At 47.6% G+C, this 141998-nt stretch overlaps 2 protein-coding genes across 2 annotated transcripts; one reads left to right on the top strand and one right to left on the bottom strand.

The window, feature by feature from the left end:
- Positions 1 to 35032: 35032 nt before the first annotated feature.
- Positions 35033 to 94467, bottom strand: LOC149345318 (carbohydrate sulfotransferase 9-like). The gene is made up of 3 exons (XM_089547403.1): positions 94249 to 94467; positions 87070 to 87722; positions 35033 to 35282 (listed from the first exon to the last, which is right to left on the bottom strand). The coding sequence occupies exons 1-3, from the start codon at positions 94465 to 94467 to the stop codon at positions 35033 to 35035; spliced, it is 1122 nt and encodes a 373-aa protein (XP_089403529.1).
- On the top strand, positions 49304 to 50530 carry LOC149345319 (uncharacterized). The gene has a single exon (XM_089542823.1). The coding sequence runs from the start codon at positions 49304 to 49306 to the stop codon at positions 50528 to 50530; it is 1227 nt and encodes a 408-aa protein (XP_089398949.1).
- Positions 94468 to 141998: the final 47531 nt, after the last annotated feature.

Raw genomic sequence — 141998 nt, forward strand, 5'->3', positions numbered from 1 at the left:
ATTGGGTTTAATGGCCCATAGGCAGCTAAGGCTATCAGGCGCCCAGCATATGGTGTAGAAAAGTTTTCTGAAAAATTTTGATAAAAATGTGAAAACTGATTGGTAATGTAATTGGCCTCAGACGTCTGTTTTACTACTTCGTGAAGGCAAGGAAAAGGCATTTTAAAAATAGCCAATAGAAAAAGCTGCAAAGAAAGTCGGGTAACCTCTGCAAGCATCCTTGCCCGCGCAAGAAATTCGAGACTCCCAACCAATCGGATAAAAACCTTAGCCTTCTTCTCAGGAATGAGAAATTGGCTGAGCCGTGATTAAAAAAGTGTTTTGTTGTCATTAATTACTATGTATTATCACATTTACAATTTGTTTAAAACACCTGGGGTCTACAAAAACTTAAAAACTTGTGAAAAGTGAACAAGTGCAGCAACTAAGACCAATGCTGGATGGAATGGTATATGTTCTCTGTAAAAAACTGCACAACGTTTTTTCCTCAGTGTTTTGCATTTTCTGCATGAAAATAAAAGATGGTTCATTGTTAGCTCATCTTCGCATGATTCACATTGGGGCTCCTCTTGTTTTGTCAGTAGGAAATTATGTGTGAGGTGCGTGTGCCCTATAAAAATACGGCAGATAATCACTTCCTCGCAACGTTACTAGTGGGTGCAGGACTTCCATTCACCTGAAACTGCTTTTAAAAAGTGCAGTTTATTATTTCCTTCATTGTTCCATGCGCTCATTGTTCCAAGTTTTCCTTACTTTTCTTAGTTTTTCCTTATACTGTGGCTTTTGTTATGTTGTTTACGATGTCAGCAAGCATCGGACTGATTGCATTTCTAGAGTCGAGAGCTGTAAGTACACTGAGGGAGTCTGTGTAAATGATACGTTTTGTGAGGTTCTCGTTCACTATTTTTTTAATGGCTACACAGACGGCGTAACATTCTGCAGTGAAGATGAATGCACAATGTGGAAGCCTTACTATTTCACTCCAGTTCCTTCGCACCAATGCGCTTCCAACGTAAGCACCTGTTTTTGAGCCATCAGTATGAAAAGGTGTGAAAGTACTGTGCTTTTCCTCAAATGCAAGAAACTCTTGTGTTATATGCTGCTGTGGAGTATTTTTTTTACGGAATTGTGTAACAGCGAAGACGCAGATTGCAGAAATTGCAGGAATGTTGAAACTTGCACACTTAGAACTACTTGCAGATAGAAGAAAGAAAGCCTGTTTCAACTTCCTTCACTCATTATACTTTTCTCGATTTGGTATTCGACCTGAAAATTACATCGCTAATGATTCTAGACGAGCCTCGCCCCATAAGCATGCCCTTAGCCTGAAACCTATTTTTGCACGCACAAATACATACACATTTCCTTTTTTTTTCCGAGGACAGTTTCTGAATGGCATGCTCTACTCAGCGGAGAACTCTCCGTTGCTTTATAATCATTCTTGGTATCTTCACTGTTGGCTTAGTAGTTATACTGCAACCGCGTTTTCAACTGAACTTTTGCGTTGCTTATTTTCTGGTATCTATATTATTCGGCACTAACGTACTTGCTTTGCTTTTTTGCCTGTAAGTATTTCCCTCTCCTGCTTGGACATACAGCATGTCCGTAGTGTTTAATAAATAGTACCCTGGAGGCAGATGATCTTATCTTTCAGCAATGCCAGGCAATGTGTCCAGTACGCCGAGGTTTTCGCACATCTCTTCAAAACGCAAGATCAGTGGCCTGGAAGTTTGTGATTTGTTGTTACACAGTTTTCATAGAAGGGCAATTTGTGACTGCTAAAAGATGTTTTTAGGTAATGAACGGATTTATAGAATGCATGAACTCGTCATCATCGTTATTCTGTCTGTCAGTGATGGTTCGTTAGTTTCTACATAGAGTTAACACGTTTTGGCGGGCTAGTTGGTCAAGCATCTTGAATAAATAGCGCGAACGACGACAAGGTCAAAAGACAAGGAAACGAACGACACAGCGCTGTGTCGTCCGTTTCCTATTCTTTTGTGCTTGTCGTGATTCGTGCTGTTTATTCAAGATTCTACATAAATACTGTTTATGGGTGACGTCCTGTATGCACCAGTGGAAAGACGAAAACCTGAAGTATGTACTGGGTCCAGTCGTTTCAGGTACGATGGTGTCACTGACCCGTATAGTATACATCCATAATCCAGGGAAAAGCGCAATGCAGAGCGGTAAATTTGTAAGAGACTTGCCCTACTGGCCCCCAGAGTTTCCCCTACAGCACTTTTAATATATTCAGGAATCTAGAGGCTTTCTTTTTCAATGCGTTTATGTGAAGCAGGAAAGTGAGTTTTCTGTCAAATGTTATGCCTAGAAATTTGCGTTCGTTTTTTGCGGATAACTCTATTTCGTTCAGGTGTAGGGTGGGCTCTGCCTGTAAACCTCGTTTGAGTGAGAAAAAAATGGCTACTGTTTTCTGTGGAGAAAACCGGAAACCATTTCTGTCTGCCAAATGTTGCCAGTTTATTTATTGCTAACTGTATTTGTCTTTCACATGTTGATATATTGGAGTATGTGCAAGCTGTCTGGAGGTCGTCTACATACACTGAATACATAACGGATCTTCGGATTATTTTATTTATAGAGGTCATTTTTACAACAAAAAGTGTTGTGCATAAAATACACGCCTGAGGCACGCCATTCTCCTGGATGAAATTCTTCAAAGGGGTTGAACCTCGGCGTACATGAAATGAACGGTTAGATGAGGAGTCTTTTAATCATTTCAACATTCTGCCTCGGATGGTCAGCTCTGCAAGGTCTTCAAGAAACCCGATCCTCCAGGTTGTGTCATATGCCATCTCTAAATCGAAAAATACAGCAAGACAGTGCAGTTTATTAACAAAAGCTTGTGGGACAGTATTTGCAAGGCGAACTAGGTGATCTGCATCCCTTTTCAAACCACACTGATGGCTGTCAAGAAGTTCACAGGATTAAGGACAAAAGTTCATCCTATATCCAGGACACCTCCAAAGGATTGGGTGAGGCAACTGGTTAGGGCTATTTGTCTATAACTGCCAGGAGAGGTTGGTGGCTTCCCAGGTGTAAGAAACGCTACAATAATGGCTTTTTTTTTTTCCAGGCTTCGAGTATTTTCCCTGATGCCCAAACTTTGTGAAAAACCTTAAAAGGGCCTCTACGGCCGGTTCGGAGTGGTGGGCTAGCATTTGATAACGTATTTCATCTAGGCCGGGTTCAGTATGTTTACCAGTAGAATGTACTGTATGGATTTGTTGAAGTATAATTAAATAATTATAATTATAATAAGTATAATTAAATTAAATAAATAAAGTATAATTAAAAAAGGTTCATTTTTGGTGCCACATGTTTTTTTATTTTTTTATTTATAAATACTGCTGTCTCTGAGGAGAGACATAGCAGGAGTGGGTGAATACATGAGTAAAAACAAATAACATGGGTAGTATAGAAATAGATAACACAGAAATATTAAAAACAGATCAACGGGTCAAATTGTCAGGCAACTGAACAACAAACTCTTCAATTGGCAATGAACGAAGTGAGCCGTCCAATCCATTCCAAATTTCAACGGTTAGAGGGAAAAAAGAAAATTTAAAACAATCTATATGTGGTTTGAAGGGAACAATGTTTAATGGGTGGTTTTCGTCGGGTTGCACGTGCGCTTGATGACACAAATGTGAAGGGTGCCTGAATGCCAGATGATGTGTGAACGATCTTGTGCAGCATAATGATGCGTTCACGTGTGCGCCTATGTTCTAATGTTTGTAAAGATAAACTGTGCATGTGGGAAGAAGGTGAAAACTTGCGATTATACCGGCTGAATATGAATCTTATTGCTTTTTTTTGAACTGATTCTAAACGGTCAATGTCGCGCGCGTAATGAGGGGACCAGACAATTGAGGCGTACTCCAGGATGGGTCGAACTAGTGATTTGTAAGCAGTTAATTTACATTCCTTCGTGGCATTTTTTAAGGTTCGTTTGAGATAACCAAGTTTGCGAAGTGCTTTCCCAGATATGTTATTTATGTGAGCATTCCATTTTAAGTTATGCGAAAATATAACGCCCAGGTATCTGAACTCGCTGACGTGGGTCAAGCAGTTTCCGTTGTTACTGTAAGAGAAATGCGGCGGATTCTTTTTGTTACCAAAGGTCATTGCAACTGTTTTAGTGAAATTAATTTTCATTTGCCATGCATTACTCCATTCACAGAACAATGAAAACACTTTGTTTAGTTCCTGTTGTGTATAGAAATAGATAACACAGAAATATTAAAAACAGATCAACGGGTCAAATTGTCAGGCAACTGAACAACAAACTCTTCAATTGGCAATGAACGAAGTGAGCCGTCCAATTGCTTACAAATCACTAGTTCGACCCATCCTGGAGTACGCCTCAATTGTCTGGTCCCCTCATTACGCGCGCGACATTGACCGTTACCAAAGGTCATTGCAACTGTTTTAGTGAAATTAATTTTCATTTGCCATGCATTACTCCATTCACAGAACAATGAAAACACTTTGTTTAGTTCCTGTTGATCATCGGCGTTAGCAACGTTGCGGTAAAGCACACAGTCATCGGCATATAGGCGTAACTTCACTGCGGTGTCGTTAGTAACATTAGCTACATCATTAATAAAAATTATAAAGAGTAGAGGCCCAAGCACCGACCCTTGGGGCACACCTGAAGTTACAGTGACTGACGATGACTGTGCATGGTTAAAAGTTACGAACTGGGATCTTAAGTGTAAGTAGTCGGTTATCCAGTCCAGTAACTTATTGCCGTTAAACATGTCGGCGATCTGCTTCTCTGCTGTGATTTTGTGTTCTAGAAATGAGTCTTTGTACAGGCTGGATTGCTTAGCTAGTTGGGCATGATCAATTAAAACCAGCAGCAGAGAAGAAACAGGCACGAGGAAGAAACGCACAGACTCGTCCACATCTGTGTGTCTCTTCCTTCTGTCTGTTTCTTCTCTGCTGCGGGTTTTAAGAGTCTGTGAAGTGTGATGAACTGCTGAAAAATGTTCACCAAATTCTTTGCCTCTGCTTCTATATTTCTCTGTATACCGGCACCTGTCAGAAGGGGAACTGTGAATTTAGAGTAGCTGCCGTTTAATTTTCTAGCCTTTTCCCACATTTGTTTCTGTGTGATTGAGCTGTTTATCGGCGACACGTAAATTTTACACCAAGATTTTTCGCAACCACGAGGGATATACAGAGCTTTCGTTCCTACTTTGTAAAATTGATGAAATTCTCTTGAGTTGGACATCTACTAAAAATGCCCCTGTCATTGTTTTGTTTCTTATCTGCATGTTTACATTCTTTTGTATACCAATATTTTTTATTTTGTTTTACTACTCCAGAGGACTGAGGAATACTGTCAGGGTGAAACCAGCAGAACACAGACGAAGGACAAGAAAAAAGGAGCCGCCGCGGTGGCTCAGTGGTTACGGTGCTCGGCTGCTGACCCAAAAGACGCGGGTTCGATCCCGGCCGCGGCGGCTAGAATTTCTTTGGATGAGAAATTCTAGAGGCCCGTGTACTGTGCGATGTCAGTGCACGTTAAAGAACCCCAGGTGGTCGAAATTTCCGGAGCCCTTCACTACGGCGTCTCTCATAGCCTTAGTCGCTTTGGGACGTTAAACCGCATAAACCAAACCAAACCAAGAAAAAGGAGGTACACACACCACACCGCTCGACTTGCAACTGATTTATTTCCAAGAAAACCACCACATTTAAATGTTTCCCTGCGCAAGCGCACACTCTAGACGAAGGGAACGCCTATATTAAGAAAGTTCTATTCTTTATCCGTGATAAAAACCGAGGGATCGCTGACACACATCTCCATGTTTTTCCTCATTAAAAACGCTTCAAGAATTTCACGCTCACGTCTTGTTCTCCCCCGACCGATAATGCTCGTCCAGTGAAGCAAAGCAGAACATCCCTCGCATACCTTAACATGCAAGGCTAAATTGCTTCCAGTGCCTGAATTAATTGTGGTTCGGTGCTGCCTCAGACGTTCATTGATGCACCCTCCGGTTTGCCCGATGTAGGTTTTCCCACAGGACAATGGGATGCAGTACACCACCCCTAATTCACACGAAATGAACCTCGTCTGGTGTTTGGTTTTACAGGTGTGGTGTGTGTACCTCCTTTTTCTTGTCCAATAGCGTGGCTTTTTGGGCTTGTTGGTATATAGTTCCAATACACTGTAGCGCAGCAAAAGACGAGGACACAAGAGACGAGAGACGAACACCACGAGCGCTAACTTCCAACAAATTTTATTCTCCTGAAGCATCACATTTATACGCCAGAAAACGGTAATCACATGTGAGAACACTATCAATTCCTCAGAAAAACAAGCTCTTTATTTGAGAGGAGAATGGAAGGTGTGCTTACACACGAGCATCCTGACCTATTTATCTTTTCAGCTTCAATGATTTCGCGCGTTACTCTTTCTCTGCTTTTTCCTATTACGACACTTTTATCAAAGAAAGGCTTACAGGTTTTTGACTTGCATGCGAGAATGTGGTCAACCAGCGATCCGCCTTGCCCGTTTCTGACGTTGCGAGCGTGTTCCATTAGGAGCTCGTTCAGACATCTCCCCGTCTGGCCGATACAGTGTTTCCCGCATGACAAGGAAATTTTATACACAACACCTTCATCGCACGTGACGTAGGGCTTCTGGTGCCTAGTTGTGCATCCGCGCGCTTTGTTGGTGTTTGTTTTTCCCAGTTTGCACAACGTTGCAAGTTTTTTCGGCGCCGAGAACACGACGGTTGCATTCGCTCGTTGACCAATTCTTTTCAAATTGTGGGAAATCTTGTGAAGATAAGGTAATACAACAAGGTTTTTTCGTTCACGAGGAACTGGGTTTGGGTGACATTGATTTTCTGGTATCATTTTTTTAACAAGTTTTTCGGCAACAGAAACTTGAACATCGGAGGGGTACCCGGCATTAGTCAGCCTCTTCGACTGCCCTTGAAAACTATCGGTCATCATGTGCGGACAAGATTTCTGGAGAGCATTTTGAAAAGATAAATTGACAATACCTCTTTATACCAGTTTTGAATGAGCGGAATGATATGGCAGCATCGGCCTGTTGCTACGCGGCTGGTAGGCCCAGCATATGTGATGTGCGTGAAAGGTGAAGTTAATATCTAAAAATCTAATGGAGTTATTGATGGGCAATTCTGATGTTAAAACAAGCGGTTTAAAATGTTCTTTCATGATAGTTAAAATGCTATGATCCTTTCGCTCAAGTGAGCCGTGGTCACACTTAACAAGAATAAAAAAGTCATCAACAAATCTAAAGACCTTGATTACGTCCAAGCTGTCTAAGTGGCTGGAAACATTGATGTAGTCGAGGGTTTGACGGCATACCGTCTGGTCAGGAATCTTGAGTCGCTTATCATACAGACATCGTCTAACACACTAAACAGGAATGACGGGAGTCTACATCCTGAGAAGGGTTGTTTTGTTGGCCAGTTGGTCATACATATTTCAAGAAATGCTTCGGCGCGGCAGACAAGGACAAAACGTAGAATAACACCACAGAGCGCCAACTAACAACTGATTTTATTGGAACCCGCGTCAACGAATATATGCTTTGCGCTCATCAATGACAACAGAAAAAAGATAACATGCAGTGAAGACAGCATTAGGCAAAAAATGATCAGCACCCATGGCACGTGTGGCACACGCGTACGTCGTCATGCCCCAAATCTAATCATTCTGATAGGAATTCTAATTCTCTCTTGAGAAGCGTCACAGATGGATTGCTCACGCATGTGTTTGTCCCCGAACGAAGGATGACTGCTGCTTCAAAAATTTCTCTTTGAAGCTTGTCTTTTCTGCGGCCTAAAATAACTGTACCGCTGAAGAGCGGGAAACAGCCACATTCTTTGCAGTGCGCCGGCAGGTGCTCCCCAGTGCGGTTCTTAAGAGAGTTTGAATGTTCTCTTAGTCTGTCATTTATGCGCCTGCCGGTTTGTCCAACATAAAACTGACCACAGGTGAACTTGATTTTAAAGATCACGCCTACTGCACATGGGATGAAAGGATTTTGGTGTTTTATGCCGCAGACTATTCTTTTTGATTGCACCCTGCCAACCATCGGGCATAGTGTTGACAGTTTACAAGGTGCAGTAAAAACCATGCTGACACCATGCTTCGCAGACACCTTTTTAAGGTTGTGTGAAACTTTGTGTATGTATGGAACAACCTCAAATTTCTTTTCTCTTGAAGGTTCCTGTGATGTGGCCGCTCTGCCTGGGTTCTTCAACTTTTTGAATAATGATTCCGCGGCTCCCACCAACAGGGATGACTTGTAGCCGGCCATGCGAAGACGCTCTGTTTGAGTTCTAAAACTGTCGCTAACTTTGTGCTCGCAAGACTTTAGAAGGGCGGATTTAAATAGGGAAACCACAAGACCGCGTTTTACAAGTTTTGAATGGCAGGAATTGAAGGGCAATGGAGCCTTCTTACACCGCGGGAGATACTGCCAACAAATGTGCTCTTTGTTATCAAAAGATAACCTTAAATCCAAAAATTGAATGCACTGCGAAGATGGCAACTCAGAGGTGAAACGGAGGGAATTAGACACGCTAGAAAAAACAGACAGAATGTCTCCGGCTATATCCTATCTATGCTAAATCATTAAAACGCTACTGAGTGCTACAAAAGGACGGATCCGTGCGCCGATTGCTTCATAGTGAACAAGGGAGCCGTAGCGCTCCCGAAACGTCTTTCTTTATTGACTTTGGCCAGTGACCAGCAATCCTCATGGCTGGAAACACCCTTGTCAAGTTTTGATAAAAACAGATTACTCAGAATCGGCGCTATGCACGACCCGATGCATATCCCTTCTTTCTGAAGGTAGGGTTTTCCTTCCCAGTTAATGAACGCTTACTGCAAGTAAATAGCTAAAATTTCGAAAAAACTGCTCGCCGACACACCCGCCGCGTTCTGGAAAGCAACACACCCGAACTCATTTATGCACTCCTCTACACAGCACAGCACCTTGTCGTTTGGCAGCGAGTAATATAGATCCTTAACATCCACAGAAAATGCAACAATGCTGTCATCAGAGCGCGACCGAACAAAGTCTAAAATTTCGTCAGATTTCTTAACCATAAAAGGGTCGTCAAGCGGTAAAAGGTTAAGTTTGCTTTGTAAGTGCATCGAAACCGTTTTTTGCGATGTGCCACTTTCAGAAACTATCAACCTGAATGGTTTTTCCGGTTTATGGGTTTTTGCACTGAAAAACACGTCTAAAAAATCTTTTCGTGCATCGGCTATTTCTTTAGCCAGCTTGGTAAGGTTTAACTGGTTGCATAGCTTCTTTGCTTTAGCTTTTACTTTTGACATCATTACTTCGTTGCGGCAGTTAAATACAGGAGACACGGCTTCGTCAGCCTTGGACTTGTAAAGTTCACAGGATATAATCGCAAAACCACCTTCTTTGTCAGCAGGCAGCACGACCAGGTCCTGTTCCTTGATGAAGGACTCGACACGCTTGAGGGGTAGCTTGGAAGATCCTGGCTTTCAGCATTGCAAAACGTCGACTCCTTCTGAAATGCAGCGGTCGTGTTCCAGTTGCGTAGCACGCTGCGATACTTGGCGTACCATCGCAAGTAGTTGTGCAGCTGACGGCTTGGGCTCCACAGCAAACTTTGGTCCTAACGATAGAACCCTTGACACGTCATCCGGTAGATCCAGGGCCTCCAGGGTGTGGACGGTGCTCCGGGCTGTCTTCGTCCTGCTCGCAAGGTCGGCCCATATTTGTGGCAGATGTTGAGCTCACAAGCATTCGGTAGCTTGAGCAGTGATACGCTGGTATTCACGAAGAGTTCGCCAGGCTACCTGACTTTCGCCATTCGAGAGAAGCTGGGCCTCGAGGCACTGCCTGTGAAGCCGGGCTTGCCTGTACCACTCGGACTTGGCAAGCGTGCACGCCCTCATGCCGTGACCAGCCGATGGGACGAATCCTCCAAACAACCGCCTCACGTCTTCAGGCAGCAACTTGTTGCGAATGCAGACCGACATTGTGCGTGCCAGGATCTTCCAAGCTACCCCTCAGGCGTGTCGAGTCCTTCATCAAGGAACAGGACCTGGTCGTGCTGCCTGCTGACAAAGAAGGTGGTTCTGCGATTCTATCCTGTGAACGTTACAAGTCCAAGGCTGACTAAGCCGTGTCTTCTGTATTTAACTGCCGCAACGAAGTAATGATGTCAAAAGTAAAAGATAAAGAAAAGAAGCTATGCAACAAGTTAAACCTTACCAAGCTGGCTAAAGAAATAGGCGATGCACGAAAAGATTTTTTAGACGTGTTTTCAAGTGCAAAAACCCATAAACCGGAAAAACCATTCAGGGTGATAATTTCTGAAACTGCACATGGCAAAAAACGGCTTCGATGTACTTACAAAGCAAACTTAACCTTTTACCGCTTGACGACCCTTTCATGGTTAGGAAATGTGACGAAGTTTTAGACTTTCTTCGGTCGCGCTCTGATGACAGCATTGTTGCATTTTCTGTGGATGTTAAGGATCTATATTACTCGCTGCCAAACGACAAGGTGCTGTGCTGTGTAGAGGAGTGCATAGATGAGTTCAGGTGTGTTGCTTTCCTGAACGCGGCGGGTGTGTCGGCGAGCAGTTTTTTAGAAATTTTAGCTATTTACTTGCAGTCAACGTTCATTAACTGGGAAGGAAAACCCTACCTTCAGAAAGAAGGGATATGCATCGGGTCGTGCATAGCGCCGATTCTGAGTAATCTGTTTTTATCAAAACTTGACACGGCTGTTTCCAGCCACTTAGACAGCTTGGATGTAATCAAGGTCTTTAGATTTGTTGATGACTTTTTTATTCTTGTTAAGTGTGACCACGGCTCACTGGAGCCAAAGGCTCATAGCATTTTAACTATCATGAAAGAACATTTTAAACCGCTTGTTTTAATATCAGAATTGCCCATCAATAACTCCATTAGATTTTTAGATATTAACTTCACCTTTCACGCTCATCACATATGCTGGGCCTACCAGCCGCGTAGCAACAAGTCGATGCTGCCATATCATTCCGCTCATTCAAAACTGGTAAAAAGAGGTATTGTCAATTTATGTTTTCAAAATGCTCTCCAGAAATCTTGTCCGCACATGATGACCGATAGTTTTCAAGAGCAGTCCAAGAGGCTGACTAATGCGGGGTACCCCTTCCATGTTCAAGTTTCTGTTGCCGAAAAACTTGTTAAGAAAATGATACCAGAAAATCAATGTCACCCAAACCGAGTTCCTCGTGAACGAAAAAACCTTGTTGTATTACCTTATCTTCACAAGATTTCCCACAATTTGAAAAGAATTGGTCAACGAGCGAATGCAACCGTCGTGTTCTCGGCGCCGAAAAAACTTGCAACGTTATGCAAACTGGGAAAAACAAACACCAACAAAGCGCGCGGATGCATAACTAGGCACCAGAAGCCCTACGTCACGTGCGATGAAGGTGTTGTGTATAAAATTCTCTTGTCATGCGGGAAACACTGTATCGGCCAGACGGGGAGATGTCTGAACGAGCTCCTAATGGAACGCGCTCGCAACGTCAGAAACGGGCAAGGCGGATCGCTGGTTGACCACATTCTCGCATGCAAGTCAAAAACCTGTAAACCTTTCTTTGATAAATGTCTGGTAATAGGAAAAAGCAGAGAAAGAGTAACGCGCGAAATCATTGAAGCTGAAAAGATAAATATGTCAGGATGCTCGTGTGTAAGCACACCTTCCATTCTCATCTCAGATAAAGAGCTTGTTTTTCTGAGGAATTGATACTGTTCGCACATGTGATTACCGTTTTCTGGCGTATAAATGTGATGCTTCAGGAGAATAAAATTTGTTGGAAGTTAGCGCTCGTGGTGTTCGTCTCTCGTCTGTTGTGTCCTCGCCTTTTGCTGCGCTACAGTGTATTTTTCTTGTCCTTCGTCTGTGTTCCGCTGGTTCCACCCTGACAACAATATGAACCAACTAGCCCAGCAATTTACGCTCCTGGACTGACGAATAGCTTGGCGCGCGGCGGAAATAACACAGTTTGCTAACATTTCGCGTTTCTCTACACTAAGGTTGTCTGAAACTATTTCATCTAGGCCATGGCCTTTTCTCGGAACAGTGCTAAGTCGGCTAAGTGCAACTTAGATGATCGCTTACATAGGTTTTATCTAAGAGATGCTATTTAAAATCCGTATAAATAGAGGATGGACTAAAAGATAAATCTAAGGAGCCCATTTTCCCTGAGCTAGGAGAACAATAGGTTGGTTTTCTAGTGTTTAGTAGGAAAAGCGTATTACGTAGTATAAAGTCCTCAATTCGATCAATTCTAGTGTCGGTTTTAACACTACCTGAAAAGATGGAGTGGGTGTTAAAATCTCCGACCGTCAAGAACGGTTCTCGGAGTGGTCTAAAGGGTATTCTTAGTCATGGATTGTTATTCTAAGATGTGGATCTGTATATACAAACCAAACTGTAATTGATCAGTGTGTGTTGCTGGGCAAGTTGGCTTGACATTCTGAGCATTGTAGCGCTGGCAGACTAGGGACGAAGGAATGACGGGACACACAAAGCGCTGACTGTCTCATCCTTTTTTCGTCCCTGGTCTGCCAGCGCTGCAATGTTCAGAACACTAATGGTTTTAAACGTATGCAAGCCACAGCTTCCAAAACTAGATTTAAGCTTGTGTTCTCGAGCTGCAACTCAATCCTTTACTGTGATGGCAACGCCACCCGAGAGCCGGCTCGCCTGCTCTCAGTCGCGGCGGGAGACCTGATACTGTTTGAGAATATTTGCGAGTTCTGCAGCCTAAGTTTGTCTCTTGCAAACACAAGGCCACAGATGAGTGTGTGGCTAGTATGTCTTTTATGTCATTTAGGTTATGTAGGAGTTCCCTGCAATTATACTGTATGAAAGCCATCTTGTATTATGCGGGTAGTGAAAAAAATAGGTTTTGTTTTCGAGCCTTCTCTTTTTTTTGTTGGTCTAAGGAGCCGCACCATCCTTCCGACGTCGACGGCACAGGATTGATGTCACTTGCGTGCACCGCATTCTCGGATACACTGGACGTCCGTGCAGAAAGCACGGTTGTTTTCGTTTTGGGCCTCTTCGCTTAGAGAGGGGCCTTGTGGCCCGCTGGTCTGGAGGTCCGCGCTGCCTGTTTTGTGGGTGGTGGCACAACGCTAGCTGTAGTCACCACGGGCACGGGTCACTCTGCGCCAAGCTCACTGTGTCCGACCTGGGCAGGTGCCGAAGGCCGCTGTAATGCTGTGCCCTGCTGCACCACAGTGGATATTGTACCAAGGAGAGTCGTTTACGCGCTTCCCTGAATGATATGTGTCTTTAACTTTTAGTGTTGCTATTTCTTTTTTTCCAGGCTGAGCATGAACGTGAGCTAGCAGAATGGCTTCCCTCGCAGTTTACGCAAAGGTGAGCTTGATCTTCACAGTTTTCACCGCGATTGTTATGAGAAGCGCATTTGGCGCAAGGCTGTTGGCCTCGGCAGCTCTGCGAACTGTGGCTGTCGCTCAGGCATTTCAAGCATCGGCGTTGACCTGGGTATGTATTGTCTGAGTTTGAGCTTTGTGCAGCCTACCTCCACAGAATCGGGAAGCATACTAGAGGCAATGGTGAGAAAAATGTGCTTTGTTGGTGTTTCGATGCTGTCGCGACTTAATTTTATCTTACAGACATTAGCAACATTTTGGTGATTGAGTCCTTCCAGTAGTTCAGTTACAATTAAGTTAGTCTCACCAACATCTGCATGTAGCAGATGCCCCTGCGGGGTTTGTACGAAATGGAGTATAGGTAACTGCTGGCCAAGCACGCGTCCATGGCCGATAACGTCAGTCATGGCCTGCATGGGCGCTGGCTTGGTGAGGCATCTCAAATGAAAGCAGATGAGTGGCGGCTGTGAGACAGTTGCAGCGTTGAAAGCGAAGCTACTCTGCATTGTCATGGATCGACTGACTGCAGCATGAAGAACGAAAGCACACCGGTAGTTCTGCTTTAAAGAAATAGACGCATAGTACACAGCTTTTGAGGAATCAGGTTGTTATTAATGACTGGACTAACATGCATGCGTTGACACCAAATTTTGGGTGCGAATCCCAGAGGCTGCACTATGCCGCCATTCACTTCAAAATGATGGCACACCGTCCTTCTCAGTAAGGACGTCACAAGTTTGAACTGACCGGTGGGAAGGTTTTTTAAATCCAAAAATTTTCTTGGCGATAAGGTGTCTTTCCCTGCTGAACAAATGTCAACATGGTGTCAAAGAACCAGAGAATTAGTTTTTCCTAAAAACAAGCTAATACATACACCATAACTTCGAACATAGAAGTTACTGCACCAACCCACAAAGGTGGACCGCATATAAAAAGAGAGCAATTCAATGAAATGTTCAACCGACGTGCCACAACTTTACCAGCAATTCATTTCATCATTGTCCTCAACGATGCAGTGCTCGACGCATTTCAGCGGAGCATCGCGTCGGAGAGAGAATAAAATACATCGTCAATGTCTATGCTAAAGGTGAGACATCCACCACCAGAGTTTTGATCCTTTAAGGAACTGCCCAACGCGGTCCGAATTCCGCACAAGAAAGGGGTCAATCAATTGCAGCGAGAAAGCTGCCGCTGAAGGTAGCTGGACACGGAGTGCTGCCACGCTCCCCGCTCAGAGACGATGGCGCAAAAAGGCATTTTAGATTTAATTATCAGTCTTAATCGTGAAAAAAAATTGCAAATGAGCACCTTTCGACTTGCTAACGCACGCGACTACGGGAGCAAATTTAAATCTTTTAACAGGTCTACGGCATGTGCTTTTACCTTGTCAGGGTCAACAGACACAGCCTTGAACTTTTCCCTCACCGCTGTACAGGACTTATCAGAGAAAAAAACCAGCAGGTATTATAACAAAGAATCCTTCTTTGTCAGAAGTGATTACACGGAGATTGTTGGAAACAAGGTAATTAATAATGGACCCAATCGTATAGAATCTTGGGGCCTACCTTTAAGGCCGGCGCAAAACGCCGACACATTCCGAGACACAAATCTCTCCTTTTCTATCGGTCACCAAATTGGCGACATTTCTGGCCATGGCAAGCTTATCCAGGTCAAAAAGCGAAGGATCAGAGGAAAAGTTGTGCCTTTTTTGAGGACATCCAAATGCTTACTCGCGCTCCGCCCGATTAAGACTTATTTTATTTGAAATACTGCGGACCATGCATGGTCCTAGCAGGAGGGGCACATTCAAACATTTTTCAATACAAAAAATGACAAGCATATGCATAGAGAAAAAAAAATAATAAGTCAGACAATCAATCACAATTGAATCTGTAGACAGGCATCGCATCGCAACACAAAACAAAACTCATGAAATAAAGAGATGACGTTCCAACTCTGCTACAAAATTGCTGGACAGAAAAATATTAGAAGGTAATGCATTCCATTCGGATACAGTTCTAGGGAAGTAACTATTTTTAAATGTGTTTGTGCGGGCGAAAATTGGTGCCAGTGAGTGTTCCTGCGTATGTCTGGTTCTTCTCGTACAATGAGCTTTGACGCAATTAGGCAACTTCATTTTTATTTTTCCTTGCAGGCAGTGATGAAGCAAGATGAGGCGACTAACCTTCCTTCGGGATTCTAGGGTGTGAATGTTGTGTTGCTTCATAAGCGTAAATGGGGAATCGTGTCTTCTATATTTTCCAAATATAAATCGCACAGCTTTTCTTTGCACACGCTCGAGTTGTATGATATTGTCACAGAAGCAGGTAGGCAGGTTTGTATTTGCCACAACGTCCAAGCGCCAGCGGAAACGTCCCGGCCGGCTAACCGACTAGCGAGCGAGCTCACGGGCGAAGAAGAGCGCGCGCCAGCCTCCTGAGCGCGACTACTAGGCGGCGCCAGTAATGCGTTGCGGCATTGCCCGGGCAATGCCGCAACGCATTACTGGCGCCGCCTAGTAGTCGCGCTCAGGAGGCTGGCGCGCGCTCTATACTTGTCGCCTCCTTCTTAAAATCAGCCACAGTACATGGAGGGTCACGTACAAGGCCGACAAAGATCTGTTCTTTAACGCCACGCATAAGATGGCGCACCTTCTTTGCCTCCGACATGGACGGATCCGCGCGGTTGAAAAGCCGAGTCATTTCTTCTACAAACATGGCGACGCTCTCATTGGGCCGCTGCGCTCGGGACTGTAGAGCCAGTTCAGCCATCTCTTTTCTTGCGTCGTTGCCGAATGTGCTGAGCAGCTTTTGCCGGCAATCTTGCCAGGTGGTGATGGTAGCCTCGTGGTTTTCGAACCACAACTTGGCGGCGTCTTCAAGTGAAAAATAAATGTTCCGCAACTTTCGCTCCTCGTCCCACGCATTAAACGCAGCGACCCGGTCGTAGTTGGTCAACCAGTCCTCAACATCCTCAAATTTGTCGCCATGGAACGGCGTGGGCATACGCGGAGCATGGAAGAACAGCGGCTGGGCACTTACTGGAAGGTGAACGGGCTGGCTTGCCTCTGTAGTCGTCATGGTTCGCGGTAAGGAAAGAAGGGGACCACACTCGGGAGCTAAGCCTCTCAAGCGGCGGCTGGCCTTGTGCACAGGTGTGTCCACGGCGTGTAGCTGGGCTTCGGAGGCACCCAAAAGCTCTTCGGACATGGGATGTACCCAGCAAGCTCCACCAAAATGTCACAGAAGCAGGTAGGCAGGTTTGTATTTGCCACAACGTCCAAGCGCCAGCGGAAACGTCCCGGCCGGCTAACCGACTAGCGAGCGAGCTCACGGGCGAAGAAGAGCGCGCGCCAGCCTCCTGAGCGCGACTACTAGGCGGCGCCAGTAATGCGTTGCGGCAATATCTTTTTTATTATGGGGGTCCCATACAACCGACGCGTACTCAAGTTTAGCTATTACGCAGTTGTTATAGGCAAGACACTTTGTACTGGCAGGATCATTCCTAAGTTTTCGCTTAAGAAACCACAGTTTGCGAAGTGCAGCAGCAGAAGTTTCTGATATGTGTTTTGACCAAGTTAATTTATTTGTAAACGTAACCCCTAAGTATATATATGAGTCCACCTCTAATATATTATTGTTGTTAAGCTGATGTGTAAAGGAACACGGGTATATTTTCCTTGTTACTCTTAAAAGTACCGTTTTATCAGTGTTTAACTGCATACCCCAATTTGTACGCCAGTGGGAAATAGCTTCTATTTATTTATTTATTCAATAAACCCCTAAAGGCCCTAAATCGAGGGTATTACATAGGGGGGAGCAATGACACACAACGCAAAATAAGATTGAGCAAGCGCCAAGGTGTAATACATAACAGAAAGCACATTTAGAAAACAAAAGAAATAAACAAAAACCTGTAGTATACATTGTAATTTACACGAAAAAAAGAACAGATAGTGTTTTAGAGGCATAACAACCGCAGGAACAAAACAAAATAAAAAAGCTGAATGCAGCATGTGGTAAAATCAATTAGTAAAGCTAAACAGACATTTGGGTAATAAGGTCCTGAAACATTTGTCCGCGCTCAACTTGAATACGCATCTTCCATTTGGCCACCCAACCAACCCAAATTAATTCATTCCCTAGAGCATGTACACAACGTGCCGCTGGCTTCATTGCTTGAAACTATTTCCGACATTCCAGCATATTTAACAATAAGGTGTCGTTATCCCTTCCATCCTAAGAACCTTGCAGAACAATTGCACTTATCAGCCTCTTCCATAAAATTGCTTACAGCCGTCATTCCTTCTTCAGACTACCTCTTAGAAACCCGGCACACACATTTTATTTATTTATTTATTTATTAGTACCTCACAGGCCCCGAAGAGCATTGTGTGAGGGGGGCGAATCGAAAAAAAGGTATATACAAATGAAAAAAACCGTAATATCGGTACAAGAACGCGGTACAACTCAAATACAAGAAAGGAACACGAAATTTATACAAAACGGAGTTGAAATAACATCAGACACGAAAATAGAGGGGAAAAAAAAGCAACCAGGGGCAACACAAGTGGTAAATGGGAAAACAACGTTAAGAACAAATGAAACTGTTGTACATTTCGAACATCACTATGGCAATAAATGTATACATAGATGTTTTTTAAACTCACCAGGATCAATGAAAGAGATTATGTTGTCAGGAAGATCATTCCAGAGTTTTATTGCTCTAGGTAATGCAGAGGAATTAAACGACAGGGCCTCCCATATACGAGGGGGTACCCAAAAGAAACCGGACTTCTTTTTGTTTGAACTTATTTGTTCACATTTTCAGCACAGACCTTCAATATCCTTCAAAGTACTTTCCACTTACAATGATACGTTTGTCGAATCTTTCATTCAATTTTTCAAAATATTGTTTAAATTCATCTTTTGTGATGCTTGACTGTCCCTCCGTCGTTTTTTTATTCACCTCAGCAACATCAGCAAAACGCTTTCTATTCACCTGTCTTTTCATTCTACGAAACAAAGAAAGTAGCACGTGGCAAGGTCGGGTGAGTATGAGGGTTGAGGAACAGAGGTCGTGCCATTTTTGGTCAGAATTTGTCGTAGAGACAGGGCTGTGTGAGCAGGGGCATTGCCATGATGGAAAAACCAGTCACCCGTCTGCCACAAATCAGGCCGCTTCCACCGAACACTGCTGCCCAATCTTTTCAAAACATCCAAGCAGAAAGCCTGGTTAACTGTCTGACACTGCGGAACAAATTCTGAATGGACGACTTGTCTCACGTCGAAAAAACAAATCAGCATTGTTTTGAGGTTTGGTTTCGCCTGACGACCTTTCTTGAGGCGAGGTGAATTTGAAGTTTTCCATTGGCATGACTGTTGCTTTGATTCAAGATTTAATTCAGGAACACTTGAGTTGTCCCCATAGCATCGTCCTTGAACGTCTTTCTGAATATTTCAAGAGTTTCCGTTCCATTGTTTCCGAGAAAAAAATCAGAATTTCACCGGCGCACGCTGTTCACGAAAATCAGCCATTGCAAAAACGACACTGACACAAAACAGTCGTCACTCTAAAGCTCTGCCTAAACTAGTCTGACCTCCTTCAGCGACGGCACTCGGCTTACTGACTCTTGAGATGTTCGTTCTATGCACTCCTAGCGGCAAAACCCGGTACCACAGAAGCTGTGCCGATTCAAAAAATTAGTCCGGTTTCTTTTGGGTACCCCCTCGTATACGGTTGAAGCTGAGTTGATTGTGTAAGCGTTGTGAAGAGCGGAAAGGTAATTCCAGAGGTAACATCGAAGGACGGGTGTGAACATATTTATGGAACAAACACAGAAGTGAAATGGAGCGACGAATTTCAAGTATCTGTATGTCATTGAGGTTTTTAAGCTGGGATACACTTGCGAGGGGACTATAATTGCTAAGAATGTACCGGGCAGCTCTGCTTTGAATGGACTCGAGCATATCTATGAGATATTTTTGATGGGGACACCTTATAGGTGAGATAAATTCCAGCTGTGGGCGAACAAATGTAAAATATGCAAGTTTTCGAACGGAGCTAGGTGAGTTCCGAAGGTTCCGGCGTATGAAACCTAATGTCCTCGATGCTTTGTTGCAGACTGCAGAAATATGAGAAGACCATGAAAGATTTGGTGTGAACTGAATTCCAAGGTATTTGTACGACGTAACCCTTGATAGAGAGGTATTATTTATAGAGTATATGAAGTTAGAAATAACATGCTTGCGGCTAAAAGTCATTGATTTACATTTATTAGGGTTAAGAATCATTTGCCAGTTTTTACACCAATCAACAATAGTGTCAAGATCATTTTGAAGGATCAGGTGGTCAGTCTCAGAAGCGACCTTACGGTAAACAACACAGTCGTGTGCGAAAAGGCGTAAGCGGGATGAAATGTTAGTGGGAAGGTCGTTAATGTAGATTAGAAAAAGTAAGGGTCCAAGTACGCTTCCCTGTGGTACGCCTGAGGTTACGTCACATAGGGATGAGGAAGAGCCGTTGACAACTGTGAATTGCTGACGTAATGAGAGAAAGTTTCGAAGCCAAGATAATGTGAGAGAATCAAGGGAAAGGGTAGATAATTTTGTAAACAGCCGGCCATGTGCAACTCTGTGAAATGCTTTTGAGAAATCTAAAAAAATGCGATCTGTTTGCTGGTTATCATCCATGTTGAAATGCAGGTCAGTAGTAAATACAAATATCTGGGTATCACATGAGTAGCCTTTCCTAAAACCATGCTGATTTGAAAAGAAGAAGTCATTTCGTTCCAGATGGTTGTAAATGTGAGAAGCGATAATATCCTCAAGTAATTTACAGCATATGCATGTTAACGAAATAGGCCGATAGTTATCAGGAGAGTTTTTGTTACCCGTTTTGAAGACAGGGATGACTTTGGCTTTTTTCCAGTCAGTGGGCAGTTCTCCGGAGGATAGTGATTGCTGAAATATATGACACAAAATCTGGCTGGAAATTGAAATGGTGTTTTTAAGTATCTTCGAGTTAATGTTGTCCACTCCGGCAGATGATGATAACATTAGATTTTTAATTAATGATGCGATACGCTCAGCACTAATGGTGATGGGCTCCATGAATGGGTAGTCAGACTCGAGAACAATTGGCATACTGGAATAATCTTCCTTAGTAAACACTGATGCAAAAAATCTGTTGAACGCGGTTGGACATTCAGTGTCAGCTAGCGGCAAGCCATCAGTATTGTGTAGTTGTATGAGGTCATGTTTAATTTCGGGAGATATAGTCTGCCAAAACTTCTTAGGATTAGTCTGCAAAAGTGACGGCAGATCATGAGTGAAGTATTTGTTTTTGGCAGCGGTAACAGCAGAACGGTACGCTTTCAAACACAGTTTATATCTTTCCAACGAGGTCGAAGAAGGAGCAGATCTAGCTTTTCTGTATAGGCGCTTCTTTTTATTCCGTAATCGACGGAGGGTCTTGTTGAACCATGGATTTTTTATGTCATTAGCTATTGTAATGAGAGGAACATGTTTCTCTATCAGTGTAGATAGTTTGTGTTTGAAGAGCAACCAGTTTTCTTCGGTAGATCGTTCGTTCCTTAGCGGGAAAAACACCTCATTGAAAAATGTGGCAAGTTCCGTGTTAATTTCATCATATCGTGCTTTGCTATAATCTCTAATTTTTTTAGTTGTAATACCTGCAAACAAGCTCGGAACTAGAATATCAAACTGCAACATCTTATGATCGCTAAATCCGCCAAGATACATAACCGGCCCTATGGTATCGGGAGCAGTGGATAGAGCTAAATCAAGAATGTTAGAACCACGCGTATTCTGGCTAATCACTTGAAATAAGTTGAAATCTAGTGTTAGGTTGATGAATTCTGTTGCAGCATGACTAGTTAAAGACAAAGAAGGCCAATCTATTTCAGGAAAATTAAAATCACCCAACAAGTAGATGTTGCTAGGGGAGCTATGTTCTATGTTCGACAGCGGCAGCAATGCTAGACCGAAGATCATGAATGAAAGAAGTCGCACAATCGGGCGGATGGTAACACACCCCAAAAAGTAAATTCGAAGATATAGTTTTGCAGGCAGCCCATACTATTTCGAGGTCAGAGCTAGAATTGATAGCAGTGGATGGTAACGTTTTTTTAATAGCAAGAAGCACCCCACCCCCTCTTTTATCTGCACGGTCATGCCTGTAGATATTGTAAGCATGGGCGTCTGGAAACATTTCATTGTCTTTGATACCGGCGTGCAACCAAGTTTCAGTTAAAGCAACTATATCAGATTCACTGTCTTGCAGAAAAAAGCAGAGATGATCACGTTTAGGCATCAAGCTTCGGATATTAGAAAATGAAAGGGACAGCGTCGGAGCCTGGGGGCATGACGTGGACTGTGGACAATCACGCAATCTAGATGCATTGCCTAGCTATGGTGATACTAATATGACCGTATCAGTGGCTCGGTCATACGCATATGTTTGTTTGTCCATTCGAAGTTTATCAAATGCCAGTTTATAAGACTTGGATTGTGATTTCGCAAATTTGGTCAACTTGCTTCTGGCCTCACGAGTTGTAGCGGAAAAATCCTCACGGATTGCAAAACTGGTGTCCTTCAATTTGTGGCCGTTTGAAAGGATGTTCTGCTTGTCTTTAAAGAAGGTCGTCTTGGCAATGATTGGTCTGTGCCTATCAGTTTCGAATTTGCCTAATCTATGAACCCTTTCAAACTGTGAAGCAGTCATAGATAAATCTAGGTGCTCTGAACAAAATGCAATGACTTTCCCTTCAAAATTTGCCCAGCTTTCGTCTTCCACATCGTCGATGCCACAGAAAAGCAAGTTATTTCGGCGCAATCTATTTTCAGCATCATCACATCTTGAGTAAATGCTAGAAAGCTGGGAAGAAATGGCTTGTATGGCATTGTCAGTTACAAGAGAATCAGGCCTATCAAGTGAGGTTGCCGTTGTTTCGAGGGCTGCCACTCTGAACGTCAGCTGCTTGGCTTCTTTATCGGTAGCATCCTGCCTTTCTTTAACATCTTTGATTTCATTAAGTATTACAGCTTGGCCAGCTTCAATTCTTTGGACAGTCAGCAAGAGGGCTTCCAATGTTTCTCTTTCAGTTGCATTCATAGGCCCAGGATTGCTTTCGATGTCACCCGACAGTGAGAGCAGCATACCATAAAAAAATAGGTAAACGCGAGAAGGCAAAGACAATACACGCTTCAGTACATCAATACATTCTCATATCACCGATTGCATAATCATCTCGGTTTTAAACGCGTTTCGGGAAGGACCACCGCATTCAACTTATCAGCCCTAACCCGTGCAATCCTTTATTGGAATAGTCTTCCTCAAAATATTGTTCGCATCTGAGATTTTGCTATCTTCAAAGAAAAAATATGCAGCCTTTTCTTCTGAAGTGCGGTTTTTCTGAAGTGTGTTGTGTAGTGTGTTTGTCAATTCAGTTCTATTTTCTGGTTAGTTGATTGCTATTTTCCAACGACGTTAAAACAACCATCTTCTACTCGGTTCTGTTTCGCAGCCCAGTTTTGTAACCTCCCTCATAAAATACTCCAGTCTGAGCCCGTGGGGTATTTGAACGAATAATTAAATATTAGAAAATCGCGAAAGCAAATTTATGCTGTTATCGAATGTAAAGCGTGATCATTTAGAAAGCGAAACAAAAGGGAGACGCGTACTGCGATGTAAAAACTACATGGCACTACGCGTCTGCTTTTTGTTCCTATTTTGCTGCTCTGTCTGCATCCTCTTGTTCTATGTAGAATACATCTCAACTTGGTTCTCATTGGAAAGGGAGTCAACCCCTTCTGTTGGATTTAGAGAGGCTCCATTGATAGCGTGAACGATGTCATAGCATCCGATTCTTCTTGCACCTCACGTCCAGGATTCTTGGAGAGCAACTGTAATTCTGAGGCAACTGCAGAGTAATGTGACATAAAGTTATCGAAATATTGTAGGAAATGGGTCATTCGTCCGCTGCGTAGCGATATCTTTTCTTTAAAATTTTGTGCATTCGTTGCGTCGAGTAGCTAAAGCTGGCATTTAAAAACAATGCGGAACGTGAGAAGCTGGGCTAAATGGTGCGTATTCGTGGCTACAAAGCTAAAAAAACGGAGAGGCCGAGAAGAAGACGACCACACAACACAAGCGTTCTTGTTGGGCTCCTTCTTATCTGCCGTTTTCGTCTTTTTTTGCGCTGGACATGTTTTTGATGATAGCAGGAACGTTAATAGCGAACAGAGTGCATTTCCGCCGAGAGGCAAATCTGCGGATATATTGATTTTAGTAGTGAAAGCTTCGAATATATCAGAACATTGTAGTAAGGTGGAAAGTTGGGCGAGTTGAATCTTATTCATGATGAAGTTTAGCGCCAAAAACGAGGACTAAGTAGGAGAGAAGACACAACACGAGCGCTCGTGTTGTGTCTTCTCTCCTACTTAGTCCTCGTTTTTGGCGCTAAACTTCATCAGAACATTGTGTTCATAAACAATCTCCCTTTCAAAAATCCGCATATTCAGAACTTTTTGGAATGGCATATCTTCTTTCGGGTTCCCCTAATTGAGTGGAGACACTTTATGTTAAACATTTAATAGCAAAAAAAAGCCACTCTTTTTTTAGTAACACATTATTCAGCATCTATTCGATAAAAGCAAAAGACTCGAGCGGCATAAAAACAATGCATTTTTGCTTACTCGTGCTCATGCATGTTGCACTACTCCGGTCATCCAGTCTTTCAAAACCATTTGCAGCGCGTGAAGTCGCTGCTGAATTGTGGGATGACTCGAGATCCCCTCAATTCTCTGGCATAGCGGTTATGGCTTCCGTTAACTCTTAACTCCTTCCTCTTGCAGGGCATAAGAAAAAATATGTCTCTGTTGTATTTAAATGCAATGTTGCTGGTGTCCTAAGAAGTTGTCTCGAACACAGGAACTGGTCCATGGCGTCGAAGGGCAGCTTGTACTCCTTTGACTGTCATTATTCTTGATGTAACGTAACATTATAACGCTTATAAGTAAAATCATAGAGGAAAGTTTGTGCTTTCGCGAAAATACAGTGCCACTGGCACGCACGCGGACCACGTTAGGTAAAGTGAATATTTTCTGCAGGTAACCAAAACGTCTTCGATACAGCTATTCGATGCGCAGTATCCCTTTCCTTTACTACTGCGAATGTTGGCGCAAGTCTGCCATTGGCAGGAGCTTGAGCCGTGGTGCAGCCGCGAGCACTGAGTGGCAGTTAGCGGGTGTCGATAGCATCATAGCACTTGTTCTTGAAATAAATGAAGCAGCTGTCCTAAATTTAGAATCGCCAACAGGAATGCTCTCTTCAAGTACTGTGGTAATTTGCAAGCAATCTTAGTACTTATGTTAATATAGAAACATGGTAGAGGTAACAAAACATGCCTTCTATAGGAGCTTTTAATTTGCCTCAGAGTGCTTGCTCTATCCGTGGCATGTGAGGTCGGAACTTACTTTAGTACTGATCTCTCTTTAAAATAAACTCTGAAAACTGCACTTGTGGGTGTTGCTCTGGACTTATACTTTTATGCCACACTGTCGCGATGTCCGCTCCGCTGAGACTTCATGGCCTTAGCCTAAAGGCAAAACATCATGCCTCAATAAGTCTTCATTGAAGCCTGTGGTACTGAAGCATTTCCCGTAATACATTTCCGTTTAATCGATGTTTATCTGTAACTACCTAGTAAAGGCCTAATCAAACATCTCTAGAGCGCTATGCACTGCGGCACAAATAGTGAATTCTTTTGTGCAGCTGCTCTCTTAAAGGTATTGTGCTCGTGGCTTTCGTGTTTTAAGATGAAGGCTGGTTCGATCTAAAGGCTTTTTCATCATCATCATCAGTCGGACTACACCCACTGCAGGCAAAGGCCTCTCCCATGTCTCTCCAATTAACCCTGTCCTTTGTCAGTTGCCGCCACTGTATCCCCGCAAACTTCTTAATCTCATCCTCCCACCTAACGTTCTGCCGTCCCCTGCTACGTTTGCTTTCTCTTGGAATCCACTCCGTTACCCTTAAGGACCAGCGGTTATCCTGGCTTCGCCTTACATGCCCTGCCCAAGCCCATTTCCTCCTCCTGATTTCCACTAAGATGTCATTAACCCGCGTTTGTTCCCTCACCCACTCCGCCCTCTTCCGATCTCTTAACGTTACACCTACCATTTTCCTTTCCATAGCTCGCTACGTTGTTCTTAACTTAAGCTGAACCCTCTTTGTTAGCCTCTACGTTTCTGCCCCATACGTGAGTACCGGTAGGATACACCTGTTGTTTACTTTTCTCTTGAAGGATATTGGTAAACTGCCATTCATGATCTGAGAGAACCTGTCATATGCGCTCCACCCCATTCTTATTCTTCTAGTTATTTCCCTCTCATGATCCTGATCAGCGGTCACTACCTGCCCTAAGTAGACATATTCTCTTACTACTTCCAGCACCTCGCTACCAATTGCGACTGCTGTTCCCTTGCTAGGCTGTAGAACATTACTTTGGTTTTCTGCATATTAATTCTTAGCCGCACCGTTCTGCTCTGCCTGCCTAACTGATTGATCACGCTTTGCAGTTCTTGTCCTGAGTGGCTTAGCAAGGCAATGTCATCAGCCAATCGCAAATTACTCAGGTATTCTCCATTAACTCTTATCCCCAACTGTCCCCATTCCAGCACCCGGAATACCTCCTGTAAGCAGGCAGTGAAGAGCATTGGCGAGATCGTGTCTCCCTGCCTGACACCTTTCCGTATTGAAATTTTAATGCTGACTTTATGGAGAACTATAGTAGCTGCGCAATCGTTATAAATATCTTCCAATATTTTCACATAACACTCTTCCACACCCTGATTCCGCAATGCCTGCATGACAGCTGAGGTTTCCACTGAGTCAAATGCTTTCTCGTAATCAATGAAGGCTATATATAGGGGTTGGTTATATTCTGCGCATTTCTCTATCGCCTGATTGATAGTGTGAATGTGGTCTATTGCCTAGTATCCTTTACGAAAGCCTGCCTGATCGTTTGGTTGACTGAAGTCCAAGGTTGTCCTGACTCTATTAGCGATTACCTTAGTAAATACCTTGTAGGCAACGGACAATAAGCTGATCGGTCTGTAATTCTTCAAGTCCTTGACATCTCCTTTCTTATGAATTAAGGTAATGTTAGCGTTCTTCCAAGCTTCTGGTACTCTCGAGGTCACAAGGCATTGCGTACGCAGGGCGGCTAGTTTTTGTAGCACAATCTCGCCTCGTCCTTCAACAAATCTGCTGTTACCTGATCCTCACCAGCTGCTTTCCCTCTTTGCATTGCTCCTGAGGCTTTGTTTGCTTCCTCCTTCGTTACTGGCGGGGTGTCCCATTTCTGTGCTCGACTGCCTCCCTCAGTAACTTGGTGATTAGATTCGCTACTGTATAGATTTATGTAGAACTCTTCGGCTAATTCAACTATCTTGTCCATATTGCTGATGACATTGCCCTGTTTGTCTGTTAGCGCATACATCTGGTTTTTACCAATGCCCAGTTTTCTCCTCACTGATTTTAGGCTACCTCCGTTCCTTAGAGCATGCTCGATTTTCTCCATAATAAACTTTCTTATGTCGGCTACCTTGCGCTTATTTATTAACTTCGATAGCTCTGCTCGTTCTATCCTGTCTGTGGAGTTAGACGTCCTCATGCTTTGACGTTTCTTAATCAGATCTTTAGCCTCCTGAGATAGCTTGCTGGTATCCTGTCGAACAATCCTACCACCTACTTCTGCAGCGCACTCTGTAACGATAGCTGTAAGATTGTCATTCATTGTTTCAACACTATGGTCGTCTTCTTCAGTTAAAGCGGAAAATCTGTTCTGCAGCGACATTCTGAATTCCTCTACATTCCCTCTTAATGCTAACTCGTTAATAGCCTTTCGCTTCACAAGTTTCCTCCGTTCGATCTTCAAATCTAAGCTAATACGAGACCTTACTGCAGTGTAGGCGTGAACCGCCCTTGAAGACCGTGAACCTAGACAGCAAACGCATGGAACGAAAACACAGTTTATTCAGGGACACATATATATACACACAACTTTAGCCCCCTGGCGGTGTTCACATTGAAAAGGAAACAAGAACTAACTATACAACATATTCCCTCCCTTTATGTTAGGTTAGTGAATTAGTGGATTAGTACGTACTACAACATCTCAAAGGATTTACTAATATCAAATGTACATGTACATGTAAACCATTGCAGTTTGAAAAAAAATGATCACAACACAGTTCATTCATGCACTCTTCACCTAGAGTTCACGCTAGCCTTCATGTAGCATGCACTCTTCACCTAGAGTTCACACTAGCTTTCATGTAGCCATATCGGTCAGGCGGTCGTCTCTTGCGAGGTGGCAGCACACGGCGCGGAGGGTTCGGCGTTGGAAGCAACGCCTCTGTTGTGTGTTGAGGTGGGTCCGGAGTGTGAAGAACTGGTCCGAGCAATCGTGGGGCGTCAGAAGGCGACCCATGCTGAATGCGGACACACTCACCACTCTCACTGGGGTTCCACGATTGAAGCGCCGCTGGAATCCTCGACAGCTTGGCCGCATTCCATATCTTGCCATCGTCGAGACGGAAAGACGATCGCCTATGTTTCTTCGTTACCTTGCGGGGACCCGTGAAAGCGAAGTCTCCCTTGAACGAAGTAGCTGACTTCTTCACCCGCACATAGTCCCCAACTTTCACAGTAGTCTCTTTCGCAGGCCTGAGGCTGTCCGTATACTTCTAACTCTACTGCTGTTGCTTCTTCACCCGTTCGCGCAGGCGCTCCAGCTCAGTCTGGGGAGCTGAAAAAGGCAGGCGACGGGTATCCGACATTATCAAGTCTTGTTCTTGGTACGCGTCCATGGAGCAGTAATGCAGGGGTAAGCCCCGTAGTAGCGTGCGGAGTGCAGCGGTAAATTCTAAGGTACTCGATTACAGCTTCACGAAGCGGACGCTGCTCTAACGCTGCCACTTGAACATACGGCTTGAAAACTCTGTTGAAGCGTTCAACTTCCCCGTTCGCTTGATGATGATACAAGGATGAGTGCAGAAGGCGGATGCAACGATCTTTTAGAAATTGCTCAAACTCTCTAGACGTGAACTGTGGCCAATTATCACAAACGACTTCATCCGGGTAACCTTCACGGGAAAATACAGAAAGCAAAAACTTTGTGACTGTAGTGGTGGAAACGTCGGAGCTGAAGTGTACCCCGGGCCACTTCGAAAAATAGTCCACCAGAGTAATCGCAAACCGACAGTCATGCGGAGCTCGCTCCAGGGGTCCCACGATGTCGAGTGCTATCTTTTGCCATGGGCCGTCTGGGAATGGCACTGGCTGCAGTGGTGTAGCAGATACTTTGGCGCTCTTGTCTGCTCCCTGGCAGATGCTGCAGGTCTGAATCGCGAGCTCGACTTGCCGATCCATGCCCAGCCACCAAAACCGCGCTCGTCCTGACAATTCGTCTTGTCAATTCCGGGATGGGCCTCATGTGCTGCGGCGATCACTTGCGGAGTCAGTGGTTCTCAAACAATAAGACGCTCTCCGCGGAGCAACAAGTTATCAACAACGGACAATTCTTGCTGCACCTTGCAAAATTTGTGCGAAGGCCACGACGACTGGACAAAAGATATGACTTGTAACGTGTTGTCTTCAGCTAGACTCTGCTTGAATTGCTCTCTGGTGATGCACGATGGCGCTCGAATGAATGCTACCAGTTCGTCTGTAGACGTTTCGTCCTGCTGTAACGCAACTGGAAGACGGGACAAAGCGTCTGCAACTTGGTTTTCCGATCCCTTCCGGTATTACACCGCGTAATTATACCGAAGAAGTCGCTCTGCCCAGCGTGCTATGCGCAGCGGCCGTCTACCAGTACCTTTACTGGACAAGAGAGATAACAAAGCCTGGTGATCTGTGTACAGTGTGAAGTGGCGCCCCCAAAGATACGTGTGCCAATGCTCGATAGCCCAGACACACGCGAGCGCTTCGCGTTCTCCCACGGCGTACCTTCGTTCTGCCGGCAACAGAGTCCTTGACGCAAACGCCACTGTGAATAACTCGTGCCCATGCCTTTGTTGAAGAACTGCTCCGAGGCCGCAGTCGGATGCATCTGTGGCGACAACGACTGTAAGTGATGCGTTGAACATCCGGAGTACTGTCCCGGAATCGAGCATGAACTTAACCTTTTGAAAGCTGGCGTCAACATTCTCAGACCAAATAAAAGGCACATTCTTGCGAAGAAGGGCCTGCATAGGCTCGTCAATATCGGCTAAATTTGGAACGAACTTTGCGTAATATTCTACTAATCCAAGGAAGGATCGAAGACCAGCATCATCCGCGGGAGCAGAGATGTTTTTGATGGATTCTACCTTCTCCGGTTGCGGAATGATGCCGTCGGGCGTGACTTTGTGGCCCAAGAATGAAAGTTCATTTGTGCAAAATACACACTTGTCATTTAGCTTGAGCCCTGCTTCTTTTATATGCCTGAGAACGGTCGCAAGGTTTGCCCAGTGGTCTTTTTCACTCTTTCCAAAAACAATGATGTCGTCGATGTAAAACAAGACACAAGAACATCCTTGAAGAATTTGCGACATCATGCGTTGGAAGGCCGAGGGGGCGGAAGCTAATCCAAAGCATACACGCTTGAAGCGATAAAGTCCGTCGTGTGTTACAAAGGCTGTTAAATTACGGCTCTCTGGATGCAGCAAAACTTGATAATAAGCAGATGCCAGATCTAACTTGGAAAAGTGTGTTGCACCCACAAGGCTGTGCAACAGTTCTTCAGTGTGGGGAAGCGGAAAATTGTCCGGCACGATGGCCTTGTTGGCTTCTCGAAGGTCGACACACAGGCTAATCCCTCCATCTTTTTTTTTTTTACCACGACGATAGGGGAGACCCATTCTGATGCGTTAACGCGCTCAATCACATCCGTCTCTTTCAGCCGACGAAGTTCTTCTGAGACCAAAGGTCGTAATGACAGTGGTAGGCGGCGAAGCTTAGACGCAGTTGATTGGACGGATGGACGCGTTTTGACCCGGTGAACAAAAATCTTAGCCAGACCAATGCCCTCTCCAAACAGAAAATGGAACTCTTCTCTTAAGTAGCTGGGGAGCCCAGCATAACACGGATGCGTTTCTTTTACAGAACATCGTTCTTGGCTACCAGCTGCAGTGGCAGTTGTCTCAAGGCAACAAAGGGATGAGCCCTCAATTAGTAGATTAAGAGCTCTAATCGCATCGATACCGAGAAGCGAAGTGCCCCGATACACGACATAAAACAAAATGGATGCTGTACGAGCCATGTACGTAACCTCATAGACAAAACATCCGTGCTGTACTGGAGAAATGCTGGTTGAAGAAGCTGTACGACATAATGGAAACTGCTGATCCCGAATCAACTAAGAATGCTAAACTGGCGTTTCCTACTAAGACCTCAATATGAATACCAGGGTAAGTGCGACTTTTGTCATTTTCATGTTCAGAGTTTCTACCTTATCTGGTTCTCGCGCTTTCTTCAGTGACATAATCTGAGCTTAGATAAGTGTGAGCCATCTAAACTGTTAAAGTAGCCTGGAGCCGCCCGTTTGTGCGCATAAGACTAATGTGTTTCTTGCATTGTTCAATAAATCAGTTGTTAGTAGCGCTCCGTGTGTGTCGTTTCCTTTCTTTGTGTTCGTCTTTTGTGCTGAACCAAGTTTTAATTAAGTCCCACCAACTAGCCAAGCACGAAGTTTTGTTAATGGATAGATGAATGCAGCAGATGAATGCAGCCTCTGGCACCGTGAGTGATGGATGAGGGGGGAGGGTAGAGGCGTTTGTCAAGGAGGAGTTCGAGGTTGACCTATTTTATGGTGCGGCGAAGGGTGAGCCTCCCACTGTCCTCCGAAGGCTTGAGCCAGGCGATCAACGGTGCCCGGAAAAGTTTGTCGCAGGTGAGCTGATGGGCCAGATCTTTGCCGTCGATCCCCGAATGCCCAGGCACCTAGCGGAGGAAAACGATGGAAGGCTACAGTGCGGAGACCGCTCCTTCGACCTCCTGTTGGAGAGAAGGGTTAGGGTGCGTTTCTGTATGTGGTGTATAGCGGCTTGCGAGTCTCAATAGAGTGTGTACTCTTGGAGAGAGGGAAGGAGGGCAAATGACAGAAGGGCATGCGCAATGGCGAGGACCTCGAGGAACATTGCGTCCGGAGGGCGTAGATACGGCCCTCTGGTGTGGGTTTCAGGAGCGGGGTGGTGGGGATGGTACAGGGCGTAGCCGCAGAAACCTCGAGGAGCCACGGAGTCATCTTTGTGGGCAACACCTTGGGTACCGAAGAGAGGGGAATGGTGGTGCGCGGCCGCATGACGACCGCCGGCGTGCAGGACGGGAGACATGTTGGTCGGGAGGGGAAGGATATAAAGATTAAGAGACCGGGTAGGAATAGGAGAGGTAAACGGGGAGATTGGAATGGCCGAGATACCCGCTTGAGTCAATAAACACTGACCCTGACGGGTAAGGGTAAGCTGACCTCCATCATATATTTTACGCCGATGACATATCACTCTCCGGTGGTCGTCTGGCTCTTCCAGTCGCCTACTGGAGACCCTGCAACGTGACCTAGATCTCATCGACTCCTCTCTCACCACCGCTGGCCTCTCTCCTGCTCCAGAGAAATCCGAGCTTCTCCTTCTCAACCATTCCTCATACCAGCGCTCACAAAACCACTTCGTTTCTCTCCACCTTTCTGGCTCTCCCATTCCTGTCGTCACGCAGTGCAAAGTTCTTAGCTTCCTTTGCATGCGGCCAAGAATGCGCAAGCCCTCCACCACGCTGTCACTCGGTAACTCACCTCCTGCGCCGCGTGGTCACTGGACGCTAACCCTTTCCCTGCCACTCCCGAGATAACTCGGGCTACCACATATGCACACCCCCTGCCGCTCCCGATAATACTCGCGTAAAAAAAAAACGATGCAAACATGCAGCGCCATCTATAGAGAGACGCTAATAAACTTATAAATCTTGTAGGGTGAATTTTACCCAACAGATGGCGCGCATGTTTCCACATCCGAGTCGCTTCGTTTTCGTTTTCGCACAGCAGCCATGTCAGGCAATGTGCCGCACTCGTCCGCGCTTTGACGGACGAATAAATTCAAAACTGCTTGTGAATTGGGAGTCCAATGATAATAAGAACGAGGAAGGAGCCCACCTAAGGGCCTTGTCAAGTGATGACAGCGATGAAGCCAACCTGCCACCAAAAATCCGCGTAAGAAGAGGCAATCCGACAGGCACGATTGGTGCTGCAAGATTTGATTCAGTACAACTATAAGATTATTCATGATGAAGTTTAGCGCCAAAAACGAGGACAAAGTAGGAGTGAAGACACAACACGAGCGCTTTTTCGCAACTAAAACTTTAATGGAAGAACACATAACATATATTTTAAGAATTGGAAAAACAGCGCAATCAAAGACGAGACACAAGAGAAGGACAAAACACCAGCGCTGACTAACAACCAAATGGTTTATTGCTACAGGCAAGGCAGCATATATATGAAATGGCACGAGTAAAAAACACAATATAAGCATGAGAGAAAGATACCGCACAACCACACAACTTGACTAAAAAAAAGGCACGTCACTGATTAAGATACGCAAGTTCCTTTGAGAGTAGATTTATGGATGGGCTGCTGATACAGGTGTTACCGAGCTTTCTGATATGGCAAGCCTCCGAAATGAGCCTTGTGGTCTCATCTTTATAACGGGCGATGATCGTAGTCCGATTGAGGTGCGCTTCGCAATCTTCACACTCAGCACAGTGCACAGCAAGGTGCATCAACGATAGACTGCGTGAACATGCAAAAGATATAGAGAACAAGTCTCGCAGAAACCACCTTGCTGTGCACTGTGCTGAGTGTGAAGATTGCGAAGCGCACCTCAATCGGACTACTATCATCGCCCGTTATAAAGATGAGACCACAAGGCTCATTTCGGAGGCTTGCCATATCAGAAAGCTCGGTAACACCTGTATCAGCAGCCCATCCATAAATCTACTCTCAAAGGAACTTGCGTATCTTAATCAGTGACGTGCCTTTTTTTAGTCAAGTTGTGTGGTTGTGCGGTATCTTTCTCTCATGCTTATATTGTGTTTTTTACTCGTGCCATTTCATATATATGCTGCCTTGCCTGTAGCAATAAACCATTTGGTTGTTAGTCAGCGCTGGTGTTTTGTCCTTCTCTTGTGTCTCGTCTTTGATTGCGCTGTTTTTCCAATTCTTAAAACATGTACCAACCAGCCCGTATTTGCCCTCTTCTGAATAACATATATACCCATCTCGTGAAGTAAATCAAAAAGAAGAAACATACATGATATGGTCAAGATAAACCTTAGAGGGCGATACATCTGAAGAGTGCTGAGGGTGCAAAAGGTACATAAAGGGTGCAAAAACAGGAAACTTCATGGTCACAATCACAATCACGAAGGCGAAACCAAAATACCAAAAAAACCAAAAAAGGGGGGAAAGGAAAAGATATTAATTCCACGTGTGATCCAGGTATGCCAGTTCTTTTTGATTTACTTCACGAGATGGGTATATATGTTATGTGTTCTTCCATTAAAGTTTTAGTTGCGAAAAAGCGCTCGTGTTGTGTCTTCACTCCTACTTTGTCCTCGTTTTTGGCGCTAAACTTCATCATGAATAAGATTCAACTCGCCCAACTTTCCACCTTACTACTATAAGATTATCCTCAATAAACATGTCTACATGTCCTGCAGAGCATTTTAGTGCGTTACTAGCAAAAAATTTCCAGGAAACTAACATGCAAAAAAAAAACCCGGCAGGGTGTGTGCAGCTGTGAGCAAAAAAACCTGGCAGTGAAACGGCTAAGGTCTCCACAAGGCTCATGTGTGCCGAGTTGCCCACGCACTGGCTCTCAACAAGGTCTTGTACTTTGCTCCCTACGCTTCCTTCACTCAGACTCAACGCTCTCGAGACTGCCCTTGTGCGCTTCTACAAGGCAGCTCTCAACCTCCCTATCACTACCTCTACCGCTAAGCTCTTTGCCACAGGCCTCTTCCATCCTCTCTGTTCTCTTCTCACTATCCATCGTGACTTACAAAGGGTATACATTTTATAAAATTTCGCATCAGTTTATCCCCAGCCGTACCTCTCGAGCGCCATATTGAAAGCTGCCCCCGTCCGTTCACCTCGAAGGAACACGCAGGGTCAGCATTTAAATTGTACTTGCAAAGCACTACTTAATACACCGTAAAGACAGGGACGCAGACCGAAGAGACAAACGCAGCGCTGACTAGCACGTACGTTTATTCTTGCAATTTACATCTATACATACAAATGGCCTGTTTCACGAGAGGTGGCAAATTGATAAAATGCGCAAAAGGAAGACAAAATTCTATTTACGTGTAGCGCGTTGCCAAGTACGCCGGTTCTCCGGATAACGCACGGGAATGGGTTTTAAGATGCATGGACGATCAAGTAGCCTGCTCAACTGCCTTTGTAAGTTGGAATGTTCTGTTATAAACGCTACTATTTCTGCTGATTTCACCCGACGAGACTCGCGTATCTGTCCAAAGTGTATCCAAACAGCTCGAAGTCGTACATGTATATGGCGTACAACATAAGCACCTGTTGTCGCGAGAGCTCCGCGAAATAACGCACGGATGTCCCTCTCGAGTTGTGCGTTCTGCTTTTGGCGTTCATCCTCGGAAACGACCAGCCGGCCAGTCCAATTTTGGGCAGCAGGTGCTGCAGGTCAGCGTCTAATGTCTCCACTTTTCCGATGATATCGTACCTGCAACATGAGCATTTTCTTTTGAATACAGGCCATCCGTTTTGTTCCCAGATTGTTAAAATATCAGCAGATAAAAAGCATAAACATACGCAATTTTACTTATATGCTCCTTTTGTTTGCCAATTGAACCACTACATAATATGCCATCATGTATGATTCTCGTAATCTCGATGCTTTTTCCTTGAAAGTTAAATCTTACAGCGCTTCCCTGGCCATTACAAAGCTTACATGCTTGAATTCAATCCACAATGGAAATTGTACAATTGGCTGATAAAGTGCACTTCTGAAATGTGCGTATTATTAATGACTTCCTGCTACAGGGAGAAAAAATAGTTAAGCCAAAAGTAGAAAAGATCGCGATGCTTTTATTAACAACATTGTTCGTCGAACAGCACGTTCGGTGCACTAACACGATAAGTATACACGCATACACATTGGGGCGATGAATGGATGTCCGCGCGCTTCGCGACCTCTGTGCACGTAAAGAAATGGTCTCTTAACCTGCAGCCATCCACTTCGTGGTATTCCATAGCGCACTACAGCTTACGGGCGGTAAACAAACTTTCCATACCACACTGTACCATTCCTTGCGGGTTAGCTATAGACCTTATGCAAAAACTAGCGCCCCCTTGCGTTGACCGCGCGCGTTTCCGCCATGTTGGGGGCTTACGGATACCGCATTATATGGCAGTGCGGGAATATATCGACGCGCACGCTGGCATTTATCGTCGTCCAAGATGCCCAAATACTACTCTGTACCTTGCTGTACACAAAGAGGACTCACGGATAACCAAGGAAACAAGGTAAGAGTGCTAGCTTCGTGCACTTTTTTTATTTCTCGCCTGGAGCACGATGCGAGGCAGCAGGAAGCCTCTTGCGGGTGTCGAGTGCTTTTCGAGAGTTAATAATCAGATCGTAGACGAAGTCGCAACACAAATAACATTTACAGAACTAAAAAGGCTAATAAGTCGGATGTTTGCTCATCTTGTATTTGCCGAGGAGCGCTCCTGCCTGCTAGCAGTTACGGCGCACTGCGTCGGTCAGCTAGTAGTTTCTCACGCGGGATTAGTTTTGTGTCTGCCGCTCGGCTTCATGTGCCCGTTTTTTTATCCTGAACATTCGGTTTGCTTTTAAGCAAGACTTACGCAATCTTAAATTTGGGAAGTGTCACAGCGAACGGATCCGCAACGGACCTTCGCGTAGCCCGTGTCAGTGACTTGCGTACGTAGTAGGCAGCGTAAATCGATCATTTACCGTTCGTGGTCGGCTTTTCGATCGTCGCTTATTTTGTGAAGATCGTATTTTCCAAGGTAGGACCCAAAGTGCAGCGTCGCCAGTCATGGTCGGGCGATCAATTTGCCGAATACGAATCGTGGGGAGCAGAAATGCGAGCAACACAGATGTTCAGGTCGTCTTTATTATTATTATTTTTACGCGCCGAAGCTACACCTGGGCTATGAGGCGCGCAGTAGTGGAAGGCATCGGATTAATGTTGACTACCTGGGGATCTGTAACTTGTGCCGAAACTTCGATATACTGGCGTTTTCGTTTTTCGCCTCCATCAGAAAAACGACTGCCGCAGCAAGGATCGAACCCACGTCCTTCGGCTCAGCAGCACAACGCCGTAGCCACTAGGTGGCTATGCTGTCACCAGGCATTTTAGGCTTTATGTAAATTTGAAAACAGCTCATAACGTATCGTCCCTAATGCTCGACTAATTGTTGTTCTGACTTATTTCAGATAATTAACCTCACTGTAGCATGATACAAGAAGTTATCTTGCAATTGTCCATTAAGCAGCAGTTTTCAGAAGAACATAACTACAAAATCTCTTCTTAGTTCCCATGTAAACAAGATGTTTAGCAAAGCATGCATTGAGCCAAATGCAGAAAAAAATTATTTCCAGGTATGCAGCATATTTTACTGTGCGTTTTTCTTTTGCAGGTGTCTTTCCACTGCATCCCAGATGAGCTGAACATGCGCAAAGCATGGCTAATCGCCATAAAGAGAAATTGCCCGTTCAACATTGCGACTGCCCGCATCTGCTCAAAGCATTTCACAGAAAATGACTTCCTCAGGAACATAGCTAGTGAGCGCAGGAGGCTAACTGTCACGGCTGTACCATCGGTGTCTGCATTCTCCATGCCGAAGACAACCCGAAAGCCACCAAAAGCTCTTAAAATAAAAAAAACTTAAAATAAAATAAAAAATAAAAACTTAAAGTAAAGCGATCGCACACGGTCCGCACCAAGCAACTACGTTGACTCCATGACCACAAGCCCCCAACATGGCGTCGCTTGCTTGTTTCGGTTTTCTTCCGGTAGATGGCAGCACTTTTGCATAAGGTCTATACGTACCATAGTATACTGGGTAGTGAGAATCAGTAAGGTTACGCCGTACTTACAATACATCTCTACATGCTCTAAAATTGGCCGTGCTGCGGCAAAAAATAACCATAAATTTGCGTTATGTTCTAAATTGGATTAATCTGGAATCCATCTCAAGGTGTAAATATTTAGGAATGCACCTGAGTTCTAGCGAAGGATTTTTACTTCCCAATGATTAAGCGCTATATGGCTCAGTGAAGGAAAACCCGTCACAGGAAGTTGTCCTCAGGCGTTCTCCACAATATGTGTCCACAGGAAGTGGCACCTCTCAGGTGAGCACATTTGAAGAAGAAATTAGCCCGCACTGGGTTCAAACCGAGGCCCTCTGCGCTCCAGGTGGGCACGCAACGCATATGCCACGAAGGGGTTTTTCTTTCGTTTATTTCATAAAAATCAGCCCCGCTGAGCTATCGTATTCTTTTCGTACATACGCACTATTCCGCAATGCAGTGACACATTCTCATGTCTTCATACACTGCACTCCACCAAGGTATGAAAACTGCGGTAGACACACACAGGTGTGAAGAACTGGCAACCATTCAGGCGGCCAGTCCAATTCGCCATAAACACCCTCACCAAGGCGCCCCGAAGAGGGACTTAAATGAACGAGGTGGATCTGTGTTCGTTCGAGTGTGTAACAGTGGCACGAGGTGAACGCCTTGTGATGTGCATGACGGTAAAGCATACTGGCGATATGTAGTGATGTTAGACAATGATGACTTGCAGAAAAAGTGCCTTACGTTTCAATGCAACACACCGCAGTGCCCTGTAATTTTTTTCTTTCCTGTAGACGTCCCTCCCTTGTCGTCTAATGCAGGCTTGATAGGAGAGCACGGTGACATCAATGAGCAATTTTTTTGCCTTGGTCGGGGACGGGCGCCGGTTTTTGTGCTGATGGGACGTCTAATGTATTCGCACTGAAAGTTAAAATGTTCATTGGCAGCTGAGAGCGCTCCAATTTTGTATATAACCACTCGACTGGTGTCGTATTGTATTTGCATGCATTTGAAGGTAATACTGAAAAAGAAAACATTCTTCAGTGGTAAAGCGCCCGGCCCACGACTCATGGGACCGCGGTTCCAGCTCTGGCTCGACCTTTTTTCTTTTCAGAACAATTGCTTTTCTTTCGGAGGCAATAAGAATAGGTGATGGAGAGACGCCTCTACCATGTAGACCAATGAGAAATTCTGCTCTGAAGTCAAGACTGTTTTACTGTGTGACTGTTTTGGGTTGTTTTAATTACTTGCGCGAGGATGCTGTGACGTCACAGCCCTCTCGGGCAATAGTGATTTTCTGGACAGGCCAACAACAACTACGCCGGTTTCTGTACTGAAAGGGACCCTTAATTCTGCAGATTTAAATGCCACCTTCAAGAAATACAACGGGGCAAACTGCGCGTGTTCTCTGTATACAAATTCTTTCTTCATTTGTTTCGTTTAAAGAAGAGCGGAACCCCGTGGCTATTTCTGATGTTTTGAGAAAAGGCTGCTATTACCGTTAGTTACAAATGTCTAAACTACGGAGATTAGCTAGATGTGCTTTGCCTACTGAAAACTTCCAGCTCTTTCTTTCTCTGTTGCTGTTCTTATAGCATCTAACAAATAACGATCAACTGCAAACATCCGGTAAACATAGCGCTGGGAGAAAAATTGTTCCGCTTTCACAACTGCATGGAGCATGCACCTTTAAGCGCAGGGAGAAGAGAGAGGCAACCTGTAAATATTGCTATAACTAGCGAAGAGCATCGAAAACACTTTCAAATTTATTTGTACATAGTGAAATGCTGAGGGGCCGGTTCACATGCCGAACATTAATTAGCATTGAAAGAGATATTTCAAGGCTGCTTATGGACGTGGCCGTAGAAACATCACCACGCCTTCATTTTAACGCAGAAATTTTTACACCTGCTGCGCTGACACTGGAGCTTAAACAAATTGGAGATATCTGTGCAGCCGGATTCGTTCAAGCTCTTTCAAGTACGCTGCGATATACATCATACTAGGCGTTTCATCTAACGCTTTACACGATTTAAAAATAGGATTTTTTGAGTTACAAGAGCACTTTCTTGGCATACCTTTCAGTGGTATAATGCATCAGAATACAGTTAAGACGTGCTAACTCGCAAGCTGGCTAAGTAATATTCAACAGTTAACTTATGAAGACATGAGGATGAGTGTCTGCATTGCCACCAAGTTGGCTTAGTCGTTATGGCGCTCGGTTATGGGGCTGCACTAGATTCGCAACGTGTTTTATTAATCCGTTATTGCTAGGCTCCTTATTCTTGAGAGGCGTGAGCCCACCATAAGTAATATACATATCGGCTGCTGGAATTTCGAAAACACGGACACCCTCAGCGATGCGGCCCAGCAAATTCTGGCTACATCATGCAGCAATACAGTGCTTTCGAGAAGCTTCGAGGGAAAGCAACCTGTCCAGTGCACGTAACAAGCCGAAATAACCAAAATTTATTGGGCCAGAGCGCCGACAGTAAGCGCGCTTTGGAAACTCAGAAAACAGATATGAACATTAAGTACGCCGGGCTGCACGCCTATGAATAGGTTTGCTTTATGAGGTTTAATGTCTCAAAGCGACTCAGGTTATGAGAGACGCTGTAGTGAAGGGCTCTGGAAATTTTGACCGCCTGGGGTTCTTTAACGTGCACTGACATCGCACAGTACACGGGCCTCTAGAATTTCTCCTCCAAAGAAATTCAACCGCCGCGGCCGGGATCGAACCCGCGTCTTTCGGGTCAGCAGCCGAGCACCATAACCACTGAGCAACCGCGGCGGCCAGCGCGCCTCTGAATAATTAAGAAGCCTAGCCGCAATAGTTGTAAAGTTAATTATTCAATATTAGTCAATATTAGCCTTCTAATTAGCACGTCTTAGTTGTATTCAAACGTGCTACATCGCTGACAATGGTATTCATAAAAAGCGCCGTTATAGCTCTAAAAGCATATTTTTTAAATTGTGTAAAATTTCTATGCCACACAATGCATATTAGACTATTTATATTCAACTTAGCAAAATCATATTGCTAGACTTATAAACTTGGCAATTTCACATGAGTATCGATGATAGCATCCAGAATCTGTATCGCAAATCAGTTTTAGTTCGGTATCTCGTATCAGTATCGGCAATACAATTTGTAGGTTATCGGTATCGAAGGTACTTTTTTCAAGTATCGCGCACAGCCCTCGAAGCTACACCGGCTGTTAATAGTGTAAATGTCGTGACAGCACGGCAGTGTGCTCTGTTCGCGAGCATCACGTACCCGACACCATGAGATTGCTCCCGAATGAAAATTCCCTTCAATGCGTAAATTTTACTTTCTTTCTTTTAACGAGGCCTCCACTGTGGCTGACTGGTTATGCCGCTCTGCTGCTGACTCGAGAGACAAGGGTTCGAACCCGGCCGCAGCTGTAGAATTTTTATGGAGGCGAAATTTTAGAGGCCCGTGTATTGTGCGATGTCAGTGCGCCTTCAAGAATCAAGTGATCAACTAATAGCTGCAGCAAATGTAGCGCTTGCTAAGCTTGATGAATGGACCCAAAAAAATAGCTTGAAGATTAATGCTGATAAAACTAAAGCAGTTTTGTATCATACTAGGAACAAAAACATAGACACACAAAACACAATTACACTACGGTCAACTCCTGTAGAGATTGTGTCTAGTTTCAAAACTCTGGGGGTCATTTTTCAAAACACAATGTCATGGGATGCCCACATAGATTATATTACAAAAAACTATCACAAATAGTAGGCATTGTTTCGCGAAATCGCCATGCATTCCCTCGCTACATTCTGATGCTGATTTATAATGGTCTTTTCTCCCCTAGACTTAATTATTGTCACTTGGTATGGGCATCGACTACTAAATCTAATATAGACAGAGTGCTCATTCTCCAAAAAAAGTTTTTAAGAGCTGTCGAAAACGTACCAATGCACTACCACACACATGAATTATTTAAAAAATACAATGTAATTCCAGTAACAAAATCCTATGACTACCGGCTTTGCAAGTTGTTCAAACAAGAAACTAAATGTAACAATTGTACTAGTATTCAGAACATAGCTCAGCTAGAAAATAATGTAGATTCCTACCAGACGCGTCATTTTGAACCATGGAAGGTTAACACAAGTAGAACTACATGCGGTCTACAAATGCTGCAAAACAAGTTACCCCGATTACTAAACAGTTTGCAAGCTAAAAATATCCAACTCGACAATATAACTTTCAAAGCACTGCGCGATCTTTTCAAAACGAAGTAAAATGAGTAAAACCTGAGGGCAGAAATATGGCGTTCACGAAGACAAAGAACGATACCTTGCACATATTTCACAGAAACATACGTAGCATAACAAAAAACTTGAACTTGCTGCTCGCCTATCTTTCCCAGCCCCGAAAAGCTTATGACGTCATCGCAATATCGGAAACTTGGCTCAGAAAAGGCGAAAATGTTCTCATTCCTGATTACCTAACACGTTCACATCCACGTGATTCACTTTCGCGTGGTGGTGGCATAGCGCTTTTTGTTCACAACAGTCGCACGTATACTCAGCATTGCAAAACGTTTCCTGCAGCACACCTTATATCGAAGCATTATTTATCAGACTGGACAACTCTGTTATTGTGGGTGTCGTGTATAGGCCCCCCAATTCAACTTATTTCTTCAAAAACTTGAATCAGTACTATTCACCCTCGTGTGAGAACACAAATACCCGGTTATAATTAGCGGAGACATTAACATAGATACCTGTAACGTACACCATAATGACTATGCGCATCTGCTAAATTCCTTTAATTTTCGGAATTTGATTACCATCCCCACTAGAATTGCCGGCGCATCTGCAACGGTCGCTGATCACATCTTAACCAATATAACTTCGAATATAAGTGCAGGGGTATGCAACCAACCTATTTCTGATCATCTACCTACCTATATAACGGTACAAAACGTCATTAAACCGAGATCAATACCCACCAAAGTAATTACGAGAATCGATTACACTTTGCTCAGATCCAAAATTCAGTCTATTGACACTAGTACTATATACCACGAAGACATTGAAACTGAATTCTCCAATCTTATTCACACTCTTACGTGCGCTACAACAAGCAGCAGTACGAAGTTATCTGCAAAGAATATTACACACGCCTCATTGAACATAGCGCTGGGAACTCCAAAAAACTGTGGGGAATTGTGAACAGTGTTGGTAAACCGCGCCAACAGACGCTTCCGGCAGTTATTGATCAGAACGTTGTCGACCACTTTAATTCATATTTTACTACAGTAGGGATTTCAGCCACCTCTGCAAATAACACAGATGTAAACTCTTCGTTACCCAGTCCACTACCAAATACCTTTTTTCTAGAGGACATTGAACTTAGCGAAATACATTCTACATTGGCAACTATGGCTAACAATAAAGCCACTGGATTAGATGGAATAACTGTAGGTATGTTGAAAGACAGCATTGATATCCTCGGTCCTATAATGTCACGAATATTACACGGCACACCGTTAGGTACACAAGAACTGTTTCAGTCTGCCGAACGGTCACCAGCAAGCAGGCGAAGCACTTCTTCCTCGTCACAAGCGAGATGGCGGAGCACTTCTTCTTCGTCCACTTCTAAGCTGTATCATTGCTCCCTCCTCTGCAGCATCGCCTCGATGCGGGCCGCTTTCATAGAGGGGAAAATGGGTTGGACACGGAAAGTTAAACACAGCTATCACGACACAGAACCAGTGGCACTCAGCGTCACGTACAATCAGCAGGACGGTCGTAGTACGGCTTCATACGAACGACGTGCACAACATCCGGATGCGGTGGTCTGCGCGATGGGCGGCCTGGGGTTGTCGGTGAAACTTCGTACGTCACGTCGCTAATGCGGCGGAGAACTCGGTAAGGTCCGAAGTATCGGCGCAGTAATTTTTCGGACAACCCACGGCGACGAACTGGTGTCCAAACCCAGACATGGTCGCCTGGTTCGTACGTAACAAATCGCCGTCCGAGATTGTAGCGGTCAGCGTCGACGTGTTGTTGACGGTATATTCGCTGCCTGGCCAGTTGACGTGCTTCTTCAGCCCGCTGAACGAAAGTGGTGACGTCAAGATCTGGCTCTAGGTCACACTGAGGGTCGACGGGCAACATGACATCCAAAGAAGTAACAACTGGACGACCGAAGACAAGCTGGAAGGGCGTGAGCCGCGTTGTCTCCTGCAGGGCCGTATTGTAAGCGAACGTTACGTATGGGAGAATTTGGTCCCACGTTTTATGCTCCACATCCACATACATGGAGAACATGTCGGCCAGGGTTCTGTTAAGGCGCTCTACCAAACCATTTGTCTGTGGGTGGTACGCTGTTGTACGCCTATGGCTGGTGTGGGTCAGATCTAGGACTGCCTGAGTGAAGCGGGCCGTGAAAGCAGCTCCACGGTCAGTAATGATAACCGCCGGAGCCCCATGACGCAGCACGATGTTGTGTACAAAAAACGTAGCTACTTCGACAGCAGTTCCGTTTGCAAGCGCCGTTGTCTCAGCGTACCGCGTCAAATAATCCGTCGCGACAGCAGTCCAACGTTTTCCAGTGGATGACTTCGGGAAAGGGCCGAGTAGGTCCATTCCCACTTGTTGGAAAGGCGTCTTCGGAGGCGCTATGGGATGAAGAAATCCTGCGGGTTTGAAGGGAGGAGACTTACGGCGCTGGCAGTCGCGACAGGTTTTGACGTATGTCCGCACTGATGAACGTAATCTGGGCCAGTAGTACCTCTGCCGAATCCTCGCTAAGGTACGACTGACCCCCAGGTGGCCGGCAGATGGTTCGTCGTGGCAAGCGCTCAAGATATCAGGTCGCAACTGGGACGGGACTACGAGCAGAAATGTTGCGGTGTTGCTCTCAAAGTTGAGCTTGTAGAGGACGCCGTTCTGCAGAGTGAAAGATTTGAGCCCACGAAGAAAAACACGAGGAACGCGGGGACCATCGCAGCCTTCCAGGTACACGATGAGCGGCGCTAACTCTGGGTCCTCCCTTTGAAGCTGCGCCATATCGGTTGCGCTAACAGCACCAAGGAAAGAGAAGTCTTCAGTGATTTCCGGGGAAGCCAGGTCCACTGGCACGCGTGATAAACAATCCGCATCTTGGTGCTTCCGCCCCGACTTGTACACGACCGTTACGTCGTACTCCTGCAAACAGAGGCTCCACCTCGCCAACCGCCCAGATGGATCTTTTAGGCTGGCCAGCCAGCATAACGAGTGGTGATCGCTGACAACGCGAAAGGGTCTTCCGTATAGGTATGGGCGGAACTTACTGATGGCCCAGACTACCGCAAGACATTCTTTCTCAGTCGTTGAATAGTTGCATTCCGAGCGCGAAAGTGTACGGCTTGCGTAAGCGATGACTCGTTCGGCGCCATCCTGCCACTGTACCAGGACCGCCCCAAGGCCTACGTTGCTAGCATCAGTGTGTATGTCGGTCGCTGCGGCGTCATCGAAATGGGCGAGTATCGGTGGACGTTGCAGGCGGTGGCGGAGCTCCACGAAAGCATCCTCTTGGTCGCTTCCCCACAAGAAGGGTGTGTCGTCTCTGGTCAGCGCTGTTAAGGGTCCAGCTATTTTGGAAAAATCTTGGACGAATCGTCGATAGTAAGAGCACAGTCCCAAAAAACGTCGAAGAGTCTTTTTGTCAGTGGGACGCGGAAAACTGGAGACAGCAGCGGTCTTGTCAGGGTCTGGGAGAACACCGCGCGCTGTGACAACATGGCCGAGGAAACGAAGCTCTTCAAAACCGAAATAGCATTTCTCAGGCTTGATCGTAAGTTGCGCACATTGGAGCGCCCGGAGCACTGTGCGCAGCCGCTCCAAGTGTTGCTCGAAGGTGGGCGAGAAAATGACGACATCGTCCAGGTATACGAGGCACGTCTGCCACTTGAGCCCAGATAAGACAGTGTCCATCATGCGCTGGAAAGTAGCCGGCGCTGAGCACAGTCCAAACGGGAGCACCTTAAATTCGTATCGACTATCAGGCGTCACAAAAGCAGTTTTCTCGCGGTCTCGCTCGTCCACCTCTATCTGCCAGTAGCCGCTTTTGAGATCTAAGGAGGAAAAGAACCTGGTATCACGTAGTCTGTCGAGTGCATCATCAATCCTGGGGAGCGGGTAAACGTCCTTTTTGGTCACGTTGTTCAGTTTGCGGTAATCGACACAAAATCTCAAGGTGTTGTCTTTCTTTTTCACGAGGACCACCGGTGATGCCCATGGGCTTGTCGACGGTTGAATGACATCGTCGGTGAGCATTTCGTCCACTTGCCTTTTAATGGCTTCGCGTTCCGTCGAAGAAACGCGGTATGGGCGCTGGCATACGGGTGGTGTAGTGTCGTCGGTGATGATGCGATGCTTTGCGACAGGCGTACGACCGACCCTGGAGCTTGTGGCAAAACAATCCGCGAAGTCGGTTATAAGCGCCGAGAGGAGAGCCTTCTGCTCAGGCGCCAAATCCGGATTGATTCTGACGGACGGAAGGACAGGACATGGTGGAGCCTGGTCTTGAGGGCTTGTCTCCAGGGCGCACACTTGAGGCACTACGGCGAAGTCATGCAGGAAGGCGACAGCCGTGCCCTTGGCGAGGTGCTGCAACTCGTTGGCAAAATTTGTAAGGAGCACACTAGCACAACCGTCTTGTAGTTGGACGAGCCCGCGAGCGACGGCTACTCCCTTCTCGAGCAGCAGGGGTACGTGGCTATCAGCGACACCTTCGTAGTCGTGGAATAAATCGTTCCTAACGAGAACTAGCACACTGGACCGGGGTGGCACCATTACGTCGTCGTCAACAAGTCGCAGAGCAGTGAAGCGTGAGTCGTCTGTGTCAGTGCGCGCCACGGCCCGTTTAGTCGAGAACGTGACCCGTGCTTCGGGCAGGTCAATGACAGCACCGTTCGTGTGGAGAAAGTCGAGACCGAGGATCAAGTCCCTCGAACACTCACGGAGGACTACAAATTCGCCGACGTACACAAAACCACGGATATCGACACGAGCTGTGCACCTGCCGGCGGGGATAATCAGGTGACCCCCAGCAGTGCGAATGCTAGGCCCCGACCACCCTGTCAATACTTTCTTCAGTTGTAAGGCAAGGGCCAGGCACATGACAGAATAGTCGGCACCAGTATCCAGCAAAGCGGTCACGTCGATTCCGTCAATTTTGACGCACAAATCGGAGGTAGCGCGTCGGATGCTGTCGCTACTCGCTCCCGGAGAAACATCGTCGCGTGGCAGTGGGGCAGGAGGATCTTCACAAGTCCCGGCATCAGCGGCCTTGCCTCCAGAGGCCGCTGGAATCAGTTTTCCCGGCGTGGACTGGGAGAACGGCGTCCGGAGTAGCCTGCGGCTTGACGGGGGCTTGGAGAACGGTAGCGTCTCGGCGACGGTGATTGAGCCTCCTGGTGGCCTGACGTGATGTGGTTCTGGCGCGACGACAGATGGAATGCTATCTCCTGCGGTCGTTCCCCGTTCTGAGGGCACGGGTCGTCCGGCGCGAAACCACGCAGGCCCACGCGGCGGTATGGGCACGCCCTGTAGAGGTGACCCGCCTCGCCACAGTGATAGCAGAGGGGCCGACGATCCGGGGCACGCCACACTTCACTCTTTCGCGGTCGCTGTTAGGCTGGCGGAGCGTCACCACGAGGGGAGCTCGACGAGAGCACTGCTGGAGTCGCGGCAGTAACGTCGTACCCAGGGGCCTGGCGCAGGACGGACGCATACGTGGGCCGTGCATCAGGCTGGCGAGGATCCTCGGAAATCTGGTGCTGTTGTGCTGCCAGGCGCACCTCGTCCCGGATGACTTCGCTCAGTGGCGTGAAAGATGGCGTCTCGGACGGCGTACGGAAGGCCTGCAGTTCCTCTCTGACGACAGATCGGACCAGCTCGCGTAGAAAGGCCGCGTCGATACCGGGAGGCATGGAGATGGGATCAGGCCCAAAGGTGTTGACGTCGCGATTGTACTGGCGGGCTCGCTGTTCCAGCGACTTCTCCATAGTTGCCGCCTCGGTGAGGAACTCTGCCACAGTGCTTGGTGGGCTGCGCACGAGTCCTGCGAAGAGCTCATGCTTGACACCCCGCATGAGGTGGCGAAGCTTCTTGTCTTCTGTCATGTTGGGATCCGCGCGCTTAAAAAGGCGAGTCATGTCCTCGTAGTACATGCGTACACTCTCGTTGTGGCGCTGGTTGCGCGAGTGTAACGCAGCTTCTGCTCGCTCACGACGGTCTGCATTCGGAAAAGTGGCTTTAAGACTGCGGCAGAAAGCTTCCCAGGACGTAAACGAAGCTTCATGGTTTTCGAACCATGTCCGAGCCGACTCTTCAAGTGCAAAATAGACATTGTGGAGCTTACGGTTGTCACTCCAGCCGTTGTAACGGGCAACCCGTTCGAAGATCTCGAGCCAATCCTCGGCGTCCTCGAACACGTCGCCATGAAACGACGGGGGTGTTCGTGGCTGATGACAGAGGATGTGCGCCGGGAGCGTGGTCTCAGTTGCCATGGCAGCTGGTGCCTCCGAAGGCCGGGGTTGCGTCGCCCTGGTTGCAGCGGGAAGGAGTCCAAATTCAGGGGACGCTCCACGGAGGCGGCGGCCGCGGCGCTGGTGAACTGGGGTGAGATCCGTATTGGTCGGTAGCCTACGCGGGTCTGGAAGCGTACCCCGCACCTCCACCACATTCGTCACGAATATTACACGGCACACCGTTAGATACACAAGAACTGTTCCAGTCTGCCGAACGGTCACCAGCAAGCAGGCGAAGCACTTCTTCTTCCTCGTCACAAGCGAGATGGCGGAGCACTTCTTCTTCGTCCACTTCTAAGCTGTATCAATATTATGGAAGACAGTTGGGCTAGTTGGTGTGTATTCGTTAGTGACTGCGACATTGCAACTATCGTTGGGAAGGACAGGACCCAATGTACTAGAAAGGAGTATGATCATGGAAGACAGTTGGGCTAGTTGGTGTGTATTCGTTAGTGACTGCGACATTGCAACTAGCTGTTATGTGTGCATTAAAACGTCAGCTGAAGTCTAGCGTGCTGTCCCGTCGGTTCCTTTTGTCGCTGTCCTTGTGCTTTCCACGCTAGTTGCAATGTCGCAGTCACTAACGGTCCTATATTACGCCACGTTCTAAATCACTCACTGCAAACCGCCAAGTACCCAACGCCGCTAAAAACCGCCCGAGTAGTTCCAATATACAAGGATGGAGACAGCTCAAGCCCTTCTAGTTATCGACCTATATCAGTGCGCAGTGCTGTTAATATCCTTTTCGAAAAAATTCTTGCAAATCGAATTAATAGATTTATAGAAAAATACCGTAAAATTTGTCCACAGCCACACGGCTTTCGGCAGCATCATTCAACATCAACTGCAGTCCAGTTATTAGCCGAAAAAATAAACTGTGCTTTAGTTTGGTTTGGTTTTATGGGGTTTAACGTCCCAAAGCGACTAAGGCTATGAGAGACGCCGTAGTGGAGGGCTCCGGAAATTTTGACCACCTGGGATTCTTTAACATGCACTGACATCGCACAGTACACAGGCCTCTAAATTTCTCCTCCAAAGAAATTCAACCGTCGTGACTATGACATAGTCACCGTCGTGACTATGTCACCCAACGTACCGTTGTATGTGCAGGTGTTCTTCGCGAGCATCAACGTCGTTTTTGGAGGAACAACAGCTATCTGGGACGATGGTCGCTCTCGGCTTCGCAGCAGCGTCAACGCTTCTCCGGGCTTCCGCACGGACAGCGATTACACCGGACCGTTCATGGAAAACCGCACCACGCTGCCGCCGCCGCCGCCGCACGTGGATGCCGCCTACTGCGCACACATCTTGAGCACGATCACAACGGGAACCGCCCACAGCAAGGCTCGGCTGCTGCCTATAAATGAGAGCTCGACGACGACCAGCTTCAGTGGACACGGCGGCACCGTCGTGACTATGTCACCCAACGTACCGTTGTATGTGCAGGTCAGTCATTCGAAATATGGCTTCTATAGCGACGACCGCTGTCTTATAGTGTTGCCGTGTCCACACCTTGTGCTACGCTGCTTTTTGGAGTGTTTCTCGTTGGCGGGTTTGTTATTGAAATTATCCGGCGATGTAGAGGAAAATCCCGGTCCAGTGACAGAAGAAATGTTCACAGAACTAATCCAGAACCAAAAGGAGATTCTGTCAAAACTCACTGAGGTCCAGGTTAATCAGGCTTCCTCTGAAACAAGAATGCTTGAAATGCAAGTTCGCCTTCTTGCAATTGAAAGGAAACTAGAAACCTTGGATGATACTCAGAGCAGGCTCGCAAACATTGAAACGGTTGTTGACAAGTGGGATGATGATATGTCACGCCTTGCTAAACAGGTTGATGAACTAGATAATCGTTCTCGAAGAAATAATTTGATTATTAGAGGTGTAATTGAAGACGAAAATGAAAACGAAGTGTCATTGATGAAGAAAGTGACCGAAGAAATTTGTAGCGATATCCTTAGGGTGAGTGTATGTTCCATTGAAAGAATCCACAGGCTTGGCAGGTATTCACCCGAAGGAAATCGCCCGATTATCTTCAGAGTTGGGGACTATAGGGACAAAGTAAAAATTTTGAGTAATTGTACTAAACTTAAAGATTCAGGAATAAGCATTAGTGAAGATTACTCCAAACGAGTAGTGGAAATTAGGAAAAAGCTTTGGGATTCAAGTGCAGAAGAAAGAAAAGATGGCCGTAAGGGCAAACTTGTCTTAGATAAACTAAAACTGAACAACGTGCTGTATGGCTGGAACGACGTTAAGAATGAGAGATACAGAATTGCCAGCACCACCGGAAGTGGCAACAAGTGACACGATGAAAGCAAGCAGAATGAGTTTAAGATAGTGAATATAAATGCGCGGAGCATATTAAACAAATCCGACTCACTGGAAGTAATAGCTATGGAACATGAACCTGACGTTATTGTTATAACGGAGACATGGTTACATAAGAATATAAAGGACGCCGAGTTCGTGCCAGCTGGATATAAAGCATTCAGAAAGGACCGAGCAGGAAGAGGTGGTGGCGTAGCCATACTGGTCAAGCAAAATGTTTTGTGTACTGTCCTGCATCAATCGGGCGATAAGGAAGCGGTATGGATCAAAACTAAGCTTACCGATCGAACCGTTTATATGGAGCGGTATATAGACCACCAAATTCCTCACTTGACGTTATTACCAATATAAGAGAATTTATGGAAAGAAATATTAGAGGAGGAGAAGGAGTAATTCTCTTAGGCGATTTTAATTTACCGGGAATTAATTGGAGCTCCTATGCACCCGGGGAGATGGATGTGGCAAGCTCTGAACAACTTTTGGACTTGGTATTTTGTTATGATTTAGTACAAATAGTAACCGAATTCACAAGACTGTGTGATACAACATCATCTATTCTTGATTTAATTTTTGTGTCTCATGGCTTAATAAGGCACTTGAGAGATTGTCATGTTGAGGACGGATTATCAGATCATAAAATGGCAATAGCTTCATTCAATATGTCACCGTCTGTCTCATCATCTGAACCAATAAGAGAGGTTTTGAATTTTCAGATCGCGGATGATGTCAGTGTGCTAGATTATCTTGAATCTTCTTTCGATGAATTCATGTACCTCTACCACTCAGAACTGAGCACTGATGCTTTGTGGAGTTTCTTTTCCAATGCCGTGACCCATTGTATCGAGCACTTTATACCAAAGAATAAAAAGAAGAGCAGGCGCAGGAATCCATGGATTAACAGAGAAATTATCCATTCGAAAAGGAAAATTCAGCGGAAACGAAAAGCATGTTCCCAAAATTGCAATGTGGGTGACACAGCTTGTATTCGCCGCATGAGACATGACTTGAAACACCAAATTAGAGAGTCAAAAAACCGTTTTTTTAATGTTACACTGAGGAAGTTTCTTTGCGAGGCACCGGCGAAATTTTGGAGGTATGTTAATCCACCAACCAGGCAACACTGTTCAAATGCTGAGGTTAACACTCAAGAAAGCACTGAACAATTCAACCTTCAGTTTTCCTCTGTTTTTACGAAGGATGATGGCACGTTGCCAGGCCATTATGACTTCTCTACCCGTCCTCCCATTTCAGATATTGTGATAACCGAAGAAGGTGTTCTGAACCTGTTACTCAATATTAACACAAAAAAAGCCCCGGACCAGATGGTATACCTAATGAATTTTTAGTCAGATATGCTGAGTGGGTGTCTAAGTTCCTTACGAAAATATTTATTTCCTCTGTTAGCAATGGTTACTTCCCTTCCGCATGGAAACTAGCCAGAATAGTTCCAATCCATAAAACCGGCAACACTTCAGACTTTAGCAATTACAGACCAATTTCTCTCACAAGTACGTGCTCTAAGCTACTAGAACATATCATGACCAAACACTTATCGAACTATTTAGAAACGCATAACTTGTTATCACCACTGCAGTATGGTTTCCGTAAAGGTTTGTCTACGATTACACAGTTAGTTGAGCTAGTTCATGATATTTCACAAACGATTAATTCCCGCGGACAGATGGACTTAATTTACCTAGATTTCGCGAAAGCTTTTGATAAAGTTTCCCACCCTAAACTTCTACTTAAAATCAATATTATGTTTAAAAATCCCAAGGTAACGACATGGTTTACTTCGTATTTAGAGTGCCGCCACCAGTACGTTGAAATAGATGAACATACATCCAGCTTATTACCGGTCTTATCTGGTGTACCACAGGGCAGTGTCCTTGGACCGCTTTTATTTCTTATTTTTATTAATGACTTGCCAAGCCTTGTTTCTGTCCCTATAAGATTATTCGCCGACGACTGTGTCATTTACAATAGAATAAATTCTCCCAGTGATCAAATGAACATACAACATAGCCTAGACAATATTACTAAATGGTGCGATGACTGGCAAATGACCATTAATCCCTCGAAATCTGTTTGTATGTCTACCACTAGGAAAAAAACTACCTTAGAATTTCCTTACCATATTCGTGATAATGTGCTCGGAAGGGTAGATGAACACAAGTATTTGGGACTAATATTTACTAGCGACTTTAGATGGAATAGGCACGTAGAGGAAACATGAAATAAGGCTAATAAAGTGCTGTGGAGTCTGAGGCGCAACTTACATAGTACAACTCCTGAAATTAAAAACTTGGCTTATAGAACACTGGTCAGACCTATAATTGAATACGCTAAAATTGTCTGGGATCCTCACACGCAAAAAAACTGTAACAAACTAGAAAGGATTCAGAGGTTAGCCTCTCGATTCATATTTAATAAATATCGCCGAGTTCCCTCCCCCTCAGAGCTGTGTCACCTTGCAGACCTTCCCAAGTTAGAAATAAGGACCAAATTCGACAGGCTCAAGTTTCTATTCCTTATTATCAGTAACGCAATTAAAATCAATAGGACCGATTATTTCGACATTCGTTCTAATGAATCATCTAGACATCGCCATAGCATGTATATTCCGCCTCCAGTAACTCGTAACGATGCATTTAAATATAGTTTCTTCACCAGAGCAATAAAAGAATGGAACATGCTTCCCGATTCCGTAGGTCAATCATCTTCGCTCAGTGCATTTTTGGTTAATTTAGACTCTATTATTTATTCCGGGAGCGCGGTGTGCTAACATGACTGAGTTAAGTCCGTGTATTGTGTTTCGTGTCTTTATATAGTGTTTTACTGTGTAGATGCTCTTGAGTGTGCGTGATTATGTTTTTTGTTGCTCTCTTCTACAATGTAATAGGGCACTGTGTATACTTCTCTCGTCCTCTTTAATGACTTGTTACGTGTACAATGTGCTTGATGACAGATTTGTTGGTATTTTTGCAGTCTTTTTTTTTCCTACCACTCCTGTAATGACCCTTCAGAAGGTTAACAGTATCAATAAACAAACAAACAAACAAACAAACAAACAAACAAACAAACAAACAAACAAACAAACAAACAAACAAACCGCCGCGGCCGGGATCGAACCCGCGTCTTTCGGGTCAGCAGCCGAGCACCATAACCACTGAGCCACCGCGGCGGCTTAAACTGCGCTTTAAATGACAACAAACTTCATGGCTGTGTTCATGGCTGTGAACAATCGAGATTAGTCCGGTCGCTTCTCGCGTCACGAACAATGTGATAACAACCCTTTCCTGCAGACTTGAGTGTGAACGAACAAACACTACAATGATACGTGGCTATACATTATTCATTACGACTACCTGATGACGTTGATCGAAGTAACTAGAAAACAGCTAGAAAATCCGTTCTCTAAAGCCGTAGTGTTTTAGCTTGTACAAAAGGACGGAATTGTCAACGGTATCGAAAGCAGTTCTTAAGTGAAGAAAGACCACAGCCACAAGTTTGTTGTTAAACTTTGCTTTAAATGACAACAAACTTGTGGCTGTGGTCTTTCTTGACTTAAGAAAGGCTTTCGATACCGTTGACAATTCCATCCTTTTGTACAAGCTAAAACACTACGGCTTTAGAGAACGGATTTTCGAGCTGTTTTCTAGTTACTTCGATCAACGTCATCAGGTAGTCGTAATGAATAATGTATTGCCACGTATCATTGTAGTGTTTGAAGCCGCCGCGGTGGCTCAGTGGCTATGGTGCTCGGCTGCTGGCCCGAAAGACGCGGGTTCGATCCCGGCCGCGGCGGCTGAATTTCTTTGGAGGAGAAATTCGAGGCCCGTGTACTGTGCGATGTCAGTGCACGTTAAAGAACCCCAGGTGGTCGAAATTTCCGGAGCCCTCCACTACGGCGCCCCTCATAGCCTTAGTCGCTTTGGGACGTTAAACCCCATAAACCAAACCAAACCAAACCATTGTAGTGTTTGTTCGTTCACGCTCAAGGCTGCAGGAAAGGGTTGTTATCACTTTGTTCGTGACGCGAGAAGCGACCGGACTAATCTCGATTGTTCACAGCCATGAACTGCTGCATCTACTTGTTTCTAGATTACTCTAGAAACAAGCCACAGTCCGGGAAAGACAATCCGGCTTTACGATAAAGGAAACTATGAAGCAATAAATAGCGAGCTGCACGCCTTCTTTCCATCTTTTAACGCAACTTTTCAAAGCAGATCTATCCAGGAAAACTTTTCAGTTGCTTTTTCCTCTGTGTTCACAAGCGAGCCTGATGCGCCCTTACCTATTCTGCCTACAACCATTCCGCACACCATGCCTGTAACCAATGTTTCTGCTAATGGAATAATGTCTTTAATAGATAAAATTAAACTTTCAACTGCAGCAGGCATTGACGAAATAAATTCTAAACTTTTAAAGAACACAAAGTGCATTTCTGCCGAATATTTATTGTTACTGTTTGCTCAGTCACTTTCCACAGGCACCATACCTGATGATTGGAAGAAGGGAAAGGTCGTTCCAGTCTACAAATCCGGTAACAAAAATTCACCATTAAATTATCGTCCTATCTCGCTCACAAGTGTACCGTGTAAAATCATGGAGCATATCATCTACTCAGAAATCATGCAGTTCCTGGATGGTAACAAATTCCTTCATCCTGCACAACATGGATTTCGCAAAAACTATTCCTGTAACACACAATTAGCACTCTTTCTTCACGATCTGCATGCGAACCTCGACTTGAATATCCAGACTGACGCAATTTTTTTAGACTTTGCTAAAGCATTCTACAAAGTTTCCCACCGACGTTTGATGCTAAAACTTTCGCCGCTGAACTTGCATCCTATCATCTTAAAATGGATTGAAGCATTTCTAACGTGTCGCTTTTAGTCAGTTGCTGTTAACAACCAGTCATCACCTTCTGCCCCCGTAACCTCAGGCGTACCTCAGGGCTCGGTCCTAGGTCCTCTTTTCTTCTTAATATACATAAATGCCTTGCCAGAACATCTATCATGCAATATCCGTTTATTTGCCGATGACTGCGTTATCTACAACTCAATAACTAATATTAACGACCAAAAAGCCCTTCAGGATGACCTTAACCGCATTGAAAAGTGGTGCGATGATTGGCTAATGACACTTAACCCCAACAAATGCAAGCTTATTTCGTTTCACCGCAGACTTAATCCGTAGTCCTTTTCCTATAGAATTTCTAACAATCCAATAGAGCGCATTCATTCATATAAATACTTCGGTATCACTGTGTGTCATGATCTAACTTGGCGGGAACATGTTACTAATGTTATTTCATCTGCAAACAGAACCCTTGGATATCTGAAGCGCCATTTACGTCACGCAATAAAAGAGGTCAAATTAGTCGCTTACACATCATTGGTGAGACGAAAACTAGAATACGCATCCCCCATTTGGAGCCCCCATCAAGCATATCTAATCGATGCACTTGAAGCCGTGCAAAATCGCGCCGCCCGTTTCAATCACTGCCAATATTCATACGAAGTCAGTGTGTCATCCCTGAAATCACTGTCCAACTTAGGAAGTCTTTCTTGCCGTCGTCGCGTCGCAACGCTATCTCTTTTTCATAAATTTTATATTACAGCTCACTCGGCCATGAACCATACATCTGCGCACCTCCGCCGCGCATATCACATCGGACTGGTCACCCCCTTCAAGTTACTCCTCCACGTGCCCGTACCGTAACCTTTTCCACCTCCTTCTTTCCACGAGCCGCGTCAGACTGGAACGGCCTCTCCCACTCCGCTGCTGCTATCACCTGCCCGTCACTCTTCAACGCCAACATTGAACTTCATATATCATCGTGAAAAAATGTACCAATTTTTGATTAACCCACCCCTTATGTAATACCCCGAAAGGGGCCTTTGAGGTAAATAAATGAAATGAAATGATCTGGACATGTTATCTCGAAGTTTCCTTGCCGACTTTAAATTGAACGATGCCGCTAGCAGCGGGGATTCGTAGTTCGACGATTGACGAGCACGCTTGTTGCTGCCCTAGCTCGTCCAGACCCAGGGAAGTTTTTTTTCGGCGCTGGCTTCCTGAGAAGTTTCATCGACAAGTGCAGGCGGGCCCCGGATCCACTGCGACCCGGAGGTTCCGCAACCAGCCTCCCCCGCCCAGGCGCCGTGCCTTTGCCGGTGCTCGGGCAAACTGCGTGAAGTTCGTGCAAGCAGCAGCCCAGCCGGCCACCCGTGACGTCATGGGAGGCCCGGGACCTGCTGCCCCTCCCGTGTTCCGTGCGCCGCCCCCAAAGGCGCACTGTTTTTCATTTACAGTTACTTCCGACGCGAGAGCTGACGACATCGTCGACGGCATCGAGTTGGTTGTCGGCCCGAAAGGGCTAGAGAGCCTCCAGCACCATGGAGGCATGAAGTTCTGCGTCGCCATGGCCTCGGCTGCGGCGGCGGAGAAGATGCTCGTGGAAGGCGCCTTCAACGTGAACGGCACTTCCGTCCCAGTAGCCTGCGTGGGTCCTGCCGTGGTCCACGTGACGGCTTTTCGTGTGCCGCTGTTCGTGGGAGACGCGGCGCTGGCAGCGGCACTGAGCTCCTACGGCAAGGTGCTTGACATCACCCATCCCGTCCTCAAGGGCCGTCGTCACGTCAGCAACGGGACGCGCGTGGTCCGGATCGAGATGAAGCAGGCGGTGCCGAACTTCTTGACCGTCCAGGGCCACCGCGTCATGTTTGACTACCGAGGCGTCCGGAAGGTGTGTTCCCGCTGCGGGCAGGACGGCCACATCGGCGCGGCGTGTCGAACGCCGCGGTGCGCTCGCTGCGAGGTGTTCGGCCACGACACGGCCGGATGCGGAGCGGCTTGCAGGCGCTGCGGTGGAAGCCACGCCACAGCGGACTGCCTGCGACCACGGTCCTATGCGGCGGCCGCCGCCTCGAGAAAGGAACCGAGCAAGGACAACGTGGTCGCAGAAACGCGGAGCACACCAACTGTCCGGACGCCTGTTGCCGACGCGGACCCTACGACCAGCAGCCCGAGGGAGCCCGAGCCCACCCCCGCGACGGAGGTGCCCGTGAAGGAGCAGCTCGAGGGGACGCCTTCAAACGAGGTGGAGCCGTTCGGTGCTGTTTTCGCGGAACCCTTGCCGCCGCTACCCCGCACAGCTTCCTTCAACACCGAGAGCAGCAGCTGCGATGAGTCGAGCGTGGCGTCGGGCGACCTGGTGGACGTACCGGACAAAGTCGCGCCGCTTCGCCTGACAGGCGACTTGACGTGCGGCCAGGTGTCAGGACCGACGACTCCTGGAGGTGCGGACGACGCGCGCTTCCCGTCACCAGCCAGCCACACCCTCCCATCGGCGACCCTGGCGTCGGCATCGGCTTCAGCTGCGAGCGTCGCCAAGACCACGCAGCAACCGGCGAGCGAGGCCACAAGCGCCAACGGCCCCGAAAACATGGACTTTTCCCGACCAGACTTCAAACGTGCCCACCCCCAATCATCGGAATCCGAAGGGACTGTTAACGAACGTTCTAGCAAAAAAGTGCCGCGTGCGCCAAGCGCCGCCCATGGCAGCGCTCTTTAGATTGTATGCTATGCCGTCGGTGCTCTTGGCAGTCATGGCGGTTGTGCATCTCCTCTCCCTGAATGTTCGGGGATTTTAATCCGTAGACAGACAGAGAGAGGTGATGCACTTTGCCAGGGCTAGGGGCGTGGACATCCTGTTTTTACAGGAATGCAACTTCCGTACTTCACTTGATGTGCTGAATTTCACCACCCGGTTTTCTGTTTTTGCTTATTTTTCGTTGACTGATTTTCATATGTGCGGTGTTGGTGTCGTTTTTGTAAACCCCTGCCTGCGCGCGGGTGCTCATTGCACTTTCGGGCTGGACGGCCGCACTCTTGCGGTCGACTTCACACTAAACCAGCGGCGGGTACGTGCGTTGGTTGTATATGCGCCAGCACGGCGGACTAGTAGTTCTGGTTTTTTTGAGCGCCTCGACTCATTCCTCCTTGATCCCTACCCCACTTTCATCGTCGGTGACTTCAATTGCGTACTTAACATCGACCGTGACGTCCGCGGACAGGGTCACGGTCGCCGTTATTGCGGTGCCCCCGCGCTCCGCGATCTCGTGACTCAGTTCCGCTTGTCTGACGCGTGGGAGCAACTTCACGGGGATGCCTTTGGAGCGACGTTTGAGAGAGCACAGTCAGCGAGTCAGATAGACAAATTCTATTTTCCACCAGAGCTCGCTTCTTTTGTCGTTAGCTGCGAAGTTCTCGCGTTCCCTGCAGGCACGCCGGTGATTTCCGATCACCACCCCTTGTCAGTCAGGCTCGACTTTGGTGAGGACACCCCACGTACTGTTACGTGGCGCATGGACACGAGCCTACTGGCGGACCCGGAAAGCGTGGCGTCGCTGCGTACGGCGTTGGCAGCATCGTGCAAGAGCCTCGTTGCGACTGATTCATGGGACACACTCAAGGCTCGTTGGCAGGCAACTCTGGTGGCGGCCGGTCAAGACCGCAGACGCCGGGTAACTCATGCACTGAATGACACCCTGAAGCGCATCCGTATAGTGCAAAGGGGAGCACCCTTAACCTTTGCCATGAGCGATTACCAGAGTCTACTTAAAGCACGTTACCACGTGTTGCTCTGCCAGTCATCACGGGCAGCTAGTCGTGCACACCAGCTCGGGCGGCCGATATCAGACCCGGCTGTGTTACGACACGTACGCGCAGGCACGGCAGAGGAATTCGCTCCCGCTACTGTGCCTTTCGTGACACTCCCAGACGGCACCCAAAGCAAAACCACGGCCGATATCTGCACGATCTTCGCAAGCCACTTTTCGAACCTGTTCTCTACGGACAGTTGGCTACATCTTCAAGATGGTTATGACGGGCTTCTACAAAGTTTTTTTGGAAACTTGCCACGAGTAGCTGAAGAGTTGCATGAAAACCTTTGCGCACCAGCCACAAGCCAAGAGCTGCACGCCATCCTGCAGAGTATGAATGCAGCCTCTGCCCCCGGTCCAGACGGCATTCCAACAAGTTTTTATTCAAACTTTTTTTACGAGATCCAAGGTGCGCTCCTGAAGATGGTCAACGGCTTCCTCGCGGATGGGTTACGTCCAAACTCTTTCCGCGAATGTCGCATCATACTCATTCCGAAAGCGGGCGGTGACCCCTCCGACCCGCAAGCATGGCGGCCCATAAGCCTCTTAAACGCAGATTACAAAATAGTCACATCTTTACTGAACACAAGAATGCGGACGATCCTGCCTCACCTACTCCACCGGGCTCAAACCAGCAGCGTCCCTGACCGCTCTGTGTTTGATGCATTGGCACTCACTAGAGACCTGTTCACATTTTCCAGCAGGACGGGCTTCAGCGGGTGCTTTGTTTCACTAGACCAGGCGAAAGCATTCGATCGGGTGGAACACTCGTATCTGTTCGGAGTCCTTGAAGCCTTCGGATTCCCTCCGCAAATTGTCAGCAGGCTGCGCTTACTTTACGCAGACCTGAATGCTCGTCTCTCCGTAAACGGCCACCAGAGCGCTCCCTTCTCAGTCACCAGGGGCATAAGGCAAGGATGCCCTCTCTCCCCAACATTCTTCGTGTTGTGCCTGGATCCACTCATCCGGCACATTAACGACAGCCCATCCATACGCGGCTTCCCTCTGCCTGGCCAGGGCCAAATCAAGGTATCAGCCTACGCCGATGACGTGTCGCTTTTCCTCAAGGACGAGGATAGCTACGCCGCTTTTTCGCGGCTGTTTCTTGAGTACAGCGAGATATCTGGGGCCCTATTGAACAGGAGAAAAAGCAAGGCACTAAGGTTTGGCACCTTCACACCGAACCTTGCGGGCGAGGTGGAGTGGGTGCAGGGAGTGAAAGTCCTGGGAGTAGTATTCCTCGCCAGCGGAGAAGTAGCCCGCGAAACCTGGACTAACCTCCGCACGAACGCTGAGAAACGCCTCTCGGTGGCGTCAACTTTCCGCCTTTCAATGGCAGAGCGCTGCTATATAGTTAAGTCCACAATCCTAGCCGCATGTTTTTTTGTCGCCCGCGTCGCAAACCCACCGCGCACGTTTGCGCGCAGGCTAACCTCGGCCTGTGGCTCTTTCGTTTGGGCGGGCAAAACCGAACTTGTGTCACGAATGTTCATGCGCCTTCCATCGTACATGGGTGGGTTTGGTATACCTTGTATCCGCACCATGTGCAATGTGCTCGCCTTGCGAGGAGTACGAGATCTTGTACGCAACCCAGACTATCCCGGGAGAACACTCCTCACATATTTTCTGGGTACAGCGCGTAACGTGTTTTTTTCACAACACGTGGTTGGCCCTACAGCCGAGCAGCCGCCGGCATTTTTCGTTAATGTGCGTCGCACACTGACGTCGTTGACTGCCAGCGTGCCCGATCTGGATGTTGATGAAACCCCGCCCTCCAGAATGTGTGAAGCACTAACGGTCGCTGCGCTGACCCGCGAACAACTCCAGAAAACGAGACGGGCACGCTGGCGCCAACTGACCTCAGCTACGCTTCCTGCAGATGTCAGGGACTTCGGCTGGCTGCGAGGCTGGCGGGTCCTGCCCACAAGAGACCGGCTTGCGGCGTGGGGCGTGGCGCCCTCCGCCCGATGCCCGCAGTGTGGTCTGCTTGAAACTTTGCAGCGCGCAATGTTTGAGTGTGTAGTTGCGCGCACCTTTTGGACATTAGTGTCACGCATGTTTTTAACCCGCCTGGAAGCGCGCACTAGTTCTCCCGAAGTGTTTCAAAATATGCTCTTGTGTGTCGGCATGTTCGTTTTGTGGCGGCAGCGTGGAGTGGCATCCTTAAATGGGCGTCCGCAAAGAACAATGTTCCCAATGTTGCAGCGCCTGCGCACGCGCCTGTTTGAACAAGCATGCATGGACGCTCTGTCAATGAGCGAGGCTGAGTTCTTGCGCAAATGGTCGACATACTTTATCGTCCTGCGCGGCGGTCGAGTATCGGCATTTTTACTGCATTACTGACGTGCTCAGGGCTGCGTCACTGCGCATGTGCTTGACTGATCAGAGAATTAAGTTCATCTGTTTTGTTTTGTATTTTCTATGTTAAAACAGAAAAAATAAACTTCTCTTTCTACGCCGCCACCGAGTGATTCAGTTCTTTTGCGGGCGCAAGTCAGCCCAAATAAAGAGCTTCGTTTGCAAGTATTTCTGGTGTCCTCCTGACCGCTGGACTGCCGTCACTTCAACATGACATCTGGTGGAGGTGCTGGGTAGCCTTCCATGTTCCGGACACCCCCGACAAGTCGTGACGCCAGCCCTCTGAGTCATCTACCGCAAGACCTGAGTCCAGTCCACCGCGCAAGCCGACGCCTGCAAGGGGACGCACCTGAGTTCGGGATTCTGCCGGACCCTACCCGGAAGCGAAAGCCAGCAGAAACATCCACCATGAGCTCGCCCCAGACGACCACTCCAATCATTCTTCAGCAGCCCCGAGTGCCACCAACCTTCGACGCTTCGCCTGGCGCCGACCACGAAGAATGGCTGGAACAGTTCGACCGTGTGGCTGTCTTCAACAACTGGGATGATGCTACGAAACTTAGGTACGTCTTCTTCGCCTTGGAGGGACCAGCAAGAATCTGGTTTGAGAATGAGGAAGCTAGCCTCACGAACTGGGAAGCCTTCAAGGAGCAGCTTCTGAAGGTCTTCACGAACGTCGTACGAAAGGAGAGAGCCCAGCAGCTGGTACAGTCTCGCATACAACATCCAAACGAGACCGTTGCAATGTACACTGAGGAGATGAAGCGTCTCTTCCGGCGTGCCGACGCAGACATGAAAGAAGAAGAAAAAGTAAAGCTTCTTATGCGAGGAGTCAAAGAGCAACTCTTTGCCGGCCTCGTCCGAGTGGGCACGGCGGAGGCGTTGGAACCATGCGGCTAACAAATCCGTTCCTGTTTTTTGTCCAGGCCGTGTTTTTCGTGAACGTGGAACCCGCATCACAGGGGGCGTACCACGACAGCACTGGAAATTGGACCGACCATCGTGTTTCCGGCGTGATTTCTTCATCGGAATGCATCGCGAAGACCAAACTGATAGGACTGCGCAACTGGACACCACTACTGCATGCGCATCGCACGCCACCATCGACTACGTCACCAGTCACAGCACATAAAAGAGAAGCTTCTGCCCGGTTCGCGACCAGTGAGCACGGCGGAGGCGTTGGAACCATGCGGCTAACAAATCCGTTCCTGTTTTTTGTCCAGGTAAGAGACAAACAGCCTGTTTGCTCTTACCGCAGTCACAATGTGTGCCTACTGCTTCTGCCGTGCCCACGGCCGTTAGTTACGCTCCTTACAGCAATGTATCATTGTTTTGTTGACGTGCTTGCTATGTGTGGTGACGTAGAACCAAACCCAGGTCCTTCGACACAGGAAATGCTGCAAACAATAATGGAAGATCTTAAACAGCTGAAACAAAATACAAACTCTACTAACACGAGACTGTCTGCTATCGAAAAGAAGCTAGACGATATTTCCTCAACGGTTACTGACTACACCTCTAAAGTAGAATCACTGAAAAAAACTGTCGACAGTCTACTTATGAAAGTAGACGACCTAGAGAATAAAAGCAGGCGGAACAACCTAATTGTGTTTGGCGTTAAGGAAACCGAGGACGAAACGCCCCAAGACCTTGAGAACATGGTCTGCAAGGATGTTCTTCTGGACCGGTTGAAGATTTCGGATGTGGCTATTGAGCGTATCTACAGAATAGGGAAGCCAGCTGAGGACTAATGCAGACCAGTTATCTTTAAGCTAGTTGACGGGAGGGTCAAAGAGAGAATTCTCAAAAGCTGTAGAAATCTGAAAAACTCAGGCTATAGTATATCCGAGGACTTCTCCCCTCGCGTTCAATCAATACGAAAGAAGCTTTGGGAAAGTGCGAAAGAGCAAAGGTTGAAAGAAGAGAAGGTCATGCTCAAGTTTGACAAAATTAAAATAAACGGCAAACTGTATCGATGGGACGACGCCCGCAATGAAAGAGTTCCCTGTGCTCCAAAGTGATGGTCTGTTTCCAAACTCGTGTCCGCACAAAGTAACACACAGAGCTCAGGAGCACTAAGAACACAGACATCCTTGAATTCCTTTTCCGTGCTTAACATTAATGTTAGAAGCATAGTAAATAAATTCGACGAACTTGAAAGCCTCCTCTTCACACACGATCCTGACGCTGCTGTTCTGACAGAAACATGGCTTCATGATGCAATTCCGAATGATGCAGTTATCACATCCGATCAATACGAAATCGTTCGTCGCGACCGCACTTCAAGAGGGGGCGGTGTCGCTATTCTGATAAAGAAAGGCATTGACTATACGCTGATACCGCATCACACCAATACTGAAATGGTTTGGGTTGTTCTCCGTCTTCTTCAGCTTAGTCTTTTAATAGGTGTTATTTATCGACCACCGAATGCTGATACTTCTGTACTGGACAACTTGCACGGCTTTTTAAATGAACATACAAAGCGCTATAGCCATGTTATCGCATGCGGCGATTTTAACTTGCCAAACATCAACTGGGATTCTCTGTGCGATCAAACTTTGTGTGCTAACTCGGATGCTTTGTTCAGCATTGCTTTCAACTATAACTTAAACCAGGTTGTTCAGAAACCTACACGCATTACAGAAAATACCAGTTCTCTTCTTGACCTAGTATTTATATCGGACCCTGTTAGTCAATTGGGCTTTTCGACAGATGTCTTTCCCGGAATATCAGACCATGAAGCGGTGCTTCTTAAAAGCGAATTGCTGCGACCAGTAATTGTTCATCAGGCAGGAAAAGTGTTTCGCGACTTCAACAATGCTCAGGATGAAAGCGTTCTAGATCAGCTTGAACTTACGTATGAATCCTTTGCCAAAAAATACACTGATGGGCGTACAAGTGTGAACGACTTGTGGTTAGAATTCAAAAGTACGGTTCATCAATGTATCAACAAGTACGTGCCGCTTAAACATAAGAAGCTGAAAATGGCGTGTCCCTGGATAACACGCGAGATCATACAGTTAAAACGTCGCGTGAAGCGCTTATCAAGGTCAAGCAATAAAGTTGGTGGTGCTTTGCCGGCTCTTCGGGCTGAACTGCGTTCAAAAATAACATCTTCACGGTACCACTTTTTTAATGTCAAGATGCACAATTTTCTAAAAACTGACCCCCAAAAGTTCTGGAGGCATCTGTCACAGAAAAAAGACCCGGTTAACAAACTTCTCCTTAACAACACAGTTGTTACCGACTCCCTCTGCTTAGCGACTGCCTTCAATGCGCACTTTTCTTCTGTATTCCTGAGTAACAGCAACTCAGTCTCCGAATCTCGAACTAGCCATTTCAATCTGCCAGACCTAATTATTAACGAGGATTGTATTGTTCCGGCTCTATTGGAGTTGAACACAAAAAAATCCTTTGGACCAGACGATATCCCTGTAACGGCCTTTATTGGCAAGAGATGACTGATTGTGAAGGCCGGTTAGAGCGGGCAAGGACAGGTCCGGTCGCAGAACAGTTGATGCTCCCACCACGCGCCGCGCGTCGGTTCTGCTGCCTCAGCTGCCGATCGTCGTCTTCTCGCCGCGCCCCGCGCATCGGTTCTGTTGCTCCGTCTGCTAAGCGTCTTCCTCTTTACATTTGGCCCCGGGGGAAAAAGAGCCATCCTGGCGATTTAGGGGGTCAACAGGACGCAGGGGTCGTAGTGTGGCTTCAAACGCGAAATGTGGACGGTCTCACGCCCACGTCGTCGGAGATCGGATGATGGCGTCACGGGCTCAACGACGTTATTGACGGGAGAAGTGCGCTCAAGGACACGGTAGGGTCCGTGGTAGTTGGGCAGCAATTTGGTAGAGAGACCTGGTGCAGCAGAAGGCACACGGAGCCAAACAAGAGATTGCGGCTGAAAAGTGTCTGTGCCATGGGAGTGGTCGAAGCGGTATTTTTGGCGCCCTTGGTCGTCGGACGTGAATGACCGGGCGAGCTGGCGGCACTCTTCAGCGTGTCGGGAGGCTTCAGATACGGTTGTGGTTTCCGACGAATCAGGATGGTACGGAAGAATAGTGTCGAGCGGCGAGGATGGTTCACGGCCGTATAGAAGGAAGAATGGTGAGAAACCAGTAGTGCTCTGCGTAGCGGTGTTGTAGGCATATGTGACGAAGGGGAGGATGACGTCCCAGTTAGAATGGTCTGCCGCCACGTACATTGACAACATGTCACCTAATGTGCGATTGAAACGTTCTGTCAAGCCGTTCGTCTGGGGATGATAGGCAGTAGTGGTGCGGCGAGTAATGTTGCATTGCTGCAGAAGAGATGAAACGACGTCTGACAGAAACACCCGCCCACGGTAGCTCAACAGTTCACGCGGGGCTCCGTGCCGAAGGATGAAATGGTGCAAAAGGAAGGCTGCAACATCACGCGCCGTAGCAGCTGGGAGGGCAGCTGTTTCGGCGTACCGGGTCAGGTGGTTTACAGCGACGATGACCCAGCGGTTTCCTGCAGCAGTGTAGGGAAGTGGGCCATACAGGTCAATGCCAACTCTATCAAATGGCCTGGATGGGCAAGGCAAAGGCTGCATAGCGCCGGTCGAATGGTGATGACCCGGCTTGCGGCGCTGGCAATCGGGGCAGGACCGGACGAATTTTCGAACGTAGTTATACATGCCGCGCCAGTAATAGCGGAGGCGAAGCCGGTTGTAGGTCTTGAAAGCACCGCCGTGACCAGCTTGCGGGTCGCTATGAAAGGCTGCGCATATTTCTGAGCGTAAATGTCCAGGGATCACTAGGAGCCACTTGCGGCCATCAGAGAGATAATTTCGGCGGTACAAAATCCCATCATGAATAGTGAAGTGGGCAGCCTGACGGCGGATTGCGCGCGGTGCCGACACGGCAGAACGGTCTGAAAGATAGCGTACAAGAGAAGTGATCCAAGGGTCCTTAGATTGCTCGTTGAGCATATCGTCCAATGACAAGGAGGCGCAGTCGATGGCGGGAGGAGAGGCACTTTCATTGGCTAGAGGTGAACGAGACAAAGCGTCGGCGTCGTTATGGTTCCTGCCAGAGCGATAGATGACACGAATATCGTACTCTTGAAGGCGTAAGGCCCATCGGGCGAGGCGGCCATTTGGGTCTTTTAGGGAGGACAGCCAACATAGGGCATGGTGGTCCGTGACGACCTCGAAAGGCCGGCCGTATACGTAAGGCCGAAATTTCCCGATCGCCCAAACGATCGCCAAGCACTCTTTTTCGGTGACTGAGTAGTTTTGCTCTGCCTTCGTCAGGGTGCGGCTCGCGTATGCAACAACATACTCCGCATACCCCGGTTTGCGTTGAGCAAGAACAGCACCGATACCAACGCCACTGGCATCTGTGTGGATTTCAGTTGGAGAAGCAGGGTCAAAGTGGCGCAGTATGGGCGGAGAGGTAAGTAGACGGCGCAACGTGATGAACGCTTAGTCACAGGCAGGACTCCAGCTTGATAGGTCGCTACTTCCACGAAGAAGGGCAGTCAGAGGCGCGATGATAGAAGCGAAATTTCGGATAAAGCGTCGGAAGTAAGAACATAAGCCGATAAAACTGCGAAGTTCCTTCATTGTAGAGGGCTTTGGGAACTCAGAGACAGCACGAAGCTTTGCTGGGTCAGGAAGGACACCCTATTTCGACACGACGTGGCCCAAAATAGTCAGCTGGCGAGCGGCGAAGCGACATTTCTTTAAATTGAGTTGAAGCCCGGCAGTCGCGAGGCATTCCAAAACTTGCTCGAGGCGAACGAGGTGTGTCTGGAAATCGGGGGAGAAAACAACGATATCGTCCAAGTAACATAAGCATGTTTTCCATTTCAGGCCGCGCAGTATTGTGTCCATCATCCGCTCAAAAGTGGCAGGGGCATTGCAGAGTCCGAAGGGCATGACGTTGAATTCATACAGCCCGTCAGGCGTCACAAAGGCTGTCTTAGAGTGGTCAGCGTCGGCCATCGGGACTTGCCAATAACCCGAACGTAGATCTAAAGAAGAAAAGAATTCAGCTCCCTGCAAGCAGTCAAGTGCGTCATCAATGCGAGGCAGCGGATAGACGTCTTTGCGGGTGATTTTGTTCAGGCGCCGGTAGTCAACGCAAAAGCGTATAGAGCCATCTTTCTTGGTGACAAGGACGACGGGGGAAGCCCAAGGACTGTGCGATGGCTGTATGACGCCACGCTGCAGCATGTCATTTACCTGGGCGTCGATAACCTGGCGTTCGGTGGACGAGACGCGATATGGGCGTTGGCGCAACGGCGAGTGGGCACCAGTGTCGATCCGATGGGTAACAGCTGAGGTGCGGCCCAAACGGTGGTGAGAGAAGTCAAACGATGACCGAAACTTATCGAGCAGGGCCGCAAGCTGAGTCTTCTCCGGTGGCGAAAGATTCGAGTCGATTGAGCGCGGAAAGACGGCTTCAGGAGCGGAATCAGGAGACGGTGGGGAAGAAGTAAGTGAAGACACTTGTATGCGGCAGGAGTCATCCTCATAAGGGTCCCAGGCGACGACGGAGGCGAAAGGCTGGACACGTCCCAGGCATTCACCGCGAAGAAGAGTAGAGGGGCACATGAATGGATTCGTCAGGGGCATGGCGCTGCAGCCGGCTGAGACGGTAAGCACGGCGAATGGCAGGGGTAGACAGTGACGAGAAGCGAAGGAGTCGGACGGGATGAAGATGACAGGGCCGTTGGATGCAGCGTCGCAATGAACAGACACGAGGACAGCAGAGCACGGCGGGATCACGACGTCATCAGCCACAGTCAACTTGGAGCACGGATTAATGGAAGCGTTCACAGAGGCGTCGCCGAAGGGAAGAAGGGTGACTTCGGAACGAGTGCAGTCGATGACAGCTTCATGTTGGGAGAGAAAGTCCCAGCCTAAGATGACGTCGTGAGACGGCGATGCGAAGACGATGAATTCAACAATGTACACAACGTCCTGAATAGCAACTCGGGCTGTACAGGCCCCCAAAGGCGCGATAATTTGCGAATTAGCGGCGCGAAGCATAAAACCAGATAGCGGAGTCATCACTTTTCGTAACTGGCGGCATAATTTTGCACTGAGTACAGATACAGCAGCACCGGTGTCAACAAGCGCAAAAGCATCGGTGCCCTCCACAGAAACGGTGATCAAATTGGCCGGAGAAAGTCGAGGTCTTGAGCTTGGCGACGAGCACGCAGTTCTTGCCTCCGGAACTGCGGGCACTAGTTTTCCGAAGGGGAAGAGGGACGACGGCGCATCGGGGAAACCGAGCGGCGACGCGGAGATGGAGGGCGGCGGCGAATAGAGGGGCCGTGATCGGAGGAACCAGTGGTCTCAGAAGGCGAAGTGCGATGAAAATGCTGGGGAGGGGCGTAGGCGTAACCGCGAGGGTCGGTATCGGCAGCAGGGGACAAAACATGGCGGCGGCAGTGACGCATCACGTGGCCAGGAATGCCGCAGGCATAACAGATGGGTAGGTTGTCCGGCGTCCGCCATGGACGGAAACGTTGCGGTGGTGGCCGGGCAGGACGAAATGGTGTCGACTGCGGTGGATGCTGGTACGAAACTAACGCGTCTCGGCGGGGACGCCTGACTGCTTCGGCGTAGGTAAGTGGCGCAGCGACAGGAGGCTGGGAGGAAACCGGTGGCAGGGCTTCGGACACTTGCTCCCGGATCACGTGCTGAAGTGTCGGAGTCAGGGTAGACGAACCCGAAACAGTAGGAAGAAGCGACAGCTGCCGCGCAACCTCCTCACGGACACACTTCTTGATCTGGAGCAGTAGCGAGCTGTCCTCTGTCGTCATGCTGAGGCTAGTTACTGTGTCTGTCTGTGCAGAGGGCTGCCGAGTGAAAACGCGCTGTCGGCGGAGCTCATCGTAGCTTTGGCAGTGGTCGAAGATTTCGGTGACAGATGTAACGTTCTTGCCCACAAGCATATTGAAAGCGTCATCTTCGATTCCTTTCAGAATGTGTTTAACTTTATCGGCCTCCGCCATGGACGCATTGACGCGCTTGCAGAGATTGACGACATCTTCTATGTAGCTGGTGTATGATTCGCCACTCTGCTGTGCGCGAACGCGAAGACGCTGCTCGGCGCGAAGTTTGCGTACTGCAGGACGGCCGAAGATGTCGGAGAAGCTGGTTTTAAATGCGGTCCAGGTGGTAAAGTCCGATTCGTGGTTCTGGTACCAAAGGTGGGCAACGCCGGTTAGGTAGAAGATTACATTGGTGAGTTTCATAGTGTCGTCCCATCGGTTATGTGCGCTCACCCTGTCGTAAGAGGACAACCAGTCTTCCACGTCGTGATCGTCCGTGCCGCTGAAGACGGCAGGGTCGCGCTGGCGGAGCGCACCATGGCAAGCGACGGGTGCCGGTGAGGAGCTGGCTGGCTGGTTGGCGTTGGCAGGCATAGGGGTAGTGATAGTCCGGTTACGTAGCTCCAGGACGGGATTCCGCAACCTCCACCAAGATGTAACGGCCTTTATTGGCAAGAGATGACTGATTGTGAAGGCCGGTTAGAGCGGGCAAGGACAGGTCCGGTCGCAGAACAGTTGATGCTCCCACCACGCGCCGCGCGTCGGTTCTGCTGCCTCAGCTGCCGATCGTCGTCTTCTCGCCTCGCCCCGCGCATCGGTTCTGTTGCTCCGTCTGCTAAGCGTCTTCCTCTTTACATCCCTAACGCTTTTCTGTACAGATATGCTGAGTGGTGCGCTAAATACCTTTTCATTATTTTTACTGAAAGTCTCAGGACAGGAGAAATTCCAAACGATTGGAAAACAGCAAAGGTGGTACCCATTCACAAATCAGGAGACAAGCTTTGCGTGAAGAATTACAGGCCAATTTCTTTGTTATGTACGTCCAGTAAGGTATTAGAATATTTTATTTTCAAGCACATAAGTTCATTCCTAGAGGGAAGCGGTTTTTTTATTGAAAGCCAGCATGGGTTTCGGCAAGGCTTGTCGACAGTGACGCAGCTTATTCATATTACAAATGAAATTATGATGTCGCTAGACAGTAATGGACAGGTAGATTTAATTTTCATTGACTTCGAAAAAGCGTTTGACCGGGTATCGCATGGCAATCTTTTGTTAAAAATAAGGTGGTGGTTAAATAATCGGCAAGTAGTACAATGGTTAGATTCCTACCTTAGACAGCGGCATCAGTTTGTTCAGATATCTGAATCTAATTCCACAAAAGCGCCAGTACTTTCAGGAGTTCCCCAGGGCTCAGTCCTTGGGCCGCTTCTCTTCCTTATTTATTTGAACGACCTGTCCTTCAACTCACGCATACGCTGTCGGTTCTTCGCCGACCCCTGCTACACGGGCGTTTCGAATGCCTTCCAACCGAACGTCATGCGACTCGAATGCCAAACGTGCGCTGCTACACGACGTTTTTGAACGGCATTCGGTTGGAATGACTTTCCAGTCGAAGGAGCTCCGCGGAGACATTCCAGATTTTGGAATGCCTTCGAAACGCGAACACAGCCCGAACCAACCAATAGCCGTCGCCGCCGCCGTCTCTTCGCCCCGCCCACCGCCGAGCGACTGCTTTCGGCTCTGTGGCTGTTCATTTCGATACCCGCTACTCGCTTTTTTCTGCTGTTTGTTTAGCAAATAGTTCGTGTTCCGTCTAGGTGAGTGCTTGCAGATAATAGTACACCAATGAACATTTACCGCGTGAGCATGAAATTTCCCCAGGAGTGCGCCGATGAGGACGACTGCAGTCATACTGCTGTTTACATTGGTTTACATCGTTTCGTATGAGCAGCTTGTGCTCGTTTGCAAGACACAAAACGAAATATGCGCTTTAGTTCTATTAAATAATCTCTTCTCTTCTGTACCGGTTGTACGCGTGCTTGTTTACGCAGTGCGACAATCTGTGGAAAGCGCCGACACGATCGCTCGCCTGAGAAACACTTGACAGCCGGGTTGTTGACATCGGATGATCGGCGCTTCTCGCTAATTTTCCCGGCTTCCTCCAACATGCCCAGTACTTTATTTTAAGCTACTTTATCCAGAAGTATGTTTGGTGACCGTTCGCGTTAACTGAAATGGCCTAACTTGTTAGTTACAAGCTAGCGACGGCGACGACTGCTGCTGGCCGTAAAGCACTGCTCGGCAGCTCGTGTCACACCGCCGCTTCCCGTTCATCGTATGCGCGTCCTGCGATGTAAGCAGTAGTTGATTTCATGTCCCTGTTGTCAAAACTACACTCGTTGACCATTTGAATTCGCTAAAACTTGTGAATTCATTCTTCACAACCACCGCAATCACCGATCCAACCCTGCGGATTCGCTAGGCCTAGTCGTCGCTGAAGGGAACGGAGTCGTCGTCGACTGAAATTAATTTGGCAAGTGGTTATCGCTATCGAGTGTCCAAGTGTGCACATGTGAAATATAGCCGTTCGTTTCGCTTATTTCCAATACGGATAATGTATAAGCGCGCATGTATTCGCACTGTCCCCTCATCAGCGTGTTTTCGCTCAGCCGCCGAACTCCCGAGGGCATATGAAGGCTGACCGTCCGCCGATCGGATTCGTCGGTGTCGTTTAGCCAAAAAACTTGTCCCACTACAATATTAAAGTGAACTGGATAGTTCACTATAATCACATGATGCTGTTCACCGTGATAGTGCCGTTGTCGGACTAGTGTGACTGTCGTCGTCGTTGTACACTGAAAACGAGCCGAAAATTTCGAATGCGTTTGGAAAGTGCCGTGTAGCACCGCGGGAGTCCGTCGAGTTCGAATGCCATTCCAAGTCTCGAATGCCATTCGACTCAGATGTCATTCGAAAGTACCCGTGTAGCACAGGTATTATATACCATAGTATCACATCAGTCGAAGACCAGGCACTCCTAACCGACTACTTAACAGCAGTTTCCAGCTGGTGTTGTACTTGGCAAATGGGTATAAACAGTTCAAAATGTGGAAAAATGACAGTAACACGAAAGAAACAACCGCTCCAATGCACATACAAAATCAATGGCCTTCCGATCAACTCAGTGACTCAGGTGAAATATCTTGGGGTAACCATGACATCCAACCTGAACTGGAGCGTACACATCCAGTCCATTGTCTCAGCAGCGTCCAAAAAACTTCGGTTTTTAAAGCACCGCCTAAAGCATTGCACGAGCAAAACTAAACTGACAGCATACACATCACTTGTGCGTCCAGTGCTCGAATACGCCGACGCTGTATGGGATCCGCACACAAAAACAGATATAAAAATTCTTGAAGGCGTCCAGAGGAAAGCACTCCGGTTTATTTACCACGCTTATGGTCGGCAGGTCTCGGTATCTGATTTGCTCAACAGATCTGGGCTTCCCACGCTTGAATCCCGTCGAAAGCAGCACCGACTAAAAATGTTGTTCAATATCATACATAATAAAACAAAACTGAATTTTCAGAGTTACATGCAATACAACACAACACGCCCCACCCTTAACAAACACGAACGGACTATCTTGATGCCACGATGCCGAACAAAAGCATATTCTTGTTCCTTCTTTCCACGCACCATTTCCGAATGGAACCAACTGCCAAGCGATATCACCAACCTGGTATCTTCAGAATCTTTCTTGTCTGCTGTTTCGGCTCATGTATCGCAGTAGCGCGTCTAGTACACAGTGTATTTCGATTTCCTTGTTTTTATTCTGTTCACTTAGTCTGTTTGACGTCGGATGATTTGCCTGTACTTTTTTGCTTCCCGTTGGTCTTATTGAATTTTGTTCTCGTACCGTAATCGCCCTTTGTTGCTGTTATTTGGTTGTTACTACTTTGTAGTTTTTTCTTTTTTTTCTTTGTGCACTCCTACCTTGACCGCCAAAGGGCAGTCGGCAGTATTTATGAAATAAATAAATAAATAAATAAATAAATAAACCCACCGAAAACCGTCGTGGAATTTGTAGAGGAGGCATCCACGATGGAAAAAACTCTTGATGCCCGAGCCAGCCAGTATGACCGCCAGCAGCGCGTTTTCTCAGCAAGCTGCCTGGACACCGCTAACAACAATGACCTGCGGGAGGTTATACGTCAAGTTGTGCGTGAAGAGCTCCGACGATTGCTGCCAACGGGAACGCAGCCGCAGCTTACTTCGCTCACTGACGTCATCCGGGGCGAAGTTCAGCAGGCCTTGGGTGAGACGCCATCATCCACGCAGCCTCTGCAGCCCCCAGTCATGACTTACGCCGCAGCAGTGCGCCGTCCTGCACCTCGACGACGGGACCAAAGCCCCTATCGCTCACAGCCAGCTGCGTTGGACCGCCACCCTCTCGCCCCAACCCGCCCGTCCTACGAGCGCCGCACACCGACGAGGAAATGCGACGAGTAGAGAACTCCCGACCAGCGCCGTCCACTATGCTTCCACGGTGGCGAAGCCGGTCACGTCCTCTGGCACTGCCCATACAGGAGACTGGGCATCCGGGGGTTCTCCTAAGACGCTCTACGACCCCGACCCGGCCAGCGACCAGCCAGAATCGAGAAGTTTTTGCGTCGGGAAGGATGCTCATCGCCGAGCCGCCTATCACGTTCCCCGTCGCCATCTTCACCGCGCTTTGTATCTCCTAACCGAGGTTACGCGGTGCGTGGACGCTCCCCCAACCCCCGAAGGTTAAACTGAATAAAGCAGCCTCTGGAGGTGAGGTTGCTTCTAAGCGCAAGGACAAAGATCCTCCACCGACGACAACTCCGACGACAACTCCGACGACAACTCCGACGACACCTCCGACGACACCTACGACAACTTCGACGAAAACTTCGATGACAACACCGACGACGACGACGACGCGGCCAGGCTTGACGCCTTTACCGCTGCCCATAGAAGTAACGTCGGAGTACGCCCACAGCAGCCTCACTACCCGACGAAGCCGAGATCGTACACCGAAGACCACGTGTAGCACGAAAACGCGAACAAGTGACCTTGAAGTTACGGTCGACGGTCACGCGGTTACTGCCTTGGTCGACACGGGAGCTGACTACTCCGTCATGAGCGGGCCATTCCCTGTCCGACTCAGGAAAGTGACAACAACTTGGGATGGCCCGCTGATCCGCACCGCAGGTGGTAACCTTATTACGCCGTCAGGACGCTGCACCGCGAGAGTTGAGTAAATGGGCGAACCTATGCTACAACCTTCCTGGTCCTACAGAAATGCTCGCGAGACGTGATTTTGGGAATGGACTTCCTGAATGAACATCGGGCGATCATCGACCTTCGATCCAAGTTGATCAAGCTTTCCACGGACAAAGCCATATCTGCAGCGACGACAGCGACTCATCGCGTTGCCTTAAACGTCCTCGACGAAGCACTGAGCGTGCCGCCCCGATCAAGTGTCGTCGCCGGCATAGGTACAGGAGACATCGAAACTGCCGAAGGCGTCGTCGAGGGGAACACCCAGTTACTCCTTGATCGAGGACTGGGCGTCGCAAGGGTAGTCGCCCAAGTACGAAATGGCCAAGCCCGGGTGCTGCTAACCAACTTCACCGAAGAATATCGGCATATAAACAAAGCTACGACGATCGCTTTTCTCGACGAGCTGGCAGACATCAGAGACATATTTGCCCTACCCAACCAACCCGTAGAACCATCTGACCAAGGCCATCAACCAACGTTTGATATCAACCCGGCATTACCACGGAGCAGACGAGACCAAATACGCAGTCTTCTTCAAAATTACAGCGATTGCTTCTCATCAGCATCGAATGTGCGACGAACCCGGCTTGCCAAGCACCGCTTTGTCACACACGAACACGCCCGACCCTTGCGACAGAGCCCCTACCGCGTATCGCCGCTAGAACTCCAAGCTGTTCGCAAGCAAGTTGAGGAAATGCTTCGTGACAACGTCATCCAGCCATCGAGGAGCCCTTGGGCAGCTCCAGTCGTCCTAGTGAAAAAGAAAGACGGCACCCTTCGCTTTTGCGTCGATTACCGCCGCCTGAACAGCATTACGAAGAAGGATGTCTACCCCTCCCCCGCATCGACGACGCATTGCATCGACTATGCAACGCTAAGTACTTCTCATCGATGGACCTGAAGAGCGGATACTGGCAAATTGAAGCCGACGAAAGAGATCGCGAGAAGACTGCGTTCATCACGCCAGACGGACTCTTCGAGTTCAACGTGATGCCCTTCGGCCTGTGCTCTGCCCCAGCGACGTTCCAGCGAGTAATGGATACGGTGCTCGCAGGCTTGAAGTGGCAGTTTTGCCTAGTCTACTTAGATGACGTTTTTTTCTTCTCCTCATGCTTTGAAGACCACCTCAGAAGGCTTCGGATGGTGCTGGAAACGATCAAGACTTCAGGCCTGACACTGAAACCAGAGAAGTGCCACTTCGCCTACGAGGAGCTGCTGTTCCTTGGTCACGTCGTAAGCAAGGATGGAGTTCGCCCCGACCCCCAGAAGACGGCTGCGATCGCAGAGTTTCCACAGCCTAATGATAAGAAAGCTATACGAAGATTCCTTAGATTGCGCGCTTATTACTGGCGATTCGTCAAGAACGTTTCGCGCATCGCTCAACCTTTGACCAAAATTACCAAGGCTGACGTGCCTTTTAAATGGGAAAGGCCGCAAGAGGAAGCATTCAAAGAGCTAAAGCACCGCTTACAGTCCCCTCCTGTGCTCGGACACTTTGATGAAAACGCCGAAGCCGAAATTCATACAGATGCAAGCAGTGTGGGCTTAGGAGCGGTCCTCGTTCAGAAAGATGGTAAACAGGAGAAAGTTATCCCGTACGCAAGTCGTTCACTGTCGAAAGCCGAAGCCAACTATTCGACGACCGAGAAAGAATGTCTCGCCATTATTTGGGCCACGTCCAAATTTCGACCCTACCTGTACGGACGACCATTCAAGGTTGTGAGCGACCACCATGCTCTGTGCTGGCTTGCAAATTTGAAGGGTCCCTCTGGCCGCCTTGCTCGTTGGAGCTTGCGTCTTCAAGAATTTGACATAACTGTAGTCTACAAACCTGGCCGCAAGCATTCCGACGCGGACTGCTTGTCCCGAGCCCCGGTCGACGCAGCACCGGAAGAGGAAGACGACGACGCTTTCGTAGGACCGGTAAGCGCGAGCAGTTTCGCGCCGCAGCAGCGCTCGGATCCTGACTTGCAAAGCCTAGTTGCTTATCTGAAAGGAGAGACCGCATCGCCTCCCCGAGGGTTCAAGCGCCAAATCACAGGCAAGAAATTATGCACGCATGCCATGATGAACCGACTGCAGGGCATCTCGGTATTGCTCGCACGTTGCACCGCATCCAGGAGAAGTACTATTGGCCGCGGTTAGCTGCCGATGTTTCCCATTACGTGTAAACGTGCCGTGAGTGTCAGCGACGCAAAACGCCTCCTACTAGACCAGCCGGACTCTTGAACCCCATACCACCTCCAACTAAGCCCTTTCAGCAAATTTCGATGGACCTCCTCGGCCGCTTTCCGACTTCATCATCGGGTAACAAATGGATCATCGTGGCCACCCGATACGCCGATACGCCTATGCGCCATGACCCGATACGCCGAAGCAAAAGCGTTGCCTAATGGTACCGCAACAGAAGTCGCTAAATTTTTTGTCGAACAAATTCTCCTGCGACACGGCGCCACCGAAGTGCTCATCACAGACAGAGGAACGGAGTTTACAGCGGAGCTGACTCAAGCCATTCTCAACTACAGTCAGACAAGCCATCGGAGGACAACTGCCTATCATCCACAAACCAATGGACTCACAGAGCGTCTGAAAAAGACCATCGCAGACATGCTCTCCATGTACATCGACGCCGAACACAAGACGTGGGACTCCATTCTGCCCTACGTGATCTTCGCCTATAATACTGCCGTACAGGAGACAACCAGGTTTACCCCATTCCAGCTGGTAGACGGCAGGAAGCCCACGACAACACTCGACGCAATGCTCCCGCACGTTTCCGACGAAGACAACCTCGACGTCGCCGCCTACCTTCATCGCGCCGAGGAAGCCCGAAGAAACTGCACAAGTAAGCTAAACTGGGCTAGTCGGAGCAATTGCATCTTCGAAAAACGTAGCGCGGAAAACAAGACACAGGTAAGGTGAAATGTCCGGCTGTGCGAACACAGAAATTCTTTAACGCCAACAGCTCTTGAAAATTTACCGAAGCATTGCAGGGATTGTAAATGTCGCCCCCTTTTCGATAAGGATGTAGTACTTGACAGAGCATGTCATCAACGTACAAGAGAGATTATTGAAGCGTTCTATATATCGAAAGGGGGGGGGGGGGGGGGGGAAAGTGTATTAGTGACGCATCTATTGCCTTAACAAAAAGTGAGATTGTGTACCTCCAATCGGTTGTCAAGTAACAGTTCACGTGTTTTATGTTGCTATGCTATGTACCTGCTTCCATCGCCGGCCTTTTATCTCCTCGTCTTGTTCGTTTTTTTTAGTTAGTTTGTTTTTCCTTCTTTCTTCTTCGCTTCCATATCTATGGTATATAATCTGATATCCTTCCTAATAAAAAATTCAGTCGTGAGAAGCGCTCGTGTCCTGTCTTCACCTTACCTGTGTCTTGTTTTTCGCGCTACGTTTTTCGAAGAAGCCCGAAGACTTGCGCGGCTTCGCATTCAAGACCAGCAGCACACCGTCGCCCGACGCTACAATCTGCGCCGACGAGTCACGCATTACAAGCCAGGTGATTGTGTTTGGATATGGACGCCAGTTCGCCGCCGTGGATTGAGTGAAAAGTTGCGACGCTACTTCGGCCCGTACAGGGTTCTCCGTCGCATCGGTGACCTCGACTATGAAGTCATCCCCGACAGCACGACAGCATCTTAGCGACGCCGCGCACGCCCGGAAGTCGTACATGTCGTACGCCTGAAGCCATATTATGAACGCTAAAGGACTCGAAGTTTTCATTCTCCGTGTTTATTTTCATTTTAAAGCATCGAGACGATGCTTCTTGGGAAGGGGGTTAATGCCACGTATCATTGTAGTGTTTGTTCGTTCACGCTCAAGGCTGCAGGAAAGGGTTGTTATCACTTTTGTTCGTGACGCGAGAAGCGACCGGACTAATGTCGATGGTTCACAGCCATGAACAGCTGCATCTACTTGTTTCTAGATTACTCTAGATGATCTCGACCTGTTATCTCGAAGTTTCCTTGCCGGCTTTAAATTGAACGATGCCGCGAGCAGCGGGGATTCGTAGATCGACGATTGACGAGCACGCTTGTTGCTTACGCCGCCACCGAGTGATTCAGTTGTTTTGCGGGCGCAAGTCAGCCCAAATAAAGAGCTTCGTTTGCAAGTATTTCTGGTGTCTTCCTGACCGCTGGACTGCCGTCACTTCAACGTGACAGTATCATCGTCACCACAACGTATTCACACGGGCGTACACCAAGGGTCTGTTTTGGGACCCCTGCTCTTTTCTTTATATGTTTCCTATCTTCCACGTGCACTACATTTCGGAGACATGCTGATGTACGCCGATGACACCGCTATAATTATTACAGGAAACAACATCGAGGAAATGGAGTCCAAAACGAACTTAGATTTAGCAAGCATGTCTTATTGGTTTTCAGCTAACAAGCTGTCTGTTAATGTTGACAAAACAAAATATACTATATTTCACTCCCGTAGTAAACAAGTAGATATTAACTGTATGAACATTTCCATTAACAACTCTGTACTGCAAGATACGCCTTTTTTTATATATCTTGGCGCAATATTTGACAGGCACCTGCACTGGCAAAATCACATATCTGCAGTGGGGGCGAAACTGGCATCCGGGTGCTATCAACTGCTACAGGCACGTGACTTCTTTGACACAAATATTTTACTCATATTATATTTCTCCTTTATCCACAGTCACCTTTCTTGCTGCCTAGATTCTTGGGGATGGATTTATAACAGTTATATCGAGCCAATCCGAAAATTACAGAAAGGATCATTAAGAGTCATAACTCATTCTAAACCAGATCATCCCAGCAAATCATTATTCGAAGACTTACAGATACTACCATTAGATTCACTACGCCTACTGAAAAAAGCTACTACCGTAAAAAGCATGGTAAGATACAACCATCCTTTCCATATATCCCTATTTCACACGTCATCACGTCCCACCAGGAATGTAACGCTTGGAAACGTTAATCTGCCACCACCTCGCAACGTATATGGAGGACGACAGCTCGCTTTTATTGGTGCAAAAATATGGAATACCCTTCCCCACGAAGTAAAATACGCTCAAAATTTCACTCATACAGCAAAAAAATTCTTTCGGCACTTACATACTAAGAACTAATGCTTACTCAACCTGCTACGCGCATTCATTTTTATTATTATTATTATTATTTCTTTTTTGGACATCGATGATGTTTTTCATATTATAGAGTTGTTCCGTGTGATTTTTTTTCTTTTCCCATTTCTGCACTTGTATTCATACACACGTATCTCCCCCGCTGTTGTAAGTTCTAATTGCATTGTACTGGAGTGTCTGTATGATTGTATTTCATTTTTGGACCCATGACTAGCCTACGGCTACGGGTCCAGACAGTGTTGGACACATCTTTGTGTACTTTGAAATGTAAATAAAGAATTTGAATTTGAATTTAAAACGGGAGAGAAGGCAACCACGTAGAGCTAGCCTTGTCTGTGTGGCTGCCCCCTCCACCACCACTCGCTGACAGCGTGCGCGGGAAATTCCGTCAGCCATGCCGTCGATTGTTAGAGAACGTCGGAGATCCTTCTACTCGAAACCAGCGGAGAGGGTGTAGCCATGCGTGTGCTAACACATGCCCTCCTCCTCTTCACTCGAGCGTCGGCGGCGGCGCCAGGACAGAAATTTCTAGGTGCTCCTCGAAGCGACTCCCGGCTTTTGACCAATGAGGACGCGCGGCCGGGGCGAGAAGGAAAAGAAGACTGTGCGGCCAATACTGTGCGTATGTGCGAGCCTACTTTGGCGCGTACATCATTTCTGTTGTACGCTATTTCTGTACGAAATAGCTATTTCTGTACTATTTCTGTACGAAATAGTTGTATTGAACTTGAAACTGTTTTCTGTTGTATTTAGACTCCTTACTGCTTTTTTGGGTACTATTTGTTTTTATGTTTTAGCCATGTATAGACGGATTTAGTCTACGAACATGCAAATCAATTTTATCTCCTATATGCTGCTGTGCTAACACTCTAAGGGGACCAGGACCCCGTGAAGCTGTTTCCACAGCTTTTAGTCCTGGCCTCTCCTTTTCTTGTTAAAAGGAAATAAAGTTGAACTGAACGGAAACAGACGCAGACCAAGCCTATATAAGAATCGCGTTGACCGCTGTCAGTTTAGTCTGAGCCGCCGTTTAAGCTGCAGGGAAGCGCGCCCGCTCGACTCCCGGGAGAACACCAGTCGCACAGCCGCGGTTCAACAAGGCAGCGCGCACCAGCGTGCGGGACGGCATCGTCGTGGACCTCTGGTCGTCGGACTGTCGCAGTGCCCGGTGAACAAATTGTGTTTTTTTTTGCAATATTCCTTTTCTATTGTACTCTCTCTCGTTTAACTTTGTACGAATTGCATTGTTTTGTTAATCACTTTGTATGTGCTTGCACTAGTGATTGTGAAATCCTCGGTACCGACTCTTTGCAGTATAACTTTGTTTTGTTTGTAAACAAAGCTTCGAAGCTTCGAATCATTCTCTGGATTGTGACCGATGAAATCTGGACACTAGACGACCAAAAATCTCTGGTAGCTGGTCTCCACTGAGCTTGCCACGCTGAGTCGGGGGCACCTCATTTGAGTCCGAGACTGTTACCCCCACACGCTCTAAGGGTGCCTGGGAACTCACGCTAAAAGTACGCGATGTTAACAAATGGTTCGCAGCATAAAATCCCCACAGTTGCCGATACTACTTTTCTTTTCTGAAATTTCGCCTCAATGTGGCAGGGTCTAATGTGGCATTAGACCCTGTGAAATGGAAATAAAATAGTCGACTCCATATTCAAAGAAAGTTCTCTGAGTAAAGCGTATTAACTTTCTTACAGTAATTTATTGCATTCAGCTCGTTATCTTGGTTTCCAAGGGTCTCTACTTTGATTCGCGTGGTCTATGTTTCCTGCAGTATACGCGCACTGCAAGTATATATATGCCAACCTGCGGTCAGAAGCTCGCATATCCAGGTGTCATCGAACATCACGAATCTCCAACCAAACAGCGTGTACAGGTTACAAGTGCAATAGTGACAAGAGCAATGTCTCATGGTTAGCGCATGTGGACCTTCCAGGTTACGCATGTCCAGCTGTCTCATTGAAAAAGTTTCGAAACTGTTAAATTGTAGGACACTGTTATGGAAGTACTGAAGGTAGTGATCCATTGTTTTGACGTGTAGCGACATCTTTCTTTTGAAGTGCTTCCACCGTTCGCGTCGAACAGTTAAGGCTGCCATCGAAAATCGATGAGGAATGCTTTTGGCAATGGCAAAAATGTGAATGAAAAAATTACAAGATTGCGTCGGGTCATCACTTTTAGTGGGCACTCAAAATTATTCAAGAACCATAAAATAGATCCTTATTCATGATGAAGTTAGCGCCAAAAACGAGGACTAAAGTAGGAGAGAATAAGATTCAACTCGCCCAACTTTCCACCTTACTACATAAAATAGAGTATCTTTTGTCATATGCAGCCGTTTTCCGAGCTATGAAAATCAGTTAATGTTTCAGGGCGACAAAATCTGTCTTGTTGAGCATACCCAAATTTATAAACCTGTACGTGTAGTGAAAAAAAAAACTATTAGATTGTTACCCGCTACTATTGAAGATAGTCAGCGCTATTTGGCCACTACTGCTCTGAACGGGCGCTCCGCCTCGGCGCCATGCGTGTAGCCTGCACAAAGCGACTGATGCACAGCGTAGCCGCTGGCGACTTTTTATAACTGCTGCGGCTGCAATTGCGCTGGTCCGAAAAGATGTTGCTGCGCTACGCAGCAAAATCTTCCTATTTCACTAACTTCGCAATCAAACAACATGGCTAAATTTGCCCAAGGTGTGACGCGCTTGCTATTTGCGCGTGGCCACGGCGTAGTAGTGATCCCTTTAGCAGTGATCCCCTGTCAACGTAGCAGTACTTAAGGTTCTGACCATCGCGCAGATTTCGAGTGGTCAATACTACAGCTACTCCTATGTGTATGCCGCTTCGTGATCGGGTTCACAATTAGCACCCTGAAATGTTCTGTTCCCTTCCTTCGCGCACATAAAGTAGTCACACAGGAGCTAAGCGCTCCTCCCCCTCCCCCCACTCTCCCACACTATTTGTTTATTTATTTGCTTACTTTATATGCCACAACTAGCATTCCTATCTGGGATGTGGTGCATCACTGCGCATTCAATCATGTAGGATGTGTAGGCGAAATAGGAAGTCCTATGAGCACGAGGACGCTAGATCACAAATATTTAACTGTTAAAGGTAAAAATGTCGACGGTTGTATTTTTCGACAATCTATACGTAGTAAACAAGTACTGAATGCACAATGATGGAGAGCGGCATCTATGGTTTTCAGCATAACATACCGGAAGGCTTCTCGCATTTTGCGTGGGCACTGTCGGTTTAAGTGCTGATGTTGGTTCAGGGCAATTTATTGATCCTTGCAAGTATTTCTGTACGATTCAACAATCATGGAGTTCAGGCCTTGTTGACATGCAGTGGAAGAAGAATCAGCTCAGACAGCAATCGACCATAATAGAAGTAGTATGGTCTACCCAATTATCGGTCATATAGGATAAAGACCGACCTCCTTTTCACGCGTTCGGTCATTGCGCACTGTACAGATGTCAGAGCTCCATAGATCGCTTGAGAAATCCAATTTTGTCAGAATAAGTGACTTGTAGAGAATAAGAAAACAGTCTTCGGATTTAAATTGCTTAGTTAAGGGTCCTACGGTCCCCTGAAGTACGAACACTCGAGCGTGTTAAATAATTAACGTTGGCCTTAACGTTGACTTCACTCTCAATATATACTCCTAGGTCGCGAACAATTTTACCACACTGTATTGTATCAGTATGAACGGTGTAATCAAAGAGAATTGATTCTTTTGACGTGTTAAAGCGACTGACATATTCTGTTAGAAATCAATGTTACAGCATTTCGCGTGCATCGCTGTTTTACGCTGGTGATATTTTTTGTGCAGATCTTCGCAGTCAAGCATTGAATCGACCCTCCCAAGAGCTTTAAATCATCAGAGAATTGTTATATCATAGAATGTTTGTTTTAGTCTTAAACATCGTTCACAAACACATCGAATAATAACGGGAAAAAATGTGACCACTGCAGTACACTACAGCTCAAAGGGTAACGTAATGATATGTGCGATAGTTCGTAGAATCGCTGTTTTTCTAGCAGCACCGAATGGCTAAGTAAATTGCTTTCTTAAAATCAAACTAGATAGCATGTACCTATTTCTTTATTGAAACTACTTGGGCAATGTAATCTAGAAAAGAAACGAGATTAGTATCTAAAGGGCGGCCAGGTAAAAAGCCGTGTTGCTCATTGTTCAGCTTATTCTTGAAAAAGAAGTGTAAACAGGTATGAGAAACACGTACGACAGAGATGATAGCAGAGGAATTGGACTATAGTTTAACACCCGTCGGTGAAGCTTCCTTTTTTATGTATTGGCACAACTAGTGATAGTTTCCAGCAGAATGCAAATTCTCGACGGTGCAGGGATAAGTTAAAAACGAGGGCTAAAACAGGAGGAAGAAAACCGACGCAGGCTACTATAACAAACATCGCGATTTTTTCAACACATCAAGATTTTTTGCTTCGCAGGGCGCGTATAGCTGCTTCAACGTCGCTAGAATAAACGTTCTCAATTACGAAGGAAAGAATCGTTTTGTTCAGGACGGAGTAACTTTTGGGGCGACTGGAGCTTCGGCATAAACGCTAGCTAAATAATCGGCAAATTTATTACAGACGGCCTCACGGTTGCAAACATTTTCGGAAACGCATGACTATTTTAAAGGCCTTTTTGCCCTATTCAGTATCGAGGTCAAGGCGTTTTTCCTCCGATCGATGAGCACTGTATCTTGTATACCACTCATGAAGTGATGTCAGACTATACCATCGATGACAAAGCAGATTTTTGCGCATTATTTTCCCCAATTAGGCAGAGAAGCAGTGCGGATACCTTGAGCCTTTTAACACATGTTTAGGAATGTATGAGCGCATTGTAGTTGGAATTGATAGCGTGGAATTGATAGCGTTTGTCAGAAACAGATCTATCAGGCTTCTTTTTGAGGAGGGGGGGGGAGGCAATTTTTTTAGTTGCAGCGGCGCAAAGCTTGAGAATTCGAGCAGGTCGTTAGCTTTTTCCCGAACCTCACAGCTTCTTGGAACGCAGACAGACCTTAGTCAACCAGGTTAACCCTGGGAAGTTAAAGTCACCAATGATATGTACAGTATATTCGGTAAAATCACCACGATCATAACTAAGGTTTAGACAGTTACTGAAAGTAAGAATAGGCGAATAAAAAAGAAATTTAAATAACTGAAAATACAAGAATGCAAATGAAAGAAAGAAATGCATGTATGAAACAAACCATGTATGCATGTATGCATACATGCATGTATGTAAGCAAACAAGGGAAGGGGGAGGGGCTCGTTATAAATATGAAAGAAGCCAACAGCCACCGAAACCAAGGGGCACAGGGGATTTTTTTTAAATTTATTTATTTTGTGGTGTTAATCAATTTAGAATATTACTGAATATGTTATCGCTTAAAGCTAATTGATTAGAAAAACAGAAGAAAAAACAACCACATGCCGCCGGTGGGATCCGAACCCACGACCTCCGAATTACGCCCCGAAAACGAGCCCCTCCCCCTTCCCTTGTTTGCTTAATTGCTTAGTGAGGGCCTCGGTTCTGGCAGCCTTGACGTCATAGGAAGCATAAGAGGGTTCTCACGCAGCTTCCACCCTCTCCGTTCGATGACGTTCTACGTCACACCTGCGGTAACTCAGGACGTTCTACGTCCGCCGCTTATGTACGTGGGTGGCGCTGATGAACACTCTCAAGTTTAGGTTACTTGTAAACATAAATACCCCCGAAAACAGAAGATTTGACAGCCGTCGCCGTAGCTCAGAGGTAGAGCACCGGACGCGTAATTCGGAGGTCGTGGTTTCGGATCCCACCGGCGGCATGTGGTTGTTTTTTCTTCTGTTTTTCTAATCAATTAGCTTTAAGCGATAACATATTCAGTAATATTCTAAATTGATCAACACCACAAAATAAATAAATTAAAAAAAATCCCCTGTGCCCCTTGGTTTCGGTGGCTGTTGGCTTCTTTCATATTTATAACGAGCCCCTCCCCCTTCCCTTGTTTGCTTAATTGCTTAGTGAGGGCCTCGGTTCTGGCACCCTTGACGTCATAGGAAGCATAAGAGGGTTCTCACGCAGCTTCCACCCTCTCCGTTCGATGACGTTCTACGTCACACCTGCGGTAACTCAGGACGTTCTACGTCCGCCGCTTATGAACGTGGGTGGCGCTGATGAACACTCTCAAGTTTAGGTTACTTGTAAACATAAATACCCCCGAAAACAGAAGATTTGACAGCCGTCGCCGTAGCTCAGAGGTAGAGCACCGGACGCGTAATTCGGAGGTCGTGGTTTCGGATCCCACCGGCGGCATGTGGTTGTTTTTTCTTCTGTTTTTCTAATCAACTAGCTTTAAGCGATAACATATTCAGTAATATTCTAAATTGATCAACACCACAAAATAAATAAATAAAAAAAAATCCCCTGTGCCCCTTGGTTTCGGTGGCTGTTGGCTTCTTTCATATGCATGTATGTATGCATGTATGCTTGGGTCTCACGGCCTGCAGTATGCCATAAAAAAACCGTGCCTACTGTATTTCTTTAACATCTGTGGCCGTTTCAGTGGGAGGAAATAAACACTGCAGACACTAAACAGTCGTGGTAACTAAATATAATATTATTGATGACAATAATAACTGGTTTTTTGAGGAAAAGAAATGCCGCAGGATGTCTCACATCTCTGCGGACACCTGAGCCGCGCCGTAAATGAAGGGATAAAAAATGCGCTGAAAGAACAAGGGAAGAAACTAGTACCGTAATGGAGGGCTTGGAAATAATTTCGACCACCTGGTGATCTTTAACTGCTCTGATATCGCACAGCACACGGGCGCCTTTTGCGTTTCACCTCCATCGAAACGCGGCCGCCGCGGTCGGGATCGCAACCGGGAACTCCGGCTGAGTAGCCGAAAGCGCTAATCACTCGGGCACCGCGGAGTGTCAAATTTGAAAGCCGAACATGAGACAGGCTGATTATGCATGAAGGCCTTTCTCTGTTATGCTGGGAACCAATCTCTCTCATGTAATTGGACTTGATGTATTGCGCTCAAAGTAACCTTAGCTTTAAAGCTCGCTCCACAATTTTACTTCAAAAGTGAAGGTAAACAAGACTATCTTTGTATAGACGCTGGCTTTTAACAGTGCTAAATACCATGTAAACGCTAGCATATTTTTCCTACGCAGGCAAGGAACAAGTTACCTCATAGTGCAGGGCTGGCAACGATGCGTGTAGGGTGTCCAGTGGGGGTCCCACCATGTCACGGGCAGGTTCAATATCTTCTCCACAAATTCTGCGAACATGAATGTTCCGTTTGGTCCGCTGCCTACGAATCCTCGATTGTACATCAGCTTGGCTCCCCACACGTAGGGATTGGTGGTCCTGACTTTATTCAGGTACGCCGAGACCAGTCTTTCAAACGGATGTCGCACTATGATCACCCTGGTGTAGTTGGACCGAAGCTTGTCTCTCCAGTAGGCCCCGGGGAGGACGGCGCGATATTTGCTTCGGAATGCTATGAAAATGCTGTCCGCGGTTTGATTCGAACCCAAGGCCTTGTCCGCTTTCAAGACGAGTGCCTTTAGACTGGATGTGGCGGCCTTCGGAACCGAACAAAACGCGAAGTAATGTGACTTCACCACATAGAGGGAACACGTTCTCCACGTGCAATTCGGTTCCTTTGAGACCCCTTGGCGACCTCGAGTGTGACGTAAACGGAGCGATTTGCCGTATTTTTGGCAGGCTGAGTCCATTCTGGCAAGCCTTGACGCCAGATCATCCGCAGTCTTTTCCGAGAGGGCCTCCACGCTGCGAATGGAGCGGTCGCTCGAAGCGCTGCAATTGCACTCTGAATGCTGCAGCATGAAAACGAAAATATTTTTGCGTGTGAATGAAAATACCTTGAATCCTTCAATTGCCGCAGCCGTGTTATTTCCAGGCACACCTGCATATGACTTTCCAACCCTTCTCTGCTCATGACATGGAAAGAGTTTTACATATGAAAGAAACAATTCCAGAATTATTTCGAATCCTTGAAGTCCCCTTATGAAGAAATGCATTTCCGCGACGGCTTACCAGAAATTGAATCTTTAGGCAAGGCACTGTGCGTAGACTCAATGTTAAGTGAAATTGTATTAGCATTTATCGCCTGTCCAGAGCTGAGACGTTAACGTTTCACATGCGAGAAAATTTTACTGTGTGTTCCACTTTAGCAGGAGCAAGCGGCGGCGATAAACACTAGCAAATAACTGTGGTATTTGGTACCATTGGTTACTTATTTTGTCGTTTTATTTTTTTCCCTACGCTCCTTTTGAAACATCGCCACGAGCGAAAATGACCAACGCGTTAAGACCACCTGTACTGGGCCTGTCCCAGCGAGTCTTGTCACCCCTCGCCTCTTAGGCCACCTTTTTAACAGTGCGGGCACATGGCGGTAGAGCTTTCAGCACATGCACAAGAGAATACAGCACTATTCCTCCAAAATACGACGTAACACTAACCGTGACGGCCTCAATAACGGCTATTATTGAGTAACGGCTAGCAGATTGACACAGCATTTCCCAGAATGAGATAAATTAGATAGTATTGTTTGTTCACAGTTGTCGAACACCAGTCATGATGATTTCTTACCCTTCGTGTCAACAGATTATGTAAGTGTAAGCAGCCACAGCAGGGCCCCTACTGAAATCGAGACGCTTTACTAAGAACGAAAAAACCTTGGACTGTAGGGTGACAGTATATTTCTGTTTTAAAATGTACTGTGTGCTTGATTCCACTCTCTAGCTACGAATGAGTCGAGAGCAGTTCACGAATCGCAATTGCCTTAATCTCTCTCTTAAACAGGGAGCCACGATGGTCTCAGGTGGGTTACGACACCCGTTTCAGGGAAGAAAAAGCAATCAGTAATCAGTGTGAAAGTAAATGCCTGGCTTTTCCGGCGGAAATCTTGCAATTCGTATTTACGAGTCGCGCTTACAGTTCTCACGTTTCTGGTAAATATTTCATTAAAGGTTTCCATTGCGCCCTCCGCTAACTCGCTCTTTTCGCGCACATGTCGCTTCTTCGCTGGGGCAGTTCATAAATATTTTGCATCGAAACAATTTCGTAAATGCGACGGCGATTTTTTCTAAATGCCATTCGACCCATTAACTCATGGCTCAGCAGTTTTTACCGGAAGTAGCACCTTCACTGTGCGAATCACTTGCTTGTTAATCTCACCGAACAACTTCTGTAAACGGCAAGTGAGTTATTCTGATTCATAACACAGCGGGAGCAGAGATTGCCGCTGTAAACGAATATTATTTCAGGGCGGGCCGCCACTGAAAGTGAAGGGCCAACCAGCTGTGTATCTGAGTCACTGGCAGGAGGTATTGTTTGATGCCGCCTAGTTTTGAAGCGTGCTGCATTCAAAAGAAATCTGACGTGACTGCCAATACGGCTGCTATAGTAGTATGGAAGGAGTGGGTACATATTTTTATCCTTTTCATCACAGTTTTCTTCGCGTTTAATAGTTTGCATGATTTTTATCTTCAAATGTATAGCCGCATCATGTATTTATCTGATATTTTTTTGCGTTTTCCTCCATTGATCCTGTGTCTCTTTGAGCATTTCTGGTGCCGCAGTAAGAGGTTTAGTAGCACTCAATGGTTGATTATGCGCCCTTTCGTCGATTCTCTCTCCGGGCAGGGATATGGCATGACGCAAGTGGCTCGTCTGAGCTACTTGTGGCGCCACACTCTTCACAGTGGAAGCGCAACGCCGGCAGTAAGAAAACAGAGCTCGAGCTTAGCCTGGTAGAATTCTAATATTCAAAGGATACCGAAGCACAATATACATTAAATAATTTCTCGCAAGTTAGTTTGAAAGGAGCCACAAGGGGCTGGAAGGAAAAAGTGCAAACAACTGCCTTGTGCACGTGACATATAGCCACTCCCGCCCTTTTGAATAGCCAGCAGAGAGCTGCGAGAGTAATATGCACTAAATTCTCCGCTGAGCCTGAACCGCCAGCAAACATTTTAGAAAGGGAGGTGGCAAGATGAGCGCCATGTCGAAGGTGTACTGTGCTGCGAAGTCGTGCCACAACCCTGGCTACAAAGGAATACAAGTGTTGTTTAAATGTCCTTGACTATCCATGCGTATTCATCTCAGTTTACCTAATATTGTTACGGACACTGTTTGAAAGGGTTGGCGATCATGAGACAAATGATAGTTCTGACTTGAAGCCCATACGGCAAAGCGCCATTATCCCGCCAGTAACGTAGGAGGAAGTAAAGAAAGCCTTAGGAGCAATGCAAAGGGGGAAAGCAGCTGGTGAGCATCAGAGAACAGCAGATTTATTGACGAATGAAGGAAAGATTGTGCTCGAAAAACTAGCCACTCTGTAAACGCAAGGCTTTGTGACCTCGATTGTACGTAAAGCTCGGAAAATCGCTAACATTATCTTAATTCGTCAGGAAGGAGATGTCAAGGTCTTGAAGAATTACAGACCGATCAGCTTATTGTCTGTTACCTACAAGGTATTTACGAAGGTAATCGCTAATAGGGTCAGGACAACCTTAGACTTCAATCAACCAAATGAAAACGCAGGCTTTCGCAAAGGATACTGGACAATAGACCCTATTCACGCTATCAATCAGGTGATAGAGAAATGCGCAGAATATAACCAGCCTCTGCATACAGCGTTCATTGATTACGAGAAAGCATTCGACTCAGTAAAAACATCAGCAGTCATGCAGGCATTGCGGAATCAGGGTGCACAAATGTTACGTGAAAATATTTGAAGATATTTACAGCGATTGCACAGGTACCATAGTTCTCCATAAAATTAGCAATAAAATTCCAATAAGGAAAGGTGCCAGGCAGGGAGACACGGTGTCGCCTATGCTATTCACCGCCCGTGTACAGGAGGTATTCCGGCGCCTTAAATGGGAACAGTTGGGAATAAGAGTTAATGGAGACTACATAAGTAATGTGCGATTTGCTGATGACATTGACTTAATAAGTCACTCAGGACATTAACTGCAAAGCATGATAAATGAGTTAGGCACAGCAGAACGGTGGAGACAAAAATTAACATGCAGAAAACCAAAGTAATTTTCAACAGCCTAGCAAGAGAACAGCAGTTCGGAATTGGTGGCGAGATGCTGGAAGCAGTAAGATAATATGTCTAGATAGGGCAGGTGTTGGCAGCTGATCAGGATCTTGAGTGGGAAATAACTAGAAGACTAAGAATGGGGTGGAGCGCATATGGCAGGCTCTCTCAGATCATGAACGGGAGTTTACCAATATCCCTCAAGCGAAAAGTATATAACAGCTGTATCGTACCGGTACTCGATTATGGGGCAGAAGCGTGGAGGCTAACAAAGAAGGTTCAGCTTAAGTTCAGGACAATTCAGCGTGCTATGAAAAGAAAAATGATAGGTGTAAAGTTAAGAGATCGGAAGAGGGCGGAGTGGATGAGGGAACTGATGCGTTTTATTGAAATCCTAGTCGAAATCAGGAAGAAATTGGCTCGGGCAGGGCATGTGATGTGAAAGCAAGATAATTGCTGGTCCTTAAGGGTAACGGAGTGTATTCCAAGAGGCAAGCGTAGCTGGGGGTGGCAGAAAGTTAGGTGCGCGGATTAGATAGAGAGTTTGCGGGGACACAGTGGCCGCAACTGGCAAAGGACGGGCCTAATTAGAGAGACATGGGAGAGGCCTTTGCCCTGCAGTGGGCATAGTCAGGCTGACGATGATGACGATTCGGACGGGGCCTCTCGGTACGGATTCTGTCGAAGAGGGTGTGCATATCCAGTGTCAATGCGGTGACTGGTGCGAGACACGGGAATGAGGCGTGCACTGTCGGGCTGCGAGAGGTCAAACAATTTGATTCTGACAGCGACGCATGGCGGAGCGTCCGGAAGAGATGAAGGAATACGCACGCGATGAGGCTACTGAAAAAAATTTACCGGTGTGCTACGTGAAGATATTAGGCGACAAATGGTGTAGCTACAGAACCAGCACACAAGCGCAACCGCGCTGGCGTACTGGATTAGATAGCTGCTCGTTGCGGGGCGAGCGGAAAGCAAGCTTCGAGGCCGGAGTCTTTCGTTATACTATGAAGTGCTTGGAGATCATGCGCGCTACTGATAACGTCTTCACCGTTGTAAATTTCTACATGTATTGATAAAAGTATAAGTTGTCTAATACTGCTTAAGCGTAGGCAATGTAAATGTTTTAGGGATAAGAGCGTTTTCTTAGGAAAAAGGGAAGAAAAAAACGTTAGATATCACTGCGGCACCCGCATTAGATAAATACGTAAGCATTGGCGTTACTTTATCGGTACCTTAACGATACCAGGATTCACTGTCTTACTTAATCAAGCTCAATCAATTCCTCATCTGAGCTTTCAAACTCCGCGCCACGCTTCGTCTTCAAACTTGGCGCCACGCGTTGGCTCAGCCTGCACTTTCGGTCACGTGGTGCCACACTTCGGGCGCTTGAAAATTTGGCGCCAGTTTCGGTCTGGCCCCTTTTTGGACATTTTTAGCTCCAATTAAGTAATTAACCCACCTCAACCCCCCGATTTCCCGTACTAGATTTTTTAGTGCTCTATCCAAGTGTACCATTTTTTTTTCGCATAAACACATTCGTCCGGACGTAATCGTGCGGATAACCTCGTGATGACACGAAGACGCAAACATAGCCATACAATATTTAACCATTCATAAACTGGAGCCGCCTCAGTCGGAAAAAACTGTTTCGGCCCAATTGTGCCTATAGCTATCTCTCCGCTCTGTCTTCACCTCCTGCCACTCAGCAAGCTTCATCACAAATGCCTTTTCCATGGACCATAATTTAGCGGTCCCCACCTCCCACACCCATCAGGACAAAAAATTTCCTCAGTCGAATTTTATTAACAACTCTGCCATATCCAGCGGAGCTTCTGTTCCCTTTTCGACCATCCAGTACCTAATATCTAAATTGCAAGCATCCTCCAAAGGCACTTCTAAGTGGCACCTAGAATATCAATAACCCCGAACTCAACTTCGCTCTTTAGACACAACACTGTGTAGTTTTCAATGTAGAGGCGATAATGTTACTTTCCATTCGTACTTTTCCATAGACTTTATTTAAATTAGTTTTGTTGAAGTTTTCTCGACAACATTGTGTACGCTTCTACTGAATTTCTATTTTTAAGTTGTGCTATGGAGGCTAAATTCAAGGCTATGCCTGCACTGGGCGATAGCCTTAGATTCTGTGTAATCGCTGTTTGCATCTAGGCATGCAGCAGCTTAAATCATTTGTGTTGAGCATCTTGCGGAGAAAAAATCTCCCTTGAATTTTACTAGAATTCCGACTACATAAAACGGCTTGAGTTGGGAAATGTTCCCCTGCTCGGTTCTGCTGCAGGCCTGCCAAGGAGGCCCTGAGAACAGGGCTCGGAGCAACATAGCAAAGGGAAAGGAGTTCAAAGGGATAAAGCTGTCCGCTAGCGCACTCTCGTTTATTTCAGCGGTTATCTTTTATAAAAGAGAGTGTGCTAGACGACAGCTTAATACCTTTTTGCTGACATATAGGTCTACCAATGTTTAGAATCAAGGCTCGTTGTCAATTCTGAAGTGAAGAAAAATATATTAATGTGTTTTTGTGGTTTGTGTAGATCCGGGTTCGAAAACAATCTCCAGGAATAAGAACATCACATTGGCGTTGCCTTACTCTGCAATCACCAGCTTTGAGATAACTCAGATATGTAATGTACAATTCAAAAATTCTTAATACTTCTCTAGGGTTCAACAGCGCTGGCCATTATTGTCGTCAATCTCTCGTATCTGCCTTTAGAATAAACCGCAGCGCTAATTGTGCAACCCTCCTCATAGAGCTAAATGGCAAATTCCAAGGCCCAAATCAAATAACTGTCTGAGCACATCTTTTCATTGTTCAGAGCAAGGCTACTTAGTTACCTGGTCGTCAGGATAATTAGATTCCAAAAAAACATCATAATGGCAGCAACGCACCAAAACAACCGTGAGCCCTTGTGGTCTTATCAAGCCTATAATATTTAGCTATAATATTTATAGTTCAGAAAAAAGTACAGCGTTTAAAGAAAAAAGGCGAAATCTCATAACCGAATAAAAGAAGACCCTGAAAAGACTGCGGGACATTGCGCCTTAATAATATTGTGTGAGAGGGGCTACGGTGCTTCCATTCTGCTGTAGAATGACACCAGCAGGCAATACTGCAAGCGGTGTCTTTTCACAGCTCATACATTACGTAACCTTGTTGATTCATACTGCCTAGGGCCGTAAAACACACAGGTCTGTGCGTTGTGGGAAATAAATCATAAATGCACTCAAATGAAATACTGTCCACTATAGCTCTTGTGTACACATTTACGCACCCGTGGGTAGAAGCGAGAGCGGCTAAGAATGCCGATGTGGGCGAAGGCAGCAGCAGCCACAACCAATCCGAGAACGAGGGCCTTTGGGGACGCTCTTCCCGTTGCCGGAACACAGGTTCGCCGGTGAAGCCTGGAGCCCCAGCAAGCCCGGCGCAAGACGGTGAAGACCGCAGTCGCCGTGTTTCTTGCCTCTTTCTGTGTGTCCGATGAAATACGCATGCTTCGTGCTTCTTTTCTGAGTCGTCGTTCTTTTCCACGCTTCGCTCGCGCAAGCAGGCACCTGGATACGGCACGCAGCGTGTCGGATGAAAAGAGTTGTATTTTATTCATTTGGAGGAACTTTTTCTCGAATGTAGAAGAGCGTACGGCAAGAAAATTATCCACGTACAGAAATCCGAACTGAATAAATTTATTGTGAGATATCCAGGCGCTAACAAAAAATGACACAGAGGGGACACAGCGCTTACTCGCAACTACAAGAATATTTATTCAGATGCTTCTATATATACAACAAAAACCAAAACACTAAAACAAATCCAGAGTAATCACAGGCCACATGCCGACCGATGTGCAGGAAAAGATTACCTCGCCGTTTTCAATCGCTCTTTCAAAAAACCTATCTCTCTGCTAGACAAGCCAACCGACGGGTCACTAACACATGCATGCCCCATTTCCGCGATATGATAGGCTTCAACTATCTCTCGCGTTACACGATCTCGGTGACGAAAAAGAGCACCCGTTTTGGAGAAAAATGGGAGAACATTTCTTCTTTTTCTTGCTGCAGCTACGACAATACAGAACCATATTGTTTGAAGTGTCACCTTTTTCAATGTCTCCGGCATGCTCCATCAACCGCGCATTAAAACATCGACTACTCTGGCCTACGTACACTTTTCCACACGACAGGGGGGCCTTGTACACTGTGCCCACTTTGCACGCTACGTACGGTGTTCTGTGTCTGACAACACAACAGCCATTTCTTTTCTTCGCGTCCTGCTCTGCCTTAGCTTCAATCGCACGGCATAACGTTGACAGTTTTTTGGGAGCTGGATACATGACACGACTTCCATTCCTGCCAGCAACTTTCTTAATCCCATGTGAAAGTCGATGCACATACGGTACAATCACAGGTTCGCTGTCTTCTTTCTTGTCGTTCTTCTCCTGGCCCTTTACCCAGCGAATAACCTTCTCGCTGGCTCTGCCGATCACGTCACGTGGATATCCACTGTTACGCAGTCTTTCCACCTGATATTCGACACTCTCCTTGATGCGATGGTGGCACGACTTTGATGCAGCTGACTTCAAACATGGGACCGCGATTCCATCCTTGATGATCTTCGAATGTGCTGACGCAAAATTCAACAAGCCTTTCGCGGAACGCGGACGGTAACTCGAACAAAAATGGTCCGGGTTCTTAATCGAAAGTCCAGAAACTGCAACTCTCCCCCACTTGGAACCTCGTGCGTGAACTTGAGGCCCATACCGTTATCCTGAAACAATTTCACGATGTCTGTTACCCTGCGTACGAAGCTGTCACAGTTGTCGACGATGATAAAGTAGTCATCAACGTAATGAAAGGCCTTTCGAAACAGGTCAGCTGAATTCAGCTCTGTCTTCTTGTTAATAAAGCCTAAGATCATGTTACTATGGGCAAGAGATACCCTAGACCTAATGCACACCCCTGCGCGCTGCACGAAGAAACGGTCACCTTAACCAATTACTGTAGACTTCAAATAGAACGACTGAATTTCTAGGAAGGATTCAAGGGCCGCACCGCACCGTTCAATAACCCCTTTTCATCATTGTCACCAGTGATGCATGAATGAACGCATCTCATTAACTCATTGTGCGGCATTGAATAGTACAGGTCCTCCACATCGATGCTAAGGAAATGACACTGCCCAGGCTTTTCTTCCAACAGGTTCTTGACCACGGCTTCTGAGTTCTTGACACTGCATTGGTCATCGATTTTTTCACAATGAATGTATACCAACTATCTGAGCTTTCTGCCCTGTTGCATCTGAATAAATTTGCCAGGAAAAGTTAAAATATCAATTAACATTTCAAGCACTGCATGCATGGATGTACCAATGAGAGTGGCTTCTTATGCTAACAACTTACCACTGCTGAAGGACGAAACAGATGAAATAAGTGCACGCAGGGGAAGAAAAGAACCCTGGGAAAATAAAAAAGCACGGTTTTATACGTAGCGACGGAGGTAGTGCCTTTTTAGCACTGATATTGCCCTCCCATTTATTTATTTATTTCTTGTACACCTCAAATGCCCCTGAATAGGGGTATTACATGAGGGGAAACAATACAAAAAATGAATCTGAAATGAATGACATGAGGTTTAAAACAGAACATTTTCAATGGCTTTTTTAAAATGGACGGGGCTGGTGTGGAGTGCGGCACCGGCAGGCAGGCCATTCCAGTCTACTGCAGTCTGGGAAAAGAAGGAATGAAGGTGCGCAGTGGTGCGTGCGCGGGGGGGGGGGGGGGGGATAAACGGCTTTGCTGTGACTGGTGCGAGGAGACACGTGATGAGCTGGTTTTAGATATGCAAGGGATGAATGATAAAACTTGTGGAAAAGGATTAGTCGGCAGATTTTGCGTCGCAGCTCGAGGTCAGGCAGGTTAGCTCTTGACTTCATGGCAGTCACACTAGAATGAAAAGAGTAGTCTGAATGGATGAATCTAGCTGCACGGTTTTGCATTGATTCAAGTGCTTTAGTTAGATAAGAAATGGGAGGGTCCCAAACTGCGCATGCATATTCCAGCTTGGGACGAACCAACGCTATGTAGGCGAGAGTTTTAATAGAGGAAGAAGCTACTGACAAATTACGTCGTAAGTAAGACAGGACACGATTAGCTTCATTAGTAATGGCAGTGATATGGGTGGACCAAGAAAGATCATGCGATATGTTAATTCCCAGGTACTTACATGTTGATGTCGGAGAAATAACGGAACCGCAAAGTACGTAGCAAGGAGTTGGGTAAGTGCGTCGCCGATGAAAAGAAATTAACGAAGTTTTTTTCACATTCAAGGACATTAACCATGTTTTGCACCAAGTTTCTATGTGTGAAAGGTCAGTTTGGAGGGCATGAGCATCGGCTTGATGGTTAATAGGACGGTAAATAATGCAATCGTCGGCAAATAGGCGAATGGAAGATGAGATGTTTGAAGCAATGTCATTTATATATATTAGAAAGAGTAGAGGACCAAGGACAGTACCCTGAGGCACACCTGAAAGTACGGGAGACCTGGAAGAGGCGGTATTGTTAACATACACAAACTGCTGGCGGTTAGTTAAGAAATCACATATCCATTCATATATGCGCATATCAAGGTTAAGACACGAAAGTTTAAAAAAATAGCCGTTTGTGAGGAATCTTGTCAAAAGCCTTTTCAAAGTCTAAAAATATGGCATCAACGGGAATGTTATTATCGAGGCTAGAACTAAGATCATCAATGAATAATGCTAGCTGAGTGTCACAAGAGCGACCCTTACGAAACCCATGTTGGTTGGGATGAAAGAAATTATTAGATAATAGAAAGTTTATGACATGCGAGTGAATTACATGTTCCATTAGTTTAGAACAAACGCAAGTGAGAGATATAGGACGATAATTACTGGGTGACTGTGAAGGGCCTTTTTTCGGGACTGGAATGACCTTGCCTACCTTCCAATCCAGTGGAACAGTGCTTGAAGAAAGGGACTGTTGGAAGATATGAGCTAGAATGATACTTGAGATGTGCTTGGTATTAACTAATATTTTGGCGTTAATTCCATCCACACCAGCAGAAGAAGTAAGTTTGAGCGATTCAATTAGTTTCAGGATTCCGCGAGATTCAAATATTAAGTCAGGCATTAAAGGGTGATCAAAACACGGAAAAACTGGTAAGGTGGTATCGGGTTCACGCGTAAACACAGAGCAGAATGTTGAATTCAAAACTCGGGCAGCGTCCTGGTCTGGTACAGTGGTTCCATCATGGTCGAGCAGAGACAAGGGCTTGGAATAAGTGGGGTTAATAAGTTTCCAGAATTTTTTTGGGTTATTACGTAGCATTGAAGGCAGAGTAGTTGAATAAAAAGATCGTTTTCTTTCTTTTGCCAAGGAATCAAATGTTTTTTCGGCATTGTAATACTTGTTCCAAGCTCCTGTATTACAAGACCCTTTCGCACGGCGGAATAATCGTTTTTTCCTCTTATACAGTCGACTCAGAGTATTATCAAACCATGGGGATTGTGTTTTCTCGGCTATTGTGACAGTAGGTACATGCGCATGGAGAAGAGCTTGCATTTTGTTCCTTAAGAGTTTCCAGTCGGTGTCAACGGAGCGCTGGTGGAAGTCGATTAGGAGCCAGTTACAAAACTCACAGAGTGCTTCATTAATTTTTCCATAATCGGCTTTATCGTACAAGGTAATTTTCTTCTTAATTTTATCGGAATGTGGAATGTGGCATTCATAAGTTGCATGAATCGTTACATGGTCGCTAAGCATGGGAAGCTGCGAAACCGACAAGAAGTTATCTGGGTGTGACGTGAGGATGATGTCGAGAATGTTAGCTGATGTATGCGTTTGCCTGGTTGCGAAGTGTACCATTTGCGATAAACCAAATGTGAGACATGAATTTACGAAATCACTTTCAGAACTTTGTTTCGCTCTTGTTAGCGTCATATCCGTCCAGGTTATAGCGGGGAAGTTGAAACCTCCAACAATTATTATGGGGGCATGGGGGCGTAACCTAGTTAAGTCCTCGAGTGCGTTATGAAAATGCGCATTGAAGGAACTGTTAGCATCTGGCGGTCGGTAAAATGCTGCTATAGTTGTGGTTGGGAAAGTAGCGGAAGAGGAGATAAAAACAGCCTCAAGTGGGCAGGAGATGTCGAGGCTAGTGCACTGTAGGTTGCTATGTGCGGCGATAAGGACACCGCCACCACGTTTTCCAGAACGATCACGCCGGAATACATCAAAGTTAGTTAAGGGAGAAAGTAATTCGGAATTGGAAACTGAAGAGTTTAACCATGTTTCAGTTAATACAACAATATTACTATCGGTGGTGTTAATGAGGCTGATAAGAGAATCACGTTTTGGGATGATGCTTCTAATATTGACGTATAGAACTGAAAGACAGCTAGGATTTAATTTCTGGTGTGCTTTAGCCCGTAGCTATGCAGGTCGTAAAATGACATTTTGGCTCACCTGGTCGAAAATATATGTTTTTCCGTCAATTTCTAATCTTTTATACTTAAGTTTCCATTTACCGGGTTGGCCTTTGCCGAATGCAATGAGCTGTTTTCGTGCAAACCGAGTGCTGGGTGAAAAGTCTTCAGATATGCTGAAGTTCTTTCCCTTTAGTTTTCCAGCGCATGACAGCACTTTGTCTGTATCTTTGAAGTGCGCGAATTTGACAATAATCGGTCGTTTTTTGCTTGGTTGACTGGTGCCAATTCTATGTGCGCGCTCAATATCTCTAGGCTGCAAAATGATACCTAGATCAGTACTGCAGTGCCGTAGAACAATTTCCTCCGATTGTGCCCACGTTTCACCCGCGCTGTCGTCATGGCCGTAAAACAAAAGGTTGCAACGACGTGCTCTGTCCTCACTATCATCCATTCTTTGCGTGAGGTCTTTAATGTGTTTAGCATTTTGCCCTGCAAGTTCTTGAACATCCTCAACGACCGCCTTCATCGCGAGAAGATTAGAACAGTCATTTTCTATTTTACTGAGGCGTTCATTAATATCGTCGAATGTCTTTTCGTTCTGCGATAGTGTGGCCTTAATTGACTTAACATCACTTAGCAAATATGCTTGTCCAGCACGGATTTCATCAAGGACAGCTAACACGTCAGATAAATCTTTAGGATCGTTGGAACGAGTGTTGGGACCGGGGTTTTCTTCAACATCACCGCATAATTTAAGCAGATTCAAAAACAAACAGGTGTAGTCATAAGCAACAGAAGCACAATTCGCTTATCAAGCAGGGAGCTTTTGCCGTGAGAGGGCGTATTATCCGGTTTTGACCTATATTTGGCATCTGATTTTTATAGTACCCCGTTTACTACTTTACTGCTACATTGTTTATTTTTTTCTCTTAGTTTATAATAGTCGTTCCTAATGATACAGTGTACTATTAAGCTCACCGAATCACGTCAGCTTTAACACCTCTTTTTTGGGCTAATTGGTGCATAGTAGAAATAGTAGAAAAACTAGCGCCAAACCATGCACACCGCAAGAAAAGGATCAGGACGAGACACAAGCGTTAACTCATAACTGAGATTTTGTAGAAGACAGGGAGCGCCTTATGTAAGATGAAGTTTCAAGGGGAAATAAGGGTGACATGCAAGAGAAGGTGAACAAAGGTAACCATGGCAACAAAGGCAACCAAAGGCAAAAACAGGCAGGCAGCCAAAAATCGCAAAGAAAAAGAGCAGTTACTTGATAGCAGAATCTAGAAAATTGAACTAGGAGGCAAAAAGAGAAAAAGATGGAGTGCTGACATACCTACAGCCAAATTTCTTTATGTAAAATGCCTCCAGACTAACACATGCAGTTTTATCCGTGCTCTTGCCAAGAATCTTCGTCTCATTTAACCGCGCCTCGCAACCGTCGCAGCTCATTATGTGCGCAACCAAATGTGCGTACTTATCTTTGAAATCTGGTAAATTTCGAGCATGGTCCCCCAAACGCTCGTTGATGCAGCGACCAGTCTGGCCGACATAAAACTTCCCACACGTTAAGGGGATAGCGTAGACCACTCCTACGGAACACTTGCTAAACGGAGTCTCGTGCTTCATCTGGCAACCCCGCTTTCTTGAGTTGCAGATTGGGAGGCACAACTTTTCCAGCTTGTTAGGAGCCGAAAAGGCGACACTCACGCAATACCTGTTGGCCACTTTACTCAAGTTGGGCGAGATTTTATGTACGTAAGGCACAGCTATAGCGGCTTCTATCTGCTGAAACGATCCTCTCCGGTATTTCTTCGTGTTTCGTGCCTAATTTTTGAAACAGGGTCTCACAAATAGCAACCAACACAGAGCAGGGGAACCCAGCAGCCGAAAGTCGGCTCATCTGATTTTGAAAGCTGTCTTGCAACTGGTGTGGGCAAGATTTCTTGAGAGAAAACTCTAGACAATGCGACGCTAGTGCTCTTTTAACGATCTTGGAGTGCATAGAATCCTAAGGAAAAAGATCTTTTTTTGCACGCGGGTAATAACCCCATCAAACGTGTCTTTCAAGGAGGTTAGTTTTAAATTTAACGACTGTAAAACTTTAGTGTCGGGAAGTTCATGGGTAAAAGTGTGCCCAAGTCCATATTTTTCAAAAGCATTTAAAACTTCGGCTACTGTAGAGGGGTAGGCGAAGGATGTCTGCTTTTTTAAAAGCACTAAAAATCGTCCACACACCTAAAAGCCTTTAACCCCCCCCCCCTCCACAGAATGTTTTTCTAATGGTTGATCAACCTTTGTTAAGAAAATGTCGTGAAGGATAGAGGTCACGCAGGACACTATGCACGCATCGTTGCACTGCAAAAAAGGAGGTGGTCAAAATGCATAAAAGTTGAATTTAGGTAAAATTGCAATAAAGCGATAAAATCATCAACCGACAGTCCAGAAGAATTCTGGAAAGACACGTCGCCGTTTGCTTTTATGCAGTCCTTTACAGCCAACAAAAGCTGATCTTGACGAACAGAGTAAAAAAAAAAAAAAACTTGCACGTCTACCGAAAACCCAAAGCCGATGTCATTGGTGCTCTGTAGGTACTCAGTGACAACTGTCGGTTTTTTTGTGAAGGAGGGGTCGTCCAAAACAAGTAACTTTAGATGCTTCTGCAAGAAACCGCTGACATTCTTTTGCCAAGATCCTTCTTCAGTGAAGCTTTCAGTACAGTTAATAACGGCAAGATGTTAAGGCCACAAATCCAGGTTGCTGAAACTGATGAAAGCAAATGATTATGGGATCATGATCAATGCAAAAACTCCTGTGTAAACATTTATAACTCAAAAGTAGTTTATAAAAGGAAGACAAAAAAAAACAACTAAGTGCCGCCTACCTGATCCTAAGCCAGCATTTCCTCATGTCGCGTGCACGGCTGTGCCGAGCGAGTAGAACGGGAGCTCTCTACCACTTTCGATGGAATTTATGTTGAATGTAACCTAAGCATTGGTGGTTGGATGGATGGAAGACAGGAACGTCCCCTTTCAAACGAGGTGTGGGCATTTTTCGCCAGGCTTTGCTTTTTTATTTATTTTTGTTTATCTGTGCTATAAGTTGATCTTAAAATTCGCAATTTTCTTTTAATGCGTTTGCATTCCTATACTAAACCCTTGTCACATTCCTACTTTTGAGCCACCAACCTTCCGATCGCATTTTCCTTACTTGCTCGAAAATTTATGTACATGACCATTCTTACGAGTATCTGTATTTCTAGGGCCCCAGGAAGAGTGACTATGCGTGCACCGACACCCAAATGAATACCGTCACGTTCGAGCATGAGATGCTGAATTCTTTCTAAACATTTACCACACACAGCCGATGTGTCCCCTTCGTCATTAAATTCATTTTTGTAGCAGAGCGTTCTAAGACACCCTGACCGGAATTCGAAGCGTAAAGGCACTGACTCTTGAGTTATCGTAGCACGATTCCTTCCTGACCTGCCTTTTCCGGTATCAATATAGTTCTGCACTATCATTCGTTTGCGTTGAATTGATCCAGCTTTTACTTCCCCCGTTTTTTACCAGTTATTTAATGCTCTTTCTTTCTCCGTCCTCGTGTCCGGCATACTTACTGCTTACTTTCCGAGTTCCTTTCCGGCATTCGAGTCAGCACTATTTCTGTACATATATTTAAATACCTTAGCTGCCCACCTGTTATCGTCCAATTTCCTCAGGCGTTCTTCATGTCATATTTTTTGCTCGGAGCTTCCCGTGCTTCGAACAACAGGGCTCTCCTAATGTTACCGCAATCCAAAGCAGGAACAAAGAGTGGTGTGAGAACGTCGTGCACACTAGTGACAAATTTTTCGCTTTCGGGATTTATGAGCATGTACGGTCACTCAAGGCATACTACTGAATGCATATTTCTCATATATCAAGTGTGTTTGTGCACTCTCGAGTTCCAGAGCTGTGTTTTTTTTAAAGCGCGGATGTTTGTAGTTTTAGGATTCTTGATTTATGCACGAACATAATGCCTACAAACCTAAACAATAATTTCACTCGTAGTTTACGGTACTACTTGCGATATAACTTGTTTCTTTATCTTTCATTTCTTAGCAGGTGCAGCTCCCAGCCGCTAGTTTGAATAAATTGGTGAGCTAAGCTCCAAAACATTAAATTAACTTAAGAGGAGGAGGATAAACTTTATTTTCGTCGACAGATGTATCTGACGGTGTGGGGTTATAGCCCCATCAAATGGCCATGAGCCCGTGGCGTTCGGCGACTTCTAGGGCTCTTGTCACAACCCGGATATGTGTGTCCGAGTCGGAGCTGAGCAATGCGGCCTCCCACTGGTCTGGATTCGAGAGCTGCAAGCCTCTAGGGGGTAGTCCCGAGGGCAAGCCCAGAGTATGTGGGATAGAGTGGCATGTTGGCCACACATTTGACAGGAAGGGGAGTAGACCCCAGGGTATATGCGGGCATATATCGCGGGGTTGGGGAAGGTGTTCGTTTGGAGTTGCCTCCACGCAACTTCTTGGGGTTTGATGAGAGAACTATGTGCGGGGGGATATAGAAGTCTACCTAAGCGTTAGTGCATGGTTATGTCATGAAATGTGACCATACGATCTCTCGCCGTCCGCAGGACGGGCGACACCCCAACCCGGTCGACGAATCCTCGGGCATAATTGTGGGCCGCCTCGTTGCCTGGATGCGACGAGTGCGCAGGGACCCAGATCAATTGGATCGGGCGGAGTTGAAGTTTGGTGGAGTGGAGGAGAGAGAGGGTGACAGGGGAGACCCGGCCTTTGGCGAAACTACGAATCGCCGATTTAGAGTCGCTGAAGATGGTTTCTGCAGAGGTGGAGACCATCGCCAAGGCTATGGCCGCCTCCTCGGCCTCTTCAGGCGATCTGACGGGAATGGAGCACGCAACTAGCGGCCGTCCACAGTAGTTTACAACCGCGAGCGAAAAAGCTTCGCGGTCGGGGTATTCAGCGGCGTCGACATAGACTGCTGTCTGATCTGTTAAATATTTTTTGTGCAGAGACTTAGCCCTGTGCTTGCGGCGAGCGACATGATACTCTGGGTGCATATTTTTAGGTAACGATAAGGTTACTGTGGATATGGTGTGAAAGCTGGACCCTGTCGGGTGCGGTTGTTTCGAAGCGCATTCCAAGCTTGTCGAGTATGTGACGTCCCGTGGAGGACAGAGTGAGACGCTCGTACTGAGAAGTGAGATGAGCTTCCGAGAGCTCCGTCACAGTGTTGTAGACCCCTAATGCCAGTAATTTATACATGGGGGTCCAGTGGGGGAGATGAAGAGCCGCCTTGTAAGCCTGTCGAATAAGGCAGTCAACGCGGTCCTGTTCCTGGCAGCTAAGGTAGAGGTAAGGGAGGGTATATGTGAGGCGACTGATAACAAACGCCTGAACAAGACGTCGGAGGTCAGCCTCTCGCATGCCTCTATGTTTATTAGCAATGCGACGAATTAGACGAATGGTCTGCGATACAGAGACAGTAAGTTTAGCTAGAGTGTCGGTGTTTTTCCGATCGCTCTGGATGAGGAGCCCCAATACCCTAATGGTGGATACTTCGCGTATGGGCTGACCACTAGCAGTAATGCAGATGGGAGGATGGCCGTGGAGGCCGGGTTGACCTCGGATGAGCAGCAGCTCGGATTTCTGAGGGGAGCACGAGAGGTCGGCTGCGGCTACATGGCGTTCAATGACATCGACCGCTTGTTGAAGTGCGGATTCGACCTCAGCATCGTTGCCTGTTGAAACCCAGAGGGTAATGTCTTCTGCGTATAAGGTATGGGATAGCCGGGGGATAGCGTCTAATTTAGAAAGTAGCGTGAGCAAGGCGACATTGAAAAGAAATGGGGAGAGAACGAATCCCTGGGGGGTGCCATTGCTACCGAGGTTTATAGGGTCTGAGAGGAGAGAACCAAAGCTAAGTTCAGCTGTACGACCAGAGAGGAAAGTACGTATATACTCGTAGGTACGGTGACCAGGATTTAACAGGGAGAGGTTAGTGAGAATAGCTCGGTGCGAGACGCTGTCAAATGCTTTAGTTAAATCAAGCCCTAGAATAGCCTTTGTGCCCGCTCTGGTAGAGGGGCACAGTATCTCGTGAGAGCTGGATCATAATGTCTTGCGTAGAGAGATTTGAGCGGAAGCCAAACATGGTGCGAGGTAGGGGATGGTTATCTTCAACGTAATTATTGAGACGGTTGAGAATGACGTGCTCCATCAGTTTCCCAGCACAGGAAGTTAGGGAGATGGGGCGGAGGTTTTCGAGAGCTAGTTGTTTGCCTGGCTTCGGTATGAAAGTCACGCGTGCATGTTTCCATGCTGCGGGGATTTTACCCTCTCTCCAGCAATCATTCATAAAGGCAGTGAGGGCCTCAATGGACGGGTCATCTAAATTACGGAGAGTTTTGTTGGAAATGCCGTCCGGTCCCGGGGCAGAGTTAGGACGAAGCTGAGTGAGAGCGAATCTTACCTCAGCTTCCGAAATCTCCTGATCGAGGGCAGGGTTGGCACCGCCCATGTAGGGGGGGAGAGGGTCCGGGGAAGTAGTATTGAGATAGCGTACACGAAGTTCATCGAGACGATCCTGGTCTGCTTGAGCCGGGGTGTTGATGGACTATGCGGGAAATGGTGTCTCGTTTGGATGTTTTGCAACCGTCTGGGTCTAAAAGGTAACGGAGAAGGTGCCAGGTGCGAGTTAGCCCGAGCTGTCCACGCATGTTGTCACAAACTTGACCCCATTGCTGGGTAGTCAGTGCGATAGTGTGCGCCTCAATCTGTTTGTCTATCTGAGCTACTCTACGCCGAAGCGTTCTATTGTGGCGCTGTTTTTTCCAACGGTTTTGAAGGCTTTCGCGGGCCTGCCATTGGTGGAGGAGACAGCTGTCTGTATTGGATTGATCAGCCGTGATAGGTGATTCTTGAGTAGTAGCAGAGACATCTGCCTGCAGTTTGGAGATCCACTCGTCCAGGTTATTAATCCGGGTAGGGGCGTTCTGAGCACGTAGGGAACGAAACTTGTCCTAATCCGTGATTAGGGTCGGGCGACCTCTCCGGCGGAACAGGGACATGCTGAGGGTGGTCGTGAGGAGATAGTGGTCGCTGCCGAGGGTATTCCCAGTATTCAGCCACTGATCGAACCGTACGTTTTTGCAGAATGTCAGATCAGGTGAAGTGTGAACAGACACGCTGTTTCCTACGCGGGTGGGAGTGTGAGGGTCAGTAACAAGGGTGAAGCCCAGTTCCTGTGCTCGCAACCACAGAGTGTTACCCTTTCGGTTGGCGGTGCGGTAACCCCAAGCGGGGTGGTGGGCATTGAGATCTCCTACAATGAGGAGACCAGAATGGTGCGCAAGCCTGTTGACCCGGGAAAGAAGGGTGGTGAAGTTGCGTCTTCTGTCTCTTGGAGGGCTATAAAGGTTAAGAATGAAGAGGCTTTGGTCGCCCCTTTTACGAGGGAGGAGTTCGAGCAAGACGCAGTCTACCCCAACGTCGTCTAAGGAGTGTTGGACGGCCGTCAGGTTGCGTTGAACCAAAATAGCGGTGTCGGGAGTGGTGACATCTAGGGGGGAGTATGGTTTATAGCTAGGTAGTTTCACTGGGCCATGAGTTTCCTGAAGGGCGATGATATCAGGGGGGATGTCGGAACTTTGGACATACTGCTGCAGGTTGCCTCGCTTGCGGCGAAACCCCCTGCAGTTCCATTGCCACACATTAAGTAGGTGGCGGGGCGCCACGGTGAAGTGTGTGTGAAGCTGAAATGGGTAGGGTGGTGGGAGCGTGCGGCAAGCGACCGTATGGTTTAACGCGCGTCGTGTGGAGGGCGGCCGTTGCGTCTCCCCTAGCTTCAAGGCCTGTGACGCGTGTCTGGATCTGTTGCATGAGGGTGTTAAGTTGTTGGATTTGCTGCTGCATTTGTTGTTGGAACTGGAGCATTTGCTGTTGGATTTGTTGGGAGAACTCAGCAAATTTCGCTTCGAGCTTAGCATCAATTTTAGCCTCTAATTTTTCCTCTAGGCGAGCCTCAAAATCCTCAAGATCGGCAAAATTAACATAGCGTTCTGAGCGGGAGGTAGCTTTCCGCTTAGAGGGAGGACTAGAGGTAGTATCTTTGGGTTGCGGGGGAGTAGATGGGGGCGCCTGAGGTGAGATGGTAGGAACAGGTTGAAGTGGTAGAGTGGCATTTGTTTGAGGTGGTGGATCGGGTGCAAAGGGTGGACGCTTTAAGGAAGCGTTTTGTTGTTGGAGTCTATGATTGCTAGCTTTAAGGGCTGTTATCTCGTCGCGCAGGGCTTGCAGCTCTGAATCACGAGACTGAGATTGCTGAGAGTGAGAAGCCGCAGCTGCCCAGCTCACCTGGTTTTTCATGGAGGGCTCTCGGTGAGGAGACGACTTGGAGTCCAGGGGTGGGAAGGACTGGGAGCGATTCCGGCTGGAGCGCCGGTAAGAGGAGGAGGAGCGGTTAGAATCCATTTTGGCCGAGGTGTTTCCAGACCCTTGGCGACGGGTCCGGGATCGGGACGATGGGAGGTGGAGGCACTGTCTGAGTCAGCTTGTAGCTGGCGTTTCAGTACGGCAGCAGGCACTTTGTAGCGGCGTTTACACTTGGAGGAACCAGTCTGGTGAGGACCAGAACAAACTATACAAGTGGGGGTGCATTCATGGGTTTCGTCAGGGTCGCAAACTCCGCAGTGAGGACACTTGGAGAGCTTGGGAGACGGGCAAACGTCCTCTCGGTGTCCCGTTTCGCGACAGTTAAGGCAGGCTTCCACTTTGTTCTTGAAGGAAGCGCACAGCACTTCCTGCGTAGGAGACTTGGCGGGGGACCTTTGTCCCTGCGAAAGTGATGACAATAGATTGGGTCTTGCCTAAACGGCGGGCGTAGAGAATGCAGTGTTCTGGATTCTGGGGTATCAAGTACTCCATGATTTCCTCCTGGGTCTCATCCACGTACTGGTGGTGAATGATACCTCGGACGTATGCGCCTGCTGGGGCCAAATAGGTGGCAACTGGGTAGCTTGTCGGGCCCAGGATGATTTCCTGTGGCTTCGTGTAAGGGATGGCGCGGTCCCGGTTCGGGGTGCTAAAGGTGAGGGTATTGTGAACGAAATTCACCCGAAGGCGGTCCTCTGCGGTATCGGAGTAAGTCAAACGAAGGCTTGAGGTGATTGCTCTGCGAAGAGCGTTCTCGCCCATTGGAACGCAGATTGAGGCCCCCGCGAGGGCGAATGATGACTTTAAAGTCTTCAAGAGGGAGACGTGGCAGTGACGGTGCACCTCGAGGTAGCTTACGTGACGTGGAGGGAGGTAGCTGCTGGGACGCGGTATGCTGGGCGGACGCGGAAGGCGTCTCCGTCAGCGGTGGCTTGGGAGTGCGTTTCGATCAAGAAGCGGCGGAGCCGCGTTCGTAGCAGCGGGCTACGTAGGTCCAGTCCGTGGGTATATAATCTTGAGGGGCTTGATCCTCCCCCTCCACGGTGACGACGTCCATGCTTGGCGAAGCACTGGGCCCGGCTGCGAAGCAGAGCCTATCGCCAGCGGCGGTAGGCTCAGCGAGGCTGGCGCTGGACACAAGTGTCCATGCAGGTCACAAAAACGGAGTGCCGGCCCCGAAATTGGGCTGGACAGGTGCCGAGCACCTTCGTGAACTTCGGGAGACACAATAAGATTCGGCGGAAGGTCAAAAGTCCATGACGTACGACAAAGAACCACGTGAATACTTTCGCGAAAGCCCTAAATTAACTTAAACGTTATCAGATACTTCGCGCTTCATTTCGCGTGTGTCTTAATGTGGGCCAAACAAAGCCGTGACCATGAATACAGCCTGCGCTTGCTGCTATTTTAAGCATGAAATGCTTTTAGCTCCCGTTGTCGGCAGTGTGGTGACGTCACGCCGAGACCGAGAGCCATCATCCGGGCTCTGAAACGAGAACATCCGGGCACCGTACGAGACTTAACGAGATTTAACGAGACTCTCTAAGCCCTCCTGCGCGACCGGCATGCAAGCGCCGGTTGGTCTCCAAACGAGTCATAAAAAATAACTGCTGCCAGTGCCTTCTCAATGTTTATCAAGATATCAGTCGAGCTGTGCGTTTGATAATGCACGGAATTATAATTTCCGATTTCTAATAACGCGTGCGAAAAGCACATACCTGCCACATCCGGGCACCGTACGAGATTTAACGAGACTCTCTAAGCCCTCCTACAGGACCGGCATACAAGCGCTGGTAGCTTCGCGCCGAACGGGTGGTGGCGTTCCTCCCTTCCTGTATGGTGCGGTTCGGGTGTCCACCGAGATGACAGAGAATTACTGCTCCACTTCCTTTCCTCAAAAAGCGTTTCGTTCAAAGGGCAACGCATCGCGCCGAACGGGTGGTGACGTTCCTCCCTTCCTGTACGGTGCGGTTCGGGTGTCCACCGCGATGACAGAGAATTACTGCTCCATTTCCTGTCCTCAAAAAACGTTGCGTTCAAAGGGCAAGGCATCGCGCCGAACGGGTGGTGGCGTTCCTACCTTCCTGTAAGGTGCGGCTCGGGTGTCCACCGAGATGGCAGAGAATTACTGCGTAATTTCCTTTCCTCAAAAAGCGTCGCGTTCAAAGGACGAAGCATCACGCCGAACGGGTGGTGGCGTTCCGCGGACTGCCTGGCAGCGCTACAACACGCTGTCGCGTTCCACTCCTAAAGGCGAAGCTTAAGCGTCATTAATTAGCAGTTTATTAGTATTTAGTCATTAATCAGTCATTACACACTAATCAGTAATTTGTCATTACTTCGTCATGAACTATGTGTGACGTAATCCAGTGGTAACATCACCAGTGTCACATACGCAAAGTGGTGCTGAAAACGCTTTCGCCTCTACGCACTTCGAACAGTTTCGAACGCGCTGCATAGACATTCTTGTCAGGCCTGCGTCTCGTCGTGTCCGCGTGCGCTTCGCATTATGCCCGTAAACATTTCATGCTTACTCTACTCTCGGTTACGGGAGAGGCAGAGATTTTTCTCCCACTAGAGCTGGAGCCCGTTCAAGTTGTGATTTTTTGAAGAGTAACTTAATGACGAAGCTTTGGACGTCTGGCAGTAAGAAAAACTGTGAGAGCTAAAAGGATTGTGACGTTATAAACGAAATTCTAGCTCCATACAAGATCATTGTAAAAATACAACGCTGGGAAAGTACCCCATCCTCGAAAAATTTTTGTGCCAGAAAGGTTGCTTATTTTATTGACCGCATCTTAAAAAAACAGATGCTAATTAAAAAAAATTACTAGAAACTTCTTCCACCGTCTCAGCACTTCGACCTTCCGCATGCGCGCTCCAATATGCACCCTCACAAAGCCGGACTTCTTGTTCAGGTTTATATTCGTCGACGACACGACCATCGTGTTGCTAAGGGGCCGTGTGAGAACGGTTGATACAAGTTGATTCCCATTATAACTTCTCGATTTTCATTTTTATGAGTTCATTCTCTTAAAAATCCCCTCGTGCAAGCTTCACTCCTCTCTTTCTCCGAAGTCTCGACATGCACACGCCACTGATTTCTTGGGAACATCTCAGCGCAGTATCGCAAGAAACGCACATAATTCCGGTCACAGCCACTTGGAAGAGGCCCTATGGATATTATGCAGCGCTTTCTTGGCTCGACCAGCTCTCCCAGCAACTCTCCTGACATCAGCGCGACGCACGTAAGTACAAGAGCAAAAAAATTAATAACGCCGCTACGCGCCACCCCTTGACTGCACGCTCGCACAGTAACTTTCGTGCTTTATTCGCGGTTCTGCTCAGCTTACGCTGGCCAAGCTCTTATTATATGACGACACCTGCATCTGGCCGCCCTTTCATGCCTGCGTAAGCTGTCGCGCGGCGATGCTCTCAGCATCTTCCAATGTTTCTGACAGCGTGCACGCGTCACGCAGCCCATGCTCCCAACCGTGGAAATCTCCTATGCAGCCATATTTCATGCTTCTCTTTGCTGGCTTCGCCGCGACAGTGGCGGCAGCTCTTGACGAGCACACTCTAAGCGATTTTTAGTGGTTCCGGCTGTAACGACGACCGTTAGTCCCCGGGGATCATGGAGGAAGAAAAAACACTCAGGGAAGGTGGTTGCGTCACAATTTCCGAAGCCAGCTCCCCCCTGCTGCCCTCCTCCTTGGCCGCTTTCTCAGCGCATGCGCAGCAAATAATGCAGCACACGATTCTGCTGCGCCTAGCGTTACTATTGGCTGTGTCAAAGACTCCCAGTAGTCTTTGCGAAAGCACGTGACTTGCGGCACACTTTTTCGTGTGCAGATCCGATAGCGAGGGCCTCCGCTGAGTTTTCCTTCCTCCATGCCGAAGAACAAGTTTAGTCAGCGAGAAGACTAACTTCGGTACGCGGTTTCAGCTTTGGATTCAAAGACGAACGGACGGACGAACGACGTATACATTATTTGTGTGTAACATATATATTATAACAGCTTTCTTGGTCTCCTCCTGAATGGTATTAACAATCTAGAAGGCCATTGCGGGAAGTCGCTGATATTTTGAATTATAAATATAAGCATATAATCCTTCCTTCTCTCTAAATCTGCGGTATCATGAACAATCTTAAGCCTGTTTTTCTTTTATGTATGGTCCTATGTCACTTTGTTTAACATAATCTTTACTGTTGCCTTTCAAGATATTCAGCCAGCTTTCTCTTGAAACAAAATAAAGCTTAGCATTTTGGTTTAATATAGAGCAGATATCTTTGAAAACGGTGCGCTTGGGGTGTAGCATGCGCCGTTGGGGATGGCTACACAAACATTTTAAAAAAATTCTGCAGTTATTTCATGTGCACTGACATAGCTCAGCGCAGAGTGTGTTAGTGTTTGGCCTCGGCCGTATGCGGCATCAATGAAGTCTCGACACCGCGACCTGCGTATAAGGAGCGAAATCCTAAAGCCAGTGTGGCGTCCAGCGCGTGCAGTTCCAATATTCACCCACTCCTGCCTAAGCACGGCTTTCAGAATTCAGGCGAGCGATATTCACGGGCCGAGTAGTTTAGAGCGAGCGTCATTTTGTACCTAAGGCATCGCTTCGAATTCTGTCTCTCCAGCTCAAAGGGCGGTGGGAATATTCTGTCATGCGCAGATGCGCTTTGGTTCTGCCGTGCATTCACAGGCAGCTGAAAGGAGAACTTCACGTAAGGACGAAATTGTGAGAGGAGAAAAATGCGGCATCGATGTTTTTCTCGACCTCAAGTGTTCCGGTTTTATAAATATTGCGCGCAATTGAACGTTCCCGACATTTACCCAGGTAGCACTGAAACATTGCGATAATGTTATATTTTTGTTACGCTCAAATGTTATTTCAATGTCCTTAATGTCCTTTTTTTGTAATGTTTTTGTAATGTTACATATAAATGTTCGAATAACTTTCCCCAAACATTCACGAAACATGCAAACAACATAAATGGAACTTTCTAGAAAATGGTGAAGCAGCCCCGCAGAAGCATGCAGGCCTGCCAGTGGTGACGGTACACAACTTACACTTTGCAAGAACCAACAACAAGAGCGACACCTTCTCCACTGCACTACAGCACAGCAACTCGTATTCACTCACCTCCAAACGAATATCATGCCGCCGAGCTTATACATGTATACTCGCTACTGCGGGATGTCCCATGAGTGACAGTGGTGAAGGGGAAATAACTAAAGTTTTGTGACCAAATAATGGGGCTTTTCATGTAATCTATGGCGAGTACTATCTAAGAGATGTGGTTACAAGGTACTGTTAGTTGAAAAACATCTTTATTCTAAGAACAGTGAGAAAATGGCTGGAAATCCGGGCTCGAAAGATATTTGCAATGTTGTTTTATAGTGGCGACTCTAACATTATAATAAAATTTAGAAGATTATATCAAAACAACATTTGTTTCGAATGGGAAAGTAATGTTTCCTATGTAACTTATAACGTTATATGTTAATTTTAATGTTAATGTAAAGTTACTATGCAACATGTAACATTACTCCAACTTACATAACATTTTTATAACACTATTCTAATGTTCGGTGCTACCTGGGTAGTAGCGGTAAATTGCTCCACTCTTCGAAGATTCTTTTTGTTGTTCTCGACTCTTGCACGCATTACTTGTTCTTTGAATACCGCATAGACAAATTTTCAACTCGGATATCGCAGTCTGTGATCCATTATATTCATTATTAGAAATTTCAACTAGTTCCTACACCGGCATTCTACATTAATATTAGCATTCAGCGGCAGATCGATAAAGTAATTACAATACATATGTGACAGACTAAAATAATGGCATGCGCAAGGTTTATTCATGGTCGCGGCCAAGTTTGGCCCACTTTAAGAAACAAGCGAAGTTATGCGCGAAGTCTCTGATAGCGTTTCAGTTAATCTTAAACTTTGGGGCCTAGGTGTCTATATTATTCAAGCTACTGGTTGCGAGTTGCGCCAGTTAAGAAATGAAAGATAAAGAAACACGTTACATTGCAAGTAATCCAGTACACTACGAGTGAGATTATTGTTTTAGTATGGTAGCCATTACGCTCGCGCATTAATGATAGACCCTCAGTAAAACGGCGATTTCAGCAAGTTGGTACATCTTGAGAAAAAAAAAAACAGCGCAGGAGCAGGGACACAAGCAAAGAAGACGAGACAGGCGCTGACTAGCAACTGAAGGTTTATTGCACGGAACACAAAATATATACTCTACAAACAACCAGGAGCATGCATGATCGACGCCAACAACATTGATATGATGTCACAATCAGCCATGATGTTCAAGAAACGATATCTCACAATCATGAACAAGGACGGATGGGGTGCTTCGCATGTGTCGCGGTTTTTCTGAATATGAAATGCTTCGCTGATCTCCCTAGTTAATCGATCTTTGTGATTGTACAAGACCTTTGTGTCGTTAAAAAGTGGAATACATTGTTGGGCAGCAGGCTCGCAGGTGTTACTACCACATTCTTTATAGTGCAAGGCTTGGTTCGAGGAGGGGCCCCTTTCAAAGAGGTGTTGTGTTCACGCAGGCCGGAATTTAGGCATCTTCCCGTCTGGCCTATATAGTTCTTGCCGCACGTGAAGGGAACCCTATACACCGCACCCTTGGCACAAGGGACGAACTTTAAATCATGATTTACTTCACACTGCTTTTTGTTTTTGTTTTTTTATCTTTTTTGTTTTTCTTCTCTGCTTTCCCTATCAACCCTGGCGCAAATTTTTCCCAGCTTACTAGGTGCTGAAAAAAGCACATCTACCCCATATCTGCGGCCTACCTGCTTTGAACGGTGCGACAACTGGTGAACGTAGGGCACGACAGCAAATTTCTTTTTAACCTGACTTGAAGGCTCCGGTGTCTCGTGCCTACAAGAGGACTTGATTTTTTAAAGTATATTATTCTATGCCAGTATTACAGCATCATCCGGAAAGTCTGCTGACCTCAGCCTCTGAACTTGTTGACTAAAACTCTGACTAATAGCATGCACGTATGATTTGCTAATCGCTGATCCACAACTACAGCGCAAACGACAGGACAGAGATGAAGAAGAGACACCACACAGCGCTGTGTGGTGTCCCTTCTTCATCTCTGTCCTGTCGTTTGCGCTGTAGTTATCGATCATCGAAAACACCAACTCGCCCAACAAATGCTTTTGTAGAACTTGCTAATCGCAGAACCTAAACAAGAGACAGCTATACCACATTTAACTATCTTGGAATGGCCAGAACGGTAACTGAGCAAGGGTTTCAGTGACCTCTGATAGAAAGACCAGCGCACATGGTCTGGCTTTAAAACCAATCTTATATCAAGGAATTGTAGCTCATTGTTTTGCGGTGTTTCAAAAGATGAATTTTAAGCCTTGTCCGAAATCGTCAAGTTCTTTCACTCCGAACTCAATTCCATTTATCATCCTATTCCAGTTCTCAGTTGAGTGTCTTTCACTCCCATATGTATTCCTATTCTAATTCCATATTCCAACTGCCTTCGAATTTTTGCAATTCGACTGGGCAAAATGTTTCAAATTCACAGATATCGCGACTAGTCCTCATACCACAAACAGCGCAGTGGCGCAGTGGTCAAGCGATGCACCACTGCACTGAAAGGTGGCTGCTTCAAATAAAGCCGCCGGTAGAGCTTGTGAGGCACAGGTTGCTTTCCCCGAGCAATGCTAGATGGAGTTATCAGTTGAAAATACGCATGGATCGTTCGGTGCGCTCTACTGCTGTCTGCTATGAACACCAGATTGTCTGACATGCTCTGGTGGGAACAGCACACTGTTTTATTGCGTTCTACTGATCACAACACTTTGGACTGATGTGTGCTGGTGTACACATCCTAGTGTGCTAATATGTTGTCATGCTCACACCAGGGTAGGTTAATGTAGTCCAGTGTGCACACCACACCTTTTTTGGCGTGGCATAGTTCACTTCGGAGAGCTGGTGTGCGGTAATGTGCACATGAGAGAGATGGTGTTCTTGAGCATGTAACACTGCCCACAGAAGCCAACTTATTCCCTCTATTTGACTGACGAGAACCTCATCATAATTATATCAAAAATATATAAACATTTACACCGCACCATAAAATTATATTATATCAACATCATTAAATGTTTAATATCACGGCGGAGAACACACGTCTCTGAAGGATATCTTGCGTTGCATTAAACATAACGCTTTGATACGTCCTTGGAACGAAAGGTGCATTTGAGAAGCGCATTATAGACACTCGAAGAAGGTGCAACGCACCTTAATCTAACTGCAGTTTTCTAACAGTTCGCACTAATTAGTTACCATGCACGTGCAAAGCTAAAAGCCACGGGCCCGAGTCTAGCCTGGTGCCCGACGCCTTTGAAATGCAGAGCGCAGGCTGCCAGGTCACATGGAAGAACATAGCCCCCCACCCCCATCTTGACATCCGGGCATCTATCCTATATTCGCTGCGGTTGCTGGTTGGTTTCTCTTTGTGTCACTGGTTGCAAAAGCTTACTTCATACTCATGTTTTAGATTCAATGGTGATCGTAGCTTTTGGCGCCTCGTGAAAGCATCCAGCCGTTCGCGTACCCACTGAAAAAGCCATCGTATCGAGAAGCATAGAGGCTTTTTGTCCTGACGATATGTTTAACTTCAAAATTGGATGGCGCTACAGTTCTGTTTCTTACTAGATCCGCAAAAAAAGACAAGGAGGTCAATAATGAAAAGCGTCGAATCTTCGTTTCGAGGTGAGACCCATAATGCAGTGCAGGAATGGGTGCAGTTTGCGGCCGCGCAAATAAACCAGTGAGCATAAAGGCGAGAAGAAACGGAAGTTACGAGGCATTTTCCTGTGCGTTTCTCCTTCATATCTTCGAATGGAGTACCAAGCGGGCGTCATGTAAGTAATCTAAGAGACTAGGTAAGCGGTTGTTACGCTCGTGAAACGTTTTACCAAAAAGCGCTCAGACGCGAGCTAGAACTGGCTCGAATCAAACAAAACGAGCTCGAACGCAAAGTTGAGGAACTCACAAAAACATTAAAGGAACAACAGCGGGAACTCGACACGACTAGAGCCCTTCCAAAACGACAACCACAGGCATCGAACGAAGGAGACCTTGAAACACGAATCCAACAGATGATGCAGCAGATGATGCAGGATATGATGCAGCAAATCCAATCGCAAATTCAACAGATGCAAGTACAATTCCAAGGGCAAATCTCAGAGATCAGAAGCGCTTTTAGAAAGCAAAAACATACCGAAAACATTAGGGAAAGGGCGTACAACCGTCCAGCGCTAACAGCTTTCGCAAGCGAACAAGGCAACAGCAGTAACGCGTAAACATGACCAATACGTATCGGCAAGAACAAGAATACTTAGATATTTGGCAATGGAACTGCAGAGGCTACCGCAAAAAGCAGGCCCTCTTAAAACAATATATAAACACACAACTCACACCTCCTGATGTAATTGCGCTCCAAGAGACCGGAATCAAGCCGACCTTACAAGGGTACGAGGTTTACGAGAGTCAAAACGAAGGTAAAGCGGCCGTCCTAGTCAGCAAAACCATTTCCGCCATCAGGCACGATACCATCGCCGACACCGACGTTGAACACGCGCTTGTTGAACTTATTCCGAAAAAGCGAAAGGGACGCAGCACGTTCTTACTGAACGTGTACAGCCCACTGAGACAAAGAAAAGCCAAACTCTTCGAACTGTTTTATGGAGCGCACAAGCTGGCCAAAGAAAATGCACTCATCATCGTAGGAGATTTCAACGCCATGGACAGGAGTTGGGGATACCAGAAACAAGACATCAAGGGAAGAACATTAGTGGAAGTAGCGGAATACTTTGGCTGCAGTCTAATCACAGATCCTGCGACCCCCACGAGAATCGGGAATAGCGTGAGCACGGACACATGCCCGGACCTCACCTTCGTAAGGAACAGCAGGGAGTCACAGTGGGAAAACATGATGGAAAATCTAGGCAGCGATCACTTTATCCTCCGGACACGAATAGCATCCGACACCATAAGACGCCAGATTGGACAGGCGAAAATCACTGACTGGAACGCGTTTCGCGGGGCTTGCAACAAATCTGAAGGCGGTATCCAATCACTGGAGGAATGGAGCGGCATGCTGAGAGAAACGCGACAACGATGCACAAAAAGTCTAAGGAGAACGACAGCAACGCCTGAAGTAGACGCCCACCTCCTCAGACTATGGGAAGCGAGACGCAGTCTCATCAAAAGATGGCGGAAGCAAAAACACAACAGGAAACTAAAACTAAAGATAGCAGAAATTACGGCAAAGGCGGAAGAATACGCGACGCAACTCGCGAAACAAAATTGGGACCAACTCAGCGACACACTTAGGGGAACTCTAGGCACGGCCAGAACCTGGAGTCTCTTAAGAGCACTAATCGATCCGACCAAAATAAAATCAGGAAACAATAAAGCCATCCACCGGTTCATCCACTCCTTCGAGGGATCAGACATCGCCCTACTGGAGAAGGCACGAGAAAAATGTTTCGGCGATCACAACTCCCCGCCATACCAAGGATTGTATCGAGGAGCCGAAAACGAGAAACTCGACCGCCCCATAACTGTGGAAGAGGTTTACGCGGCCATAAGAAACACCACCAGAAATACGGCCGCAGGAGCGGACAGAATCGACAACGCCCTAATTCGCAACCTGAGCGACGACCTCATACAAGAGCTCGTCACCTTTCTTAACAAACATTGGGAGGCGGAGACGGTTCCCGAAGATTGGAAACACGCCGAAGTAATAATGATACCTAAACCTGGTAAAAAGCTACAAATTGAAAACCTCAGGCCTATATCGCTCACGTCGTGCCTTGGCAAGCTTTACGAACGGGTTATGACTTTCAGGCTGCAAAATTATATGGAAGACAACGACTGTGTACCACACACCATGTTCGGCTTCAGAGCGAAGCTCTCGACGCAAGACGTTCTCCTCCAAATACAAGAAGATGTCCTGCGAAACGTACCTCGGACGGGAGAAAATGTCATAATGGCCCTGGACATCAAGGGGGCATTCGATAACGTCAGCCACGAAGCGATCCTTACGGTCCTAGACAACCTGGATTGCGGACGCAGAATCCACGGCTTCGTCAAAGCCTTCCTGTCCGATAGAACTGCCACCATCGGCATAGGAGACCTTCGATCGGAAAAAATTCGCACTCCAAACAAGGGAACACCCCAAGGGTCAGTTATCTCACCCCTACTCTTCAACATAGCTATGATAGGCCTAGCTCGAAAACTAGAGAACATCGAAGGCATTAGGCATGCAATGTATGCTGACGATATAACAGTCTGGACAAACAAGGGCTGTCTCGGAGAGAAGGAAGAAAGGCTACAGCAAGCGGCCTCTTGTGTAGAGCAATACCTCGCAGAAAGAGGGCTCTCATGCTCGACCGAGAAATCGGAACTGCTGAGAGTCTGGAGAGGCAAGCAAAACCGGACCGTCCCAACCAACGAGGACCTAAAACTCAACGTCTACATAGAAGGGACGCCCATACCCGAAAAGACAACAATAAGAATTTTGGGCATGTGGGTTCAATCCAACCAGCGCAGTACTCACACTTTTACCCTACTGAAAGCAACAACGCTACAAGTCGCACGCATGATCACCCGCATCACCAACAGGCGACATGGCATGCGTGAAGAAGACACACTAAAACTAGTCAGAAGCCTAGTAGTTAGTCGAATCACGTACAGCCTACCCTACCAGTGCCTCAACAAAAATGAAATACAACAAGCGGATGCCCTGCTACGCAAAGCGTATAAGACAGCGCTCCGACTACCACGCAACACGTCTACAGAAAAACTCATGGCCCTGGGATTACAAAACACCTTTGAGGAGCTACGAGAGGCGTAGCGCCGTGTGTTGTCCGTCTTTCTGTGTCCTCGTCTCTTTGCGCTACGTTTTTCACCTTGCAGGCGCAGCTTGAGTCGCAAAAACTCAGGCTGTTGCAAACAACGACAGGAAGAGCGCTCCTGCAGAGGCTCGGATACCGCGAGCAGATGCGAGAAATGTCGAGGACGGCAACGATCCCCGACGAGCTTCGCAAGACCCTCAAGGTAGCGCCAATACCAAAAAACATGGATCCCAACCTCCATCGAGGCAGAAGAGAAGCGAGGGCCGAATTCATCGAGAAAACATACGCTCCTCAAGCCACGACCGTGTATACAGACGCGTCTTGGAGAGGAGCAGATACCAAAATCGCTGTAGCGGCGGTGGTCGATTCGTCTTTACACGAAATGACCAGCGCGTCTCTCCGAGGCTGCACAGCTGCAGAGTCCGAGGAAGTAGCCGTTGCTCTAGCGGTGGCGGAGGGCTATAGAGCCGGGCGGTCACTAACAATACTTACGGACTCTCAAACAGCCTGCCGAAATTACATGAATGGCAGGATAGGTCGTCACGCGCTCCGTATACTCCTCGCAGCGAGTGACAGAAATAAAAACCGGGAAGAACAAAACGACAAGATCCGACACAAAATTGTGTGGGTACCGGGGCACACGGGGGTGGCAGGGAACCGAGAGGCCGACAGGATAGCTCGAGGATACATTACTTTCCGAGCTTCCAACGAGACCGCGGAACTCGCGCCAGCACCCAGGGAATACTCGGCCATACTACAAAACTATAGAGGCAGAAAAATGCGATATCCCCCACCGCACAAATCTCTCAGCAGAGAGGAAGCTGTCACTTGGAGACAATTACAAACATGCTCTTTCCCAAACCTACATATACTAAACAAAATGCACCCTACGATATACACGAACAAATGTCCCTGGTGCGACGAAAAACCTACACTATACCACATCACATGGGCCTGCCAAAACATAGACGTGGTCCCCAAAATACAAAACCCGAGTGCGGAGCAGTGGGAGACTCTGCTGTCCAGCGACCGCTGCGAAGACCAACAAGGTCTGGTACAGCGAGCTCAATGGGCGGCAGTGGCCAGCGGAGCCCTGGACTGAGGGCAACCGACCACTGATTAGAGGCGGACGACTTCGACAGAGAAGGCTCCTGGGGGTAGAACCAAGACGTCTCTGAAGAAGCCCCCAAACCGCATAAAAAACCATTAGTGTAAATAAAGTTTTCCCTTCCCTTTCCTACCAAAAAGGAGGTCATCAAGATACATTAAAAAATGTCCCATTTCTTGCCACGCAATACCGTGTCCATAAACTCTCTCAAAAGCCGCAGGTATATTGCCGAGTCCAAGCTACCTCACATTAAATTCAAAGAGGCCGTCGGGTGTTACAAATGCCGTTTTTCCTTTGTCTCCCGGATGCACCGGACTCTACCAGTAACCTGGACCCAGGTCTACGCAGGAAAAGTTACAAGTACCACAGAGGCGGTCTACGGCGCCACCAGTGTGAGGCAAAGGGTGCACATCCTTTTTTATGATGGCGTTTGAACGGCGGTAGTCCACGCGAAATCGCCATGTGCCGTCTTTCTTACGGAAAAGAATGTCGGGAGCAGCCCAAGGGTTCGACGAAGCCTGAATGACCTCCTTCTTTTGATAGTGAATTTGCGCTCCGAAGGCGACACGCGATAAGATTTTTTAACGAATCGTGCGATACGAAACCGATGTCGATACTGTGACGGATGCGAGATGTGAAAATGGAGGGTGGTCCACTGGACTTGGAGAAGTTGGAGACAGGCGAGTACTGCAGCAGAGTGTTTAGTAGTAAGCGGCGTTTATTAGCGCTGAGCGTTTCGCCCGCGATCAGCGCTGGACTCTAGGAGAGGTTCAGACGGCCCACCTGCAACAAACGCTACAGCTGGATGCGCATCAGCTTCACAGAAAGTGAGTTTTGAGGCGCTAAGCCAAATGACCGGTTGGGAAGATGAACTAATTGTCCAAAACTATGCGCTGGAGTTAACAGTGGAAATCAGACAGTGCGGAACTATAACGTTGCGCTTTAAGTAGGTCGAATGTACGGGTGCCACTAGGGTCTCAAACATTTCAAGGTTGGCAAGTGCAGCAAGCACCGGGACACACACTGTAGTCCGCAATGGTATGGCAGTATCTCGGGACAAACAAAAGAGCGTTGCTGCGTCACAAGAACTTTGCATGAGGCTGCGCCGAATCATGCCGTCGAAATAAGCCTCGCCACTTGGACAGTCGACTGCTGCTCCTCACAGATTCAGAATGCCCACTTCTGAAATGACGTTATGGGTCGAGCTAGTGATAATGAAGAGTTCTGCTTGAAGAACGGCTCCACTGAAATCAACTTCTAGATTGCACACTTTCAGATGACGCAACAGCTAGCCACTGACGCAACAAAAAGTTGAGCTTTCTTCGCATTTAAACATAATTTCGGCTCCCAGCAAGCAATCAAACATCTCACTGATCTCACAGACAGTTGTATCGGTATCAGCGAGAGCTAATGTAGACAAGTCATTAACGGCTACACAAACTTTGTTCTTAAGCATTGAAACAGGAGGAGGAATATCAGAACATAGCCGATGTCCAGCTGCCTAACCTCCATGGGTCGCGCTGGTCAGTTTCCCGGACGAGGGGACAAGGGTTGGCAAAGAGCTGAGGGAGACCGCGGCGTGCGAAGCGCGGGAGAAGTCATGCACAGTCTGATTCGACGCCGGGTAAGAATTCCGAACGGTGGTGTGCCGTAGTTCTTTCGAAGAGGGTACGTAGTCAGTCGCGGTAGATTCATTCTGGTAGGCCGGTCTTGCAGTGAAAGGTGATGGCCCGCATTGAGAAAGTGGACGGCGGTGGTAAAATCTCGAAATCTGTCCAGGATTCCCGCAGCAAAAACAAACCAGAGGCGGGCGTTCAAAGGTTAGTGCCTGGTAGTATTTATCGGGGCTGGGACGCATTGAGAAAACATCATACCGTGTGTTCTCGCAGTGGACGGGTGGTGGCCGCTCGCAGTAGCGTTGGTCCTGGCGGGATATCTGAACGTTGCGCAGTCGAAAATACTGAGGCGCTCGATGTGCAGCAAAGTCCGTTGCGTTCATTGACAACTGCTCTGCCGGCCGCTGCAGAGAAGTGAACGAATGGTCACTGGGGGGTGTCTGGCAGTGGGAAAATTCCTCTCGAACCATCTTGCGAATAATGGAGGCGAGATCACTCGCGAAAGCAGTGAAAATTGCAGCGACTGTTGGGACTGCGTCCAAGCGACCAAACTTCGGTGTTATTTGCCTCATTTTCAAATGATGTTGGGCCGTACGAGGTCGGCGACGGACCTCCTTGCTTATAAGAAACTTGCAGATGTCTCCAGCGAAGCCGTTTAGCAAAAAGCCCACTTTGTCCTCGTCGGACATACGAGGCGAGGTTACTTTTCAAAGCTTGAGAATTGCCTCTATACACTGTGTGCAATTATCACTGGGAAGGAAGCTGACCCCGATGAGCCAGTGTGCTCAAACCTCTTCTTAGTGGAGGAGTCACCAAAGCACTTGGTAAGTTCTGCCGCAAAGCGTGACCAGAATGTTATGGTGTCTTCATGTCATGATTTTCGTACGATGTAAGGGCCGAGAAAACTAAATTCATTCATGAGCGAGAAAACTAAATTCGTTCACTGGTCGTGTGTATCCTACTTGCTGTAGCGGCGCACTCGTTGGTAACGCCTAAGCCACTCGTCTACGTCAATATCGTCTGCGCCCGCGAAGGTTCGGCGTTCAGATTAATGGGACCAGGAGCTGCTGTGTGCAGACCTGAGGGTGGCTTTTCCATCTAGGGACCTCTCTGGCACGGGAGATGGCAGACCGCGAAGTCATCGACTCCGGCGAGGCTCAGGCAGTGGTTCGGTTGTTGGTTAGGGAGTACCCAGCATCTCCACTAAGTTGTTATGGGAGCAAAACCTTTACTCAAGGTCGGTTCACCACAGGTGTAGTCGTTGTTGTTGTTAGCCTTTGAAAAAATGGCACATACCCACACTGGGGGATCGGCGAAGAATCGGGAGGCAAAGGTTGCTATTCACCTGTACATACTAAAGGCAAAAGAAAACCAGGCGGGAGAGCAATACCGAGGGAGTCTACCGCTAGGAGGGCAGGGAGTGCAAAAAGATAAGAGTTTGAATGGAGAAGACAGAGAGAGAGAGAGAAATAGAAAAAAAGTGAAGAAGTGATTAATTCAAAAGACGTACCAAGTCAGCTCCAACTTCCACCTCTCTTTAACTTCTACTCCGCCTTCGCTAGTGCGTGGAATATGTGCGTAATTTCTCAATAGACCGCCATGTAATACTGTTACTTTCAAGCGCGCATGAAGCAGTTCAAGGGGTTCTCTGGTTGCATCAGAACCCCCACCAATATTGACGAGGCATTCGAAAGCTCCGGTACTTCAATTTAGTGACTCTATGAATCCGAAGGAAGCAAGTGCTTTCTTTCCTTTCCTGCCAGTTGCGGTCACACCAATTCTTCTCTTTTATTTAAAAAATTTCTGCCATTTCAAAAATTTCGCATTGGTGTTTAGAATCATTAAAGCGTTTTCTAAAACCCGAGACGGAGAAAAATGCGAAGCTGACAGCATAGCACAATTGGTGTAAGAAAAAGAAAACCCGTTCCCTCACGCCACGATTGAGACAAGAGCTGCCGCCTGCCGCCTGCCGCCTGCCGCCTGCCGCCTGCCGCCTGCCGCCTGCCGCCTGCCGCCTGCCGCCTGCCGCCTGCCGCCTGCCGCCTGCCGCCTGCCGCCTGCCGCCTGCCGCCTGCCGCCTGCCGCCTGCCGCCTGCCGCCCGCCGCCCGCCGCCCGCCGCCTGCCGCCTGCCGCCTGCCGCCTGCCGCCTGCCGCCTGCCGCCTGCCGCCTGCCGCCTGCCGCCTGCCGCCTGCCGCCTGCCGCCTGCCGCCTGCCGCCTGCCGCCTGCCGCCTGCCGCCTGCCGCCTGCCGCCTGCCGCCTGCCGCCTGCCGCCTGCCGCCTGCCGCCTGCCGCCTGCCGCCTGCCGCCTGCCGCCTGCCGCCTGCCGACTGCCGCCTGCCGACTGCCGCCTGCCGCCTGCCGCCTGCCGCCTGCCGCCTGCCGCCTGCCGCCTGCCGCCTGCCGCCTGCCGCGGTTGTCAGTTTGCTCACTATGCGGTGGATAGGTTGTGGTGACACTGCAAGGTTACATATGACCTAGGTGACCTGACTCACAAAAGAAATCTGGTTGAGCCAGATCCAGTCTGTGCTGCCGCAATCTTTGCAACGTTACGTCGATCCCTCCCAGCGCCATACCAGCGTCCACGTACCCGGCAGAGCGGGTGTATGTTCTCGTCTCGTCTTTCTGCGGAGCTTGGCAATACTGAGCGGCATGGCATCGAGTGCACTGTGCCGCGGCCACGATCGACCATTTGCTACTTCAAGCACCGCTTCAGCAATAAAGTCAAACTGCATATATACTTCAGTAGAGTTAATTCTTGGGTAAGTTGGTATTCTCGATTTACACTCATAGTTTTTCAGCGCAACGGCACACGGCCAAAGAACAGAAGCAGGAAGAGAAGAGGGACGAACACAGCGCTGACTGTCAACTCTTTATTTAGGGACGCACACACAGCTTAAATGCACTCAGAACAGCGCAGGCGCACACCGTGCAAGGTTTTTTTTTTACCGTGCAAGGAGTTTTTTTTTTCCTGTTTACCTTGCACGGTGTGCGCCTACGCTGGTCTGAGTGTATTTAAGCTGTGTGTGCGTCCCTAAATAAACAGTTGACAGTCAGCGCTGCGTTCGTCCTTCTTCTCTTTCTGCTTCTTTTCTTTGGCCGTGTGCCGTTGCACTCAAAAACTATGAGTGTAAATCTGCATATATACTGCCACCTGGTGTTCTCAGGTGGCGCTGAAGTGTCTTCGAAGACGTTGAAGTGTCTCGCGCTGGCTGCCTGGCTGCTGCATTCTGCTGGTTAGCGACCTGTCGCCCTGTTTTCCGTTACATATTTTGGTGGAGGTGCGGGGTATGATCCCTGTATATGTCTAATACTCCTCCGCATACCCTGGGCTCCAGTCCTTCGCTGGTGGACACCCCTGTGCACCGTGCTAGCCGGAGAAACCAAGGCCTACCTCCCGAACACGGGCTGTTGGAGTCTGCAAGAGCACCCACCCATCGACCTGTTATGCCAGCTGCAGCCTACTATACCTTGCAGAATCCGCGACTGCCCAAACCATTCCATGGCAGTCAGCTCGAAGACGTCGAAGACTGGCTGGTCGAGTTTGAACGCGTGGCCTCGTTCAACCAGTGGGACGACGCAGCCAAGCTTCGAAACGTCTTCTTTAGCCTGGAGGATGGTGCACGTACGTGGTACGAGAACCGAGAAGATGCGCTAACATCATGGCACGAGTTCCGCCGACGCCTGCTGGAGACCTACACCAGCACGGATCGCCGAGAACGGGCTGAACGGGCTTTGCAGTCTCGCATTCAAATGCCGAATGAGACTGTAGCCATGTACGTGGAGGATATGACACGGCTCTTCCGGCGAGCTGACCCGGCCATGCCCGAAGAGAAAAAGGTGCGCCAACTCATGCGCGGCGTTAAGGAGCAACTTTTCGCTGGCCTCGTGCGCAGTCCACCTGGGACTGTTGCTGAGTTTCTCACGGAAGCGGTCACGATGGGGAAGATGCTCCTGCGGCGGTCTACCACCTACGACCGGCCGGTCCTCGCCGCTTCACTTACAGAGCCGCTTCCTGCCTTCGGGGCTAACCCTGATCTCCGCGACCTGATCCGCTCCGTTGTGCGCGAAGAGCTCCAGGCGCTTTTCGGTGCTCCCCTGCCGACGGCCGGCTCTCTCGCTAGCCTCGTCCGCGAAGAGGTTCAAGCCTTGCGACCTTCGTTCCCGTCCGTTGACCCGCCGGCTTTACCCACGGAGTGCCGTCGTCCAACGTATGCTGAAGCCTTGCAACGTCCTGCGCCCTCTTCGGCGCAGTTTCCTCCGTGCAGTCAAGGCTCGCTGTTTTCCGCACACCCCGACACGTACTACATCGACAATCGACGATCGCCCCAGCGGAAGACGGACCTGTGGCGTGCTCCAGATCGGCGGCGTCTCTGCTTTCACTGCGGGGAACCCGGTCATCTGTATCGCCAGTGCCCGTATCGACAGCTTGGGCTGCGGAGGTTCCCTATCGACATGCCCCGTCCACTAAGAGGTCAACGACCCCGGGAGATCGAGGACTACGTAACCCAGCAGCGCATGGCGACAATTCCCCAGCGGCAGTCTCGGTCTCCATCACCACGCCGACCTTCGCCACAGCCCCAAAGCTCCTCCTGGATGGCGCAGAGACGGTCGCCAAGTCCCCGCCGGGAAAACTAAAGAGAGCGACCTCAGGGGGCGAGGCCTCTGGCAATCGATTCGAACAAGACCCCCCGACAACGCGAACAGCGACCGACCGCGATTTAAAGGCAACGACTGCAGTACCTAAACTCGGAGATCGATTCTCGTTGGATATACCCTTGCTTCTCGATGGCTATAAGGTTAGTGCTTTGGTTGACACTGGCGCTGATTTCTCGATTTTAAGCGGAAAGCTAGCGGCGCTTCTTAAAAAAGTAATGACGCCATGGTCCGGCACGCAGATTCGCACGGCTGGCGGACATGTCGTAACTCCGCTTGGCCTATGCACAACAAGAGTCCAAATTCGCAGCTCCACATTTGTTGTCAGCTGCCTAGTTCTTCCTTACTGCTCCCGTGACTGCATACTTGGCGTTGATTTTCTCCGGGAGTATGGAGCTATTATTGACCTCCGAAAGCGCACTGTCACATTTTCTACCGAGAAAGCTGATGTTTACTCCGAGGACTGTCAACGCCGCGCCGCCCTTCGAATATCCGCCGAGAGCGTTTGGATTCCGCCACGCGCCAGTGTTTTTGTGAGTGTTCACTGCGACGGACTACGTGAAGGGACAGCGGTCGCAGAAGGCAACCTGTCCCTTTTGCTCACCCACGGCATCTGCTCAGCGCGAAATCTCATCCATCTCCGCGACGGCTGCTCTGAGCTCCTGGTGACTAACTTCTCTAACGAGCCCCGGCACCTTTTTCGTGCTACTGCCATCGCATTCGCCGACCCCTTAGTGGAGGTTTCTGAATGTTTCGCGTTCGAAGCTGTTAGACCTGTGCGCCCATCCCTTGACATCAGCCCGGACCTTTCGGCGACTCAACAGCGAGAACTACGTGCCCTCCTACTCGAATACGCTACCTGTTTCGCTTCTTCGTCGAAAGTCCGGCAAACGGCTCTTCTCAAGCACCGCATCATTACGCCCGACGATGCCCGCCCTATCCATCAGCAGCCGTATCGTATCTCACCGAAGGAGCGAGAGGCGATCCAAACGCAGGTCAAGGAGATGCTTTCAGATGGAATAATTCAACCTTCTAGCAGCCCCTGGTCTTCACCTGTCGTTCTGGTGAAGAAAAAAGATGGGACACTCCGCTTCTGCGTGGATTATCGAAAACTCAACAACATCACTAAAAAGGACGTCTACCCGCTGCCTCGTATCGACGACTCGCTCGACAGACTTCGTCGCGCCCAGTACTTCTCCTCCATTGATTTAAAGAGTGGGTACTGGCAGATAGAGGTCGACGAGCGGGACCGCGAAAAAACGGCGTTCGTGACACCCGACGGACTGTACAAATTTAAAGTGCTACCTTTTGGGCTATGTTCAGCGCCGGCAACTTTCCAGCGGATGATGGATACCGTTCTCGCTGGACTAAAATGGCAAACTTGTTTGGTTTATCTCGATGATGTCGTCGTATTTTCCGAAACCTTTGCCGAACACCTTGAACGCCTGAGGACAGTATTAGATGCCCTCCGATCGGCCGACTTAACGCTAAAGCCCGAGAAGTGCCACTTTGGGTACAAAGAGTTGAAGTTTCTCGGTCACCTCGTGAGTGCCGGTGGCGTTAAGCCCGACCCCGAGAAAACTGCTGCCGTCGCCAACTTTCCTGTTCCTGCAACAAAGAAAAGTGTGCAACGTTTTTTGGGTCTGTGCGCATATTACCGCCGCTTCATCGCCGACTTTTCAAAGATTGCCGCACCCCTGTACCACCTCACGCGCAATGATACACAGTTCGTGTGGGCTGCCGAGCAGCAGGAGGCTTTTGCCGAGCTGCGCAGACGACTGCTAACAACCCCTGTTCTTGCGCACTTTGATGAAGAGGCTGAAACCGAAGTCCACACCGACGCGAGCAACGTCGGCCTCGGCGCCGTACTCTTCCAACACCAAGGTGGCGTGGAAAGGGTCATCGCGTATGCAAGCCGCACGCTTTCTCGCGCTGAAACAAACTATTCGACCACAGAAAAAGAATGCCTTGCGGTTGTGTGGGCAACCATGAAATTTCGTCCGTACCTCTACGGCCGCCCGTTCAAAGTAGTTACCGACCACCATTCGTTGTGCTGGCTGGCCAATCTTCGCGACCCATCGGGGCGCCTAGCCCGATGGAGCCTCCGCCTCCAAGAATTCGACTACACCATTGTGCACAAATCTGGCCAGACGCACGAAGACGCTGACGCACTCTCTCACGCACCCGTCGGGTTAGCGGATGATAGCATAGAGGACGAGAGAGGTTTTATTGGAGTTGTCAGCGACTTAGACTTAATGACCCGACAGCGAGCTGACCCAGACCTGCGACCAATCATTGATTATCTGGAGGGCCGAGCTTCTGTCGTACCCCGACAATTTTCTAGGAACCTGCCGGCCTTCTGCCTCCGGAACGGCATTTTGTTTAAGAAAAACTCCAGTACTGTTGACCGAGCGCACCTCCTCGTCGTTCCGGCAGATCTCCGCGCCGATGTCCTTCTTGCTTGTCACGATGAGCCGACCTCCGGCCACTTGGGCTTTGCCCGCACACTCGCACGCGTGCGCCAGGCGTATTATTGGCCCAAACTTTCTCACGCCGTCCAGCGTTAGGTCAGAGGCTGCCGCGATTGCCAACGTCGTAAGGCGCCTCCTCTCAAGCCAGCGGGCTTGCTCCAACCTATTGAACCGCCTCGGACGCCGTTTGATCAAGTCGGCATCGATCTTCTGGGCCCATTCCCTGTGTCATCGGCCGGTTATAAATGGGTCATAGTCGCGACCGACTATTTAACAAGGTATGCGGAAACCAAGGCGGTGCAGCGCGGTACGTCATCTGAGATCGCCCAGTTTTTTATGCAAGAAATCGTGCTGCGTCATGGCGCACCGTCCCACGTAATCACTGATCGAGGTACGGCGTTTACGGCATAGCTCATGCGCGACGTGTTCGAGCTCAGTCACACGAACCATCGCAAAACCACTGCCTATCACCCACAGACGAACGGGCTCACAGAGAGGCTCAACAGAACGATCGCCGACATGATCGCAATGTACATAGACTCGCAGCACAAAACTTGGGACGAGATTCTCCCGTACGTCACATACGCTTACAACACGGCCACCCAGGAGACGACCCGATTTACACCATTTCGTCTGGTCTACGGACGTGACGTTCAGACGATGCTGGATGCAATGCTTCCATGCTGCACTGATGACCACCCACTCACGCCAGACGCCGAACAGTTCGCTCAGCGCGCCGAGGAAGCACGTCAACTTGCCCGTATTCACATTCAGCGGCAGCAGAGCCCGGATGCGCGCCGCTACAACCTCCGTCATCGGCACGTCGAATACCATCCGGGTGACCAAGTTTGGGTGTGGACCCCGGTACGCCGCCCAGGCTTATCTGAAAAACTGATGTGCCGTTACTTTGGACCGTACCGAGTTTTGCGCCGTGTCACCGAAGTGACCTACGAAGTTCTTCCTGACGGGACTGTGCAGCCTCAGCGTCGCCCACCCCGCTCTGAGGTTGTGCACGTTGTCCGCATGAAACCGTACTTCACGCGGTAATGGATAGTACGCTCAGTGTTCCGCTAGTTTTCACGTGGGACACCTTCGCCCACCTTCCTTGTACATTTCTGTGTGCTTATGCTGTTTTGTTTTTTTTTTCTCTTTCCACTGCCCGTACTGCAACCCCGCCTTTACGTTTTTCTTTTTTTTTTGGGAGGGGGAGTAATGCCACCTGGTGTTCTCAGGTGGCGCTGAAGTGTCTTCGAAGACGTTGAAGTGTCTCGCGCTGGCTGCCTGGCTGCTGCATTCTGCTGGTTAGCGACCTGTCGCCCTGTTTTCCGTTACAATACTTTACTCGCGACAAGCCTCCCACCCTACACATGTTTAGAAACTCGTCGCGTGTGCACACCACAATTCCAGTTGTCGATCTGTGCGACGGCACTACAGAAACTTGGCCTTCCCACACACCCTCGCGGAATCGGACTGCAAAAGGCCTCAGTTCAATAGCCAGTAAACGTGCCATTAATTCTGGGGACTTTTAGAGCAGAGCAGAAGAGCGCGGTGTAAAAAAAAGATGTCGTTCGTCCTTCCGTTCATCTCTCTGTTCCGTCCGATCGTCTCCGAGGCCTAGCGCACGTTGATACTTTCGAACACACCTATCTCTGTCAGATGAAGAGATTGGCAGTACGGCCCTGAAACTTGAAGCGAGAAAGCTGCGACTGCAGTTAGATTTGCCTATTCACCCTCAAAGACTGGCTTAATATGGGCATACTTTGGGGCATTATTTGAATACCGGCTGATAATGGACATAGCGTCGATGCGATTGGCGGGACATTATTTATAGATGGGCTGAATATTGGCATAGTCCTGGAGAAAATGTCGGGCCATTGTGCATAGATTGGTGGCAAATGCTTCATAGTCTTGGTGCAATGGTCGGGCCATTCTTGACAGAGTGGCTGCACATAGGCCAAACCCGGGTGTGGACGATAGGCTACTGCCGATAGTTGGACTACATGAGCAGAGGCCCTGTTGTGGCATGAATTATGGGCCATTGTTGGAGCAAGTCTCAGAGTCCCCAAAAACCAATGTAAAACGATAATCATACCAATCTTCGCCACCATTAAGCCACTGTTGGGCCATTCTGTTTGCGCCGCTTTGGGTATGGATAAATAATGCACCTGAGTGTCTAACGAAGTATTGAAAGTATGTTTCAATTTCCCACAGCGCTCACAAAGACACGAACGCAAAAAACACGCCACAAAGTATTTTTGGTGTTTTTTTTTCATCCATTGTCTTATGTGAGCGATGTGGGGAATTGAAACATGTGCAATCAACTACACTAGCCGTCTGTTATGATCAAAATATGTAACGACTAAAGGTAGCATGAATGCGGCTGTTATGAAAAAAAAGGACATTGTGGAAGGACAATAGGTACGAAGTGGTACGAGGGATCTGGAAAGGGGTGATGGTTCCTAGTCTGACTTCCAGCAAAGCGGTCCTGTGCATGAGATCAGAAGTTCAAGCAAGGTTAGAAATGAACCAGCGCGGGTGACGTAAGCTTGCTTTGGGAGGACCGGGCAGTGCACCAAATCAGGGGGCACACAGCGACATGAGATGGGCATCATTTGAGAGGGCAGAAGCTAGCAGTAGTATAGAATTGAAGGAGTGATTTAAAGAAATCAGGGAAAAGCAGTGGGCTAGGAAAGTTTTCAGTAACTTGTACTTGAGGAATGTGCACAAAAATTGATTAAGCCAACTAGAAATTGACAAGCAAATATATGGACAGCAGGAGGCGGGGTGATTGCGGCAATTCGGGAGAAATCGGTAAGGAAAAGGTTAAAGACACGGAGAGGGGTCTGCGGAAAACATAGATTATGGCTAAATGGCCACTGGAAGTACAAGAACGTTAAAGTAGGAAATTAACCAAGGAAATATCTACGATCCTTCTAGGAGTAGCTCCTTGTTCGAGGCGAGGGTTGGATTATCGCGTTCTAACACATAGCGACTCAAGTTCCAGGAGATAGACATCTTGTGCGGTGCGTGTAGAGGGGAGGAGGAAACGGCTGAGCAATTGTTACTTTTCTGTAAAAAACATCACCCTACATTGGAAAAGGGGTTCATTTATTCAAAGCAACGGGGTTTAAGGACAGCGGAGGAGAGATTGGAGTTGACTTTTAAATGCCGCCTTAAGGATATGACGCGGTTAAACTCTGCCTTAAGAATACGACGCTATAGCGTGATGTGCTAGTTCTTATATATGCACAGGGGCACTCTCTAGTTTACATTCGTAAATCCCTGGAAAACCTCATACTCTTGCGGGGCAGTGGTGCAGCGATTAGGCGATGTGCCACTGCCGTGCGATGGCATGTGCTCTCAGCGGCGGGCCTTGTGCGGCACAAGTTGCTCTGCCCGAGCGACCAATAATTATTTTAACTGCCACCTGCCGCGGTGGTCAGTTTGCTCACTATGCGGTGGGTAGGTTGTGGTGACACTGCAAGGTTGCATGACCTAGGTGACCTGACTCACAAAAGAAATCTGGTTGAGCCAATGATACCTTGTTTTCCAGTCTGTGCTGCCGCAATCTTTGCAACGTCACGTCGATCCCTCCCAGCGCCATACCAGCGTCCACGTACCCGGCAGAGCGGGTGTATGTTCTCGTCTCGTCTTTCTGCGGAGCCTGGCAATACTGAGCCGCATGGCATCGAGTGCACTGTGCCGCGCCCACGATCGATTATTTGCTACTTCAAGCACCGCTTCAGCAATAAAATCAAACTGCATATATCCTTGACTCGCGACAAGCCTCCCACCCTACACATGTTTAGAAACTCGTCGCGTGTGCACACCACAATTCCAGTTGTCGATCTGTGCGACGGCACTACAGAAACTTGGCCTTCCCACACACCCTCGCGGAATCGGACTGCAAAAGGCCTCAGTTCAATAGCCAGTAAACGTGCCATTAATTCTGGGGACTTTTAGAGCAGAGCAGAAGAGCGCGGTGTAAAAAAAAGATGTCGTTCGTCCTTCCGTTCATCTCTCTGTTCCGTCCGATCGTCTCCGAGGCCGAGCGCTCGTTGATGCTTTCGAACACACCTACCTCTGTGAGATGAAGAGATTGGTAGTACGAACCTGGAACTTGAAGCGAGAAAGCTGCGACTGCAGTTAGATTTACCTATTTACCCTCAATAATTTCTCACGTTATACGAATTGGAACAACAGCGCATTGAACGACGACACAAGAGAAGGACAAAACACCTGCGCTGAATAACAACCAAATAATTTATTGCTACAGGTGAGGCAGCACATAAATGAAATGGCACGAGTAAAAACACAAAATAAGCATGAGAGAAAGATACTGCGCAACCACACAACTTGACTAAAAAAGGCACGTCACTGATTAAGATACGCAAGTTCCTTAGGTGATAGATTTATCGATGGGCTCCTGATACAGGTGTTAATAAGCTTTTTATATGGTAAGCCTCCGAAATGAGCCTTGTGGTCTCATCTTTATAACTGGCGATGATAGTGGTCCGATTGAGATGCGCTTCGCAATTTTCACACTCAGCACAGTGCACAGCAAGATGGTTTCTGCGAAACTTATTCTCTATATCTTTTGCATGTTCACGCAGTCTATCGTTGATACATCGTCCCGTCTCATCGATGTAGAAGCTGCCACAAGAGGTCGGGATCTTGTAAACGACACCTACACGACACTGAACAAACTTACGCTGATGCTTCTTCTGGCAGCCTTTTTTGCTTCCATCCTCATTAACACGTTTCCACAATCCGCTAAGTTTATTCGTGGCTGAAAAAACCAGCCTAGAGCCTCCTTTGCTCACTACCTTTTTTAGATTGTGCGAAACTTTGCGCACATACGGGATGCACACTGTTCTTTTTCTTTCTGCCTGGCCCGCGTCGGTGCGCTTGATCTTTCGCAGACTACATTCAGCAAGCAGGGACTCAGGAACATTTGACACCAACTTCGTGGGGTGGTCCTGCTGCAGATAGCCTGTTAACCTGTGCGTATAAACTGTCTTTTGTCTGATGCAGACATGATCTTTGCAGTGCGGCTCTTAGGCATGCCTTGGCGATAGCGCGCTTAACAATATTCGAGTGAGCTGACCGGAAAGGGAGAAGGCTCTTCCTGGACCGCGGCGAGTATGCCCAACAAATATGGTTGTTACAAATTGTCAGTTCCATGTCTAAAAACCTGAGCCTATTATTAGAAGGGAGCATAGAGGGGATTGACTTCAGAGCCGGCGTCGCCGCTTCAGCGGACGCGGCGGACGCGCGGGATCCTTCACTCTCCTCTGTCTGCACGTGGCAGCCATTGCGGCTCAGCACCGAGCCAGTGGGTGGACCTGTGCACTTTCCTTTGCATCCTCCCTTCAGGCGGAACAACAACAACTCGCTGCCGCACGATGTTGGAAGGGGAGCCAGGCATCAGGCCGTGTGCGTAAACGTTATGTCGACACCGCTGGAGAGCTTCCATAATGGTCCAGACCAATGATGGTTTGGTTTGGTTTATGGGGTTTAACCTCCCAAAGCGACTAAGGCTATGAGAGACGCCGTAGTGGAGGGCTCCGGAAATTTCGACCACCTGGGGTTCTTTAACGTGCACTGACATCGCACAGTACACGGGCTTCTAAAATTTCTCCTCCAAAGAAATTCTAGCCGCCGCGGCCGGGATCGAACCCGCATCTTTTGGGTCAGCAGCCGAGCACCATAACCGCTGAGCCACCGCGGCGGCTAGACCAATGATAGGTTCACGAGAATGCTTGCGTGCGGATCCAGAACGGAATCGTGCTCGACTGCAGAATACTGTAGCTAAGGCTCGATTTTCGATCGCTGCCTCAGCGTCGGCTCAATTTTAGCTCGACTTTGGCGTCGATTTTCAATCCGCAGTTGCGTCGGCTGCTAGTTTACGCTGGCAGCCTTGTGGAGTGAGCTGGGAGGTGCGTTGGTGGTGAGAGCTTCTTCTGAAGAGTGGAGTTTGGCGGTTTGGTGTTGAAAATCGCTTCTTAAAACTGAAGGCATGCAGCGGTGCGTTGGAATGGTGGGTCGAACGCGTAGGTTGGTGGTTTTGTATTCCCGAAGCTTGGAGGGGGGGGGGAGGTGTCAAGGTACTTCGGGAGGGTAAAGATGGATCGAGGACCGAGGATCGTCGCTTGGGCTTCAGGCTTCACTTCATCAGACGTCAGATGCCGGGTTGGGATTCAGAATCCCTGCTTTCGCACTAAAAAGAAGGCTAGGGAAGGTACACAACGCGTTGAAGTGGACATTGGAAATGCGGGCATATGCCCCAATGCAGCCAGAAAGTTCGAGGGGTATATGCAAAAATGGCACCTCGGTGTCTGGCAACGCCTTGAGTTGGCAGGCAGCTCATGTGCCATGCCTAGAAATTAGGAAATGTTTAACGTTCTCTCAGCAAATCTAAACCGCGCACTTAAACAGTACGGTTGCGCAATCAAACCCGCAAACACCTATACTCTGGGCCACCTATATCCTCTCAGTGAGAGATTTCTTCGTCGTAATCCAGTTAAACCAGTTTCAGAAAGCAAAGTGCGCATGCGCGAGCACACCCAATGTTGCCCCGCCGCCATGCTCGTTGTGGTACAGACGGGGTGCCGTGGCCTTACAACGCATGCTTTCACGGCTTAGGTTGATTAGTGTTGTGTTTTGTGGGACGTACGCCGGAGCTTCCAGTCATCGGTATCGCTTCTCATGCAAGTATTTCAACTGATTATAATGTTCTGATACAGCACTTTGGAGAGAAAACTTGCTAGAAAACAGTTTCATCATCTTGTCTTCTGCTGCTGTATTCCCATCTTTTTCAATGTAATCTTGCTTTTCATTGGCTCATTAGCCCTTTGGGAAAAAATTCGCTGTGGCTTAGCTTGGTTAAGCCCGGTAATTTCGAAAGCAATATCCGTACGTACGCCATGGTTCAGCTGGTAGTGTAGCTGGTGGTGGTGCTTGTGGTTAGACTTGTGGCGATGCATCTGTTATACAATCCAATCCAATGCAATCCAATCCAATCCAATGTAATCTATTGTAATCTAATCTAATCTAATCTATTCTAATCCAATCCAATCCAATCCAGTCCAGTCAGGCCGCCGTTCATGTGCACCGGCGTTCCGGCGTCGCACACGGACGGCGCGAGATCGCGAAGCAATGTTAAGCCGCTGGTGGTTGGCACAACTACTGCTTTCTAGCGACGTGAGTCTAGCCTAATCTCTTCAGCGTAACTAATGCCCCTGGATAATTTTAAAGTAGCATCTTTCTGTGAACTATGCAGCCGCGCCGCGCACCCTCGCCGATCCTCCTCTCTCACCTCTCCCATCGGCGCTTTTCTCAACGGTGATTGGCTCCGCGGGCGGTCTCCAGGAAAAGCGCGCGGAAAGTTCGCTCTTTTTGTGTTTTCATTTTCCGTCGGTGCCATTTTTTTGCCAGCCGCCGCTGCTACGACCGAGCTCCCTGGCATTGCGCGCTTGCACTTCGCGTTATTCGCGCTCTTTTATGCCGAGTTGCTGCGCATTTCAGTGCACAAGCCGACGTGAAAAAACCTTTGTTCTTTTCGCGATACCGAGCGGCAAGAAAGTCAGCATTAGAAGAAAAAAGCGGCTGCACAACATCGGCCGCAAGAACTTTACCCCGACGAAGACTGTCCCCTCTGCGAGCAACTGTGCACTTCTTCCAAGCAACTGTGTATACTGAAACTGTATGCATGCGCATCACAAAGCCAACAACCTCACTTAATTCACTGATCATTTTGCGTTATGCGTGTTATTGTTGTCACTTCATGGTTCCGCTCAACGTGCTATAATAGTGGCGGCTGATGCATACAATGTGTGTGCATGTGTTAGCAAGTGTGGAAGCAAAAGTGTTGGTATGCGTGGAGCGGTATCCGCAGTGCGGTAAATTTTTCGAACCTCTGGTAATGGTGCACATCGCAGTAATGCGGCGCATGTCCCGAGCGAGATTTAACCTACATTTTTTTTATAAATGCAACTTGTCTAACGATCTACACTTATTTGTTGTTTTGCTGAACCGTTACGCTTCTACCAGGTGAGATTATCAATGCCACATTCTCGGAAAAGACCTCATATTGCATTCACATAAATAATTCATTTTTTAATCACTTCAGTGTTTTCCATTGTTGCCTGAATGTACTCAAGTATTGTAAATATCCAATGCATGCCATTTTTGTATATTCATTGCTACAGTTTGTGATCGTTTGCTTTAGTTGAGCATGGTCGCGTAGCCTTTTGTTTAATACATCATCCGCTCAAAAACTATAGGCCTACATCTAAGCTGTTTCATTTCCCAAAGTATGTTTTTGTTTTCTGTGTTTTGTTTTGAGGACTGCACCCAACGGGTGACAGATGTCCACGGCTGGCTTATTCGTGGTTTTTATGTATATTTTCGGCGTAAAACTACACGACTCATCTGTAGTAAACATTGCATCTGAAAAACTGTGTGTCATATTGTGACTGTATTTATACTCAAGACTTATATTTGTCAGGCACTTGCTTTAGGATAGCCTTGACTGTGGCTGACCAAATTGCTAAGACCCTATAACTTTCTCTTGGGTTTTGTCACGGTCGTTGCTATCAGTTTTTTTCTTTCCTAACGTAACATCTCTTTAAGCGGATTTAAAAAGGAATAGAATGTGGGCGGAAAATGCTTAAGTGTGCCAAACTTTGGCGGTGGTCTACCTAAATTTAGAAGCCAACACTGAGTTTCCCATAGTCAAATTAGGTTGGACCCCAATGTTGGTGAAATATGTTCGGCGTCAAATTTATGGGTTCCAGAGAGACAAATTTTGGGGATAGCCCACCTAATTTTGGAGCTCACCATTGAATTGGTCATATTAAAATTAGGCTTGACACCAATTTTGATGACATTCGGACAAGGTCAAATTTCGGTGGTTGAGAGGGCCAAATTTTGGGGTGCGGACACTTTCCTTGGATGACGGAAAATCGGTGCGCGGATCTTTGGCTCTCTGCTTCGGCTCGACATCACCTCAAGGTCGCCGACAGCGGGAGCTGAAGTCGTTTCATGCTTAATAGAAAAAAGATCATATTCGTTTTCAAGCCGCCGCGAAAATTCTCAACTACAAAAACGATTAACCCGTTGCATGTGCACTGCGCGGTGCCAAACTCAGACTGAACGTTAATGAAAAATTTTAGGACGGCCATCGAAGCAAGTGCCCCAGCTTGTTCCCAGCAACCATCCCACTTCTGAAACTCCACTCGTGAACAACTTCATAAACTGTACTTACGCGATAATTAGTTCGAAGTGAATCTACATTTAACTAAAGATTGGTATGCTGAAAATATTCAGGAATGTTCAAATACATTGTAAATATTATGCTTCATATACTATGCCGTGTTGAGACAGACAGTATAGAAAAGTCAAAAAGAATGTGAGATGTATACAGCAAGTGGTTTTGTTCGTGCCGCAAGCGCTCGTAATTGGCACATACATTGCGCGTACGAGACGCTAATTTATGTGGCTCGTGGTAGTCACGCGTGTCGCATGTCTTTCTCGTGTTTTTATTCAATAACAGAGCGTGGAAAAAGCGCGAACTTAAGAGCGCGCGCATGTGCCAGCCAACTTCCCGGACGGCGAGCGAGCGATGGCCAAAAAAGCGTGCCGTGTGCAGCGCGCGCAGCCGGCGGGCGAGGATATTCGAGGAGGAAAACGCCGGAGTGGAGGTTAAGTGTAACGCCACAATCGCGCTCCTAGCGGAGAGCGCAGGAGTTAGGCGCGGGTGGTGGCACCGCAGCGGCTTGCGACGGCGCAAGTCGGTCGCCCTTCTCTTCGGCGTGACGTCACAAAGCACCTGTTGCGCTCCTAGCGGAGAGCTGGTGGTGGCACTGCGGTCGGTCGCCCTTCTCTTCGGCGTGACGTCACAAAGCACCTGTTTCGCTCCTAGCGGAGAGCGCAGGAGTTAGCCGCCGGTGGTGGCACCGCCGCGGTTTGCGACGGCGCGAGTCGGTCGCCCTTCTCTTCGGCGTGATGTCGCACATGACGTCACACAGAGGTCAACTAAAGGTCAATGGTGGCACCGCCGCGCCACGGCAAAGGCTGAAAGTGCAAGTAGTAAAGCTTTCGCTTTAAAGGGACAGTGAGGAGAGCTCTATCAATATTTTTTTTTACAGCAAAATTTGATAGTTTGGCATTTCATGGCTTTGTTGCCACTTGGCCGGCAGCGAAAGAAGCATTTATTTCTAAGAAATTTGGATTCGAAGTTGACAAAGTTTTTCCCGCCGCTCTGATTCAAACTTGGGATTCTCCTATGACGACACATGACTAAGTGACGTGAAACATGACGTGCACATGACGTAACGCAGACTCCGTGATTTCTGACGGCCAGCACTGCGGCCTGGCAGCAGCCGAAAAGAAAGCTACCGCCGGCAGCACGTTGAAGGCAGCTATCGGATATTGCGGCCGTCGTTACCATCGCTTCGTTTACGTTTACACCGGCGTTTCGCCAGCGTTACGATGGATCCCGTTCTCGAAGTCGTCAACGTAGTTCTAGGAAATAGACACCTTTAGCATACCGTGTACCTTGTTACCGCTAGCGGAATACCAGGAGCCCGCCTACTGCCGGAGAGCAGGCGCTGATTGGTCCCGATGCTGCAGGCGCGCGCGTAGCTGCCGGATACGTGGCGCCATCTGGCGACTTCAAGGAGATGTGCGCATGCATTGGCTGCGCCTCAGTGATTCGTAGATTCTCGTGTTCTAGTGTTTCTAGAACCATTGGTTCTAGCAACACTGTTTTGTCCTATGACGTCATCACGCTTGTACTTGCGAGTTTGGCCTGTGCCGGCGATACCTGTATTTTGGTTCTTGCTCTTTTCTACGTTACAAGAGCCTTGTTGTCAGTATGAGGGGCGTTTTTGTAATCAGGAGCCGGTATTCTGTCGATACAAGCCAGCTTCAATTTCTCCTCTGTGTCCCATTAAAAAGCAGCTCGCCTGGCATGTGGCTTCTCAGAAATCCCTGCGAACCATGATTAAAAGGTGGACTCGGTGACTGCACCTCAGCGCAGCCATCGAAACGTGGGCAGAATCTGAAAAACTAATCATTGATGTTTGCCGTAATAACCTTCAAATAACTGTGGAACCTCACGAAATAGAAACAGCTCATCGCCTCGGTCGTCACTCACAAGATAAAGATCGTCCCATAATCGTGAAATTCACAAGTAGCAAAACTAAAGAATCCCTCCTATCAAATGGGCGAAATCCATTTCGCCCATTCCATTTGTATTCGCTTTTACTATGTGCCCATCCTGTAAAAATCCCAATGGGATTGACAGTATCTGAAATAAATAAATAAATAAATAAAATCTGAAAGACACGTTTTATAGTGTTGGACAGGACTTCTCGCATGCCTTCGTCATGCGCGAAAGCAACTTGTTGCATTTGCTAAAGCCAGGTCTGCCAAATTTTCCTTGCGATTTAAAACACTTCACATCGGCTCGAACCGTTATATTTTTGACACTTCATCTAGCACCGTAAAGCAACTCGCATAGCAATCGTCCCTTCACCCTACACCAAAAAACGCCAAGCGCGACACCCTCAAATGTTCCCTCAAATGTTCTCTCGTTTTGCGTGATATTCACTAACTTCCGCAGCTTCCTCCCAAAGCGTGAACTCATATCCAACGTAATTTCGTCATCCAAGAGCAATATACTTATGCTAACTGAAACTTGGTTAAACAGTAACGTGTCCGACGCTGAAGTTTTTTGAATTTTTTTTTTTTTTGAATTGAATCCAAACTTTATTTCAAAAATGTGCAAAAATGTTTTAACTGACTTACCCGAATTCAATGTCTACCGAAACGATCGAAAAGACTCACGGGGGGGCGGTGTTCGTGTTGCAATTCACCGAAGTATATCATGCTCTATTGCACACGTCACATCTGATATGGAATCATTATGGCTAATTATTCGCACTCCCCCTGTAACAGTACTTCTTGGCGTTTGTTATAGGCCCCCGCAGTCAAATCCAAACTTCTGTCGACATCTGAATGATACTATAAATCATCTTGTTGTTAAATACCGAAATGCGCGCATTCTCCTTTTCGGGGACTTCAATTATCCGGACATTGATTGGCAGAGTTTAGGCACTTCCTCATTAACATGCAATACAGAGGCGAAGAACATCATTGATGTCTGTTTAAATTTTAACCTCACACAGTTAGTCTCGGAACCTACTCGCGTCACGCATGCAACCGCAAACCCCCTTGACCTAATACTAATAGCCCTGAGTACCTATCATCCATTAGTTATCTTCCAGAAATCAGCGACCATAAAATCTTGCATGCTCTATTTTCATTTACCCCAGCT

Source organism: Amblyomma mixtum, chromosome 5 (genome assembly GCF_055824585.1).
Source record: "Amblyomma mixtum isolate Tamu chromosome 5, ASM5582458v1, whole genome shotgun sequence".
NCBI classification, from domain to species: domain Eukaryota; kingdom Metazoa; phylum Arthropoda; class Arachnida; order Ixodida; family Ixodidae; genus Amblyomma; species Amblyomma mixtum.

Excerpts from the sequence above, each read along its gene's own strand:
- LOC149345318 (XM_089547403.1), bottom strand. The coding sequence starts at position 94,467 with ATGCGTATTTCATCGGACACACAGAAAGAGGCAAGAAACACGGCGACT. Across the intron at positions 87,723-94,248 it reads GCTCTCGCTTCTACCCACGG|CATTCAGAGTGCAATTGCAG; the intron begins GTGCGTAAATGT and ends TTCATGCTGCAG. Across the intron at positions 35,283-87,069 it reads TGCCAGCCCTGCACTATGAG|GTACGATATCATCGGAAAAG; the intron begins GTAACTTGTTCC and ends CTCATGTTGCAG.
- LOC149345319 (XM_089542823.1), top strand. The coding sequence starts at position 49,304 with ATGTCACCCAACGTACCGTTGTATGTGCAGGTGTTCTTCGCGAGCATC.